This window comes from Anarhichas minor, unplaced genomic scaffold (assembly GCF_050575085.1).
Source record: "Anarhichas minor isolate MPS153535 unplaced genomic scaffold, ASM5057508v1 ptg000082l, whole genome shotgun sequence".
Lineage (NCBI taxonomy): Eukaryota > Metazoa > Chordata > Actinopteri > Perciformes > Anarhichadidae > Anarhichas > Anarhichas minor.
In genome coordinates, this window is record NW_027466528.1 from 738,013 (window position 1) to 877,525 (window position 139,513).

Here is a 139,513-nt window from a genome sequence, read left to right on the forward strand (position 1 = left end):
CTCAGCTCCAGAGAGTTCACTTCTCTCTCTCCTTCCTCGCTGGTGTCTCATACATTCTGCATGTTGCTCACCCTCTAGTGTTTCTTTGTGACAGCTTCCCCTCCTCTCTCTCCTCTCCCCCCTCCCCGTCTCTGTAACCTTGGCAAATGTCCTGGGAAAGGAGAGGGAGAAAGGAGGTAGATTAACAGCAGCTGATTCTTCACCGGGGGGGGGGGGGGGGGGGAAGATGCTGCTGAGCAAGAATGTGCCCTCATAGCTGGGGTGTGTTTATGAGTTGGCCCAGGTGAGAGTGTTTTCACTCTAAAGGACAGCAGATATACTGCAGAGACGGGAACATAAGAGCAACGAGGCCGTCCGCCAGCTCCTCTCACGTCCCTCCACAGCCTTGAGCTGCTCTTTTTTTGTTTATTCATACAAGCAATTAATCGGCGGTCAGTGTCACCTAATTCGCCAGAGAAAGACACACTGACTGGTTAGATCAACATATATTCACACGCAAAACAATAATAATTTCACTTTATTATAATAAAAAAGATACTTATTGTTGTGGGTACATCTTCAAATACAAAAACAGTTTAAAATAAAATAGCATTCATGCATGTCATACTCTCAAGTGCACAGACAGACAGACCTTCAGTGAAACCACAAACGCCCCGCAGCAACGTGAGATATAACAGTGTTATCTAGCACACGCTGACATAACCTCACAGCACCACCATATCGTGTGTTTTACTATTGCATCAGTGTTTGCAGAGCAGTTAGTCCGTTAGCGATTCCCAATCTTAAAGAGTCACCATTGTGTATGTGCCGTGGAGTAAAATAACATGTTTACAGTGAGACAGCTGTACAATGAAGACATAATAAACAGTATGTTCAAAGGGTTAAGTACAATCAGGAATTGATAAAACATGAATCAATACAGTATGCAACAATAACAAGTCAGGCTAAGATTCATTGGACAGTGTTCGTGTGTTTTTACATGTGGCAAAACTTTCCCATGAAATGTTCATTACGTCTTTTCCAAGTTCCGGTCAGATGCCTTGACTCCATGTTTCCTCCACTGACTGTACTGCAGAGTAATAACAGTACAGGGTGTCATGTTATCCTGTAAATAAATGGGGAAAAAAACAACGTCATGTATGACTGTATTCTGATCAATAATGTGTAATGACACTAAAATGACTTTCAGGCCTCTCGCTATATCACAGGTCGCCACTAGATGGAGCCATTTAGCCAGTAAAAAAGGGTCACACAGGTAGATCTGTGCTCTGGTTGGAGTTGGGTGGAACCGTGTTGGTACCGTATGAAGTACTCAGTTGGTATCAGTATCATTTTAAGGGTACTGGCATTGTAATGTCTTAAACAACACCCAGCTTTATCATCTATACAATATGCAAATTCAAAAGCAGTAGCTTATGATAGACAACAAAGGTTTATCTGAGAGCAGAGTGTGGTGCCTCCCATTTAAAACAAAACGTGTATTACTCCACACTGACCTTCAGAGCTCAGTGTCTTCAATGGCCTCTGGTTCATCTATGGTGTCCAGACGTCTCTTGCAGGCATCCAGAAGTTTCTTCCTGGGGCCCAAAGGGATGTGAATGCTGGCGAGGTCCTGATCCGAACAAAGCAGCAGAGCCTCCAGGTCGATCTTCTCCCTCCTGAAGATGGGCATGACCTCGCTGAGGCTTTGAGAGGCCAGGAAGGTCTCCAGAGGACTGTTCTCTGGCTCAAAGTCCTCATCCAACCCGACATCCGTGTCCTCCCAGGGCAACTCCTGAAGGTTTCTTTCCTGCAGGCTCAAGGCGCTGCCGATGCTGTCCTCATCGAAGCTGGGCGAGTGCCGGGCCAGATTTCCTCGTACACGAACATTCGGTGCCCGGCCCACCGGTTCACTCCCCACGACGCTCTCTTCATCCCATGTCCCGATACCAAACATGCCTCCACTCAAATAGGTCCTCCTGAACACCATGGTGCCGAGCCCGGGTCTGGTGAACAGGGAATCGCGTCCGGAGTCGGCGCTAATCTCCGAATATGCGGCCTCGTGGAGGCCCGGCTCGCTCATGGCACGGGAGACGGTGTCGTCGCCGTTGTCGTGGTCGCAGGGGAACATGTCTCGGATGTTGAGGCGCGACCGCTCCTTGGCGTTGGCGTACGTGCCCTGTTTGAGGAACATGACGTCGTTGCCGAGCTGCAGGCCAGACAGCGAGCGCACGCTTTTCCTCCCTTCCTCGTAGATCTTGAACGTTCCATCGACCTGCTTCTTCTTCTCCAGCTTCTTCTGTATCTTGGCCTTGCCCTTGGCTGTGGAGTGCAGGGTGGCCTGAGGGGAATATAAAGACATTAAGAATTAGTAAAAAGTTATGTCGATCATGAATGGGTAGACCCACATGAACTTAAACCATCACTGTTGCTGCGACCAAAACAGAACTTGACTTCACCAGGCAAATTAGGGTTTCTTTGTCTTTCTAAAGAAGTGAAATATGATCCTGGACTAAGGTGAATAGTATCTATACTGGATCAGACAGTAAAATGTGTCCATCTCATTATTCAAACAAAGCTATTATCTTATTAGCAATCAACGCCTACAGCTACGTTGAGGTTTGCCAAAGTGTCTCACACACACTGAACTGTGACGAGATATATTGTACTTCAACACAAAGTCAAAGGACAACCACCTGCGAGTATGGCATGTTGGAGGTGACGGTGTTGAACTTGCGGCTCAGTGTGCTGCCGCTGGTGTAGCTAGAAAAGCTGATAGCATCCAAGTTGTCTAAAGCCGCCGACTCCTTCATGAACTTCCTCTCCATGTGTTCGCGGTGCTTCCGCTGGAGCTTCGCGCAGTCCTTGATCCGGCGCTCTGCGGCGCGGAACGCCCGGTCCTTGAGTTTGCCGACCAGCTTCGGGTTGAGGGTGACCTGCTTGGCAGCGATGGAGTCCAGGTAGCGAACGCAGTCCATGTGTCCCTTGGTGGCGGCCATGTCCAGCGGCGTGTGGTAGTCGTTGTCCAGACACCACACGTTGGCACCGAAAGCCACCAGGAAGGACAGGCAGTTGTGGTGGCCGTTGGCAGCTGCCAGGTGAAGCGGTGTGTTGCCCCAGATGTCACACCTGTCCGGGTCGCCTCTGGAAGACAAGACGCCATGTTGCATCTTAACATGACTGGATTCACACATACATTATGATTTCTGTTACTAATCTGTAAGGACCAAACCAGCGTTCTGCAGGTTTTAACCAATTCATTTAATGCAGACTTTATGATTTTTTAGGCGACCAAAATGTTACAATTAACTTTCATGAAGTGAAAACACATTGTGAAAGGATTAAAGTTGGAAAACAAAAACAATGACAATGTCGTGGGAGAGACCTGTCAATCACCGTGTAGCCCCGCCCTAAAGCATCCCCTGCTTTATGGTCTGTTTGACTCTAAATGGACCATAATGTACTAAATGAACATCATGCTGTATTGAAGAAGACTTGAAACTAGAGATTGAGACCATAAACTCATGTTTACAATGTTTACTGAGGTAATAAATCAAGAGAGAAGTAGAGTCATTTTCTCATAGACTTCTATACAACCAGAGGAGTCGCCCCCTGGTGGACACTAGAGAGAATGCAGCTTTAACACCTGAAGCTTTGACTTCACTTTTTTAGAACCTGAGGTGGTTGCCGTCTGGTCCACACATCTATCCACATGTGTACATTTGGTGTGGGATTATTTTCACGTCTTGCTCTCTCAATTTATGGCCCTTTTTCTAATTTGAACTTCTGCACCAAACAGTTGTTTTCCTGCAGAGATCTCTCACGCTGCACACTTAAACCAAGTTCACTGAGAAACTCAACCTCACTTTGCTGATCCTCTTACACTACCGACTGAACTCAGGAAGTAAGATGACTCACACGACCTGCAGCTATGTCAGTCAATCTCCCGTGTTGTGAAAATGACCCTTAGGTCTTTGTCATTACTTGAGTGAGGCAATGTAACATCAGGTTATTTTGATCCATGTCTCACACAGAGTGTTTTCACTTCATGCTCTGGGGTTGTGAGTAAAATGTACATGAGAATAAACTCAACACTTCAAATTAGTAGTGCAGAAATGTCCCATACCGACACCCAATTTCTTCTTAAATTATCTCTGTTTTATTTCGCTATTAACTTAATATCTTTTCACTTGTTGGTCGGACAAAACAAGCAATTTGAAGACGACTCTTTGGATATTTAGAAAATTGTATTTGACCTTTTAAAGTCAAAATTTATGATCATGATATGAGATTAAATCCTCATTCACAGACTGGAAATGAACAGTGCATCATGGGTGAAATTGCAGTCTTTTTCCAGCCTTGTCAAATAGCAGTAATATTAGCTGAGACAGCACCGGTAAGTCATTAAAATGACTGAAATAATATCTTTGGAATATTAACATGATATCAAAAAAGCACTACCCACAATGCTCTGCATGTTGACTTTCCCACAATGCACCACAGTCTGAATACTATGATGAACTGTGTTGTCCCTCCTCTTCCTGTTTAGTCTCCGCCCACATGGCCCCAGGGCGCTGATCAATAATTGAAGCGCTGCAGGTTAAACATGACAGAGGTGACTCTGCATTATTTATCCCGCACACCAAGAGCCTTTTTTCTGCAGACACCCAGAGACAGTGTTACCACACGCCTCACGGCCACCAAACCTTTATCAGCAACAACCCTGATTTCCTGTCTGCAGACAAATGTCTCCTCTGACATTAGAGCAAAGAAAGTACGCGGTTTATTTTAATGCTCAGAGCAGCATATATTTCTGTACCCTGTCAGCTGAAAGAGTAATTAAGCAGATAATATTTCAAACGAAAGAAATGCAAGAAGGAGGAATCACACAGTAACACGACTCTGACTCTGACTCAGATGAAACACAAACACTTGTTTACTAGCAACACGCACGACTCGGTAGCAAACTTCTGTACTTTCTTTGGTACAATGTTATGTTTAGTTTAGGCCAGACTTGCTGCTCCCCAAACAACTTTTAAGAGCTGATACGTCTCTGGTAGAGACCTGTCAATCACTGTGTAGCCCCGCCCTAAAGCATCCCCTGCTTTATGGTCTGTTTGACTCTAAATGGACCATAATGTACTAAATGAACATCATGCTGTATTGAAGAAGACTTGAAACTAGAGATTGAGATCATAAACTCATGTTTACAATGTTTACTGAGGTAATAAATCAAGAGAGAAGTAGAGTCATTTTCTCAAAGACTTCTATACAACCAGAGGAGTCGCCCCCTGGTGGACACTAGAGAGAATGCAGCTTTAACACATGAAGCTTTGACTTCCACATCCTCTTTTTGGGGATGTTTATTTATTTAACTTTGATTGTTGCTTATTTACTCATAAACATTGAATGTTACACATGCATATTTCTACTTCTCAGGGTCTTTAATACTACATTTTTCAAACGCAGCTCTACAAGACAAGTCATTAATTCATCTTTAATTAATTAGGTAATAGTAAAGGACTCATTTTAGTTGATTTTGTGCCTTCGTGGTGCAAATCAAATAATCCTGTTCATTTTGGGACAGTTGCCTAATTCGCCCAGTCGGTAATCCAGACCTGCAAGTACCTGAAGTTGGAATGTTTATGTATTCTTAAAAGCAGATATCTAGTCATTTAAATCATTTGGCAACATGAGAAGTTTGTCTTATTTTGTTGAATAAACAAAATGTTTTTGTAGGAAAATATTTGCAGCACAAAAAGCAGTCTATAAAGTGAGTTATTTTCCTGCTCCTCTTCTTGTTCTCATTTACTTTTTGCTGCGAGCTTTATAGCTTCACATCCTCTCTGCACTGCGTCCTCCATATTATCCGTTGTAGGAGGAAGAAGCATCAACATCCATCCCGGTGACCTTTCTCCTGTTTCTGCAGCATCAAACCCAACTAGCCTCCACTTTACTGCTGCCTATAAACCCGTCACCACCAGCACCAGCACCATGACATACCGTCCTCCTCCCTCTGCTCTGTCTCCTAAACCTTCAACAAAACACGTCTCTGACACGACTTATCTCACCAGAACATATACCTACTCCTAAACACTTTGATCATTATCTCAGTTTTATCTTACAAATACGCTTTCAGAGCACAGATCATATCATGCAAAAGCTTCTATGAACTAATCTCATTATAACTGCACCGCTCTGGTCTGTAATGGTTTAGCCACATCTGTGACATTAAAACACAGAGTTATCATGCTTCAGATGCATCACTCTGTATACTAGAGAGTTGCATTAACGCTGACCTTTCTCTGTAATCAGGCTGTTCAAATGTAAAGCATTTAATCTGCAGCAGCTCTGATTACATTATAGAGAAGGAGCAGCAACACATGTGGCACAATGTTTGTGTTTTATCATTCATGTGAATATTAGCAGATCACTGAGGTATAATATACAATATTATATATTTATGTTGTGAAGCTGGAGGATTCTAGAGTTTAAACAGTATAATTTTATATTAATAACACAGGTGTCTTCTATTATTAATAATAATAATAATATTATTATTATTATAACACTCTCTGTTCACAGAAATATATAGTTTGTTTAAAGTTTATTTAGGTTTTTGGTTGAAATAAGAAGAATCCACTTGTTTACGTTGAACTTTAACTTAACTATCAAAATAATAGAATACAAATATAATATAATAAAATATAAGGCTCTATTATATAATTATATATTTATTTTGTGAAGCTGGAGGAATCTAGAGTTTAATATTAATAGTATACATTTATATTAATATGGAGCAAAGTCGGGACACAGGTTTCTTCTATTGTTATTATTATTATTATTATTATTATAACACTGTTTATTTACAGTGAACTTTAACTTACATATATTTACATAATTATCAAAATAATAAATAAGGCTCTATCATATAATTATAAAATAGAGAGGTTACTTCCCCCTCACCGGACGCGGTGTTACCGGATGAAGTGACTCACCCTCTCCCCACGATGAGCCGCAGTGTCTCGAGGTTCCCGTGATACGAGGCCCACAGAGTCGGTGTCATCCCGTCCTCGTCCGGTGCGTTCAGCTCCTTCCGCGTGGCCTCCTTCAGCGCGTCCAGGTACCCGTCCCGGGCCGCCCGGTGGTACCGGTCGTCCATGGCTATAAGCCCCGGCTCACTCACTCTCGGTTCGGTTCCATGGAGGTTCTGTGGAGGGTGTCCGGACGGACGGACCGACCGGGCTGCAAGAGTGGAGACGAACACGCGGCGTGCTGATTGTCAGGTAGGGGCGGGGCTATGACGATGAGACCCGCCCCCTTTTATAGTGTAGGCCAATAGAAAAATAATATAAAATTAAATGAAAAAAGTATATAAATAAATAAAACTGTTTTTAAAAACTTGAAAATAAAATAAGATTTAAATAAGATTTTTGTTAAAGTAGACTCTACTGTAATAGTGGTTTACAGAATTATACTGTAAAGTACAATCACATTTAAGTTGTTTTTCTCTGAAACATAACAGTAAAGGTAAACATGTGAAACAATAACGATATTAAAGTGACTCAGAAAGTTAAACAGAAAGTGACTCTGACATCATCGAGCATCACTGATTGATATGTTTATGACTCAGATCAGTCTGATGAGATAAAGTCATGCATGATGCAGAGGCAGACGTCACGTCAGCTACACTTATTCAAAACTAAACAAATGAAGTGATTTACATCGTGGTGCTCTGTTGGCTGCAACTTTGCATCATCTTTGGGTCGACTGACATTTACCTAAAGCAACGTTTAAAGGGTCAGTTCTCTCAAATTACCAAAAATAAAGAAATACATTTTATTGCTTGAGGTATATTTATCTAAAAAGGTACATTTAAAAAAACAAATATGTGTTTTCAGAAAGACCGTCCTCAAGGATCCTCAAATAATCCTCAGAACTCAACGATTATAATGGAACTAGTGTCAAACAAAGAAATGTTCGCTGCTAATAGATTTTCAAACAACAAATCTAAATGAGTGGAAGTCAACAGACGTCCGAGACAAACATTCAAAATGTAAACACAGCAGCATGGTTTGCATCAGGAGATGTCATTCTAAGTAAATACACTAAAACATGCAAAACTTCTGTATACACAGTTTCAGCTCTTCATTATTATTATTATTATTATTATTGTTATTGTGATTATTGATATTATGATTATATAAGTTATGCTCTTTTATTTATGTATTTTTTTATGCACACACTTTTCCCCACTGTTCCACTGATTTCCAATCATTTCTGTGTGTTTGTAAAATAAATATAAATGATTTGTTACATTAGTGCAGTTCATGTGCAGATTGAAACGAAACGTCTGCACTTCAACTTTCACCAAAAATAATGCAGACTTGATGGATTTTAATACTCAAGCATGTTTTATGAGTCGACAGAATAGAAACCAGTGCCGGCCTGAAACACAACATTACAAAAATCATAGCAACATAAAATACACTAAATTTGTTTTAAATGGGCTCAAACATCCAAAACCTGAATGATCCTTTAAATGTGAGACTGAAACTGAGTTGAAGCCGGTTATCAGCTGAACTATTAGCAGCTGCTTGAATCACAGCGGTGATAAGAGGGACGTACATTTAGAAGTCACTTCCTGGAGCCGATTTTAAGCAAACAGGGACAAGACCTGGACCAGAGCCCAGCTGATAAACCCTTTCAAAGTAAAATGGAGCTGCAGCGAGAGTGGACTTTACTATCCCACTCAGGAAAAGTGCTTTCAGTCAGTCTGAATGTTCTGTGAAAGATAAACTGGAATGTTGAATATTGAACTGGACAAATACATTTAAAGCTCATTTAAAGAAACGGTTCATTAGGACCAGCTCTGTCAGAACATAACTGCACCTTAATGTCCTCAATCTGTCCCTGCTGGACTTCCCCCTGTCCGTCCGCTGTCGCCTGTCCGTCCGTCTTGTAATTACCAATCTTATATTCTGGTTTTTAAGTGGGACTTTATAACATCTGTCCATGGACTACAGATGAAAAACTAATTTACAGAGAGAATATATTAATGTCCAATGTCCCTGTCAAATAAACAAAAGACCTCACTGACAGATAAATATATATATCTAGATATATTTATAGATTAAAGGAGATTCTGCTGAGGTCATCTGGGTCCATGAAGTAAACTTTGTTGAAGTGGCAGAGCAGGTGAAACAAAGGTCAACGTAAGCAAACATGATACCTGTTGGTTTCCCTGAGAAAGGTGTGTCGGTATATTTATGCACTGGATCGTGGCCACACGTGGTGTGCGGAGGCGGATCAGAATGAGAACTTGCACCTTTATGACACAAGCCTCCACATGTTGAGCTGCAGGGTTCCGCGTAAAGTAGTGAGAGAAAACCCTGAAGACTGAATGGAAACGAGACGAAGGAGGATTTAAAGAGTTTTAGAAGAAATCAAAAAATATGAATCCAGATCCTGGAGTCACAGAGGCCGATTCCTCCCGGGGGACAACACCCGGAAGTGTCGAACCAGTTCACAGCTCAGACCATCAGATCCAGGACCCGGAGCTGGATCCGGGGTCGGTTTGGGCCCCCAGTGGGAGGCGTCTGATCTCCGGTCTGATGGGTCTGAACGTGGTGCTGCTGGGAGCGGCGCTGGTGGCCGGCCAGGCCTTCAACCCCGAGGGCCTGAAGCACCAGGAGCCCCAGGTGTTCATGCTGCTGCTCATGGGGGTCAGTTTGATCTGGATGCTGTGGTACCTGCTGTGGGCCAGGAAGCAGCCCGGCATCTGCCCACATAAAGACCACCACGCCGGGGGACTCGCCGTCACCGGTGAGCTCCTGTGTTTTCTGACTTAGATACGAAGAGTTTTGGACCGTGTACTGATGTACTTCCTCTCCTCTGGTCCAGTGGTCCTCATGCTGTTCGCCGCCTTCAGCCTGCTGCTGTGTGTCTTCAGGGTCGGGTATTTGATCAGCATGAGGGAGTGCAAACCTGCTGCTACGGTGCTCGCTCCGTTCATCGAGGCGCCTTTTCTCGCACTGCAGGTAACGAGATTTATGTTCTTTACTTTATGGAACAAGAGCAAGAAAACAGAAGGAAGACGTTGAGCAACATTTGATGATACTTGAACTCTTGTGAAGCTTTTATTAAACTGGTCGGTCTCAACATGTAGGAATAAGTGGACCAAGGCTGCTATAAGTGGAGACAAAGAACTTTGAGAAGAAATGGAAACTGTGATAAACGTCTCTGCCCATAAACTGCAGTTATTTGATGATGCAGTTGCACAAAAATAGAAAAAAACATAACTGGTCACAAGATCTACATTTATAAGGAGGAATGTGAAAAAGGTACATTTATCATTTTAGATCTACTTTGATTAACACAAAAATACAAAATTACAAAGACAAAAAGCAGATGTTAAATTGTCTAGAAGAATAAGAGCTTCTAAAGCAGAATCAAAAGCAAACAAACGTCCCTTAAAATAATCTTTTAAATGCCTTAATAAGCCCATAATCTCTACAATCACTTCTTCAACTGAACTAAAGATCTGTGCAACAACATAACTCCATGTTGGTCTTCATCGGTGGGTGGATTTGGCTCAGGTGTCGTCATGTTTACAAATTGTTGAATTTAATGCTTACAATTTCATTAATAATTTGCAAAATTGAGGGACAGATGGCTTCAATAAACCTTCATTAACTAAAACTATATCAGTTAATAACGTGAGAGCTGGCAGACGAGTTATATTTAAAGTTTATTAGATGTAAAATCAGCACTTCTGTTCATAACCCAAAAAATAAAAGAGCTTTGACTCCAACACGTTTAGGCTCATTAATTGTCTCTGTTGCACTAATTTCAACCTTTTTTCTGCAGCATTTAGACATTGCATTATAAAATAAATGAATCTTTAAATTCAACTCAGAAATGCTCTTATTGAATAACTGTTTACTTTTCTTCTGCAGTCGTATTTACTGTGGGCTCACTCCAAAGACTGCATCCACAGACACAAGATCATCACCAGGTGCATCTTACACATCTTTAATACATGTTCCACATATGAACATATTGTCATTTATAGCTTCCGCTGTGTGTAATTTAAGTGTTTGTTGTGTTTCATGTGTGTATTTGGGCTGCAGGTCCGGGTTGATGCTGATCCTGTCAGCTGACCTGCTGCTGTGGCTGAATGCGGTGACCGAGGACTCGATCCACGAGGAGATCGAGTTAGAAAAAGAAGACGGGCTCGATTTCAGCAACACAAACTCCTCTGAAGCACAAAACTCTGATGTAGCAGGTAATCAATTCACCAAAAGTTACCATTAGATAATGCCTTATTTGCATATTTAAACATAGCATTTCAGAAAACTTGTAATACAATAAATAGTCTTAATGTCAGTAATGAACTGGTGAAGTTTCACGGTGATATCTACTCGTTATTTTGTTTCCTGCCTCCAGGAATCATGAACTCGACCTTCTGTCAGTGCGCTGCGAGTGCAGCCTGCCTCACCTTCAGGAAAGGCTTCGAGATCCTTTACCCCTTCAACATGGAGTTCAACCTGATGGCCGGCTGCATGGTCTACGTGATGTGGAAGAACGTGGGCCGCCGGATGAGTCCGGGTCACGGCCACCACGCCACCCAGAAGCTGACCCTCCGCGTCGTGTACCAAGGCGGCGTCGTGTACGGCCTCGTGTTCGGCGCCCTGGCGCTCATGGCGGGAGTGGCCGTCTTCATCCTCTACCAGGTCTGGGTGAGCCGGCAGCGGCTTCGCGCCACCGCCTTCCTCGTCTTCTACGGCTACCATTTGGCCGTCATGCCCGTCATGTCCCTGTGCTGCCTGGTGGGGATGCTGGTCCACAGGCTGGAGAGGAGGGCGAGCGAGGCGGGACACAACCCGACCCGTAGCCTGGACGTGACGCTCCTGGTGGCGGCGGCTCTGGGCCAGCTCGCCCTGTCCTACTTCTCCCTGGTGGCGGCCCTGGCGGTGGGGACCAGCGGGCCCCTGGGGGACCTGGACCTGTCCTACTCCCTCCTCAGCCTCCTGGAGCTCATCCTCCAGAACATCTTCATCATCGAGGGCCTCCACAGGCACCCGAGCCTGCTCGCCAAGAAGAAAGAGAGGCAGCGGAGCAGCATATTCAAGGTACCTGCAGGTCACATGGATGTTTTTATAAACTGGAGCAAGAAGTCAGTCATTAAAAAGGTTTTTATGTGTGTGAATGATAAACTGCCCCACAGCTTAAGAAAAAGGTTGCAGTCCCAATACAAGAAGAGAGGAAGACGAATATTTCACTGCTGGATGGGAACGCGCCAGCTGCTGCCATAGAGCATGATGGGAAAAAACCCTGGACCAAAAGAGCGATACAAGAAATCTGTGCTTTCCTCATCCTGTCTAACGTCATGGTAATATCCTGTGTTTATTATGTGATTCATGCAGCAATACAAGCTTCTTTCTGCACTCGTAATCCACCCATGTTCCCTCTTACTGCAGCTGTGGGTCATCCCTGCGTTCGGAGTCCATCCTCAGTTTGAGAACGGACTCGGGAAACAGTTCTTCGGCTTCTCGGCTTGGTTTGTTCTGGTGAACTTGGGTCAGCCGCTCAGCGTCTTCTACAGGATGCACTCAGTGGGAGCTTTAATGGAGCTGCTCATCTCTGCGTGACACCAGCGGAGGCCCGACTACATGACTGTTAAAGTAGATGATATGAAAAATGTTTGGGGGGGAAAAACATAAATGATTTGGTTTATACAGTGTGAGGAGATTCCTCTGAGGCTGTTTGTTACAATGAGGCGTCAACCTCCGGTTCTAAAAGGTGAAGCTTAGTGTGTTAAAGCTGCATTCTCTCTAGTGTCCACCAGGGGGCGACTCCTCTGGTTGTATAGAAGTCTATGAGAAAATGACTCTACTTCTCTCTTGATTTATTACCTCAGTAAACATTGTAAACATGAGTTTATGGTCTCAATCTCTAGTTTCAAGTCTTCTTCAATACAGCATGATGTTCATTTAGTACATTATGGTCCATTTAGAGTCAAACAGACCATAAAGCAGGGGATGCTTTAGGGAGTTGTCCATGTTTTTGTTTTACAACTTTAACCCTTTCAGTTTGTTTTCATTTCATGAAAGTTAATTGTAACATTTTGGTAGCCTAAAAATGTTTTATTCAAATATTCATTCCTTCTCGTGTCACTTCTGGTCGAATATCCAAGATGGTTACTGCCAAAAACCAAGATGGGCTCGGCCATGATGCCGATCTCGAGGCTTCCAAACTGTGGTCCACAAACCAACGGGTGAAGTCATGGAGACCACGTCCACTTATATATTTTAGTGGTACAGCATACAATAATATTTGTTAAATGCAGTTTGTCTGTTTCCTGTTGCTTCTGTGCACAAAGCAACAGAAATGTATTTCACAGTTCGGTGAATAAATTAATGTTCAATAAACATCACTTCATTTCATGATTATGTCAAATTTAATGACCATTTGGCATTGCTCATAATACAGGCTGTATGTGATGCACAGTAGTAAGTGCTTTGACACATTTAGACATTTGTTTTTGTCTGAACCCTGACAGTTGTCAGGACGAATCAAGTACAAGATCTTCGCTGCTTGTTTTCTTTAAATAAACACCAGAAAACGGTGAAATGTTCCTCCGGTCACAGTTCAGTGAAGAAGAAAAAAACAGCAGATGTTGTTGTTGTTGAGTTTGTGAAGAGAACAAAGTGAACCAGACACCTTCAACAGCCGCTCTAAATCCTCTGGATCTCAAAGAGCCGGATGTCCGTGTCGTACCAGATTGGAGGATCCACGTTGCTACGGCAAGAGAGGACCAGTTTGAAAATACATCTATCAGACTGCTTTTAGTTTCCGTAATACAACACGTAAAATAAACCGGTTGCTGGTGCTCGGTGTGTTTACCGTAAGTAGATGACGCCCCACATGTAGGTGCGGAACCACATGGCCGTGCCGGCGTTGGCCTGGTACTTCCTGATGAGGATGGGATGAGGGACGGGCAGCAGGCCGACGAGCGTGCCGTGCTGAAGGAACTTCAGGATTTCTGACTCGTCTGTCAAACCCCTGAGGACAACAACAACAACAACAGTTAATCTGAATGAATAAAGCTGCACAAATCAATATTATCTTAAAGTTCCTGTGAGGAACTTCTAACTGGTTCTGAACCAGACTCAGTATAGTCCTGATCCTCTATCTGACCTCCATCAGTAAAGAGACCATCAGAGAGAAGATGGTCTGTTTCTATAGAGTTATTCTTGATGCTCGTCATCGGAGCCACCGGGTTGGATTCTGGTGAAACCAGATGAACTCATGCAGGTTCACCAGAACCTCCTTCAGCTCAGACTCCAGCAGAGACCGGTCCAGCGTGGACAGACCCAGATCCTCCAGCAGAGACCGGTCCACCGTGGTCCAGCTTCTCCTCTCTGAGCCAACACCGACACCACGCTGCTGGAGACCCAGGACGTATTGCTGGACCCGCTGGAGGGAAGGGAGGCAACGGGAGAACCAGAACCAGGACTGAGAGGGGCAGACTATCAGAGCCTGCTGCAGTAACATGAGAGGTTTTCTAAAGAGAGTCTGGTGCTCAGAAACACTACCGCTTTAGTCCACAGGGACCACCAGAACCACCATGATATTAAAAGTTCTTCATAGTGGTCTTGTTTACTTATGAATGTCATATAGAGGCATCAGTATTAACCGGAGACTGTTTCATAACCAGTTAATAGTTCCTCACAGTAACATTATATTATTTGTGGTCACAAGACCAAAGGAAACTGTAATCTACCATTTACCCCTGAACAAAGATTTTGGAATAAAAGACGCATCACTTCTTACTTGTCGATGCAAATCTTCTCCACCTGAGGGACCAGCACTTGTAACAGCCGCATGATGGTCTGTAGAGGGAGTTTGGCTTTCCATGACAACACCTGAGAACACGAGCAGCACGATGGAGGAGCGACCAAGAGATGAGGAGTAAATACAGAAGGGAGGATAAAAAGACTTCTACTCACCCAGTCTGTGTTGGCGCTCCAGGCTGCCGATGACGACACGCTCGAGAACCGACTCCTCGCCGCCTCTGACTCTGTGTGGAAGACCTTTCAAAATAAAAGCATGTGGGAGTCACTTTACCTGCAGACAGAAGCAGAGAGTGAGACAGGCGTGAGGGCCGTCTTACCTCGTGGTCTCTCTCTGAGTTGGACTCCGTGTCACTGGCTGCAGCCACAGCGCTGCAGTCGGCAGGCGTCTGTGGGGAGTCAGGGTGAGACACAGTGACCATGGTGCCGTCCACGCTCACCTGGGACTTCTCCGTTATCTTATCGAGTACTAACGGAACGCAAGAGAAGACTTCTTTTTATGTTGCAGGGAAGAATTTGTCATGAAAACCGCTGCCTCATGCAGACTTGAGAGGTGGCTCTGATAAGGTTGTACGTTACAGCTGTAGCTAACAGATGTCTAAAATACATTATAAACATAATTATAATCTACTATAGCTCTGTATAATCATAAGCACTCTATTCATAAATACTTATAATGCTTTCTAACAAGAATAAAAATACATTATAAAGCGTTTTATAATGACTTATAAGCATCATAATACTTCATAATTGCTGGTCACTCACTGACTCATAATTCTCACAGTTGTAATAAATTATAATCTTTTATAATGAATTATAATCATTGTTCTAATTAAAGTAATTCAAGTGAAAACAATATTAATAAATGTATGCAAGAACACAAAACATTTTAAAATACATTTTTATTTTACTTAAATCAAACATCAAAACGCCTCCGTTCATGCTCGCTCAGTCGAAGCAGATCTTTAGTGTATGCAGACTGGTACCTGGAGTGGCCTCTAAACTGGCTTTAAGTGTTCCAGGCTCAGCAGGACCTGCAGGTCTGGAGCTGTCCCTGGACTCCGTCGAGTTGCTCCTAGAAATCCCAGACTTCTTCTTCCTCTGCAGCGCACTCTGAACGGACGCCGCGTCGGACGGCAGGTTGGCCAGCTGGTGGAAGACGTTACGCTTCCTGATGATGGCGTACACCAGGTTGCAGTTACCTGTGAGGGGAGATTTCAGTTGGACCGGCACCATCACAGGTGTTTATTTTGACTTCACCTCGTCTCGTGTTTCTCACCATCGAACTGATACTGGATGATGTTGTTGAAGACCTCCAGCAGGAAGAAGACCAGGTGGTGGTTCTGTGGGGAGGAGAAGAGGAACCAGGGCGTGGAGAAGGCCTCCAGCAGGTGGAGCAGCTTGTTGGCCGCCAGCATGGACAGGCTCTTCAGATAAGGAGAGACTGTTGGAGGACAGGAGGCTTTAAAAACACTCTTATATTTAACCACAAGGGGGCGACGTTGCATCTTGCAACTGACATTGAATCAGTAATCTCTTTTAAAACACTTCGTAAAAAACATTTTTACAGACTGGTTTTTATGCGACGTCGTCGCTTTTCTGTTTTATTTTTATTTGCTGATTTTACTAAATTATTTTACTAAATGTTTTACATTTCATTTTATTTATTTCTTAGTTTATTTTGATCGTATCGACTGTCTCACTGAGCTTTCTGTTATTGTTTTCATCGCCTTGCTTTTGCTGCTTTGTCTGTCAAAGCACTTTGTAAACTTTTAAATGTGTTGTATAAATAAAGTTATTATTATTAATATCTTTGACACTCACTGTTCACTATTATCGTGAGAAGGCAGTCAAACAGAGGCTGCAGCCGCTGGTTTCCACAGGTGATGATCTTGTGGAAGATCTTAAACATAAAAGGAATATTAAGAGTTATGGATTCATTCACAGAATATAAGAAAATACAAGGGGGGGGGGGATATTAACAGGAAATATCAGAACAACATCAGAAGTCCACTCATTCTTTCAGGTTTTTTAAGAAAGAATCTAAAATATAAATGTCACGTCACCAACACGAGCAGGTCGGCGTGGGTTCCCGTGAAGACGGGGATGTCCATCGGGACACGGAGAGCGTACGGTTTGTTCAGACGAACGCCGAAGTTTCTCTCTCCGCTCAGCAGCAGGAGGATGAACACGCCGATGTGCATGAGGCCCACACGAGCTGCAGACGCACAGACAAAAAACATGCTTTTGTGTTAGTTAACGTCTCAATGTGCAGTGCACAAAACAGGATTATAATCAATCCGCTATGACTCACACTGATCTGCTCGGGCATCGTTCAGGCTGAAGAGGATGGGAACCAGCACGTCCAACACGTCGCTGCTCTTCAGCACGAAGAACAGGAACTTCTAAAAACACACAAAAACACAAACTTAATAAGCATTTATTTGAGTTTATAGAATATAAACATGGTTTGTTTTACCGGACAGTTCAGCCCAAAATAAAAAATTAAAATAACCTGTAGTGCTATTTATCAATCTAGATTGTTTGGTGTGATTTGCTGAGAGTTGGAGATATCCACTCGGCTTGTGATGCTAAATGTTAGCACGTTTAGCTTCTGCTAACCTCCACGACCATCACTGCTAAGCTACAGCAGAATGTTGCTAACAGACTAAACTATTAAAGAGATGGAGAGATGACTTTTCTGTATTATTGCTTGTAGCTTCGTTGTTTCATAGAGTTTTTATTCATAGGAAAACCGAGCTCGACACCTTGTTGAAGTCACAGAACTTCCAGAAGAGGATCAGCAGCTCCTGGTGGAACTGGATCTTCTTGGTGGAATGAGGCAGGTAAGTCTGGACTAGAGGGTTGTTCATCAGCCGAGCCAGACCTTTCAGGATGAAGCTCAAGTCCTGACAAACAAAACACAACACACACTTTAACGTCCGACAGTATCATCCTGTATTCAACGCTGAATAGTTTCGCTTTATTTCACCTCTTCTCTGTGTATCCTGGAGAGATAATTCACAAAGAGGTTATTAGGTCCAGCTGGCTGAAAAATAGACAAGAGAGGATTTAAAAATGCAGAATAAGCGTCTGTGATTTCATTATAATAATAATAATGAACTCCCTCTCACCTCCTGCTCCTCCACGGCGGAGGAGTCCAGGGCCTGGAGGGCGGCGCTGGCGGCCGACCCGCCCTCGTGCTCCAGGGTGACGATAAGGATCTGGACCGCCTGCTCCACCAGCTGCTCCCGGTGGTCGGAGAACAGCAGGTGGTTGTACGGGATGCCGTAGCCGACGGGGTCGTAGGCGCACACCACGTTGAGCAGGGAGGTGAACAGAGGCAGCGCGTGTCTGGCAGGAGAAATAGGAAAGGAGTGGTCACGGATGGACAGTTATCTGAGTTGTGTTCAGAGGGGAGGGGGTCATATCTTAACAGTGTAGGTTAAGAGCAGAGGGAACAATTTTCCACTGGGGACTTATTTATTCTTATTTTTGTCGCCCTCTTTTTATTTTATTTTAACATTGTTCTCTCACTGTCCAGCCACCACAGTCCTGAAAAGACTGCCAACTTAATTTTGCGGTTAATATTTATATTTACAGTTAATATTCTCCTAAACTAGATGACCGACTCATGGTCGTAAGCCTCCGCCAACCAGTCAAGTTGCAGTTTACATCCATGTCGGTCCAAAATGTCCTCACTTCATCATTTTGTTTGGCCAAAAAAAAAATGCATTTTGTGAGATCACAGTGACCTTTGACCACCAAAATCTAATCATGTCATGCTCGAGTTCAGGTGGACTTTTATGCAAAATTTGGGAAAATTCCCTCCAGGTGTTCATGAGATATGGAGGACGGACGGACACCTACACCCGTCACCAGTATGGAGGCATAAAAATGATGATAAAACACAGAGCTCTTTGTAGTAAAAGATGCAAATACAATGTCATGTTTCAGGAAGCATCTCCAAAGGAAGCCACAGATGATTCTGGGGACACATGTTCGTGTTACCTGTTCTCTGAGGAGCAGAAGAAGGACACCCAGGGATTGAGGTTCCTCTTCTCAGAGGACGGAGGGAGGTACATGGCCTCAGACAGACAGGTGAGCAGCAACTTCAGCAGCTCCGTCCTGAACGAACAGGAACACAGGACGGACCGAGGTTACCAGAAAAGTTACTACATATCACACACAGTTAGTTTCTACTAAAGTCAACTTCTCAGAGCTCTCTGGGGGACAAACTGTATAACCGGTGCTTATCTTTAAAGCGCATCTTTGGCATCTGTTGTTATGTAGCCAGCCAACATATCTGCAATAAGCTGATATCACTCAGTCCATTTGTGAGTCTAGCTCAGGAAAATCTCCGGTTCTGAAAAGTGAAGCTGATGCTTCATCTCTTAAAGCTGCATTCTCTCTAATGTCCACCAGGGGGCGACTCCTCTGGTTGTATATATATATATATATATATATATATATATATATATATATATATATATATATATATATATATATATATATATATATATATATATATATATATATATATATATATATATATATATATATATATATATATATATATATATATATATAATTAATTAATTAATTAATTAATTAATGATAAAGCAGCTACATGATGGCAAACTGGTCATCTGCTCTGCCGTGATCGCTCACTTTTCTACCAAATTCCATTAAAAAAATGAAATGAAATAAAAAAAATCCCACTAACAAGACAAACTGACACAAACAGTAAAAGCAGAGCCATTTCTTCGACCTTCACCTTCAAGCCTCACCTGTTGAGGTCGTGGACGTAGTTGAGAGGAGGCGAATGAGCGAAGCCGACCCCGGCCTCCCAGATGTACTCACAGCTGTCTATGGACCGGATGTCCTCCAGCGAGTCCTGCAGCAGATAAACGATAAAGACACGATGTCATGGGGACGACTGAGCGGTGCCGGTGGCTGTTTGTGGTCCACGCTGTTTGGATCAATACTTGATTAATCGTATTAAGTCATCAAAGCCCTGAACCCTTAATCCGTCTGATATTCTATACTTATAAATTGTATATTTCTGGACTATTTTCTGACATTTTATAGATTCATCAAAAACAGAATAACAGAATAATCAATGACGGAAATGTAACAAAATCTGTAATTAGCTTATAATATATATATATATATATATATATATATATATAAAAATAGTGAAGAAATTGTCTTAAGGCACCTGATGCATTTCACTGAAGGACAAAACTTTAAGAACAAAATGTCATCGGCCAAAACAAACAAAAGTATTTAACACAGTTAATCTTGATGAACAGACTTCTTATTCAGCAGTTGGAGACACATTGATTTATTCTTAAGTTACATTAATGGTAAGCGTCTAACAGAGACGTGTTCACACCTCCTTCCACCATGTGATTCAACGAGTGGACTAAGCTGACAGTATCTGCATGTGACACCTCAGCACCGATAACTACAGCGTCATGAATAGACCTGACGAGGTGCTGCCATTGTTCTTCATAAGTGAACTGACAGCAAAGGGCACCGTGCCACACAAAACCACACAAACCCAGGAGGCATTCATTCGCTGATTTCAGCTCCTGACTCCTTAGTCACAAGTCTCCAGTACATTAGGTTTCTCTTGGGCCTGGTTGGAACCCACTGGGCAAACTTTGTTTTTTTAATGTCAGTGTTACATAAATTGAGTTTTATAAACTTAGTTCAACAACAGGGACCACGCCCCGAACACGGATCATTTCCTCCGCACAAAGTATTTAAGCACAACGAATCTGTTCACTTCCTCTTCGAATCAGTTTTCCCATCCCCCCCCAACCCCGTTTTTGTCTTTTTATATGTTTCTCTTTCTCTCTCTCTCTTGCAGGATTACAGGAATAACGGGGGACTCTGCACCACCAGAGCTTCCGAAGAGACGGCCCCCGCTCTACAGTCTCCATTCCCCCCGTTCCCACCAGCCGCCGGACTTCAACGGTCCCCCATCGCTCCCCCAACCGTCTTTCTACGACCCTCTCTACCCTCCTCGTTTCTTCTTCCCTGCACCCTTTCATCCCTTACCCTTCATCCCTCGGCCAACATCCTTACATCCCTTCATCCCTCGACCCCCATCCTTATATCCCTTCATCCCTTGAACCCATCCCTTCATCAACATTTCTTGTTGGGAAGTCACAAACAGAAACGAAGAGACACAAAACTACCAAAAAGAGACAGAATATGACCACAAAGACACGAAAAACATTCACAAATAAAACAAAATATACCACATAGACCCAAAACATCTACAAAGAGATGCAAAACAACCAACACAACTACAAAGAGACTTAAAAGGTCTACAAAGAGACTTAAAACGTCTACAAAGAGACTTAAAACATCTACAAAGCGATGCAAAACACCTTTAAAGAGACAGAATATGTCCAGAAAGAGAGTCAAAATGTCCAGAAAGGGAGACAAAATGTTTACAAATTGATCCAAAGCGACCAATGAGACACAAAACAGCTCCAAACAGACACAAAACTACCAATTAGACGTCTTGTTTAATCTGTGGCTGCTGTTGTTTTGTAGGAGGGGTGAGGGCCCGTTACATGTCGGTGTCCAGGAGGCCTGTTGTCATATAATCTGCCCGTGCTGAGGGGGAAGTTTTCTCTGTTAACTCGTGTGAACTGACCCTTTACTGACCCTGGGAAGTGAAAGCTCAAATCTCACGTTTCCATGTACACACATGCGCCACAGACGGAAACCTTTCCTCCAGATGGACGTGAGGAGTGAGGACTGAGGAGTAGTCTGATCACGGAGGAGTTATAGGACCTGAAGCAGAGCCACATTTCTGTCGCCTCCCTCTGCAGCACCAGATGTTTGCTCACCGTGTCCACCATGTCCTCCTCAGCCCAGTTGACAAACACGGCCACTCCTCCCTCCGTCCGTCCGCCTCATGTGGAGTAACTCATTAACTCCAGCTACCGCCTGAGAAGGTTGTGTGAAGGAGATAACGGCGCTAAGTGGCACCGAACGCCACGGGGAATAAATAACAGAGACTTTATGTTGTTGACTCTGTTAGCTTAAGGGCTAAAACTAAAGTCAACACAGAGTGGAAGAAAGCTGGTTTTCTTCTAGCTCAAAACTTGTGCCCGTGTGTTACATACAGAGGACCTGGAGTCAGGTTGTGATTAGCCTAGCTTAGCATAAAGACTGGAGGCAGGTGGGAACAGCTAGCCTTGCTAACTCTATCCAAATGTCTTTTTAAATACTCACACTAACGTCTCAAGAAACTGCATCATTTATTTATTTGCTGTCTATATGCAGGCGTTTGGCTCCAGCTGCATTGTGGGATACCAAGGCCTCAGCTGAATGTCCACCACACACACACACACACACACACACACACACACACACACAGTGCACTACAGTGTGATGCAGCCGGGCGGTGGACTCACCGGGCTCTTCTTGTGGTTCTGAGCCGTGAACTCTGGACAGAAGAGCAGGTCGGCGATGGCCAACAGCAACGATTCAGCCAGTGGCCGAGCTTCATCTTCATCGGCGTCTTCGTCCAAACGCTGGAGGATAAACAGACGAGTTAGTGGACGTCACATTCGACATTAAGGACACAATTTACACCCTGTTTGTACAGATTAAAGGTGGATTCAGATCGTAGACAGGCTAGCTGGTTCCCTCTGTTTCCAGTCTTTGTGCTAAGCTAAGCTAACTGGCTGCAGAAACGTATGTACCGTACAGACATTGAAATGGTATCGATCTCCTCATCTAACTCACGACGAGAAACTGTTTCTTTAAACACGATGCAATCAAAATATAAAATGCAAAGTTTGGTTTAAATCAAAATGTCGTGTTTTACTTAGTTTCTTTTCTTCAGTATTTCCAAACTGAATTAACCACAAACGACACATTAGTCTGCTCCATCTGCTGCAGCTCAGCGTTTCACTGCAGTCCAAAGCTTTAATTAAGGGACATTCAATCCCTCTCTAATTCAACCGCTGGCCAGGAGGCAGAGGGGGGGGGGACGACAATATGGGCAGTGTTTGGACCGCCGACCAGGTAACCAGAGAAGCAGCAGCCGTCGAGGGGGGAGAGAGGAGGGAGGTTTTGGGACAGTGACCTCGACAGCAGAGGTCTCATTTGACAGTTTCTGCTCTGAGAATCACCATCACTTCTCACCGCTGGTGGATTATCAGAGCAGCTAATCTCAAAGGGCCTTAAAATCCTGCTGACAGATTAAACTCTACGAACTGTCTGCTGTCCTACATTTCATACGACGTGTATTTAAAAACAACCAAAGATAAAGACAGAAATAAAGCCTTTTTATTTAAATAACCACTATTCAACAGAAGTCCCAGACAAGTCGGAAAACCAACCGTCGAGCCAACTTGGTTAATGACATCATCTCGAGACGCTCTGTGAAGCTCAACGAGCTGTATTCACAGTTTAAAGCAGACCACACGTCGGCTGGTTTACGAAGATGTATGAACCCCAAAATGAACAGATGCCGAAATAACTACATGATGATTCTGATTTGTAAAAAGTCTGAATTTGTGCTTTTGTCAGGTCTGTCAACAAGGCAACAAGCAAACAACTTTTAAATGATTGTTTTCTGAATGGAGTTTGGCTCAATGTGTGCTAACATTGCTAACATTGTAGTTGCTCCATGAACGCAACTTTGCCAAAAAAATAAAAAGTATATATATTTAGATATATAAACACACATGTACTCATCAAAGTCCACTTACTAACTTTATAGTCTTTCCTGAACTTTTAACAGCATCTCACAGTCAGAAGACGATTGAAAGCTCTGGAAAAGGCTAGTGAGAGGACATTGAGTCACTGCGGTGTGGCTCAGTCGGTCACTCCACCACTTCATAAATATCTCAACTCCTATTTCAAGGGATTAATTTGACATTCAGTTCAGACATTCATGATCCCCAGAGGTTGAATCCCACAGACTTTAGTGATAATCTGACTTTTCCTCTAGCGCCACCAGCTGGTCAAATGTTGAATCATCGTGCGATACTTTGGTTCATGACCAATTACTTGCAAAACTAACATTCCCATAATCCTTAGCTTTACTGTGTTTTACTTTTTAGTGCCAGTCAGCAAATGTTAGCATGCTAACGGCTAAACTAAGACGGTGCTAAACATCAGCATGTTAGCATCGTCACTGTGAGTTTTAATCCCCATAATGTTTTTATTCAGTTTAAACCTTTGGGTGGAGTAAAAATGTTGTTTTTGTGATTTTGGTCTTAAATGTTTCCTTTGTTTTGCTAAAAGATGCGTCAAGATGGTGACGTAATTAGCCACTTTGTTTTCACATTAAACATGAAAATAGCTCTTTAAATGACTTGCTGTCAACTTAAGAGTTCATGAGACTAGAGAAGAAAGAGACAGCCTCGAGGTCTTTCAGTAAATACAATACACACACACACACACACACACACACACACACACACACACACACACACACACACACACACACACACACACACACACACACACACACACACACACACACACACACACACACACACACACACACACACACACACACACACACACGTTGGTTTATACTTTAACTTGAAGAAACGGGGAGTTATTCCTTCCTCAATGCATTCCTTTCCTATTACCGTTCACTCGTTCACCAGCTTCAATGTGAAATAATTAACGAACATAAACATCCTCTGATGCAGTTTAAAGCGTCGTAGCTTCTCACTCACTATACACTAAATACTATAATGTTAAACTAAAGACTGTAACAGAGATCTGGTGTCAAGAGTCGTACCCCGGATCTGCCGGCTCCCGGCACCGTGGACCAGAAGAAGCCTCTCCAGTCGGCGTCCTCGAAGATGTAGGGCAGGATGCGCGTGAGCAGCCGGGTGCAGTTCAGGAGAACCTGACGCTCTTTCTCTGAGCGGCAGCCGGAGTCCGCACCCTGAACCAACCGCTCCACAGCCTGAGGGGAGAACCAGAAGACCACTTCAACTGATGCTTTCAAGTCAGACGTCTACACATTTATGATGACGAAAATAAAGGCTTTCAATTCTTCTATTCTATTAGCCGTTTCCAGTCTTTATGCTAAGGTAAGCTAACCCCCTCCTGACTGTTGCTTCATATTGAACGTACAGACAAAGGATATTTAAACATTTCAGAAAACTTGTAATACATAAAATAATGTAGGAAATCAACTGGGGAACTTTCATGGTGGTATCTATTTTGTACCCTATTCCCCTGATACACAATCAGCTGTACAAGAACTTTGCCCAAATATAAAAGTCTGAAACGGGAAACTTTATGACTGAAACCAGGAACTTTCTCATCAGTTATTGTAGTTCAGATCTACAAACTAAAATCAGCTTTTCTCAAATAACCCTTGACCTTTAGATACACTAAGATGTGTGACGTTTAAAGTGTGGGAACAACAAACAGCAGCATTCCTTTGGCTCTGACCGTCTCCAGGGTGGAGACACCACATCCCACAGGCCGACCCACCCTCATGAATAAAGGTTACCTTGTAGCAGAGGGTTGCCAGGTTGGACGGAGACTCCTCTCTGACAGCTCTGATCTCAGCGGCCGGCACCAGAGCGAAGACGTCCTGGACGTTGGTGCAGGTGTCGGCCCAGAACTGATCCCAGAAGGCATCGTCTGTGGCTTCTACGGGCTGCAGGAGGGCACACAGTACGTCTGTATATATATATATATATATATATATATATATATATATATATATATATATATATATATATATATATATATATATATATATATATATATATATATATATATATATATATATAAATAAATATGTGTGTGTGTGCGATTAAGTTGACCTCAGATCACAGCAACCACAACATCACTGTGCAACAACCTCCACAAGAGCAGAGCAGATATGTTTCTGAATGAATTACTGAACAGGCCTACCAGGCCCAGGGGCCCAAAGCGTCAGGGGCCCCACTGACCTTCGCCTACGAAATGTCAAACTCAAAATGACCACAAAGACACAAAACAACTACAACGAGACACAACATGATGAGGCACAACATGACTACAAAGAGACACATAACGACTACAAAGAGACACATAACGACTACAAAGAGACACATAACGACTACAAAGAGACACATAACGACTGCAAAGAGACACATAACGACTACAGAGAGACAGAACTACAGAGAGATGCTAACCAACAACAAAAAGAGGCTTAACAACTACAACGTCTGTGTGTCTTGTTCCTAAATCAGAACATGATATTACTTTCTTAATCATTCGTGTATGATCTCATCATGTCTTTGTTGTGTTATTTTGAAACCTTCTTAAATTATTAACCGTAATGTATTACTCCCTAATTTGTATTGTTTTATTAGGTCACATATTCTCTTACCCTGTGGACGTCTACTCAAGAACTGTATTTTAAGTAACATTTTTAAGTTCTGTCCTTCTCAGAGGGAACTATTGTACTTCTCACTGAACTACATTTATGTGACAGCAGTAGTTAATGTTTACTCTTCAAATCAGATATTAAAATCTGCACATAAATGGCTCATACACTAAACAACACTTTGCTTTGAGGCAGCAGCTAATGATTCTTTTCATTACCAGTTAGTCTGCCAGTTATTTTCTCGATTCATTGTCTTTAATTGTCTTGTTTTGTCCAGAAAATAAAAGATATTCAAGTATCGCATACAAATGATTTAATGTTTATCTTAAAAAATGAATAAAACGATTAATCGAAATGTTGAGACAGTCTGGAGAGCAGTGACTGTAGAGTAAATTCCACTTCATGTTTGTTCCACCTTAAATACACCTGCCAGGTAAACACGTCTCTGAAGCCTGCAGGAAAACTAATTCAATGTTTCTATTCACGTGTTACATGTTCAAGTTATTTAATGATTTTATAAAATAAACAAGAATATGAAGGACTCAGATGATCCAAACGGCCAAACTGAGTGTTTCCAGTCTCTCAAACAGCTCAAATATTGAGAGAAATATCAATATTTCATTAGTTTATTTGTATTTTGAGTGATAATCCTCATTTATTAACTGACTGCAGTGTTTTGTATGTTTTCCTCTCCACTTCGTGTAATATTCAGAGCAGTTCAGGCTACCATCTGTCGCTCCAACTTTATCTCCACAGGCTCGATTTAAAACCACGAACGCACAAACCGACGCGCTCTGCGCACGTTTCTGTGTTTCTACAGAGTCTCATTGTGAATAACAGACCTGAGTCTTGGTCGTGAGTTGAATCACCGCTTTCCTGAAGTGGAGTTTGGTGTCGGCGTTTCCCATTTTGTGTCAACGAAGCACCTCCTGCTAGTTTGGATCCGTGTTGACGCGGAGTCTCCGTGAAGGAGGATAATCTCCCTCATCCACCGCGCACAGCCGCTCTGCGATCCTGCTGCCTTCAGGCGCTGCTCGGAAACTCAAGCTTCAACAGAGTGTATGTGAAAAAATGTGTTGTTTTTTTAAGCTTGTAGAGTAATTACTTCTAGGTTGTTGTGGTTGTTTTTAAAGAACAAACAACATTAGGCTGTTTTGTGCTGCAGCCGTAAAAGAAAGAGGGGAATGTAAATGTTAAGACGATTTTTAATGTAAATGTTCATAAAATATATCAATCTGCACCATTTACACTCCAAATAAATACAATTTAATTAAAAAAACATGATCTTGACATTGATCTCCACAACAAACTGACACAATTAAAATAAAACAATAAATAAAACAATAAATAAACAGCCCCGGAACAATACTCCATTGTTTTACAAGTTCAAAGAAATAAGAAGAACAAGAACAAGAACAATAACAAGAAGTATCTCATATCATTACAATATCAATAGTATAAATATCATTGTGTAAATATAAATACACTTTTATTTATTTAGCACCAAAGTGCTTTAAACGGAACAACAATATTTAAAAAATAATCAGTAATAAATACGAGTGAAGACAGTTAAATCAAATAAACACCCCCAAACAATTAAGAAATAAAAGCAGTAAAATAAACAAAACAGTTCAAACGTTTTGGAAATGGGAAAATGGGAAAATGTTTCACATAAACTAACTCTGTCTTTGTGATGTTTCTACGTCTGCTCAATATAACTTAATAATTCCGACGGTCCTTAAACGTAGCATAAAACCAAGCAGGATCCAGACTTCTACTTCCGGGTTCCTAATGTACATATTTACTTTCATTCATGTCGTTCATCGGAGAACAGAGCCTCAATTTACATGTATGACGTCAATGAAACCCATATCATCATCATCACTATCACCATCATCATCTTCATCATCATCACCATATTACATCATGTCATCAGAATGAGAGGAAGTCAATGGTAGTTTTATTATTTATTATTTATATAAATAAAGATTTATATGAAGTGAGACATTAGAAAGTGGATGGACCTGAACTTCAGCTTTAGACTGGTAAGTTCAAATATCTGGATTTATTAGGACGATGTCAGTCTTGTTCTCTTTTAATACTTTAAATGAATGAATGCTTAAGGAGGAGCTTTAGTCCTAAAGGGCAAAAAGCCATCAAAGCACATTCTGCCACATGATTAATTACCATAATTCTATATATGAAACATTTAAAAGTGCATAACAATTCACCTTTGCGATGAGAGTCGAATAAAAAACGTTTTTGAATACAACATTGCTCTTACAGTATATATAAATATATAAGTGGAATTTTTCGTCGTGACGTCATCCATTAAATATATAAATATTTTTTCTTTTGAAGCCTCGAGTTCGGCGTTTTGGCCGTCGCCATCTTGGATTTTTTTCAACCAGTGAACAGGAAGTTGACATATCTGGACTGAGGAGGAGTGACGTAGAGACGTTGTATACGTCTCTGGTAGAGACCTGTCAATCACCGTGTAGTCCCGCCCTAAAGCATCCCCTGCTTTATGGTCTGTTTGACTCTAAATGGACCATAATGTACTAAATGAACATCATGCTGTATTGAAGAAGACTTGAAACTAGAGATTGAGACCATAAACTCATGTTTACAATGTTTACTGAGGTAATAAATCAAGAGAGAAGTAGAGTCATTTTCTCATAGACTTCTATACAACCAGAGGAGTCGCCCCCTGGTGGACATTAGAGAGAATGCAGCTTTAACACATGAAGCATTGGCTTCACTTTTCAGAACCGGAGGTTGCCGCCTGTCTAAGAATAAAAATGGTAGAACGCAAATGTTTAATCAGTTATATGATAAAAAATCGGGGCCCCAAAAGTTTGAGAACACCTGCTTTAACGGAGAAGAGTAAAATGAGTTTGTTTTGCACACTGTAATGATGTAATGTTATCGTTTATTGGGGCCTGTGTGTGGACTCTACTGGTGTGCTGGTGTCTTGTATCGAATTCTTTAAACAGAGAAAGAGCTTCACCATGAACTTCTCAGACCTGAAATCATTGTGTTTTCCCACCTCCTTGTTTTTTTATGGTAGTATAAGATAGTGAAGTTGGTCAAAAGTATAGTTACAACATCACGTTACAGAGACTTTGTGACTTTACGTCAGAGACACACCTGCAGGACCGGAACCATCTCTTCTTCATGTGGTCATGATTGGTACATAATTACTCAACTGGTGTTGTGGTGTCGCTGGTGAGACTCTGAGAGGTGTCACAGAGTGTGGCAACATGCACACGGAACAGTAATGGTTCTTCACTGGTTCTTTTAAAGGCTGTCTGGTTCCACGAAGAACCATTTTATCTATTGGATGGTTCTTCATGTTTGTCATATGGTTCTTTGGATTCTTAATTCATATTTGAGTTACTGGATGGTGGGGGATGGTCTACATCAGCAAAAAATGTTCTTTAAATTCTTCAAAGAACCAGAAATGGCGCCTGAAGTTTCTTAAATGTTTTTGTTTAAAGAAGTGTTTAAGAAAATGGTTCTTTGAAGAAACTGTCTGAAAGGGGCTTTGTGGAACCAGAAATGGTTCTTATATGGCATCACTCTGAAGAACCAGATGGAACCAGATGGAGTCCAACAGTGTTATCAATCCATTATTATTGATCCACATTCCTTTTAATCCAGAATCTTATTAAACTCTCCATAAAAACAGCTGCAGGCTCAGCTTCCCACATTCCGACGCTACTCATGCTCTTCCTGGGAATTACTGTTGTGGATTAAAAGTGTTTACTCATCCAAGTAGCAGCAGATATTTCTTCACACCAAATAACGTGGGCCAGCCTGTCGAAGAGCTCCTCAGCCAATCAGGACTCTCCCTCCTCCCTGCACACTGCACACAAAACAGAGAGGACCCCGAGGAGGTTTCCATACAGCTGTCTGCAGGCACGCTCATGCTGTTTGGACTTCAATCTGTGCAGAAATAACATGATAACGATGAAAGGTTTTGTTTTAATAAGCATCCTGGCAGCTCTGGCAGCCTCTGAGGCCGTAAGGACGTCTTTATCTCACTTGTACTGAAATGTTGCGTTTCATTTTATGAGATTTATGAGATTTATTTTATACTTTTTAGGGCTTATCGAGAGAAAGAAGACAGGCGTTTCCTGGTTTCTCCCACTCCTCTTCGTCTTCTTCATCCTCTTCAGCCTCTTCGTTCTCCTCCTCCGTTGAAAGTTCAGGTGAGAAACTCTACATTCGTCAATGCTCTCTGTTCACATCAACATCAGGCTTTATTGAAGTGTGTCATTTCATTTGTCGTACAGGAGGGATCTGTCTGAACGGAGGCAGCTCTGTCCCGTCCCTGACATCTGGTGAACACATGTTCTGTTTGTGTGTCGGCAGTTTTGAGGGCATTCGCTGTGAGACAGGTAAGAATCTGAGCTCACAAACCAAATTGCATTCACATTATTTTACTGAAAGCTTCCTGCTGTTCCTGCAGTGAACGGGGCTCAGTGCTACGAGGGAGTGGGACTTTACTACAGAGGCACAGAGTCTAAATCAAAGAGTGGACGGACATGTGAGGAGTGGGATTCAGACACCCGGGAGCGGTATATGTCTTCAGATGTCCATTCAGGGAGGCACAACTACTGCAGGTAGGCTGCCATAACTCCATATACACATCGATGCTTATCTGGTTTTACTTTGTACTTTTATCCTCCAGTCACCACCACCAGGCTCCCGTACAGACTTGCAAAAGACCCCACCACCTCTCACGACCAAGACACACAGACTTTATAGTTGTTGAGCCTCTCTTTGTGGACATTGTGTCTCTTTGTGGTAATTTTTGTATGTGGTTGTTTTGTTCCTTTTCATAGTCGTGAGTCACTTTTGACGTGTGTCTCTTTGCAGCTGTTTTGCATAAGTAGAAAAAAGCATATAGATACCAGGAGATATTTAGAGGTGCCAGGTCTCAGATTGTACACTCAACTATAAAGTCCTGTACTGAAGTTCAAGTGCCTCTCAGCTTAATTGATTTGATGTGTTTGTCAGAAATCTTCTCTACAAACGGCGTCCGTGGTGTCACGTGTGGAAAAACCAGCAGCTAATTTGGGAGTATTGTGGTATTCCACGTTGTAGCTTTGAGTCGTGTAAGTACATTCTCTCTCTCCACAGTCTTCCAATTAAATCTGAGCCAAATTACATGTTTCATTGGTGTTAAACACTCTCTAACCTTGTAGTTCCAACTCCGCCTTCGCCTGCACCCACGGAGCCACAGCCAGGTAACTTCCCGCTTTACTCAACTCACTGTTTCACATTTTTAAAACTTTTTTCCCTTCGATTGCTTTGAACTTGGTTTCCCCCCCAGCTGCAGAGTCGACATGTGGCCAGCGCTCCAGGAGAAAGCAGATGAAGATCGTGGGAGGAACAGTTGCCACTGTGGAATCCCACCCGTGGGTCGCTGCCATATTCTGGCGCAGCAAATCCAAGGACAAGGTTCTCCGCTGTGGGGGGAGTCTGATCTCGGCCTGCTGGGTTCTCACAGCTGCCCACTGCTTCCCTGAAGGGTAGGAAGTGACATCACGTCCTGTAACCGAGGCAGGTGCTGAGAAATTAAAGTGACAGCACGTTGACTGGACTTTTCCGGTAAATTTGTGTTTCAGCTCCCAGGCCAAACCTCGCCGCTTCTCCGTCATCCTGGGGAAAAATGTCATGAATGAGACGGACCGGGCTGTGGAACAAACGTTCAGGGTAGAAGAAATCATCCTCCATGACGGGTTTGACAACAGTGAAGGGGACTACAACAACGACATCGGTACGACCATGGATGGATTACTCAATACGCCTACCGAGCACAGGGCCAGGGGCCCAAAGTGTCAGGGGCACCCCTGGCCTTCATCTACTAAATGTCACTCAATGAGACATGTATCAACCAGGAAGAGACTCAAAATGACAACAAAGAAACATAAAACAATTACAAAGAGACACAAAGCTACTTCAAAGAGACACGAAACGACTACAAAGAGACACAAAACAACTACAATGACAAAAAAATGACCACAAAGAAACAAAACCCTAAAAGGAGTCGCTAAACGACAAGAAATGGGCAAAACATCAACAAAGAGACAAAAAAAACAACTACAAAGAGAAACAAAAACGATTTAAAAACTAGGGGCTGAAAAAATAACAACAATTAATTACAAAGTGACATAAAACCACAGAGAAATGTTTAACGACAATAAAGAGACAAAAAATAACCACAAAGAGACACGAAACAACTACAAAAAGATGCAAATGGCCACAGACATAGTGACACAAAACCACAGAGAGATGCGTAAATCGTTACGCAAAGAGACGAAAAACAACAACAAAAAGAGGCAAAACAACTATACAACCTGTGTATCTTGCTCCTACAATGGAGGTGGTAGAGTCTTTAGCATGTCTGTGTTCAGAGGCTTGTCGTCTCACAATCCGCCCATGTTAATGAACCCGTCTTTAGGTGACTCAATGTAATATAGTATTGAATAATCAAAGCAGTAATTCCCTGATAAATGTTTTGCAGCTCTGCTGAAGCTGAGGGCCAAACATGGCAAGTGTTCGGAGGAGAGCGACTCGGTGAGGACTGTTTGTCTGCCGCCGCCTCAACAGAAGCTCCAGCCTGGAGTCACCTGTGAGATCGCTGGATACGGGAAAGAGAAACACGGTGAGTCCTGGTTGGGCAACTAAACTACTTAGTTAGGTTTAGGCAACAAAACTACTTAGTTAGGTTTAGGCAACAAAACTACTTAGTTAGGTTTAGGCAACAAAACTACTTAGTTAGGTTTAGGAAAGCATCTTGATTTGGGTTAAAACGTTACTGAAGTACGAAAGCTGCGTAACAAAATAAACCCACCGTGTGTGACCTTTTGTGGTCTTTATAATTCCGGGTTAATGACGACGTGGATAACATGTGAACTGATTTCGTTGGAGATCAACAAATTACAGTGCCATCATTTTTTGTAGGTATATGAGTGGAGCACGAGTAGAAACCAGCACCTTAAAACCTGAACAGCACTGAAGTGAATGTAATTTGATGCTGCTTGTAATCATGTGTATTTTACGAGCCATAATGACTTGTACACTATTCTAACAGCATTTACTTCTCTGCAGGTTTGTGGTACAAGTCTAAGTTCCTCAGAGAGGCTCAGGTGAACCTCATCTCCGACGACGTGTGTCGACACCAGGACTATTATGCAAACTTGATCAGTGATAACATGTTTTGTGCCGGTCGTCCCGACTGGAGCCAGGACGCCTGCGAGGTATTCTCGACAAGTCCAAACTCGATTTGAGCTCCAGGGATCAAGTTTGCTGATTTCCTTTAATGCTGCTTGTGTCTCTCTCTCTCTCGCTCTCTCTCTCTCTCTCTCTCTCTCTTCTCTCTCTCTCTCTCTCTCTCTCTCTCCTCCATCAGGGAGACTCAGGAGGGCCTCTTGTGTGCGAGGTCGGCAGCAGGCTCTTCTTGTTCGGGGTCATCAGCTGGGGCGACGGCTGCGCGAAGGAGAATCGACCCGGCGTTTACACCACAGTGACCAACTACAACGGATGGATAGCGGAGAAGACGGGGCTGTCGTCCATCACTGCCGGCTCCATGTTTCCTCAGAAGTGAAGGACGTAAACTTTTACTGAGCTGCTGGCTTCCTATTTCCTTGGAGGCCTTAAAGGATAAAACTGCAGTATTTTATATTTTTCTGAAACGTCCCGTAAAAAGACCAAAACCAACCATGAATTAATTCTAACAAGTAACGTGTGGGAATCTAAAGTCTGATATATTCTACTCCTCTGTGCAATAGACCCCTTTTCTGTAAGTAAACATAATGTCATATTTTTGTGGGCGGAGCCTAGGTGGAGGCAGAATAATTCTCTAAACGCGTTAGCTAACGCTGGCTAGCAGGTGTTGTTGGCTTGGTTTGACCACAGACTGTATATAAGAAGTGGACGTAAAACGTGTGAACAAATGATCTGACTGGACAACATGTATTTGAGTGGTCAGCAGTCATGTAAAATGATTTGTAGTTATAACACTGTCATGGTCCTTTAACATATTTTCTAAGCTTTGTATTTATACAGAAGTGTCATTTCAATACATAAGATATAGCTTTGGGTAACTATTTCTATCTTGTATATTGCAATGATATATTCTTTAAAGATATATGATTTAATTTTATATATTCTTTGGATACATTTTTGTACATTTTCTTTGCAAAACTTTATGCAGAGAAATTTAGATTTTACACTTTGATACAGTAATCACCACAATATTCACCCAAAAAACGTTAAGAATTGTCGTGAAATATATATAAAAACCTACTTCTAATTTTCACTGTCTAGTAAAATCATATTGTTTTCTGTCATGTTCTAACCACGGGCTCATGTTGTTTTAAGAACTACTGTATGTGGTTTATATTGCATAAGTTTGTACTTATATTTTGTATATGTTGTTTTACACCAAAGGCCACATTGGAAATAACTGTTTAACACTTGCATGAAGAGTACAATTGTACAAATATCTGACCTGAAATAAATAAAAAACTGTAAATATTAATCAAGATGCTATTCTGAAAACTGAATTGTTGCTTTTACGATGCTGTAAAAACAAACAAATACAAAGGCCAACAGACTGTGGCTGATGGTTTTAATGGAAAACATTTCTGTTCTATGCTGCACATTCATTTCTTAGTCTTTTCACTTTACATTTACTCAAGTATTGTATTAAAGTTACTGTGAGGAACTTCTAACTGGTTGTGAAACCGTCTCGGTTTAATTCTGAAGCCTCTTTATGACCTACGACAAAACATCAGCTCAGAGCAGAAGTATTCAGATACTTAAGTGAAGGTGGAAATACTGTCATGACCTTTTGTTTAGTCTGTTTCCTGTTTTATTTTGAAGTTCTTTGTTGTTTAGTGTTTTAGTTGCTGCCGTATGTTCGTTTCTTTCATATTTTTTTATGTTTTTGTGCTGCACCAGAATTGCCTTGTGGGAAAAAATAAAGCTTGATTTAAAATTGGATTTAATATTGAATATGAAGCGTTACATATGTTGTGTTCTACTTGGTAGATTACAGGCATTGAACTGCATCACAGTATATGAGCATTTCATGTGCTTGTTTTCTTTTGGAAAAAGTAACTCAATTTATTTAAAAAAATCTAGTGGAGTAGAAGTTTAAAGAAGCAGAATTTGTATGTCAAAGTACAGTACTTGAGTAAAAGTATATTTCCACCACTGATTAGTACATCAAAACAAGATTTCTAAAAGGCTTCAAGGTTTAAAAGAAAATGTCACGTTGCTTTTGGAAAATAACTTTCCTTCTGTGTTGAAAGAAGTTGAGATGAAAACTAAAGAGTGTTTATTTAGTCCAAGTCTTTTATTTGTGCTTTTGTGTTGTGGAATCCAAATTTTCCGTTTGAATTCTCCACATATATTGAGCCTTGTGGGCCTTTAGAGTTTAAATAATCCCTCTACGATCTGCTTCAATGTGTCAGGTTACTATGATCTACTGTAATTTATTGATAAATACCTTTTAGAGACAATGAGTTGAGTTCAAAGCGGTGTCAGCTGCATTTTAATTATGTCCCATTGTGTCTACGAAGAATAAAAAGACTAAGTCATGCAGGACGCTCCATGTTTCCATTTGACCGCAAGGTGGCGCTGTTGTAGTAGAAGTTAAACACAGGTGACCCAGAGAGGTTGATTATCCTGCAGGATGTCACGAGGGTGTTGATTAAAATGTATTTTTCTAACATGTTCCGTCTGTTTGTCCCAAAGTTAAAGCAGAAGAATAAAGATGTGCAGAGTTCAAAGGCCACCAGCACACATTGATTTACATATTTAATAAAGTAATGCTCGAACGGCAAATAAGTTGCATGTGTTCATTATTTAAACATTTGCAAACATTGTTTTCTGTTGTAAAATGCACTTTTATGGTTGTGATTGATTAGATAGTGTTGCTTTTGTTTAGATGTGCAGACGTGAGAAAAAAACAATAACACGGAACAGAAATGTCAGAATGAATTAGGGAGCGGTGATGACATTTCCTGTTGGACGAGTTGCTGTTGCAATGGAGAAAAATGTACTGAGGCTCTGAGCGGAGACATTAAGATCGTATCATCAGCATTTAAAACTCACGTTTTGTTTGTTTTTAAATCATGCATGCTGTGATGCTATGCTTTTAAACACTCCCATCGTCCCATCACTCCCATCGTCCAACGACTGAGAATAAAGCTGCGTTCCAAATCGCACACTTTTTACTTTTAGCACATACTTTGTAATGAACTAAATCTCTTTTTCTGGCTGATTAATTGGTATTTTTATTTTTTTGGTACTCACATCCTTCACTTATAAATCAAAGTAGTGATACAACAAAAGTACTCCATTACTTGTGACTTAAATACTGAACTTAAAATCCTATTTCAGTAAAGGTATTACCAGCTAAATGTATTTCAATGATGATTCTGCAGAATGTGTGTTGAATGAGTGTTAGTGCCGAGGTTTGAATTAGTACTGTATGTAGCGCTTTCCTGTTGTAGGTAGTTTAGTCCAGTGGTTCCCAACATAGGGGTCGGGCTCCTCCAAAGAGCCACAACATTTCTGCCTATTTGTGGTTGTTTTCCATCTCTCTGCGCTCATTTTGCATCTCTGACTTTGCAAATCGATGAGGTATTTTTGCGTGTATTTGTGGTCCTTTTCTGTCTCTTTGTGGTATTTTTTGCTTCTTTGTGCCCCCCCCCCCCCCCCCGACCTCTTTGTGCCCAGTGTTAATTGATCCATCTGAATCTGTCCCTCAGACTGTTTGCTGTTCGATGGACTTGCTCAGGTTCCATCCATCACTTCCATCCAGCTCATGCTGGAACAGGTTCCTCGAACATAAAGCACAAAGAAAAATCAGACATCTGTTGTTTCAGGCTTCTGCTCATTTATCAACCTTTGGCACTTTAAATGTTGTAAAACAACACAACATGTAAGAAATCTATCAGAAGCCAAAATATATCGCCAACTGCCAGAATGTGGTCTTTTCATGTGAACCAGTTCAGTCGTCTAAAATGAGTCATCAGATGTATCGACCGTTTGACGGGCGTGGCTGCTACTTTTAAAATCTTTCCAGACTTTCAGGTATTTCACCCGTTGGCCGCTGAGGGCTCACCTGTCGTACACCTGTGTGAGGAGTCCCACCTTGTGCCAAAGTGACACACACCACCTAACTGATTCACTGAAAGCTTTAAACACACACACATGTGTGACTGAAACTGCATGTGAGCACAGACACACCTTCTGTGTGGGGTGTGTCTGTACCTGGGGGAGGAGGGGGCGGGACTTCAGACTTGTCTCCAAACCGAACCCCGACCTGTTTTCAGAGGACGCTCTGCCATCCTGTGTGTGTGTCACATAAAGTCAAGTAAGTGCATTTACTTTCAGATAAATAGGCAATATTCACCAGAGATGGAATTATTTTAGAAAAACAAACATGTGGTGGTAATATTAGTAGATACAACGTCTTTTAAAACGTCTTCGTAGAGATGCAGTTAAATAGTGTGCTGATGTGTGTTTGTTGTCCTGGATGCATCGTACTTTATTATTGTGTCATGTTCAGGATGATTGTTTGAGTGTCAGCACATCAGGTCAAGACAATTCTATTTACTGAAGAAGCTTCAGGGAAATCCATTTGTACAGAATCATGCCTTTCCGTTACTTGTCTCCACAGCTCTTGTCTTCGTGCCCGTCGTTGAGCCGCCACCATGCCTGAGCATGCAGAAGCCCACTCCCACACCATCCCCACCAACCGCAACTGCACCATAGAGATCACCAACGTCAGCTCCACCTTCTGCCTCGTCAACCCAAAGTAAGAATCGCTGTTGGATGATTGATGATTAACTGATTTTCTTGTTGTGTACGAACCAATAAAGAAAACTGACAAATGATTAAATACCTGAAATGTATTTAATCCTTTTATGCATGACTACTAGTGGTGGAAAGTACATTTATTCATACTTATACTTTTTTTTCTCAAGGTTTTATTCAGATTTTATTTAAAAAGTCAATGATTTCATAAAATAAAACACATTTTTAGAAATTAAAGAGTGATTTCCAACATTTTTTGGCTGATCATGTTTCAGATGTTAAGTGTCACTTCTAAACTTCTCAGATGGTTTCCTTGATTAAAATCTCATTAAATGGAGGGGCCCCACCCCATGTTGGGAACCACTGCACTACACCGTAGCCTTTTGTTTCTTTTTCTGCAGAAACCAGTACTTTGTTGAAGCACATTTGTTATTCTGTATTTTACTAAAGAAGGATATTACTTGTGATGGAGTATTTGTACATTGTGGTATTAGAACTTGAGCCTTAGAATCTGAATACTTCTACCCTCTTCTTCCCTGCAGGGTGCACATGGAAAGCGGCTTCGCCTATAATCCTCCACAGCCGACCCTGCGTCCCCAGCTGACCGAGGTGTGCTCCTTCACCAAGGACGACAACACGGCTTCAGGCGCCGTGGGGGTCATGACCTACGAGCTGTTCAACATGCAGGACCGCCACTGCAACGAGGTGATCGCCGTCATGTTCTCGGTGCCCTTCGACTACACTTTCTACAAAAACTGGCTCGGCGTGGGCATATTTGAGCACACGCGGGCCTGCGATGGGAAGCTGTTCGACCACATGTACAATGGGAAGGATTTCACCAACTTTGTGCGCCACGAGGCCGACGGCTCAGGGGTGTCGTACGGGGGGAGGTCTGTGGATGTGAGGGCGTGCATGTCCGACGAGGGCCAGGCCATCGTCAAACTGGAGGTGTACGACAAGATGGGCAGATGAGTCACATCGGGGCAGTTCCTTCAAACCTGCATGTAATATGTGTGTCATTCATGTCATGTCATGTATGGGCGCTTTAAATGAATAAAAAAACAATGGAATGGATTTCTGGTCTTTGATGTTTCTTTTTGTCTTTAAATTTGAATCATCACACATGGTCACAAACTCTGCAGCAGGAAAAAAACATGAATGGTGCTTCACTTTGAGTGAAATGTAAAATAACCACAGTCAGACTGCAGACGGTAGAAACCACAGAGATTAAAGGTGTGGTGCAGAAGGAGAAACTGAACAAACCGGCCTGTATCTTTGCAAAAATTAGATCATTATGAAAACAAAAACAAGAAATACCGCAGTAACGTATCTGTCGGCTGCACCCTTCATTCCTCAGGAGACAAAACAATCATTACTCTGAGCCACAGGTGAAGGTGTGTGCGCTCTGTGGGTGGTGACAGTTTTTTGGGTGAGGTTTTTGGGTGTCACACGTTCCCCAGCAAAGAACGATCCAAAGAGTGAATCCTGTGTTTCATATCTGGAATCGCCCGAGTGAGCAGCACACCTGTGACCCGCTGACAGGTAAGCAGTTTATTTTTTCTCTCCTCTGCTTAGGTTTATGTTAAAATATTCTTTTAAGTTTAGCCTTTAACAGCGTGCATTTGTTTGTTTGTATTCTACACATCAGTGTGTGTGTGTGTGTGTGTGTGTGTGTTAAACTGCTCGCTGTATTTCTAATGCTCTGTCGCAGCTTTTTACCAGCAACAATATGAGTGAATCAGCGGAGGCTTTGGCTGCTAACCAGAAAAGCAGAAGAAATGTCACCATTGAGATCACCAACCTCACCAATGGCTACTGCCTCATCGACCCCAAGTAAGTCCAACACGTAGAACACAATACTGCTAAAAAACGGCGGATGTTCATGTACACTGTAAAATGTAATAAGTTGACTTTACCTCAAAAAAAAGTCAGGAAAACGATTGCCTAAAAATTTGTTAAGTCAAGTAGCTCATTCATTTTAAGTTGGTAAAGTTGAAATTCTTTAGGCAACTCATGTCATTGCAGTAAACTTTAGTATAGTTAACTCAAAATTAATAATTAGGTTAACTATATGTCAATGTGTCAATTTAACTTAAAATAGTTAATTATGTTGACTATAAATAGTGAATTCAGACAACTTAAAGATCTAAGTAATATAAGAAAAAGTACAATGTAATATTATCATAGGAAAGCATACTTATATATATATATTTAATATTCTAGTTGTAGTTTGGTAGATTTAGTGTCTTCTAATAGTTTATTGTGTATTTTATAGATTTATAGCTCTAGTGTTGTATATGTACAACACTAGAGTATGTATATATTTACTGCTGCCATGTATAACCTGCTGCTGTAGCACAATCATTTTCCATCCATCCATCTATTTCCTTTGAGGAAATTGAGGTTAAAGTACAGCTTGAATAAAACTACAGCGTTTTCTACCCATTCCTTACCTTACATTTTATTTTATTTCTTTCTTGGCGTTAAAAAAACAAAAGGGTTTACCTGGATAGCGGCAACTGCCACAGCCCCCCCCAACCCACCGTGCGCCCTTTGAAAACCGAGGTGTGCAACTTCAGCAAGACCAGCGGCAGTGCCACGGGCGCGGTGGGCGTCCTGACCTACGACATGTTTGAGAGGAAAAGCAACAGCGCCAAAGAGAAAATAGCCATAATGTTCTCCGTGCCCTATGACAACAACGTGTACCAGAACTGGTTGGCCCTGGGGATCTTCAACCAGGACAAAGAGTGCAACGAGAAGCTGTACAAGGAGATGTATGAAAATAAAGAGCAAAGCGGCTTCGTGAGGGAGGAGGCCAAAGGCAGTGGTCTCACGTTTGAGGGCCCTCACTTTGACCTCAAGGCGACCATGTCCCCGATGGGCAGGGCCATGCTGAAGGTGGAGGTGTGGGACAAGCTCTTCACTCCAAAGATGCAACAACACCACTAAACCAGTGATTCATTTTGACTAAATAATCCGGGTTGACACACAGTGTTTGATATGTTTAGCCCTCTGTACGTCTGTGCTACTGCACCATTCATGCAATAAATCCAGTGTGATATGAGGAAAACGTGTGTCTTAGTGATCATTACAGAAACAAAAATAAAAAGGTCTAGTGAGTCCAACTGGTGGAAGGAGTTCATGTTTGTCTGAATGAGTCATCTCTTAAAGCACAAATATCATCCCTATTTATTTTATACATCATCAGAAAGCAGCAATTAATGAAGATGAATTCTGTTTTAAATATAAAACAAAAGATCGAAGACATTATTTAGTAAATAATAATATAAATGAGGAATTGATTTCCAAGATAATGAGGTCTGGTGTTACTTTGAATTACCAACAAATGAAACTTTGCGGTAAAATCCGTCAGTCAGCAGAAGCTGCCACTCATCTGCATGTGTTGCACAAGGTCACCACCTAGTGGTCACAAAGAACATGTACAACTTCAAACCTGCAGTGGAGGCGTTGCAACCTGTATGTACTCAACATATCAAACCATAGTGTCGACGAGCATCATCACTTATGTGGAGGAACATGAAACATGTGTTTTACGGCAACCGAAGGTAAAAAAAAAGCTCTGGTTTCAAACGCTTGAAACAGAAGTTTGAGATTTTGGGAAGTACGCATATTCACTGTCTTGAGAGTTAGATGAGAAGATTGATACCCGTCATGAATGCAGAAAATATGAAGCTACAGCCAGCAGCTGGTTAGCTTAGCTTAGCATAAAGACTGGAAACAGAGGAAAACAGCTAGCATGGCTCTGTTCAAAGGTATCAAAATCTGCTTGCTGCACCTCTAATATCTAAATTAATATGTTGTAGTAAACCAAAGTGTAAAAACAACAAGTAAAGGTTTTTTTATGCTAAGCTAAGCTATCCGCCTCCTGGCTCCAACCTTATACTTAACTGACCGATATGAGAGTGGTATCAATCTTCTTGTCTAAATCAAATTTATTGATTGTTTTTGTTTGCTTGCATTCATTGTTTCTCATCATTTGTTTCTTGTGTAATCTGTGTGGATATAAAGTGTGATATATGTATATACATATACAGTATGTGTGTGTATCTTGCCTTCCCTAACTTTTAGCAAGAAAATGAATAAGAGTAGTTCCCAACATGTAATAACTATTACTTTAAAACCTGCAATATTTACATTAATGTGACAAGGACCTATAGCGGGTCGAAGCAGCATAAAAGCTACCAATGTTTGTATCCCCAAAACAAACACCAGGGGTAAACAACAACAACAGCAAAATAATCACCTCATGTCTTGATCATGTCTGTCCTTTAACTCTCATTAGGTGATTCTTTCGCTTTCTTTTCCCACCGGAGTTCTGCTTTTCTTCCTAAATGTATTTTAGGAAAACAAACATTTTGAAGTCCTTTAGGTTCCTTTTACAGTCAAACACAATCATATATATATATATATAAATTTGCTCTTTTGTAACACATTGGATGGCACTGTATATATATTTATCCTAATGATATTAGCATTAATATTCTAAGATGTAACTATTGTAAGAATATAATCAGTGTGTGTTTGTGTCTGCAGGATCAGTCTGATGCAGAACACTGCTCGTAGAAAACACTGACCGCAGCACCGAACCTGTCCCTCAGATACTTCTCCAGTGTTTCCAGTGGCATTTGTCTCACATCAAAACCTCTGAACTGTTTCTTAGCCGTCTGGCTGACGGGAACAATCTCCTCGGTGCTGTTGCGGTCGTTGCGGCCGATGGCGGCGTACGTCGGGAAAGCATCCCTCAGTTCTTCCGGAAGACTGTTGTTGTAGTTCGGGCAGCAGTAGGCGGACCAGAGATACTCGGGCACGGCCACGCGATGGTTCCTGAGCCAGTGCTCGTCGCTCTGGTAAGGGATGACGCCGGTCACCACGTGGGCCTCTCCGAGACAGTAGGCCGCCAAGGTTGTGTTGACGGTCTGCTCCAGGGCCTCCCAGGGCCCGTCGTTGGAGCCGGCCTTCTGAGGAACCACGTTGGTGAGGGTGAAGGTGGCCGAGCGGTCCTCGTGGCTCTGGTGGTGGAGGCTGGGGTTCAAGTGGCCGCGAGAATAGGTGGAGTTGATGTAGTCCAGCTCCACCGCCTGGCTGTCCACCACGTTCTGGTCCAGAGGGCCCGGAGGGAAGGGGATCATGTTGCCATCGGCTCCTGGGTAGGCTAACTGTTCATGGAGGAGGGGGGGGGGAGTGATTTAAAAGTGATGAATGACAACGTGGACAAAATGCTGCTTTCAGGTAAATAACTACTTAGTAAGGTTTAGCTAAAGATCATCAAATACTTTGGTATTGGTTAAAAACACCAAATTGGTTTAAAAAAACCAGAAGTGGTGTAACTACATTACGCAAGTTACGTGACACTGACTTCTCTTTTCACATAGTGAAACGTTTATCATTTTCAACATCTTAGCATAGCCTGTTAGCATGCTAACATGTGCTATTTAGCGCTAAACACCAAATACAGCTGAGGCTGATGGGATTTTCATTGGTTTTTGCAGCTATTATTTGCCTGTTATTGGGTTTGATCCTCTTGGGACCAAGAATGGAATGAATGTACTGATTAATCCCGTTAGCAATGCTAAAAAATACTTAAGTCAAGAGTTCTAATCCTGCAGCATAAGTAGCCATCACAAGAAGTGAAATGTTATTTTATTTTTTCACATTTATTTATTAATTTAACTGAATTTAACCTTTTCTGTATGTTTTATCCCCATTTATTATTGTTTAAAGATATAATCTTGAGGTTTTCATTTAAATATCTTATTTTAATTGAATTCATTTCTTTCTTGTTTGTTCAACAACAGTCAACGTTGACTTTCAAAAGAACCAGAATCTAACCCACTATTTATAATTTGTGTGTAGCTGTAGAACAAGGTGATTAACATCTTCACAAGTAGATGATTATAAATAATGGATGTATTGTTTGGACATCTAAATACCTTTGATCGTGTACTAGGTTTGCTTCCACAGCATTCCAATCTAATAACATGAACCAGAGAGTTTAGAGAGCACGAACACACAAAGGAGACAGTTCTGCTTTACTCCGGCTCATTTCCTCATTTTCTTGTTCTTCACTGTAAAGTGTAAACACCCGTAGAGTTCTTTTCACTCTGAGAAATATTATATAACTGATGCAAAACTGGAACATCAGTATGTACAAAACATTGTCTTGTTTCAGTGCAATATTGAGTTAAAGCAGTTACATTTAAAAACACATGTGAATAAGTAATTTACTAAATGAGTGTGACTAGTGCATCAATTTAAACCCCAGACTTGTAAACCTACTTATATATTGTGAACAGCTCACCTCTGACCTTCTTTATTACTTTATGGGATGCTAACAATTATTGCGAACACTATTCATAAAGTTTTTTTTATCAAGAATATACATTTTTAAAAACACAAAAACTTTAAATGGTATAAATTTTAAATAAAAAAACTGAAAAGCAGTCCTGGCTAAGACGACAGCATAAAAGTTTCACACATAGAAGAACAATTCAGAGACTTAAAAACAAAACAGATAAGAACAAAACAGACATTTCACATAAAAGAGACTTAAAACAAAGTAACAAATTAATTAGTGTTCAGTAACAGGACAAGAATATCAGTGATCAAACAGTTCTTAATCCTGTTTTTAAATTATTACATCCTCATAAAACAATACAAATGTTTAAAGCGTCTCTGTGGCTCACAACAAAGTCATTTCAAATCTGTGAATCAACACCACGTTTTAATTTGCTCACCTGAGGCTCAAACTTCCAGCATGAGGTGGGTCTCTTTCCTGCTGGTGCAGAGTACAAATATGCCGAGAACCACGGAGAGCGGCGCAGCCGACTGTACAGCGTGGCGAAGCGGTACTGGTTGTAATACCGTTGGCAGATCGGGGTCCCCGCCAGACCTTTAGGAGGCCACGACTTATAAAAGACCTGCAGGCACGGAGCGAAATCCCCAACGTCGGCTGCACACATGATGCACCAGCCGGCAGTGAAGACCAGGACGAGCGCAGCGCTGAGATCAGACATCTTGATGAAGGACCGTTGGTGGTGAGATCCAGAAGTCAAATGCCCAAAGATGTGTCATGCCACTCTGAGGGAAAAGCAGCGAGAGTTGTTTTCCTTTTCATCGACACGTGACCTTTTGGTGAAAGCAGAAGTCCATTTTCACCATTAGTTTCAGTCAAATCCCTTGAATCTGCTTGTTTTGACTGTTGTACTTCAGTAAATTTCACTTCTTCCTCTTACACACAAAGAGTGGAGTTCAGAAGCAATAAAACACTATAATCAATCACACTTTACTTTACAAACCACTCAGCAGCTAAAGTAAAGTGTGCCATTGTTGAGCGCTAAATGTGTATTAATAGTCCCCAACAAATGCACTATTTCCTCTTGTTTGTGTACCGTTTGATGAGAACTGCAGTGACCAGGTGTTTTAGGCTATTCCCATACAGAATAGGGAAGTCGGAGAGTATCGACAGACGGACAAACACATTGTTGGTTTCAGTCACTTCGTGGAGTTTGTTGACGATAACGAAAATACAATTTGTTTCTTGTGTTTTTGGTGAGCCAAAGATGTGTGATGCTCCCAAGGAACCAGAAATACCCAACATTTGATTGAATGTATTAGAGGGAAAAAAACAGATAGAAAGAACTCACGGTTCTTTCTATCACAGAATATTTTTCTTGTTAGCGGAATTACTTTTTTTTCTTCAGGAGGAGCTCATTGTGAAGCTCACAGCAGGCCAACAAATAAAACATCTGTTTTGGGAAGAGTGTCTGCAGCACACGGAGAATGAGGGTGGGCTCTGTGGGAAAGCTGTTCTCCTCTCCTCCCCTTCAAAACGTACACATACATACTGTAGTCCATTTGTTGGACCACCCTCCCCCAACACCCTCTCCTCCTTATGTAACACAATAATCGGGGGTTTGGACTTTGGATTCTTTTCCATGCAGACGCTGGGCTTCACTTGACCAGAGCAGCTGAAAGTACATTTCCACACTGCTTCTGAGATTGAAAGGTAGGTTTCAACACTTTTTACACAATGCATTCACAACTCAGTTAAATGCCTTCAAAGCATTACTGAAAAATAGAGACTCTGTTTTGCTGCCACTAACCTCTGCAGGACTCAAAGTGTGCGGCTGATCTGCAGGCAAGAGTGCACAGTGTTAGATTCCTCTTTGACTTTCTGAACTACAGGAAACTCGACACTTGTTTTTTTTGCATGCTATGAATGGAGACTCCGCTAAGTGTTTTCAGCGTGTTAGCAAGTCCTGGCTGAATGCAGATAATGAGATTAGAGCGCGTAACAGCAGGCTCAAGTTAGCACAGGCATTCCTCTGGACTTTGATCGGTTAAATCAACATTCCAGGTTTTCCTTTTTAGGGCATTCACTGTTGGCGTCCATATAGTCATTTCCTTCTGGTTTTTATGTGTAAACCCTAGCAACTGGTTTGGTATTTGCAGATACATTTCCATCTTGTTTTAGTTTGTTTTCTTCTGGCAATAAGCACGAGTTTTAAAGTACTTGTACTTGTTTGTTCTCTCCCTCAAGGTTGTTCGATGGGGAGCATCCCAGGTGTTTCTTTTCTGCTTCTGGTGGTGAGTGTGTCCCTCCTGACAAGCTCCAGTGTGCAGGGCGGAAAGATTCTGGTGTTCCCAGTGGATGGAAGCCACTGGGTCAACATGAACTTGCTAATCCAGAGCCTCCACTCCAGGGGCCACGAGGTCACCGTGGTCCGCACAGCCACCAGCTGGTACGTCAAGGAAAATGCTCCACATTACCACTCCCTCACCATCACCTTACCGGCAGCCATCAGCATAGAGCAGGAGGACTTCTTTGTGACCTTCCTGGTTAAGATGCTGGCGATTCACAAAGAGGGGGCGACACTTAGCGGCTTTGTGAAGTTCTACTGGGAAATGCTCGGTACGCTGTCGAACATTCACCGACAGGCCAGCTTGTTGGGGGTAGAAATGTTTGAGAACAAGACTCTGATGCAGAGTATTCGTGACACTCAGTTTGACGTGGTTCTTCTGGACCCGGGGTTGCCGGTTGGAGTTCTGGTGGCTCATGAACTTAAGCTGCCGACTGTTTTTAACGTGAGATGGATCACCAGTGGAGAGGGACATTTTGTGGTGGCTCCATCTCCAACATCCTATGTTCCAACGTCAGGATACGCCGCGTCGGATAAGATGACCTTTGGGCAACGGGTCAAGAACACATTCCACTATTTTCTCAACACATGCATTGACAAGTTTATAGTATGCCCTCATTATGATAGACTGGTAGAGAGGTACTTTGGTCCAGATATGAAGTTCTATCACCTTCTACAAGCAGCAGACATCTGGCTCATGAGGGTGGATTTTGTCTTTGAATTCCCCAGACCCACCATGCCAAACATCGCCTACATTGGTGGTTTCCAGTCAAAGCCTTCTAAGCCTTTATCATCAGAGCTGGAGGAGTTTGTTGAAAGTTCAGGAGAGCATGGATTCATCCTGATGTCTCTTGGCACACTGGTGAACGGCCTACCTGTAGAAATCACTTCTGAAATCGCTGCTGCTTTTGCCCAACTTCCTCAAAAGGTCATATGGAGGCATGCCATTGAGCCCCCCAACAATTTGGGCAACAACACCCTACTGGTAAAATGGATGCCCCAGAACGACCTCTTAGGTCACCCAAAGATTAAAGCCTTTGTGGCTCATGGTGGTACCAACGGGATCTACGAATCCATGTACCACGGGGTGCCGATAATAGGCATACCCCTTCTGTTTGACCAGTTTGAGAACGTTTTGAGATTGGAGGCACGAGGAGCCGCTAAGGTGGTGGATGTGACCAAACTCACTCGCCAGAGCTTTCTGGAAGCGATACAAGAAATTGTTCACAATCCCTCCTACAGAAATAACATGAAGCGTCTCTCTGCCCTCCATAGGGATAAACCGATGCATCCTCTGGAAACTGCACTTTACTGGATTGAGTTTGTGATGAGGCACAAAGGAGCTTCACATTTACGCACTGAGTCCTATAAGATGCCCTGGTACGCCTATTATTCTGTGGATGTTATATGCTTTTTGGTAGCAGTCTTGTTGATGCTGACAGCTGTTGTAGTGGGATCAATACGATTCCTTTGCATTCGACTGTGCAGGAGGAGAAAAACCAAAAAGGACTAGTTTCTGACTCCTAAGATTAGTTCACATTAAAATGAATTAGTCTTCTTAAACAACAGGGCTGGGGATGTTTTGTACTCCTAGCCGTTGCTCTCGGGATGGCAATATTGGTTGGTTGGTAGGTCTGATGGTCACCCACTTTGGTCCAGACTGAAACTACTCAACAACTATTGACTATTGAATGGGTTGCCATACAATTTTGCCAACAAAATCATGTTCCCAAGAGTAGGTATCCTAATCTGTTTGGTAATCCATCAAAACAGATTTTTGGTTTGAGTGAAATGTCTCAATAACTATTTGATGGATTGGCGTTAAATACGGTACAGATGTTCATGGTGCCCGGAGGATAGTTGCTAATCAATGTGGTGATCCCCTTCTTTTTTTGTCATACAACTAAACTGGACTGTCAATTAGGTTTTCGAGGGGAACGTATTTTCTCACAGTGGCAGATTTAAACCCGCGGTAAACATTATAAATTGAAACAAAGCAAAACAAAACAAAAAAAACGTTACAAAACGACTTGGTTATGTTCAGTAAAACTATCATGGCTTGGCTTAAAATTACTACGAAATTGAAACAAAACAAAACTCAGTAGAAGTACTTGGTTATGTTTAGGCAACAAATCCACTTGGTTCACATGGGACACAAACAGTCTTCTGGGTGAAAGCCTCGTTTTTGACCCATTCTCCACCCCGAGTCTAAAGTGTTGGATCAGAACAATCAAAACATTTGTACTTTTGTACCTTTCACTATTGCATTCATCAAATATAGAAAAGTAGGTGGATTTCTTTCCAGTAGACAACCGTGTTGTAAACTGTATTTTCTGCATTAAATGTTTAGTTATACTATTAGTCGTTTATTAAGTATTTGAAATGTCTGAAATGTCCAAAAATACATAACAGCCTTATTTCATGTTTTATTTGATTTTATACGGATCTGCATTTCAAAACGAATGCTGCAACTTTATGTTGTGTATTATCTTGGTGTTGTCACTTGAAGAAAGAAAACGCAGTCTGTTTTACCTGAAGAAACTTATACTTGAAAATAAAAAAGTAAGAAAAGACTTGACAGATTCTGTATATATTTCCTGCAATAGAGCAAATGGAAAATTGGACTCTGAAGACTAAGTTTTGTTTTATTTGGAAAGAAACATGTACACTATCACCACTCAGATGTCATGTATGTACAGTACACATCAAACATATAGTCCTATAATATCCTCCGTATTAAAAAGTATATTTACAACATGAAATGAGAAATAAAAATGTTCTTGGACGACTTAAACATTCTTTTCACAGATCCATCTATAAGGTATCTCACAGGAACCATCCATCCAGGACTTGAGAGCGTTTTCACTGGCGTCCATGTGTCCACAGTCTTCTCCAAGAGGGTTGTCCAACTTCCAGTTGTCCGGCTCCATCCCCAGTCCTGGTCTGCTCAGCCAGTACCTGCAGGAAAAGAAACATCAAATGTATTATATCGGGAGAAGCCTCTTGAGATGTATCTTGTCGTTTTCACAAAATATATAAAACAACAGAACAGTAAGACACAATGTTATCTAACACAACAACGAATAACCAAACAAATAACAAACCAAAAAATGAACTTTGACTTACTGGACATCTGAAGTGAGCAGGCTGCCGTCCACCCATCTCCATTCACCCTCTTCCTCCGCATCCGTCAGACCGATCCACAGCCTGCTGCTCGTCTGAGGAGCCTGGCTGCTCTCAAAGACAAAGCTCTAAAGAAGAGAATAGATGAGTCGGATCATGAGACGGCTGGAAACAGATTTGTTTAATTGTTGCATGTCCCCCTCTTGTTGTCCTCTACCTGTTCTGGTTCACTGTTGATGATGAGCAGGTCGCCCCCTTGTGTCTGGCACCAGGCTCTGCTGGAGCTCCAGCTGAGCTTGCGAGACGAGAAGAAGTAGCATTTGTTCTCAAATAGTCTCCAGCTGTCGGGACACTTTCTGCAGATCCGTGCTGTGGAGAAAGAAACGATGTCTTTGTATAGTTAACAGTTCTCTCTTAACATCCAGTTTTCTCCTTTTATTTGAGCCTTAATAGCTTTAAGTTCTGATGTATTTATTTTTGTATCTGTGCTGCTTTTCCTTTGATGTTACTTATTTTGTAGAGTAAGTTTGGTGATATTCTAAATCTGTCTTATTGTCAACAAATCCCTTAAAAAGACCGAAACCAACAATGAACGTATTACAAGTAACAAAGCCTGATGTGTTGTCTTCCTCTGTGGCAGAGAGCTACACTGTCCAAAGGATATTAAAAAATAGACATCAACCTCCAGTTCGCTACTAGCTTTATCAGATGAACTTGAACTGGCCAACATGCCTTCACACTGTGAGTTGATTTAATCAAAGCTACCATCAACATGGCTAAACAACTGCACGTGCACCTTTAGTCTTGGGATTAACCACAGGGCAGTAGAGGTCCAGAGAGCGGAAGGCCTCCTTTATTGAATCGATGTCCGCCATCTTTCGGTCCATCTCGTCTCTCCTGCTTTCCTCTCTCTCTGCTGCTTCCTGCCTCTCTGTCGTCAACGTGGAGTTCAGGTTCTGGTTCTGTTCTTGAAGTTCAGGTAATCTCCCACAGTCGTCGCTCAGATCTTTAACTTCTCCTCGAAACCCGTCGTTGATTTCCAGCAGCCGTCGATTCTTTTCCTTCACTTGAACCATCTCGTCCCTCAGCAGGCCGTTCGTCTGAGAGAGCCGTCGTCCCTCTTCCTTTCGCTGAGCGTTTGAGTCCACCAGACGTTGGATAGTCTGAGACGTGTTCAGCTCCCTCACTTTCTGCTTTTCACTTTCGCTGTGGTTATAGTGAGGTAGCTGTCACTGATGTTCTGGTAGTCAAACAGGAGGCTTTTCCATTCTGGCTTGCTGTCTGTCTCATTGTTATCTGAAAGTTTAAACACAGAACGCTTCTAAATGTAAACTCTAGCACAGTAAACTTTGTACGCCTTTAACAAAGAGTTAAAAATACACATGATTAAGCTTCCATTTGAAGAAGACACATTACAGTTGGAGGAATAGTTGAAGGTCTTTTGCTTTCTTTCTGACGGTGAGGTGATCTGCAGGACATGGTTAGCCTAGCTTAGCATAAAGAGTGGAATCAGGGGAAACAGTCTAACATTCTCTAAATTTAAAATAAGCTCCTAACAACACCTCCTGACTTCATATTATTCAACATATTGGAAAATATAATAGATACTGAGAACATCAATACCACTTTCATGTCTCCTTCCAGTCTTTCTGTCGCCTCGAGGTCACCAGAACACCAGTGGAGTCTCACTAAGGAACAGTTTAGCATGCACCTCTTTAACTATGTTTACCGCACGTCCAGAACTCCACAAATTCTTTATCTCACTCACACTTTGAGCTTCCCATCAACAACTTATATAACTTGTACTTACACAAGACAGAGAGAGCTATGCAGGTCAGGAGCAGCAACAAGCAGAGTGTTGAGAGACCGACGGCCGGACAGAAATGCTGACTCGTCACTTTCTTTCTGGTACCGAGGCAATCTGAAGCTTCAACAGACAACAAACACATTCATCATCATCAAAACAAAATGTAAAAATGGTTTATAACACACTATAATATAAGCAGATATAAGGATATTTAAAGAGTTTATTAATGTACAATATCTGTCATTAATTATAACTTCTCCTGTGAAGATATTTTATTGTCTTTCATCATCTGACGATCTTCCTTTTACATGAGTTATAGGTCTTAATAAACAATAAGACAATGAAGTTGTATCACTTACTAGTTTCCTGGTCCTGCTTGGCTGAGGTCACTGAGATTGAGCCGGAGGATTATTAATCCACTGATGTCCGACCATTTCACCTGCACCGTGTCAGAGAGCATTAAATAACAAGGCAAGAGATGATGCATTGTGTTAGTTACATTTGGATCGCAGGTGTGGAGAAAACATAAATGCTGTAGTTGTTGTGACTCCGCCCACACATCCTCAGACAGATTGTGTTTTCTGTGTCTAGACATCAAACAGTCAGAACACAGGAAAGAAATTAAGCTTTTAATGCTTCTTAACACCGCAAAGTGTTGCTGTGGTTTTCCTGTTATGTATCATCAAAGAGTATCACAGTACTTCTAAAGCTACACTGTAAATGTGCACATTCAGATGTAGTTTGGAGGGAAATATTCTGATTTATATTTACACAGAAGTAGAAAGTACTATACTTAAGGACAATTTTGAATGATTTGCACTCTTATTAATCTGCTCCTTCATCCGCTACAACATTAAAATGAAGCTGACATGTTAATGTTGTAATGATTAATGTGATATGAAGCCTAATAATACAGCTGGTGGTGGAATGTTAAGAAGTACATTTACTTAAAAGCTGTTCTTAAAGGGACAGTTCACCCCAAATCAAAATACATATTTTTATATTTTGTTTTGGTGGAGATATCGGCTTCCTTCTCTCCAATATAATGGGACTGAATGGCACCAAAACAAAAGCCCCAAAAAATGTCTGCAATGTCTTTTACCAGAAATCATGATCACGGTAACTCAAGATAATCCACAGAGCTTTTTAGTGAACAGTGTCATGTAGGAACTGTCCCTTTAATATAATACTTATACTTGAGTATTTCCATTACATGCCACTTTATATCCGCTCCATGAAAGAGGGAAATATTGTACTTTGTTCTCCACTACATTTATAAAACAGTTATACTAGTTTCTTTACATATTTTACATTATTACAGTAAGTACATGTTCTATCTTATAAAATATGATGCACTATTTTAGTCTGACTTTTGATACTTTACGTGCATTTTGATGATAATAACTCTTCTTCTTGAGTAAAATCATCAAACAGGGCTTTGTTTAGTAATGGAGTATTTTTACAGTGTGGTATTGCTAATCTCAGTACTTCTAACTCAACATAACACTCTGAAAGTCTTGTACTTTTAGTGTATTTTTGCATGCAGTATTTATACTTGTAACCAATATGTTTACTTTGTCATATTGCTGCTATACTTTATAAAAACAGCCCAAATACTTACAGAACTAATTGCTGCTGATATTGTGGCGTCTCACCTCAGTTCGTGTCCCAGTCTGTCCCGTCCTGGTTCAGTCACTGACACTGAGCCTCTGACTCATTTATAGTCGTCTCACCTGCTGCTGCTTCACATCCAAGAGGTGGAGATTCTCTCATCATGAACCAGTTCTGTTTGATGTCAGCTTATCTCTCACTGAACAATAGTTACTGAGGGCACTGTCACTGTTGGGCTTTTTAAACCACAAACTGGTTCTTTATGATGAAATGAATCGGTTATTTGTGGTGTTCTTGAGAAGTTAAAGACTCCTGACTTTAAATAAAAAATACATATTTGGTTTAAAATCAGCAGTAATTTGCTTTTACCTCATTTGAACCAGTGGGTGTCACTGTGTCCTTTCTGGCCAAAAGTATCTCAACATACTTTAATGTACTTTTGGTACACATGGTTTAAGTCTTTGTTCCAATGAAATGGAATCTTAATGTTAGACGCAAAACGGCTGCAAGAAAGACACAAAGTGACTCCCGTCAATGATGAAAAGGGACAAAATAACCACAAAGAGACACTGAACAACGACAACAAAGGTTAAACATCTGTAAAGTCGGTGTGTCGTGTTCCTGTGGTGGTCTGTGTCCATGGGCCCATTGTCCCATAATCATTCCAATAATATGTACATCCTGGTTCTTTAAATACTGGACAACATATGTTGTACATAGACAAGTCTGATTTACAGACAATATATAATGATTTTATTAGTGAGTTTAGAGATGCTAACAGGCTGACTTTGTTTCTTATACAATAGAACCAGACTTGCAGTCTCAAGGAGCAGTGTGAAGGATTTAGTGGCATCTCGTGGTGAGGTTGCAGATTGCATTCAGCTGTAAATGCGCTACACTGGCCCTTTAAATATGCATTTAAAGCCAGGAGTGGGTTAGCCTAGCTTAGCATAAAGAACCCCCTGTCCTTTAGATGCCTACCACGACCACTAGATGCCTCTAAATCCTACACACTGCTCCTTTAAAACATACCAAGTGTCAGTGAAACACATTTAAACAAAACATATACAAAGTGGAAAACGTTGACATTTTATAAATTGAGATTTAGTTCACATTTAGATTTAAGGTCGCTTCATAACTTCATTCTCAACTTTTCATTTCCTACCAGACTGGATCATACAGTAAATACAGATTATGTTTAATGGAGCACGAGAGTCCAACACAACTCACACTTGGACACTACTTTTCCAAACCACCAGATAAACCAGTACGGGGATGAGGCTCACAGGGACGAGCGTGAGGGCGACCACCAGCCCGTGAGGTGCGTCCTCAAACGGAAGCTCCTCCTTAGAGCAGTCGTGGAAGTAGTAAGAGTGGACGGAGCGGAAGATGTCCTGGGTGATGGGGTTTGGGTAATAACAGCCAGTAAAATTAGACACAATCTCCAAGCAGAGCGCCATGTCGTTGTATGGTCTGGAAAAGATAGAGAAACCAGTGAATTAACCAGCCGGCAACCTCCAGTTCTGAAACATGAAGCCGATGATTCATGTGTTAAAGCCGCATTCTCTCTAGTGTCCACCAGGGGGCGACTCCTCTGGTTGTATAGAAGTCTATGAGAAAATGACTCTACTTCTCTCTTGATTTATTACCTCAGTAAACATTGTAAACATGAGTTTATGGTCTCAATCTCTAGTTTCAAGTCTTCTTCAATACAGCATGATGTTCATTTAGTACATTATGGTCCATTTAGAGTCAAACAGACCATAAAGCAGGGGATGCTTTAGGGCGGGGCTACACGGTGATTGACAGGTCTCTCTACCAGAGACGTATACAACGTCTCTACGTCAGCCTCCTCAGTCCAAATATGGTCACTTCCTGTTCACTGGTTGAAAAAAACAAGATGGTGACAACCGAAACGCCCAACTCGAGGCTTCAAAACGGCAGTTAAAAAACCAATGGGTGACGTCACGACGACTACGTCCACTCCTTAGATTAGGAAATCAAAGCTTCATGGAGCCACATATAAAATTAGCTGAGTTTTAAGGGACTTCTTTAACAAAGAGAAGAGAGTTTATATTTTGTAATGAAGGGCTCCGATTTCACATGAAGACATTTTGAAACTCTTCAGTTGGACCAAGAAGCACTTGAAAAGTGTGGCACGTCTACTGTGACTTAAAGCGAGACTGTTGTGGTCAAACTGTTTCCTGTTTGAACATGAACAGATCATAAATGATGGAGGCTGTGGAAGGGAAACATCTAGAGCTGCGCTTACTCTGCAGTGGGACCGGCACTAACTCACTTGTCTCAGTGCTGATGATGGATATGTCCCAGTGCCTCATTAGTATTCAGTGTCCTGCTGCTTAGAGGATACGGTATTCTTCAATATTACTCCTATTGTCCACAAATCTCATGAAAGTACGAAAGAGTGTTTGTCCATCTCTCAATACTTTCTGACTTGTCTACTCTGTCTGTGGCTCGTTGCTTCTTACTGAGGAAATACTTTATTAAGAGGTCACACATACAGTATATATTTTTAACGTAATTTTTAGTAATTCAGTAATTTCCTAAAATAGGTGGCCACTGTAAACATCACTCAAACAGGAGTAAAAAGGGCATTTGTTGGGACTATTTTATTATCATTTTTTTGTATCCTCATTGTGCATATGTAGCCAATGTGTTGTTGTGATGTTGTTCCAATATTATTTTGTTCTTATTTTGTTCCTGTGAATAAAATAACAAGAAAACAAACTTGTTTTGAACATAACAGGGCTGCAACTAACAATTTTGTACATTATTGATTATTAATCCGTCGATTATTTTCTCGATTAATCGACTATCATTTGTCTATGAAATGTCAGAAAATTGTGATTTTCCCTCAGTGTTTTATTATCATTACAATGAAATCCTCACATTTGAGAAATTAAAACCAGGGAATGTTTTTTGTTAAATATTAAAATGATTAATTGATAATAATAGTTAACACATGTTAAAAGCAGATGTAAATAAGTCTGAAATGCCGTTTATTTACCTTCTGAATGTTATGTGGTTTGTTGAATTTCACCACAACAGTGTAATTAATCTACTTTATACTTTATTTCTAGATGACATAAACTAGAGAAACTAATGCATTTAATTATAATACTGCAAACATATGTAATGTTCCATGTGGCCCTGCAGTGCACTTTGCATTGCAAGACTAGCAAGATTTTAGTTTTTGGGTTAATTTTGAAGGGACAGTTTTTAAACTGAGGCAAAGAAACACAGAAAAAAATCTGATTAAAATGAGAAATAAAACCTAATATCTTACCTGATGATATTTTCCATCACACACCAGTCTTCCGCGCTGATTGACATCATTTGTGTGTGAAACTTGGCATCACAAAGGATGTGACCATATTCTTCCAGCGCTTCCTCTTGGCAATGTCCGCCTTGGAACTTATTCTCCTGGTCCTGAAAACTCTCTGCAAAGTAATGTAAAATAAAAGACAGGGACACACACTTCTAATAAAACCCACCGTTATATTAATAAAGCACATTATTCAGTGTGTCTTATTATGTACAACGGATGACAGATATCATAGATTTTGTGTTTTAGTGTTGCTTTATTCAGTGTACAGCTTCTTAAAGTTATAATCTTATTCAGTAGCTCAGCAGTGCATGTTCCTTTATCTTGGCTTTTGCCTAAAAATGAAACTAGATGCCTGATTATCTCAAAGTAAGCAGCTGCTTTAAGTGCAGGAAGGTTGAAGGCACAGATAAGGACGCTGGGTTTCCTCTCTTCATGCTGAATACGTAGAAACACTAACCGTCGTCCTCCGTGATAACGCTCGATGTTTGGTTGTTCTGCAGTTCTTCCTGAATTAGACGCCTCTCGTCTTTGTCCAAACTGGGCGTCGGGCTGCCTGGTTTCATTGTACCTGTCGGTCCAAAAGACGTTTATTTCTGAGCAATATTCTCCATGTTTGGTGAATGAATTATGTCAAATCCACACGATGACGTGATGATTGTGGGGAATTTTTCCTTATTGGGATAATCGTGAATATCGTCACGAGTGATTTAAAAAAAGATGTTTTTCATCATCATTCCAGAGGAGTGAAAAATAGAGATTAAAAAAACAATTGTCACGTTTTTTATGCAGAGACAGTTTATGATTTATGATTACCTTATTTAGAATTGTTTGTTTTTGCCTAAAAGGATAATAATGTGAACCACAACTATTTTGGCCACGATAACTCAGACATGAGTGACTAACATGTTAAACGCTAAAACGACGAGACGGAAACTTATTAATGAATTATTTTTCAAGCTCCAATGACACATTTTCTCCTGTTTCAGCTTCCTAATTATCAGGATTTCATGCTTTCCTTTTTCATAAATGATGTAGTAAATAAATGGTCCGACAAACGATTAGCAGATTGATTGATTGCCAGAGAATTTACTGACAATTCCAGTAAATGATGAATCGTTAAAGTCAAAAGAAGTCACTGGTTCCACCTGATGTTCTGCTTTAAAATGTTAACGTTTGTTGTTTTGTGTTGTTGTCTTTAATGATGACAGATTGAATATTTTGGATTGTTTAAATCAATATGAAGATGTCACTTTGAGGAGAACTAGAGGACATAAGCTCTCCAGCATTTGATAAACCAAGGGATTAATCAAGATTAATAATGCGTAAGAAATTAAAACCAGGTCTTACTGTTGTTGGTGATGGACTCTCTGAATGTTTGGTTCCTCTCAACTTTGCTCTTCTCTTCTTCTGTCGTGTTGTCTGTCTGTGATTCCACTTCACCTGTGGACACAGATTCAACATCAAAGAACAAATCCAGCACATGTTTAAACAAAAGACTCTCACAGCAGCCTTTTCTTTAGTGCTGCTAAAACTAAAATGCTGCCTCACAACCTTTGTCCCACACACAAGGAAAACAATGGACCCCAAAAGAACAGGAAATGCTAAGAGAGTAAAACACTAAATCAACCTACAACCCTTAAAACGTGTCGGTGAAGTTGGATACGTACCGAGGATGAGGATGAGGAAGAGCAGGTACAGGATCATGGTGGAGTTCGGCGAGCGGATCGTCGGTAACCTTCTGAGGCCGGTCGGCGACCCGAGCTGAAGGTCTGAGAGCTGAGTGGGTTTAAAGGAACAAGCCCAACCCTCTTTATCTCTGCACTACTGTTTGTTGTGTTTGTGCTTGTGTGGTCCGGTGATGCTGGAATATGACTGATAAACAGATAGAAGCGATAGAAGAGGAAGAGGAGTGGAAGAAGTGGAGGTGACAATCTACTGCATGAAAGGAGAAGAGGATTCATAAATACAGAACAACACCTTTTACAGGTTATCCAAAATAACTGGACCTGTATTCCTACTTTACTCTTTACACTTTTTAAATCAGGACTCATCAGTTTGTGTCGCTGTATCACAGAAATGTTTTAATGTCTTAAAGCTGCATTCTCTCTAGTGTCCACCAGGGGGCGACTCCTCTGGTTGTATAGAAGTCTATGAGAAAATGACTCTACTTCTCTCTTGATTTATTACCTCAGTAAACATTGTAAACATGAGTTCATGGTCTCAATCTCTAGTTTCAAGTCTTCTTCAATACAGCATGATGTTCATTTAGTACATTATGGTCCATTTAGAGTCAACCAGACCATAAAGCAGGGGATGCTTTAGGGAACTATACAGAGATGCAGAAAATGGTCCCAAAAACTGCAGTGACCAGATGTTTTCGGATGAACTGAGCCTTTTTTCAAAGGAAATTAAACTATATATTTGTGATCGGTAGGAATAAATGGTTCCTCATGTTTGTATGAAGTTTAGTAGACCAGTTTTTATACAAACAATAAAAATCCATGTTTCTCAGCTACAGATGATTCCATCTGTTTGTAGTAAATAAGAGGAAGTGCTGGTATGTCTTCACTTACCCTGAGAGTCTACTGCCATAAAAACACGATAATACTCCAGGGATATAACTCCTAATTGGAATGGGACTCTCCTGATGTTGGTGGTATTGCGGGTAAAGGGAGGCAGCGCGGTTTCCTCCTCAGATAGTCACTGAAAACTCTTTAGGGATTTCCTCCATTTAGCAGCATTTAGAAGGTGGCTGGAATCAGGAAGCTGGTGCTGACATGACAGAAAGGCAAACCTCCCAAAAACACACAAACAATACCTCAGTTTGCTCACAGAAAGCTTTGACACAAAATAATGATGCAAGCACAAAAAAACTAAAAACACCAACAAGTTTCATGTATTTTGTGCAAAAAAACACAAGTTGATTTCTGCTCATTTTAGAAAAGAAGCATGTTGAAATACAGAAGAATGCCTTTGCCTCTAACACACCACAAACTTCCTGTTCTTTGTTTGTTTTTTAATGTGCAGGATGTCGGAGCTTTTTGTAATGGCTTCAGACTACACCTCAGCTCGCGGAGACAGGAAGCTTTTTCTGGCATTCTGGTTTTTTTTGCTGCATGTTGAAAGACATTTAGGGACAAAATCAAGGATGTGTAGTAGCCAAATATTAGTATTGTCATGATGCCGTCTGACAAACTGACTGCTGTTTCTGTAGATTGTGGAAATACAAGAATGACGATGAGTTCTTGTGATTTGTTTTGTTTGTAGGAGCTGTAAATATTGTAAATATTGTGCAATTTGTATTTTTATGTTAAGAAATCAGGACAAACGCAGTTCTTAGTATGAAGGATTTACTTTAATACAGTATGCTTTATTAGTATTATATAATATGTTAAGTGTGTAAGAAATGAAACTGAATTCAGTCAATCAAACTTCCTGTTACAATCAGATACATTTTTTCAATCAATTATCACCTTTAAAACCACATTTCCTCTTCTGAGTGCTGGCAGAATGACTCATAACACCGTGAAACAACAACTCAACACATCACACTATGTCAACCCACCAAAACTGTCAAGTACATTAAAAAACAAAATATCTGGTCAAATTCATAATATTGTTTGCTTATTCTGTTAGGTTCATGGAACCTCTAGACTGTGTGGAAACCGCATGTAATCCAGCCTCTTACACAAAGAGAACCGGTTTCAATTATAAACAAAGCATTTAATACCTCTCATGCTAAAACAATTGCATAGTCGAGTACATCATTTACAGTTACACCGAATATGACCTGCTCACCCCAAAAATCGTTACCACCCACCCAGTGGTACAGGAGCAAGAGGCCGGAATTTCTTTATCCCCCGCTTTACATAGTTCAAAAAACCTCACATAATGTCCGTAGTTCCTATTGGCTAAATCCAGTTGGCTCCTCCTCCTCGCAGGACCCTCGCACGGGTATGACCTGTAATTGCCTGTCTAGAAATCTATCTGTCCCTTACTCCCAACATACTATTCTTTACAGTTTAAAACATTCAATGACTGTCTTTTATGGCTTAACACTTCTATGGTAAACATTCTATATAAAGATAAAGATTTGCAACTTTTGGCAAAAACATTCACAAGTTTCACAAGCATAGAGCTAAAGGTGCTACAAATTCTACTAAGATACACTTCTAACTACAAATCACTTGTAACTACAAATTCTAAAACACTTCTACAATCATTAATCTTCTAATTATGTATTCCAAGACACTTCTAATTATGATTTCTTATTTATGAATCATTAAACACTTCTATTATAATTTCCTAAAACATAGTTCTAAACCCAAATTTCCTACAATTCTTACATCTGATAGTTCCAACTAGTTCCAGATTCCATTAAGTTTGTGCCGATTATTGACTATTTTGTTTAGGCAAAGGTTGTGTACAATTACTTCTGTTTATACAAAATGTAACATTTATTAACTTCTTCTTTTGTCAAATGGGAAATGGGTTGATATTTCTTAAGGTAAGGTGAAAAAAAAGTGAGGTTTTGCCGTCAGTTCGGTCGTATAATTACATTTCCTCAGAGAAACCTCCTCAGAGAAACCTCCTCAGAGAAACCTCCTCAGAGAAACCTCCTCAGAGAAACCTCCTCAGAGAAACCTCCTCAGAGAAACCTCCTCAGAGAAACCTCCTCAGAGTACTTCTCCAAACCAAGACCACCGACAGCCGGCCGTCTCAACAGCTCCTCCCACAAACAGTTTAAATAAAGAGCGGCTCCACACTTTAACCCTTTAACTTCATTAATATTCAGTAATGAATAGCTCCGGTGGTTGTGCTGTCCATGTTTGAGTACAAATACATAATAACGCAATAAGCCTTTTATTAGTGACTTACTGACATCCATAACTGCAGACCTGATAGCTTATTATAATGCAAATATTGTTCTGATTAATGTTATATATAATCTAATCAATAACATTATTAGAGGTCATAGGAAGTCACTGGATAACAGGTTGTTGTCTGAAGCTTGAGGGAACAAATATGTGTAATATAAAAACAATTGATTGTTTAAAAACAAAAAAAAGACTTTGGAGAAATAAAATGAGTGTGATGTGAACCATCACCCCAAAGAGCCAATCACGACTCAAACTGAGTTGTGTTCACAGGTTGAATAGTAGGTCACCGGTTTCACATCAGTTTACAATAACCACATATACAAACAAGCATGCAGGGTGGAAATCAGAAGTTTAACAAAAACCACACTGTGGATCAAGAGACGTCAACATCTCAGCCCAGCTCTCAACATGCCAAACGGTTCCCATGAACCGAAACAATTCACACCGAACTCATGGTACGTTCTTCTCATGGTCTGATGCCAACGTCTAGGGTAAACACTGTGGTTTGATGCTCGCCATAATTATAACAGTGCAAAAGGGCGGCAAGGTGGTGCATTTATTCGTACGTTCACCTCACAGCAAGAAGGCTCTGGATTAGAACTTGAGTGAAGTTAAGTGAACTGTGTTTGCCTCTAAATGGATGGATTGTTTTAATTGGCTCATAAAGGAGTCCAACAAGGATCTATATAAGGCTCCCTATTATTCACGCTATCCGTAAATCACATTTATTTGCCAACTCAACATTGCAACATCCAATTCTATGCAGATGATACATTACTATTTATCCTTGTTACACAGTTTGTAATACTTGACCCAGTTTACAATGCTTGTCGGTAGATAGGCCTTTTTAAAATGCACTAAACACAACAAAAATACATATAAAACACAAAAAAATGCACGAACACAAATAAATATACGATAAATGACTTTCAGCATTAGCGTGAAACAGGCCTTCATCAAGTTGTAGCCTCTTTTATAAAAGCTAAACCTCGAAACTCCAAAAATACAAAATGTATGCTTTTCACAGAGTACGTTGTTCTAATGAATATACACCTATTCATGCTCTCAGTGGAAATCTAATAGTTACAGTAAATGTGTTTTAAGTACTAAGGAATTCAGTTGTATAGCAGCAGATTAAACCTCACTTAAAAAAATAAAGAAAGTTGTATTTTTATGAGAACATGGCTTCTCCTTTTTTTTAAACATTTTACAAACTGCAGTACTATCTCCACTTTATTATTACAGATCCTCACACTGCTGCTGTACTCACCACTGTGAGTTTTATGAAAAGGTCAGAGGTCATCACTGACACGACAAGGCATCTCCATACCTGTGTTTTCCTTCATAAAGACATGCTGGAGATCCATGACAGCCATGACATCCATGACATCCATAACATCCATGACATCAGATCACATAACAAGTTAGCTTTGCAACTATTTTAACAATCGATTGAGTCGTCTTTTAAGCGGAAATGCCAACAATTTAATTTAGTGTTTTAAAATCTTTTTCCGTTTTTCTTTGTTTTTATGTCGTTCTAAACTAAATATTGTTGTTTTTTGGACTGTTGGTCGGACTAAACACGACATTTGAAGAAGTCACGTTGGACTCTTGGTGGCATTTTTTTTCCATTTCATACGAAAATACATATTGATTAATCAAGAAAATAATCGGCGCATTAATCTATAATGAAAATAGATTAATAAGTTGCAGCTCTAGTGTTATTTATGTCACGTCTGTTTTTGTATAAAATATATCTCGGTCTCAACTTCCTAGTTAGATCAATAGAGCTTAACTAAATACAAAGTTAAACTTTTAATTTTTCTTTACACAAAAATGGAGCAAAATGTTCTTTTTGTCATGTGGACTTGATGTGTTTGACCCTAATGTGACTTGATAACTCCACTAACAACCATATAACCACAGAGTTAAACGGAAGGTTGTGAACCGGCTTCGGTGGCCGTCAGCAGTCACGCCCTGAAATGTTTTTGCACGTGTTGTCCGCCCGTTGAACCTACAGCTCGATGCTGTGAGCATGGCACTGAATTTTGACTCTTTTTATTAGGACATATTTCAGATTTGTTAAAGGAAATAAAATATTGCCAAATGTACAGAATGTACTAAATGTTTTTTGTGGATTTAAAAACGTAATACCGATTATAATTACTGACCAAAAATCCACGTGCAGTTGCAGTGACGATAAACATCTGTTGACTGGTAGCAACTTCATTGTGCAGATCAGAATCTTATCAGAATTGGTACAAATGATCAAAAGCATCCCATAGAACCAGCTTCAGAGATATGAAAGCGCTCTAAAATCTTACCGTCCTCCTGCTGACGAAAACAACTAACCCAGGAGGGTATGGCAAGGTCAGCAAAACACAGAACTGGTTTCATTGGCTGGAGGTCGTTATGGTTTTTTGCCCGCAGGCTTATTTTTAAAGAGTGGCAGCTTCTCAAATCTCTATCTCAGACTCAGCAGGAAGGCTGGTGACATGCTTAACACCTCAAACAGCACAGGTAAGATCACTTCAGACAATCTTAGGTTTTAAGATTTTAAACAACACTGATTGGGAGATTCTTTTTCAGATTTTGTGATGAATACTCATTGAGCTGAAACATTTATATACTTAATGAATATCAATATATATGGAAATTAGAAATATATATTCATATATAATAATAATATATACATTTATAAACATGACTGAGTTTACATGTAAAATATTCAGATTAATTTGCAGGTATTCAATAAACATCACTTACTGATATTACATCATGAAATCAGCTCTTTGTCACTGCTTTGTAAAAGTTTGTAAAAATGTCAAATAAACTAAATGTTTACCAATTCTACTTAAAGGAGATTATTTACTGTAAGCCAGACCTCCCTGAGAGGAAACCCCATGTGTCTAACAAGGAAAAAATATTAATAATATCATACTGCAGCGACAGTAAAAAAAGGAAATGAAACTGAGTTCACTGGCATGTGATGCTGCTGATCGTAACGCTGCTCATGGTTTCCCACATGGCAACCATGTGACACCAGTGTGACACACAGCTGTGAAACATGACTGAAATATATAGAACTGCTTCCCACTCAAACTGTACAACAACAGACACGGTTTCTACTTGACGTGATCTCACTTTCGACCTGAATGCAAGGGAGTTGGGATGTCCTGATATTGTTCGTTGTTATTACAGACGCAGTTTAAGAGAAGAGTTGCAGGACTGTTGACGATATTTAAATAATGTGACACTGAAAACTGACAACAAATGTTTTAGATTCAAAATCTAAATGATGTGATCAAGTAGATCAGACCTCATTTAGATCCAGATATGTTTGACAAGCAAGGAAAGAAAATATTTACAATCTTAAAATTTAGCGTAATCTTTGACCGCCAGCATAAGAAAAGAATACAAAGTCAGATGACCAAAAACACCCTCAAGAATATGAAGAAACAACCCGTCTATACTTTGATCCAAAAGCTTAAGACATTTGAGAATGAAAGACAAAATGTTGCGGGAGTGGAAAAAATGTTTTAGTCTTAAGATTGTCCCTCACGATCGAGCAGCAGAAAATGTATTTTTAAGACATCGTGTCACTCGAGCGGATGCTGCTGAGATAGACAATGTGCAGAAGATTACATTTATTTATTGTTAAAAAACTGAATAAATAGAAACAATTAGGAGAGTTATAAACATCTGATAATTAGGCTTAAAAAAAGGTAACTTCATTTAAAATGTGCATACGTCGGTCCACAGTGCAGTGCTGCCATTATTAGTACACACAGAGGGACTTTCCATTCTCAAATAATCGTTAGCTTGTGTTTAATATTTAAATGAAAGGAGAGGATATTAATAAAGCCAAATATATTTTGAGATGTGTATCCCTTCAACTGTGATGGTCGTCCAATAGTGCGATACAGAGAGAGAGACTTTAAAAGTGACGGTAATAGTTTAACAGCTTGAGTGAAGACGGCAGAGTGTAACTACACCACAGCCTCTATAGTACAGACATTAATAAAGGCTGAATGCAAGTCTAGTGCCGTAAGAGTCCACTTTTCTTATGTTTGTTTTTTTATGGAGAAAAATTTGAATTTTGGAACAGCCAGAGAACCAGATGTGGAGAACACCAAATATTCTGTCAGACCACTGAAATAAATAAAAGTCAAGAACGATGCTGCATTGTGGACTATGATTCTATGAGTTTTTGATATATTAGTACTTGAAATAGCACATTAACACTATTGTCATGTTGTAAACCCTCATGGAGATAGGAGGCCTGTAACAGTTAGTAAATCATAATATGAATCAAAACTGTTCGTCAGTTTGGGGTTACGTCTCATCAGAAGACACGCCATGACTCAGATTCATATTCTCTATAAGTAGACATTTCCTTTTTCCTTCAGCTACCTGAGCAAAACACCAACAAATGTTCTGTATTTTATCATCAAATGTTTCGTGCTCTTCCACAAATATGTGGAAAGTTACAAAGCATAACTTGTATTCCAACACAACTTGGAAAAACGACCGTTTTGACCGAGTCTACATCCAACTGCACGCTAAATAATGTCTCCGTTCATTCTGGAGTAGAAAGTTACAATAACACTAAATCACATTTAGCCTCACAACTCACCGTGTGTCAACAACTCCTGTTTGCAAAATGTACATCTGTTGAGAACCAGTTGAGAACCAGAAAATATACAAATATCAGATGAATCCCAGCGCCGTTCTGCTCACGAGTCTGTTAACTTCCTCTTACCTTTTTCAAGGGAAACTCCTTTAATATCTATATCCACCACCAAAGAAGAAGATAAGAACAAGAGCACAATTAAATACTGCGAGTAGCCTCAACAGTAACTGAGTTGCAGAGTGAAAGATGAAATGAAAAAAGGTGATTGTGGAACTGCCCGTAAAGGCTGTTGGCACGCGACACTGACTGATCTGTAGACGCTGAAGCTGCCCACAGTTTCCCCTGTAACAACGACCCGGTGCCAGTCTCACGCAACCCAGAGCCGAATGACTAAAATATCACAGCTGCTTAGTCAGACTGAGGAGCAAAGCTGCAGGTCTCTCACTTTCAACCTGAGTGTGGCGGAGGTAGTGTTTCCTGATATCGTCACATGAAGCATTCTGCTCAAAATCAAGCCAGGCCGGTGTCCAGGTTTTTGTAATTGAAGTCCTCACGCAAGCTGGTTCAACTGTGACATTTCGTAGAAGCCCAGAATGACTCATAATAATCACTACAGACATGCAGCAGAAGGCTGTTATTGAGCAGGTTATAGGTTGTTGAACTTACTACCTTAAGTAAATGTAAAATATTGAAAAGAACTTAAAGAATATGAATTTTAGTCTTCAGCCGTGTGTTTCACTAGATTATATGTAAATGATGCTCTTTTAAATGTAGTCCTAGAGCTGAAACTCGTGGTCTGAAGCGATAGTTCTATCTGCACATTATTAGAGTAATTGGATGATATTTTAAACGGCTTTAAAAATGTAAGAACCAAATAACACCTGAAGGTTCTGAGCTTGTTCACACATCCTGCCAGATATAATCATCAAAAATTAAAGATGCACATTACGTCCATCTTGTTGGTTTTTCTCAACACTGTGATGAATAAGTGTCCAAACTCACAGCTAAACCTAAACTTAGCCCCAAAGCTGCAACCAGCCACTTATACATGTATTGTTATAATGTTTACACACACACACACACACACAGACACAGACACAGACAGGTTCACCTGATGGTGGCGTGAGACTAACAATGCTCTGACAAGCGTATTCAAAAGTCCAAATTCAATATACATTTCTTTACAATTGTCTACACTGTCCATCCACCTAAAAATAATAGTCTTAAATCTTAAATTCTTCTTTAATCTTAAAATATATATTTTCTTCTCATTGATAAATGATTTACCAGTCTTCATTTCTTCCCCTCCAGCAATGGATGTCATCCACGACGGCCTCGACTATACTGATTACGACGGCGATGACTTTCTAAACTACTCGTCGTGGAATACAAGTAACATCACAGACTTCAGCGATTGGGATTCTGACTTTTGTGAGGCTGGAGAGCAGGAGCTCACCATCAAAACCTTCCAGATTAGCATCTTCTGCCTCGTCTTCCTGCTGGGCGTGGTGGGGAACTGCCTGGTCATCGCCACCTTCGCTCTCTACCGCCGCCTCCGACTGCGCTCCATGACTGACGTCTTCCTGTTCCACCTGGCGCTGGCCGACCTCCTCCTGCTCCTCACGCTCCCGCTGCAGGCCGTCGACACTCTGGGCTGGAGCTCCTCCGTCACCCTCTACAGGGCCACGCGTGCATGCTACGCCATCAACACGTACAGCGGGCTCCTGCTGCTGGCCTGCATCAGCGTCGACCGCTACATGGTGGTGGCTCGAGCCCAAGAGATGCTCAGGCTGCGCAGTCGGATTCTAATAGGCGGGAAAGTTGCCGCCGTTGGCATGTGGCTGGTCGCAGTGCTCCTCAGCCTGCCCGAAATCCTCTACTCTGAGGTGGCGTGGCAGGAGAGCGAGGCGTACTGCGGCATAATAAAATGCGAAAGAGTCAAAATGGCCACCAACGGAGCCATCATCGCCGTCTTCTGCCTGTCCCTCTCCGTCATGGTGACGTGCTACTCTTTGATAGCTCGAGTGCTGTGGGATGGGAAGGCACTCCGGCGGGGCAAGCAGTGGCATCGGCAGCGCACCTTGAAGCTCATGGTGGCTCTGGTGCTGGTTTTCCTGGTGTTCCAGCTGCCGTACACGGTGGTGCTGTCGCGTAAAATGGCGGGGCCGTTCTGCGGTCTGCTGCTGGAGTACATCACCTGCACTTTGGCGTACACCCGCTGCTGCCTCAACCCGATCTTGTACGCTCTGGTGGGCGTGCGCTTCCGTAACGACGTGATGAGGCTCGTCCATGATTCGGGCTGTCATTGTGGGCTCCAGCTGGCTCCACAGAGTGTGAGCACCAACTCCATCTCCTACTCCTCACCTGCTCCGGTGCTCCTGGCTAGCTCGCCAACATCCCCCGGATGCAGTTCCTTTGGCAACAAGGCTGTGCCTCCCACCAAATTTCAGTTTCCGGGAACCAAATAATATTTCATGCAGTGGACTTTGAATTAATATACATATTTCTCAATAGTATACATGATGTTAGTGGTGGGCGACTGTGGCTAAGTGGAGAGCAGGGCCGTCCGTCAATCAGAGGGTCAACGGTTCGATCCCCGGCTAGTTGCATGTCGATGTGTCCTTGAGCAAGACACTTAACCCCAAAATTGCTCCCGTAGAAATGTGATAGAATCTGAATTGTTATATACATTAAATGATGTGCGGTTCGGCACGCATGTCAACCGTGGATTAATTACACCGTTTGACCATCATGGTGTTCTTTTACTGACGATCGTTTTTGGTTTTCAGTAAAAAATATGCGATGGGAACTGTAGTTCCAAAACATGGCATCATGATTATTCCCCAAATAGAATGAAGACAAAGAATAATACGACGGACGGAATGCACTGATATTATTGCGACAGACTTTAAATACACTGTTGTAGATGCATCCATGCAAACCACATGTGCACAAGCCACCAAAACACTCACCTCACTGTCCTTATTAGAAGCCCCTCCGGCTCCTTCCTCCCTCCCCTCCTCGTCAAAGAAGTGGCACAGTTTTCAAAGTTGGCCCCGAAGACTTCATGCTCAGAGTTATTAATCGCCTCTCTCAAGCCCTGTCCTAGATCACACGGCTCAGCAAACACTTCTAATGAAACAATAGACAGGGAGCCCTCATGAAGACACACCTGAGCACAGTGGACCTGATTAGTGTCCGCGCAGAAAATACTGCTGATGGAGGTGTATTTTTGGCACGGAGGGGGTGCTCCCCAGCACCTACTTCCACCCCCTAAACTCCATCCAGGTCCCTTTCCTCTCTCACACTCTCCCCATCCTCCCCCCACCTGGAGTTCACTGACCACATGAAAGAGCTGGTCATTGCTGGAACCAAACACACTCCTCGCCCCACTCCTCGACGTACAGCTCCAGCCCCACCCCCGAAACTGGCTCCAAGTCCTGAGCCAGTTTTGACACAATCGGCGAAGTTAAAGTGCCCTGCCCGTCCCCCACAACCATCCTCTGACTCCCCTACCTGATAAAGGCAATAATTGATATCCTCTGGGTCCAGGCTACAAGGCTAATGACACCAATGACTCTCTCCAGGAAAAGTCGGGGCCCTGTATGCAGCGAGCCTTCTCAATTCCTGTCCTGCTAGTTTATAGAAAAAGAAAGGTGAGGCTGCGAATAAACAATAGTAAACCTGCAAACTTATCAAACTTAACATACATTCCTCGTCAGCCTGTCCAAATAAATTGGGCAAAGAAAGCTTTAACCACATTAAACTTAGCTTTATTAAATGTCTTAGCTTTATTAAATGTCAGGAAAAACATTTTTAATCAATGATTTTATTGTTCGGCACAAACTGGACATTTTGTTTTTAACTGAAACATGGTTAAATCAAGATAACAGTGCAGCTGTTCTTATTGAATCAACACCTCACAGCTTCAGTTTCATGAGTGAAACAAGAGCGCATAAGAAAGGAGGTGGAGTTGCTATTTTATTTAATGATTCTCTTCAATGCAAGCAGATGTCCTTTGGTCATTTTAGTTCTTTTGAATATGTGGCTCTGAATTCCACTCAAGCTTTATTCCTAAACATTTACAGACCGCCTAAATACTGTGCAACCTTCTTTGATGAGTTTACTGAACTGCTGTCTATAATCTGTATTGATTTTGACTGTGTTGTTATTGTTGGCGATTTTAATATCCATGTTGATAATCCCCAGGACAGAGGGTCTATAGAACTATGTGGTGTCCTTGATAACTATGATCTGACTCAGCATGTGACAGGATCCACACACAACAGGGGGCACACTCTGGACCTAATCATCACCAAAGGTGTAAACATTTCCAAGGTCGCTGTGACTGATGTTGCACTCTCTGATCATTTCTGTGTTTTCTTTGAGAGTGCAGTCTCCTTGCGCACAAATGTCCAAACCAAGGTTGTGATGAAGCATTACATCTCTGAAAACACCAGTGAACTATTTATTCAGAAGTTCTCCTCCACACCAGCCCTCTCTTGCATCTCAGTCAATGAGCTTGTAGATGGCTTCAATTCTAAAGTATATCAAGGATTAGAGAACTTATGTCTCAACAGGATTTGGATAAACTTGTCCATGCATTTATCTTCAGCAGACTGGACTACTGTAACGGTGTGTTTACAGGTCTCTGTAAAAAGTCTGTCAGAAAGCTGCAGCTGATTCAGAACGCTGCAGCTCGAGTCCTCACTAAGACCAGGAGGGTGGATCACATCACTCCAGTTCTGAGGTCTTTGCACTGGCTTCCTGTCAAACAAAGAATTGACTTTAAAATCCTGCTGCTGGTTTACAAAGCACTGAATGGTTTAGGGCCAAAATACATCTCTGATCTGCTGCTACCTTATGAACCATCCCGACCCCTTAGGTCGTCTGGGACCGGTCTACTTTCTGTTCCCAGAGTCAGAACTAAACATGGAGAAGCAGCGTTCAGTGTTTCTGCTCCACATATCTGGAACAAAGTCCCAGAAAGCTGCAGGTCTGCTGAGACCCTCAGCTCCTTTAAATCAAGATTGAAGACTTTTCTGTTTGCTGCCTTTAATTGAACCACATTCAATTAATATATTAATCAATTTCCTGCATTTCTGCATTTTACTACTGTATTTTATTTCTTACACTGTTTTGTAATGTTTTAATGAATGTTCTTAATTGTTTTTAAATCTCCTTTTCTTTTGCCTTATGTTTTGATGCTTTTAATGGTTTTATGTGAAGCACTTTGAATTACCTTGTTGAAATGTGCTATACAAATAAACTTGCCTTGCCTCTGGGGACGAGTATTATTAGAGGACGGGTGGAGTGAACAGGGCCCGGCTCTATTGCCAGCCGAGCTCTCCGGTGCAATGTCATCAGAGCTGCTGAGAGTGTTGCAGTGCGAGATGATGCGTTGGAGACGGGAGGATGTGCTGCTTGACGGTCTGAATCACAATCACTCAGAGAGATGAGAATATCAAGGAGGAGTATTTTCTTTGCTGCTTTTCTGTGCAAAATGTAGATGTAGTTTGCTGGAGAGAGAGAGAGAGAGAGAGAGAGAGAGAGAGAGAGAGAGAATCGTGTGAATATTCCTCCTTCGAGGTCCAGGTTTTGCTTCACGTGAACTGATTTGTTGTGCTGCAGAGAATCTTCAGGGAAAAAAAGTATTTGTGGCAGCACTAAGAAATACACAAACACTAAACATGGAACTACTTTCAAAAGTACTGTTGTTTACTGCAACCGATGGGAGCAGTGAACTGATTACCAATATAATATCAGTGATGTTATTTATCAACCAAATTATAACGGACACACTCGATTAACTCTGAAGAGTTCATTAGATGGGGCAGCATGTTCGATTCATCAAGCCTCATTGAGTACGTTTCTAAGTGCATCACGGACAGAACTCATTGTCTGCTCTAGAAGTTTCCTCCCAATCATCCAGCCCCTGGCTATTTATTATCACATCTTTGCCTCCTCGGATTATACATCATACGTACTCTGGGCACTTCTTCTGTGCTGCAGCCAGAGTCAGTCTCTCATGGCAGATTTCATTTTTTGTCATTGCCCTCGTAGAAAGTTGTCCTTGACCCACTTTCCAATCATCAGGGAGGGGGGGGGGGGGGGATGTGAGAGTGCAGGATGTGCAAGTGTGTCAGCATGCACTTCGTCAGTCTCGATGTATGATTGCTTGTGTATGTATGTGTGTGTGTGTGGGGAGAGGGCTATGTGGGCATGCATTCGATCTCTTCATGTAAATTCTGCACCTGCTGACGCTTACACTTGTCACTTAGGGGGAAGTGCTCTCGCTCGCCATTGTCATGTCGTTAAAATAGTGCCTGTAGAGACTTCTCCTGACGAGAACGTGCAGCTTCGGAATCTATTTGAGGACGCTGATTGACTAAATTGTATGTCACTCATTTATATTTTTAATCAGCATTAAAGTATCATTGGCTAAACTGCTTCATAGATCCGCCTCTTTGGGGCAGATTCTCCAGCGTCCCAGCCAGCTGAGACGTGCAGACAGGCGGAGAGGACGTGCAGGAAAAGCATATATTTACTGCAGATATCATATTTTACACATATTACTGGGTGATTCCATATTTTCCATATTGTGTGTGTGTGTGTGTGTGTGTGTGTGGTGTGGTGTGGTGTGGTGTGTTGTGTGTGTGTGTTCAATTCAATTCAATTTATTTTTGTATATTATTTATTTTTGTCTCAAATTACAAATTTGCCTCAGAGGGCTTTACAATCTGTACACATTTGACATCCTCTTGTCCCGGGACCCTCACATCGGAACAGGAAAAACTCCCCCAAAAAAACCCTTTCACGGGGAGAAAAGAGGGAGAGACCTGTGGGAGAGCAACAGAGGAGGGATCCCTCTCCCAGGATGGACAAAAGTGCAATGATGTCAAGTGTAGAACAGGATAACTGAATTACAACACATTCAATGTATAACAGAACCACGACAGGAGGCAAGACCTGGTCCAGGTATAACCCGGATACACAGGAACCTGTGAGGCGAGAAAGTACAGACACTCTGGTGAAGAAGCAGGTCAATAATGTGCATTAATGGTATCGGTAATATGAAATAGTAATGTGAGTAATAGGACCAGGGTCCAGATGAAACCATGCTCCATGGAAACCTGTGAGGAGAGAAAGCACAAATACTCCGGGGAAGAAGTAAAGTTAGTAATGAGCATAATCAATTCATACAGACAGAGATGAAGAAGAGGAGAGAGGTGCTCAGTGTATCCTAAGGAAGTCCCCCTGTAGTTTTTGCCTATACCAGTTTGTCTAAGGGCCGGTCCAAGGCAAACCAGAGCCAGCCCTAACTATAAGCACTCTCACAAAGGAAAGTCTTAAGCCTACTCTTAAATGTGGTGAGTGTGTCTGCCCCCCGGACTGAAACGGGAAGCTGGTTCCACAAAAGAGGTGCTTGATAACTGAAGGCTCTGTGTTGTGTCACACCACACACCGCACCACACGCACACCACACACCGCACCACACGCACACAACTTGTGTGTGCGTGTGGTGCGGTGTGTGGTGTGTGTGTTGTGTCACACAACACACACACCACACCACACGCACACAACTTGTGTGTGTGGTGTGTGTGTTGTGTCACACAACACACACACCACACCACACGCACACAACTTGTGTGTGTGGTGTGTGTTGTGTCACACAACACACACCACACCACACGCACACAACTTGTGTGTGTGGTGTGTGTGTTGTGTCACACAACACACACACCACACCACACGCACACAACTTGTGTGTGTGGTGTGTGTTGTGTCACACAACACACACACCACACCACACGCACACAACTTGTGTGTGTGGTGTGTGTTGTGTCACACAACACACACCACACCACACGCACACAACTTGTGTGTGTGGTGTGTGTGTTGTGTCACACAACACACACACCACACCACACGCACACAACTTGTGTGTGTGGTGTGTGTGTTGTGTCACACAACACACACACCACACCACACGCACACAACTTGTGTGTGTGGTGTGTGTGTTGTGTCACACAACACACACCACACCACACGCACACAACTTGTGTGTGTGGTGTGTGTGTTGTGTCACACAACACACACACCACACCACACGCACACAACTTGTGTGTGTGGTGTGTGTGTTGTGTCACACAACACACACACCACACCACACGCACACAACTTGTGTGTGTGTGTGTGTGTGGGGTTAACAGAGCCATGGATGACTCCTGAGCTGTTTCAGGGTAGAACGCCGATTAGGGTCTCTGTTCAAACTTCTCCGAAAGAAATCCTGGCAATCTGGAGAGAAAGAAGGAGAAGAAAGGTGAGGGCGACGGCTCCGGTGATCCATCACAGTGTGAACTAAAATGAACAGATTTGTGTCTGCCGATATGTTTCTGTATGTTTTTCTTACTTTCGGAGAGCTCGTTGCTGATTCTCTGATTGTTTCGAAAGAACCTCTTCATAACAAATATATCAGTGTGGAGCATCTCAAAGAGGACCACTCCCATCTGAAACACTGTGGTGGGTCCGGCACTGTAAAACCCACGATCGTGATACTCTGGGGGGATGTGAGTACCTAGAATATACAGACATAATAAAAAGACAGTGAGGATGAGGAGCTTTGTTTCAATGTAAAGTCACAGATGGGTAAGTTAGTGAAGAGCAGGAGTAAAGCCAGACGTCTTACCGAAGAAGACGCGGTAAGTGGATGTTTTCTTCGCTAAGCAGCTCAGACCAAAGTCAATGAGGCGAACTCGCGGGATGTCCGAGCTGGTCTCGATCAATATGTTTTCCGGTTTTATGTCCCGGTGGAAGACGTGTTTGTCTTCAAGATCAATTGCTGCATCGATGAGCTGTTTCAGAATCACCTGACAGACAAAAAGAGAGAGATGATGATCAGAGAGGAGGATGTTCTGACATGTTCTCATGGCTGTGACTCGGAGCCGACTACAGCAGCTTACCTTGGCTTCCTCTTCGTCTAAGGGGCCTCCGTTAGCGTTGATGTGGTCGAGAAGGTCTTTGGCAGGGATTGGTCTCTCCAGCACCAGGATCAGCTCCTGGTCCAGTTTGTAGTGGTCCAGCAGGGATACGGGTGCCGATGTCCCCTCTGATTTGGCCGCCAGTTTTGACATGACGGTGACCTCCGCGGAGATCCCTTTCTGAAACATCACAACAGAGTTGAGTATGAGAGAGAAACACGATTCATCCGTAATACATTCAGAAAGAGAGCGCAGCACATTTCAACAGCAGCAGGTGTTGCTCACTCACGTGTTGGCAGAGAATGTTGTCATTAGGAACGTGTTTGATGGCAACCTACGAGGTACAAACAAGACTTGGTTAGCACTTCCTGACCATAGTGTGTGTGTGTGTGTGTGTGTGTGTGTGTGTAACACTTACAGGTAGATTATCTGCTTTGCGGTAGCCAGCAAACACAGATCCACATCCTCCTTCGCCGAGCAGATCCTGCTGCTGGTATTTGGCCTCAAATTCAGCTAAACAGAAAAACAAATATTCAGTTTTATTACATTTGTGAGTAACAGCAACTATATGTTACCTAAATATGAATCCCTCCTACGTTTGTTATATCTAATATAAATTATGATTTTACACTGAACATAATAAAGCCAAACTACTGACCTGTTGTGCCATGTACCGACAAACCCCGTTGGGTGTGTTCAGTCTCTGTAGGTCCAGAGGCCTCCTTCAGGTCCAGCCTGCTCTTCTCTGGACCTTCAGCACCGGCGACGGCCTTCCTCTTATTGCCTCTCTTGCTCACATCTTCCACAGATGTGTTGCAGCTTTCTACAGATGAGGAAAACAAACAGAGGAACATCAGTTTGTTGACAATCACAACACTAACGTGGACAAAAACTGATGATGGGATACATTTCCAACAGCAGTTTCACATGATCAGCTTACCAGAGTCTTCTAAGGTGGACGCCTCTACATCTTCTCTGACTTTCTCCGTCACTTCTGTCAGGCCACATTCGTCAGAGGAGGTTCGGTCGTCACTTTTAGCATTCCTTGACGGGTTAAAACGAAAGGTGGCGTTGGGGGGCCTGATAGTCCGGTTAGGGTTTCCAGATGCTGAACTTTGTTCAGATGTGCTGGTATTGAGATCTACAAATGAGAAAAATAAGTGGAACATCAGTTTGTTGTGAGCTAATGTCACTAACTGTATGAAACTGTCATCTTTCATCATTTCACAGACTCAGATCACAGTAAGAAAAAGGTCTCAACAGCAGGAATCAGGTCTATCTCGAGGTACTAACTCTAGATTAGTGCCTTCTCCTCCCTCCCTAGATTTATGCCTGGATTTCTCACTTACCTTGATCTCTTTTAAGGGCCGGAGAACCGCAATTCATTGTCTTCTTTGCAGAGTCTTTGTCCATTAAGATATTGAAGAAGTTTCGAACAGGAGAACTGTGTGAGTACTGATCCAATGCTTCACTGAGTGAACTTGCCACCGAGTGTCTTCTTAAAGCTGTGATGAGCGGAACATAGAACATGGTGAGCGGAACATAGAACATGATGAAATGTTCTATCATGAGGTCATGTCTGTAACAGAACAATCAAGTGTTCCGGAATTATGCAAATTAGTGTTTATAGTAAATAGTGTATGTGTGTGTGTCCAGTATATTTGTATAGATGGAGGTTATCCACTGAATATATTCATACAATGCATAAAATACTATGTGTACAAGCATACAATACTTGATATTGACTCTTTCTCATCTGGCTGACTTTCCTACAAACTATTAAAATGTCCTCAGGTTGTTTCTATGAACTGTTCATCTTGATCTTAAAGTCAAAGACTTTAAAGAATGAATAAATACTACATCGTGTAAATACGTGGCAATGTGATAATAACAAAAAAGTACTTTTTGAATGAAGTATTAAATGTCTTCATGTCCTGCTGCCACTGCTGACTTGTCTTCATGTAAAGTTACTGTTCAGTTTTGAGGTAGGCTACTTATAGGCTGCTATACGTTTCATTTTCTGCTACTTTATACTTCTACTCCACTAGATCTCAGAGGGAGATATTGTACTTTTTACTTCACCACATTTATTTTGAAGATGTCTTCACTTTGAAGATTCTGATAATGAATACATTATTATGTATTAGTATAGGTAGTAGTTGAAATTAGCTTCAACATTAAATTGATGAACATATGAATCAGCATTTATAATATAGTAATTTAATTTGACATTATTTTGAAATGGGCCATTCTGCACAATGAAGACTATTACTTTAACTTAAACGCCCTTTCTTGTCCTGTAAAAAAACAAAGATTCCATTTTAAATAGAATTATAGGATGAATAACAAGTATACGTGTCAGGTCAAACTATTTGAGTCATCATTCTCCACTTAAGTCTCACCTGCAGCAAACCTGCTTTTCGAAGGATTGGCTGTTTGGGTTCAGTCACACACAGACTCCTGGGCAGATCGGCCCCTTTACGTAACGGAGAGTTGGAAGGCAGACGTTTGTCGAATAACTCGGGAGACAGGGGACCTCCAAAGGCAACCCCTTCCTTCTTCATCTGGGATGTGGGCAAGTCAGCTCCAAGTTCTTCACTTTTCCGTTTCTTGGACATCTCTTTCACCAAGAAATGAAGGAGAAGAAAGGTGAGGGCGACGGCTCCGGTGATCCATCACAGTGTGAACTAAAATGAACAGATTTGTGTCTGCCGACATGTTTATGTATGTTTTTCTTACTTTCGGAGAGCTCGTTGCTGATTCTCAGCTCGTTTGCAAAGAACCCGATGGTATCAAATGTATCACTGTGGAGCGTCTCAAAGAGGACCACTCCAATCTGAAACACTGTGGCAGGTCCGGCTCTGTAAAACCCACGATCGTACCACTCTGGGGGGATGTCAGTACCTAGAATATACAGACATAATAAAAAGACAGTGAGGATGAGGATCTTTGTTTCAATGTAAAGTCACAGATGGGTAAGTTAGTGAAGAGCAGGAGTAAAGCCAGACGTCTTACCGAAGAAGACGCGGTAAGAGGCTCTTTTCTTAACGAAGCAGCTCAGACCAAAGTCGATGAGGCGAACTCGCGGGATGTCCGAGCTGGTCTCGATCAAGATGTTTTGCAGTTTTATGTCCCGGTGGAAAATGCGTTTGTCTTCAAGATCAAATGTAATTACATATGAATCAGCATTTATAATATAGTAATTTAATTTGACATTATTTTGAAATGGGCCATTCTGCACAATGAAAACTATTACTTTTAGTATTTTAAGTATATTTTGATCATAATAGTTCTGTACCGTTACTTTTACTTTTCTGAATACTTCACAGTTCATATTCACTTCAAGTACATTAACTCAAGTAGTGAACCATACTCACGTGAATGCAGTGAGAAAAAAACCTGCGAGACACTAGCTATCCTGAAGGAAACTTCGGAGGGAACCAGCTGCTGGTTCGATTAGTCTTTCGCCCCTATACCCAGATCGGACGACCAATTTGCACGTCAGGACTACTGCCTCCACCAGTGTCCTCTGGCTTCGCCCTACCCATGACGCCTTTTACGTGAGCCGATCCCCGCATATATTTTCTCAGTTAAATATTGTTGTAAATTGAATCCCTCGACCATTTTTAACATTTAGGAACTGTTTGTAAATGATTAGGGTAGAGGATGGGCGCTGAATGGAGGAAGAGACCCATGTCTCTGATGTGTGTGTGTGTGTTGTCCTCAGGATGACTTTTTGACACTATAACAGAGATGAATGACAAAACACACAGAGATGATGAAACACATGACAAAGCACTCAGAACCAGCTTTAGTTCCTGCTAGATGTCTCCAGGACCACATTTAGCCATGAAGACAAACACAGACTCACATGGTGAAAACAATACTGGCAGCGATGTCACAGCCGGGGAAAATGAAACACACAAGTGAAAAACCTGTTCAAACCTGACAGTCTGGCCACTCTGAATACACCAGAGGATAGTTTGACCGGATCCAAAATGGAGTCGCCCCAAACACACCGAAATAGAAGACTGAGCACGGTTTAGAGACACAACATCTGCACAGATGAAACCAAAACTATCTGCATGGAGCGATAACACAAAAGGAAAGTGAGAAAATATGTTGTTGGTTTTGTTATTTTGGTGAACTGAACTATTAAGGATGTATATGTAAATAATGATAAATACTTACTGCAGCTCATATTTTAGACTCAAAGACTTATTGGCACTTTGCTGTTGTCTCACTTATGGATACATATTTAGGAAGTGTTCCTATATCGAATAATAAATGATAGAGATGCACCGCTTACGGTTTTCAGCTGATCGGCCGATCAGTCCCATGTCTCTAATTTATTTTATTTTTATGTCGACACACACACACACACACACACACACACACAATTTTAATTGTGTTTTTTTAATACAAGTAACCACGACAGATAACAAACTAAAAGGATAACAGAATTGTTGACAGTTCACACTTCGGAAGGGTTGTAATAAGTTTTCAGAATGGTGGTAAAAAAAGTTAGTCTGGACCCTTACTGTCAATTATTGTCCAAAGGAATCGTCAGGTCAGACTTTTAAATAATCTGAATTGGTGCGTCTCTAATGAAATGTTGAGTCCCCTGTGATTGGCTGAGTGACGTGCAGATTTAATTTACCTCTGGTTCTGTTGTCGTACAGACGAAGCCCAACACTGCGCCCACCCGTCCTCGGCCAACTCCTCCAAGCCCAGTGGTCCTTCAGCACCCCGGCGGACAGGGTCCACTGTACAACACCCCCTACCTCTCCTATGTGTCACAGATCCACTCTGTGCAGGTACGTGAGCAAATCAACGGTTACATATTTAATGCTTGTGTTGTTTTAAGACATGGAAACTCAACAAATGTGTAGCGCAACAGTATAATTAAAATTCCTGATAATTTAGTTTGAGCTACAAAAAACATTTATTTCCGTCATCGATTAATTTTGATTATGCTGATTACTTTGTCTATAAAAAGTCAAAAATAATATAAAAATATAGAATCTACGGATGTATTTATATAGTTTATCTCTAAAATATGTGACACGTCCTCAGTGGGCAAGTGAAGGAATGTTGTGCAAACCTGGAGATGGCAGAAAAAGTTGCCTTCAGACTTTCCAGCCTGGCAACTGTGTCTTCCTAAAGCAAGCCTCTGAATGATACGATACCTTTTGATATTCCAAAGCGTGTCGGCAGAGTCGAGTTTAGATGTTAGAATTAGATGGTTGTTGCATAACCGGTCAAATAGACTGAAGTTAAACAGCTTGAAGTGTTGCGGATGTCTTCAGGGTTGACAAAACCACTGAGCTAGCAAATAGTTTAGGAGAGCAAGCCAAAGCTTTCCATTTCACACCGGTCCAACTCATCCTTATATTGCCAACTCGGTATTTGATGCCCAGTAGTCAAATATTAAATTAGCCATTAATCCACCCTCCCATCTTGGTGCTTGTGAAGCGCTTTTGTCCTATTTTGACCAGCTGCCTGCTCCTATAAATGAGGTTTTAGGTAGCTTCCTTTTCTTACTAGTTAAATAGCTTTTTGGGGGAAGTTGTTCCTTATCCAATGCAAGGGTCTGAGGACAGAGGGCTTTGTATGTATTGTCATATTGGGCTATACAAATTAAAACTGAACTGAATTGAATCATTTCTGTATTTCAGCCCCCACCAATGTACCAGTACACCATGTCTACAGTCAGCCAGGGAAAATACCCCAGGACCAAAGGTAAAAGCAGCGTTTTTAATTCTTAATTTACATTTTCACAAACTGCTTTCTAAGATGAATGTCCTGTCGGCTCTTGTCAAAGCCAGATATCTATAACCTGTGGTACAACAGTGCAGTGACATTTGCTGAACAAAGTGTAAGAAGCTGTAATGTTTATCCTTCACGTTTCTGTCGTCTTGATGATGCTTTGCGTCCTCCAGGCCAAGTAGTGGCGCAGCGTTCTGACCACGGTTCTTCAGCACCGCCCATGATGCAAGCTGCGTCAGCAGCTGGGGCCCCGCTGGTAGCGTCCCCCTACCCTCAGTCCTACCTCCAGTACAACCCTCAGCAGTACAGCCAGCAGCAGGTCATCCAGGCCATGACACCCTACCCTGGACAGGTAGGAAGTCTGCCCTCTGACCCCTTTATTTAATTCAGGGTTTAAATCCATGTGAAGCAGAGTGTTTGCAGTAGCATTAAAATAAACAACTGTTTTTCAAGTCACTTTAAGCTCTTCTTCTCCCTCTTCAGCCGATGTACTCCATGCTGCAAGGTGGAGCTAGGATGATAGGTCAAGGTGGGGGTCCCCACCCACAAGCCATGGGACCCCCAGGAGGCCCCCAGTTCTCTACACAGGGAGACGGATCTCAGGGACCACAGGGCATCTACGGTGAGTGGACCCAAAACAAAATATCTCTATGCACTCTAATGTAGAGAGCGCTCCAATATTCTGAATTTAAGGTTGTACTGCTAAATACTTTATCACGATGAGTCATGTCTGTACTTCTATTAAGAGTCTTGCATTCTATTGATAGTAAAACAACAGTATAAAGCATCATTTTCTTCTTTTTTTGTGCAGCTCAACAGTCCTTTGCCCACCACTCGGGTGCAGTTCATCAGCCCCAGCCCTCCATCACCCCGACAGGCAACCAGCCCCCTCCCCAGCACGCTGCACCGAGCCCTGGACAGGTGAGATACAGGACTGCATGGAATTCCCCAAATATACCGAAACACTTATGATGCGTCCCAATTCAGAGTCTAGATTTCTAGATGAATTGCATTGTAACAGGCGGACAAGCCTGGGCCAAAATTATACTCGTCACATGAAATCATTTGGGGAGGTGGTGGGTCCCGGTTATTGAGATTACTCAATTATCTCTTGACTTTGTGATCTCTCCTTTCAGAATGCCCAGTCAGGCCCTCAGCCCCAGTCCTTGTACCACTCAGGTCCCCTGTCAGCACCCACCCCACCCAACATGCCGCCGGGCCACACGTCTCCACAAGCCTCTTACCCCATTCAAGGCTACAGCATCCACAGCCACCAGGGTATCCCACAAGCGTACCCCCTTGGACAGATAGCACAGGTATGATACAGCCATCACTGCAAATGAGAGCATGTGTGAAATGAAAAGAAAGTTGTATCTTAAACTTGGTTTGTCAATCTGCTGCCCCCCCTCTCCTCCAGGCCCATGTACAGGGAGCCATGTCGGGTCCCCACCACTCGGGGGGGCCACGGTCAGCCCCAGTTAGTGACGTTGCAGCCGCCTCCTCAGCAGGGCCCCGGCTCAGTGCCCCAGCATCCCCAGCATGGACCACAGCAAGGAGCACACCAACACTTTTACATAGGACATCCACAAGGTACGAGACGTGAAAGCAAAAGCCGTCCCTTGATGCTGTCTGTGGCTTGAAGTGTAGCATTTATAGTGTTTTCTGTTTCCCTCACAGCAATGCAGGTACAAGCACACCCTGCTCCCTTCCATCAGCAAGGAAACTAAACCCCATCTACCCTCCTCCCCACCTCCCAAACTCTTCTTAGGAATGAGCCCCCAACATCCCCGCCGCCTGCTGGCCCAAACTGAACGCGACTCATGAAAAACAAACTGAAAGGATCGTACAGAAAGTCTCGCAGCAGCGTGTTCTTCTGCTGCAACATTCATCAGTAACAAACCTCGGTGTCGCCGAGGACCTTTTTAATGCCAATGATGGCCGACCCCTGCTGCCATCCTCCTCTTCTCTCCAACTTCTTCCCATTTCAGAGACATGAGGCACCTTGCTGGGCGGACGAGTCGGAGAGGAAAATATACGGATGAAAGACGGCAGCAGACACCATCTTCCAGCAGTGTGTTTTTAGCCTTGTACCACGACACACACGGGAGACAGACTGTCGTGGGATTCTCACGGATACAGCATGAAAGGAGAGGGGATTTTTAGCAAATCATTTCACTTTTTTTGAAAAGAAACTCGACCCAGTAGTAGAAAACACCCCTTTGCTTCTTCTCTCCTCTAGGAAAATATAATTAATAAAAAAAATAAAATGGACAAGACAAAAAAAATATTAAAACAACAATGGCCAAAAAAATAAAGTTTTCAACTTAACTTCAAAGCTTTGTTTTAATTTATTGTATCATTAATTGTACTTGTTTGAGTGTTCGTTTTGCTTTGCACTGCATGAAGCGGTTAACATCCATAATGAGACACATTTATTTTTCATTACACAACAAGAGCTCGTTAAACATTTGCTATTATGTCACTGTGGCGGCCCTGCCTCTAACAGCAGTGGTGGCTGATTGACTGCAGAGCACCTGGTCCTGGAGCATAAAGCTGCTCCAGTGTTGCTCTGGTATACGGGGAGTGATCGCTGCCGGTTATGTTTGGTTCTGCTGACAACACGCACACTTTATCACACACGCATCCACGTTGACATTACTGATGTTACTGACTGACACACTTCATAAAGTTAACCATTTCTTTATTTGGTTAAAATAAACACTTTACATAACCATCATCTGTTGTGTCTTTGCCGTATTTGTCATAGCCTAGGAGCCGGGTTGTGACAGTCACGCTGACGAAATTAAGTAATTACCTCAGAGGGGGATTTTTTGGATTCTCATTAGCTTGAATTTGTTCCACTCGCATGTTAATTTAAAATGGTCACTAGAGGGAACCGTCTTAATACACCAGCCTGGTGAGGCACACGGTCCTCGTTGCAGAAATGACTCTTCTTTGGGTTAGTGGGGCACTCTGCTTTCCCTTCAGGCCAGTATGACGCCACACTTTGTGGCTCAGCGACAGCTCTCTAGAGCTCTCTAGATCGATGTACCACAGGCCGTGTGGCCTAGTTTCCCCTCAGTGTAAGATGCTGGGACGCAGTGTGTGTGTGGCGGCCTTCTCAGTGCGACAGGGCGTAGAGCTGCTCGGCGCTGCGGTCCCGGTGTTAAGTACTGAGTTAACGAGTGCGCATGCGTGTAAGGCAGTTAGTTCTAGAGGAACGGAAGACGTGTAACCATTGTTGTTAATGTCGTGCATACGTATTAAGTAAAGTCTTAAACATGTACAGTTGTCGCTGGAGTTATTGCATTAACATGGTAGCAGAGGATGGTTGCTGGCAATTACAAAGTTCCGCCGCCGTTTGACGAGAAGAAGTCCTACGAGAGCTGGAAAAATGAAGTTGAAATTTGGAGGCTGGTGACGGACCTCGAGGAGAAGAAGCAGGCCTTGGCGGTCGCTTTATCGCTGACGGGAAGAGCGAGGGATAGTGCACTAGAAATTGCAGCAGTGGATTTGAACGACGATGAAGGAATGAATGTACTTCTCACGAAATTGGACGCTGTGTTTTTGAAAGAGGAAACGGATCGCCAGTACGAGGCGTACACAGAGTTTGACCGGATCACAAGAGAAAATGGCGTCTCCATGGTCGATTACATTGTCGAGTTTGAGTGCCGGTAAAACAGAATACGTAAGTTCAAGATGGAGCTTCCAGATGCTGTCAGCTTTCAAGCTACTTGATACTGCAGGACTTAATGTTAAAGACAAACAATTAGCGCTTACCGCATGTCCAAACCTTTCGTTTGTAAACATGAAGTCAGCCTTGAAAAGAATCTTTGCCGATAATTCTCCACAAGAGGGAGCTGATGACCTCCGTGTGTGTGGGGGTGCTGCTGAATCTGCCTACTACACACGGTTTACCGGCAAGCGTGAAAGTAATGCCAGGTCAAGCCCACAGATCCATACGGCTGTTCAAGGGACGAATCCACTGGACAGATACAGTAGATAGATAGATAGATATCTCTCCACACACACACACACACACACACACACACACACACACACACACATTATTTTAAAACGAAAAGTAAGAAACATATGTATGAATTTTATATTGTCTTCAGGAGCAATATTTTATAATAAAAATGAGTTCTGTGCGGTTGAACTAAACCAAACCAGTGAAATTGAGACTGTAACAGGTTAATAGAAGTTTGCTGATGTAGGAGATCTGACTACAGCATGACAACATAACAAAGCCTGATTTCAGCAGGTCATACCACTGCCACTTGGCACAGAAGTAGTCCCGGTCTCTCTCGGCCTCCTCCACGGCGTAGCCTCGACCCTGAACAAAGCTCTTTGCTATTGGACAGGCCTCGTTCAACAGGCCTAGACCCCAGGCAGTTATTGGCCTGCGCTGGACCGCGTATGCCGTGAAAAGGGCCGATGCTACGGCTCCCAGGAAACCAGTGGGGTGAGGATGGGTCATCCTGCCCGTCTCTACTGCAACAGCCACCAGCGACAACAGCTGGTCAGGCTTCGGATACCTGATGGGGAAAAAGTATTTACGTCCTTATCGGCTTTTATTATGTTATTATGATATATGTAGCTGAAGGTTCCACCATAAACCTAATGAGGTCCATCATATAGAAGATAAATACGTTTTCTGTGTTAGTATTCTGTCGGGATTAAAAACTTCTGTTTACAGTAATTACCTCTTTTCATGCTTTAATTGACTCCACATTGTTGTTGTTTTTACTGGTTCTGGCTCACGCTTTCACCCTGGAACTCTGTTTATGTTATTTTCTGCTTAGTGATCAAAGACTGTGATTCCACTGCTGCATTTATTATAAATTACTTTGGATAAAAGCAGCAGCTGTGTGCCTCAACTGTAAATGTGTTTGAAATGTTTAATGTCACGTTTTCCTTGTGTCCTTGGGTGACCAAACCAAGTTGCACTATGCATTTTTAATAATGCTACTCCACTGACATTTCATTTTGCTTTATCATCCTAACCTTTTCCAGAACCTGCCTGAATATTTCTTTCTCTTTCTGCAATTTAAATTGAACAATTTAAAAGCTGGTGACTACCATCCAATTCCGGATTAATTCCTCTTTACAACCAAATGTGACGAGTTTAGAGCTTAAACGATTAGTGGAATCATTGCTTAGTTGATCTACATTATATTATTATATTAATCGCAACTATTTTGTTGACTGATTAATTGTTTAAATCACGTTTTGAGCAACAATGTCAAACACTCTCAGATTCTCCAACCTAAAGATGAGCTTGTTTTTGATCTGGGAAACTGGGATGGACATTTTTCCCTACACTTAATTAATAGATCAAATAATCAGAAGATCAATCGATTGAAAATAATCATCAGATCATTGTAGATCCCAAAAACCAGAGTGAGGAAATGTATTCACACTTACTCATCGTATTTCAGAGACAGTAAGTCAGGAGTTATTTTGGACTCTGACCTTAACTTTGAAAGTCATGTCAGTAACTCTCTCACTTTAAAAACAAATCAATAATTGGGAGGATTTATATATCAAGCCATTTCTTTTGAGAAACTTGTTTCGACATAGTATAGTATGTCGAAACAAGTCATAGTAAATGTAGTTCATGTTACCAACTACCAAGGAGGGCTGCTGTAATGCTCCCTAACCCCAAACATACAACTGTAGTTACTGTCTGTGTCTGAGAGGTGAATCCGGGTTCTTTGCTTTTTTTGGGTGGAAGGGTGTTTTACATGTGCCTTTTGATGTAACACACACTGAGTTTACTTATTAATAAATTTGCTTCATGAATAAAATGTCCTTGCATATTACTACAAATATCAAGTATGTCCCAAACTAAAACTAAACCCTACAGATTTCAGGAGACAAATGAAAGTCCAAAGACAACAGAGAGGTGCTTAGATTTGCTGGATCAGCTGCCATTTAAAAGATATGAATTGAACGTATCTCCTTTTCCCTCGCTTAGTCATCAAGTTGCCCTCTACCTGCTCGAGAAGGCAATACCGCAATATAATTGACAATTAAAAAATAATAACCATGGAGGAGAGAACATTGAAACTGGAATGCATAAGGATAAGACTGTTATTGTATTTCTATTCTAAGGATTTTGATTGATTGAATAATTTAATAGCACATCAAAAATAACAATAATATAAATAATAAAAGAATATGCATGGGAAAAAGCCTAAAATGCTCTCACGGTTCTACTCCAGTTTTGATTAAAACGATCAAATCAAATAAACTTAAGTGATTAAAAAATAATTTTATTAAAAATTGTAAACAGTGACAGGGATCTGAGCTGTTTACTATTGTCCCACATGTTGCAATATATACACTAGACATTTATAAATGGACATATTAATAATACACATGATAATATTGTGTAAATAATCGAGCGCCTCTTAATTTATTTTATACGAACAGTTATGGTTACAGACTCTCTCTCCACCTCCCTACACTCATATTGTATTTAGAGTGTAACTCATTCGCCAAGAAATAGACGCTCAATAAACAAAGTGAAATATGAATTTCACTGACATCATTATTATGATTATATTTCAGGATATTGCAATAATGTTTTTATCGTTAATTCTTTTGGCCACAATAATCACAGGCGTAGATAGATTTTCGTATACAAGAACACCTAAAAAATGGGTACTAGAGACGTATGTGCTGGGTACGTGATGGGACAACCGTCCTACCTGAGACCAATGCACATGGACCTCATGGCCGCTCCACAGCCCATCCCCTCTGGATTCTAGGGCACTCTGTAGCCCCCTTCCTCTCCAGGCTTCAGCTGGGAGACTCCTTTAAGGGCAAATGAGAGTAAGTCCGATCTCTGCCATGACTACAAATAAATGAGATATGATTATAAAATTAACTTTGTGTCACCCAAAATGCTTGAAGGCCCTGGTTTCCTCCCATCCATGTCTTTCATACCCTCCACATATCGAGCAGCCGCCTCATGCATGAGTTCCTCCCCCGCCTTTCCTACGAGGGAGACAACGCAGAGCCAACTTGTTCAAACTGCAAACTGTTGTCCTTATTAACTTTTTAAAGATGAAAGGGGCCTGCTACCAAGAATGGCTGTTTGCCTTATCACAGCAAAGGTCAAGTTGAATTTCTACCATTTTCATTTCACTTGTGCAGAGCCGTAATAGAGCAGCAAATCAAGGCAAGACTGGAAATTAGATTAGACCTTTAGTTATGAGGAGGGTGTGGTGTGTGTGTCCCAGTGAGGGCTCAACAGAACACCGATTATCGAATCCAATAAATTGCTCGTTTGAAATGAAAATAGCAACGGAGGGACAGAAACTGGATAGAGAAAATAGTTTCAATGTCCTTTTAACCTCACCAGTGGCCAGTCCTTCAGCCGGTGCCAGATGCTGAACTGTGTCGTCGCTCACCGGCCAGTCAGGGAGCTCGGCCTTGATGTTCTTCAGACCACCAAGCTCTTTGAGCTCCTGCAAGGAGAGAAAGGGCAAGGGCAGACATTTTAGGGTAACACCACCTTCAGTAGTGCTTTAGTTTTATCACAACCTTAGCCCCTCCTTTCATATTGGTCCTGCACTGACCTGATGAATAGCTGGTCCCGACTCATTGTACTCCCAGAGCTGGTTCCTGTATCCCAGAGCATCACCAACACCACTTAGCAACACGGCTGCTTTATAGTGCTCCACTGTAGCCGAGCTAATGGGACAAAAGAGAACAAACAAATGTATGTATGCCACTGAGCCATAAGGAAACTAAGCCACTCCAGGGAAACTATAAAACCAGAAAATTGCAAATGTAGATGCTCTTTTTAACAGTCCAATTTTCACTGTAACAGTACTGAGGAGAAGATGTTTTATGAGTTTTTATCAAGATCATTTCTTCTGTCTGAGTAATTTCAACTGAAGCGGTGTTGCACATTTAAATGTTTATATTTGATTTGTAGAAAAACACCAGTAACATCACCAGCGTTATCTGTTTCTATTGATCATAATGCAAATAAAAAACACTGTGCTAAGTGAACACTTCAAAATAATATTACAACAAATAAATGATATATAAACACACACACACATGCATGAAGACATCCTTTTCTGACCATTTATGTAACGTTCAAACATCGACATGTCAACGAGTCATCTTAGACATTACGTTACTCTCTGGCTTGATTTGAGAATACTTTCAGTCAAATGTTGCACTTGCTGCAGGAAGTCTCCATGCTGTGGTCAGTGGAAGTCTCACCGGTCCATTGCATGGTGTCAATGTACATGTTGAGGTTTAAAACAAAGGATGTGAGAGCCTGCAGGCCGCAGGTACTTTTCTGCTGCGAGCTTCTTACTGCGCATCAGAAAAATGAGCTGGATCCGGTTCAAAATTAAAAACAATATTTAATGTACTACACAAAGTTCACTTACAAACTGAATTAACTATCAATAGTAATATTTCATGAAATAGAGGCCCCATCCGCACCACACGACAGACTGGTGTGTCCGCCTCGTGGTCCAGATGAGGTCTGATTATCTCCGGGGATTCAGTTTCTTTGTCTCTCCAAAGTCTCTGAAATGTCTCATATTACACATTCCTTAGCCCATCGATCAGCTCAGTGATTGGCTGAACCCTTCGGCCTTCAGTCGGCCACTTCCTTGACCAATTCACCCCCCTTCTTGAAGGCTGTGCTCAGAAAGTCTCCAGCAACATCCCCCTCTCTCTGACTTAATGGCGGTGTCATAAAGTCTCTGGTTTCTCTCACAGTGCACAACAAATTCAGTAACTCTCCCTTTAGTTTAAACCTTCTACAAGTAAACATATTGTAACACATAATATCCATCGCTAGGAGCGCTTTAAAACTTAAATTCCTCACATACAGATCCACTGGTGCCTGTTCCGTGCTTTCTGAAACAGCATGGACTTTCTCGGGCTTGTATTTTGATGGCTGCTACTGTGTTTTTGTCCTTCACATATTAGCAAAGTGGTTGGGCTTTTTGCATTTGTTACACTGACGTCCTTTTGCGGGGCATTGCTCCGTGCGACCGTGTTCTCTTCCTGCTAACTGCATGAACAGACTGGCTAGCTGTATTAGCGGCGGGGCAACCCATAGTCTTTAGCTGCTGCTGTGACAGCTCGTGTGAGCTGCAATGTCGATCGCTTTCTCGAGCGTGAGATCTGGACCGTGACTGAGTAGTTTTTCCCGGACTCTTGGAGAGTTTGTGCCGAAAACGATCCTGTCTCTAATCATCTCATCACCGTTAGGGTAGTTGCAGTCTTTTACTAGCAGCTTTAGCTCAGTCACAAACTGGTCCAAATGTTCACAATCCTTCTGTATCTTTTCGTCAAATTTATATCGCGCGAAAATGGGGTTAGCTTTGGGCGTTACAAATGCTTCAAACTTCGCATAGTACATTTGGAGTACCTTCCTCTCATCTGCCGTGAGGGTCCATGTATTATATACATCTCTGCCTTTTTCACCGACCCACAGGAGTAGATAGCTGCACTTTTCTTCCTCCTCTTTAGCGCTCAGCGGGCCGGAGAACATTAGCTCCACATGCTGGCGAAACTTTCTCCATGCGTCGGGCAGGTTAGATGAATCCCAATCCACCCGTGGCGTGGGGACGCCTGTGTTCTCCATCTTCCGTCGTCAGGTCGAAGTGAAAACCAAGCTATTCTGACACCATGTACTACTCTGTTTCTACTGACATGTAAGTGTCTAAGTAAAATGAATGATACCAGTTTGTCTCATAGGGCGCGGTGGGCGTCCATCTTTGTTTGTATCGTTCGTTGAACCGGAAGTATCCAAGATACTACACCCATGCCGTTCTAGAACGGCATGGGTGTGCTTTGATCTGTGACGTCACAGATCAAAGCACAGGTCAGCATAGCTCAGCACTCAAAGCCCACATTTACATTACATTACATTACAGTCACTGAGCAGACGCTTTTATCCAAAGTAACTTACAAGTGTATTCAACATCGGTTTTCGAGAGAACTAGTCACCAGAAGTAATAAGTGCATGTCATTTCCTCAAACAAGCATCTAAGAGCATAAACCTACGAATACAATACAATACAATACAATACTCCGAACACATTTTTGTTAGGAGACAAACTGTATATTTGTGGCAGTATATTTGTGTCATCTAATTTCCCCCTGGGGTTGAATAAAGTTTATATCTATCTATCTAGTAGTAGTAGTACAGACCAGTAGTTGAAATGGACGAAACAGGAGACGGATCTCAAAACGTAAATGTATATGTACGTTATAGAAGAAATGATAATTATGTCATACTTATTGACCTTCACTACCCCGGATTCATCTTTCCTCCTACTGCAACAGGAGATCGACATTATGTTGGAATCCAGGGCTTGGTGGAATTTGTCAACAATGATGGAATACCGGATCACACCCCCATCTATTTCGTTTATAACTGGTGGAGGTTTATGGCCGAAGAACTAATTGTGAACGATGAACTCCAACGCAATCAAAGGGACCCAGCCAACGAATATGATTACAATGACAACATGAATAATATTGTCAACATTGACAACAATGACGGCATCAACAACGACAATGTAGATGACAACGCTTACAATCGCAATCTTGATAACAATAATGAATATGCGGAAGTGGCTGGTCCATCCAATAAATGGGAAGAAAGCAGACGGTGTGATGAGTTTGCTGAAAGCGACACCGACTTCGACGAGGAAACTGAAACTAGTCCAATCGAACACGCTAAAGTTCCTGAAGACGATCCTCTGCCTGGTCCATCCAAGAAACGGAAGAGAAAGACTAACAGAGTAGAAGAGGAGAGGAGCTGCAAAAAAAGCAGACGGTGTGATGAGTCTGCTGAAAGCAGCACCGAGAGCACCAACTTCAACAAGGAAACTGAAACTAGTTCAATCGAACACGCTAAAGTTCATGAAGACGATCCTCTGCCTGGTCCATCCAAGAAACGGAAGAGAAAGACTAACAGAGTAGAAGAGGAGAGGAGCTGCAAAAAAAGCAGACGGTGTGATGAGTCTGCTGAAAGCAGCACCGACATCAACAAGGAAACTGAAACTAGTTCAATCGAACACACTAAAGTTCCTGAAGACGATCCTCTGCCTGGTCCATCCAAGAAACGGAAGAGAATGACTAACAGAGTAGAAGAGGAGAGGAGCTGCAAAAAAAGCAGACGGTGTGATGAGTCTGCTGAAAGCAGCACCGACTTCAACAAGGAAACTGAAACTAGTTCAATCGAACACACTAAAGTTCCTGAAGACGATCCTCTGCCTGGTCCATCCAAGAAACGGAAGAGAAAGACTAACAGAGTAGAAGAGGAGAGGAGCTGCAAAAAAAGCAGACGGTGTGATGAGTCTGCTGAAAGCAGCACCGACTTCAACAAGGAAACTGAAACTAGTTCAATCGAACACACTAAAGTTCCTGAAGACGATCCTCTGCCTAGTTCATTCACGAAACGGAGGAGAATGACTATCACATCAGTAGAGGAGATGAGCAGGGAAATAAGCAGATGGTGGGATGAGTCTGCTGAAAGCGACACCGACTTCAACAAGGAAACTGAAACTAGTTCAATCGAACACACTAAAGTTCCTGAAGACGATCCTCTGCCTGGTCCATCCAAGAAACGGAAGAGAATGACTATCACATCAGAAGAGGAGATGAGCAGGGAAATAAGCAGATGGTGGGATGAGTTTGCTGAAAGCGACACCGACTTCAACAAGGAAACTGAAACTAGTCCAATCGAACACGCTAAAGTTCCTGAAGACGATCCTCTGCCTGGTCCATCCAAGAAACGGAAGAGAAAGACGAACAGAGTAGAAGAGGAGAGGAGCTGCAAAAAAAGCAGACGGTGTGATGAGTCTGCTGAAAGCAGCACCGACATCAACAAGGAAACTGAAACTAGTTCAATCGAACACACTAATGTTCCTGAAGACGATCCTCTGCCTGGTCCATCCAAGAAACGGAAGAGAAAGACTAACAGAGTAGAAGAGGAGAGGAGCTGCAAAAAAAGCAGACGGTGTGATGAGTCTGCTGAAAGCAGCACCGACATCAACAAGGAAACTGAAACTAGTTCAATCGAACACACTAAAGTTCCTGAAGACGATCCTCTGCCTGGTCCATCCAAGAAACGGAAGAGAAAGACTAACAGAGTAGAAGAGGAGAGGAGCTGCAAAAAAAGCAGACGGTGTGATGAGTCTGCTGAAAGCAGCACCGACTTCAACAAGGAAACTGAAACTAGTTCAATCGAACACACTAAAGTTCCTGAAGACGATCCTCTGCCTAGTTCATTCACGAAACGGAGGAGAATGACTATCACATCAGTAGAGGAGATGAGCAGGGAAATAAGCAGATGGTGGGATGAGTCTGCTGAAAGCGACACCGACTTCAACAAGGAAACTGAAACTAGTTCAATCGAACACACTAAAGTTCCTGAAGACGATCCTCTGCCTGGTCCATCCAAGAAACGGAAGAGAATGACTATCACATCAGAAGAGGAGATGAGCAGGGAAATAAGCAGATGGTGGGATGAGTTTGCTGAAAGCGACACCGACTTCAACAAGGAAACTGAAACTAGTCCAATCGAACACGCTAAAGTTCCTGAAGACGATCCTCTGCCTGGTCCATCCAAGAAACGGAAGAGAAAGACTAACAGAGTAGAAGAGGAGAGGAGCTGCAAAAAAAGCAGACGGTGTGATGAGTCTGCTGAAAGCAGCACCGACATCAACAAGGAAACTGAAACTAGTTCAATCGAACACACTAAAGTTCCTGAAGACGATCCTCTGCCTGGTCCATCCAAGAAACGGAAGAGAAAGACTAACAGAGTAGAAGAGGAGAGGAGCTGCAAAAAAAGCAGACGGTGTGATGAGTCTGCTGAAAGCAGCACCGACTTCAACAAGGAAACTGAAACTAGTTCAATCGAACACACTAAAGTTCCTGAAGACGATCCTCTGCCTAGTTCATTCAAGAAACGGAGGAGAATGACTATCACATCAGTAGAGGAGATGAGCAGGGAAATAAGCAGATGGTGGGATGAGTCTGCTGAAAGCGACACCGACTTCAACAAGGAAACTGAAACTAGTCCAATCGAACACGCTAAAGTTCCTGAAGACGATCCTCTGCCTGGTCCATCCAAGAAACGGAAGAGAAAGACTAACAGAGTAGAAGAGGAGAGGAGCTGCAAAAAAAGCAGACGGTGTGATGAGTCTGCTGAAAGCAGCACCGACTTCAACAAGGAAACTGAAACTAGTCCAATCGAACACACTAAAGTTCCTGAAGTCGATCCTCTGCCTGGTCCATCCAAGAAACGGAAGAGAAAGACTAACAGAGTAGAAGAGGAGAGGAGCTGCAAAAAAGTCAGATGGTGTGATGAGTCTGCTGAAAGCGACACCGACATCAACAAGGAAACTGAAACTAGTTCAATCGAACACGCTAAAGTTCCTGAAGTCGATCCTCTGCCTGGTCCATCCAAGAAACGGAAGAGAAAGACTAACAGAGTAGAAGAGGAGAGATAGTTATATGGACTGAGTGAGTCAGACAGACAGACAGTTTTAAGGAAGGAAGTAACCTCTTGAACACTAGCCCTATTTTTAGGCCTCTGCTCGAAAATTGCATACCCATACCAAAGAGAGTGTATTTCTGCAACTACAAGGTCTATTTTAATAATTTTTTGATTGTATAATACAGGTAACACTTGTGAGATGTGCTAATATGTGTATCAGCACAAAAGTTTCAGGTTCGCCTGAAAAAAAGCACTTGTGTCTAAAATATTACTTGAAATAATGCCTAAAAATGTCAATGGCATAGCCACAGTCATAGCACAACAGGTTTTACAGTCTCTAAAACTGATTTGACTTCGATTGAGTGAAGCAGGCCAGCATAAACCAAGCAAAGGCATGCAAAATTCTCATTTTTGGAAGCTCATCCGCCATGAACGCTCTGCGCTTTCTCATGAGAGACCAAAACAAAGACCATAGTACGCAGTATTTATGGTCGTTAGGATTTTATTGTCATATACATATACACATACACAAAATTTGACTTCTGCATTTGACCCATCCCTGCATATAGGGAGCAGTGGGCTGCCAATGATAGGCGCCCGGGGAGCCGGGGGTTCAGTGTATCTATCTGTCTGTCTGTCTATTATCTGTCTGTCTGTCTATTATCTATTATCTGTCTGTCTGTCTATTATCTGTCTTTCTATTATCTGTCTGTCTTTCTATTATCTATTATCTGTCTGTCTATTATCTATTATCTGTCTGTCTATTATCTGTCTGTCTGTCTATTATCTGTCTTTCTATTATCTGTCTGTCTTTCTATTATCTATTATCTGTCTGTCTATTATCTATTATCTGTCTGTCTATTATCTGTCTGTCTGTCTATTATCTGTCTTTCTATTATCTGTCTGTCTGTCTATTATCTGTCTGTCTTTCTATTATCTATTATCTGTCTGTCTATTATCTATTATCTGTCTGTCTATTATCTGTCTGTCTATTATCTATTATCTGTCTGTCTATTATCTGTCTGTCTTTCTATTATCTATTATCTGTCTGTCTATTATCTATTATCTGTCTGTCTATTATCTATTATCTGTCGGTTTATTATCTGTCTGTCTTTCTATTATCTGTCTGTCTATTATCTATTATCTGTCGGTCTATTATCTGTCTGTCTATTATCTATTATCTGTCTGTCTATTATCTGTCTGTCTTTCTATTATCTATTATCTGTCTGTCTATTATCTATTATCTGTCTGTCTATTATCTGTCTGTCTTTCTATTATCTATTATCTGTCTGTCTATTATCTATTATCTGTCGGTCTATTATCTGTCTGTCTATTATCTATTATCTGTCTGTCTATTATCTGTCTGTCTTTCTATTATCTATTATCTGTCTGTCTATTATCTATTATCTGTCTGTCTATTATCTGTCTGTCTATTATCTATTATCTGTCTGTCTATTATCTATTATCTGTCGGTTTATTATCTGTCTGTCTTTCTATTATCTGTCTGTCTATTATCTATTGTCTGTCTGTCTATTATCTGTCTGTCTGTCTATTATCTGTCTGTCCATTATCTATTGTCTGTCGGTCTATTATCTGTCTGTCTGTCTATTATCTGTCTGTCTATTATCTATTATCTGTCGGTCTATTATCTGTCTGTCTATTATCTATTATCTGTCTGTCTGTCTATTATCTGTCTGTCTTTCTATTATCTATTATCTGTCTGTCTATTATCTATTATCTGTCGGTCTATTATCTGTCTGTCTATTATCTATTATCTGTCTGTCTGTCTATTATCTGTCTGTCTTTCTATTATCTATTATCTGTCTGTCTATTATCTGTCTGTCTGTCTATTATCTGTCTGTCTATTATCTATTATCTGTCGGTTTATTATCTGTCTGTCTTTCTATTATCTGTCTGTCTATTATCTATTGTCTGTCTGCCTATTATCTGTCTGTCTGTCTATTATCTGTCTGTCTATTATCTATTGTCTGTCGGTCTATTATCTGTCTGTCTGTCTATTATCTGTCTGTCTATTATCTATTATCTGTCTGTCTATTATCTGTCTGTCTATTATCTATTGTCTGTCTGTCTATTATCTGTCTGTCTATTATCTATTATCTGTCTGTCTATTATCTGTCTGTCTATTATCTATTGTCTGTCTGTCTATTATCTGTCTGTCTGTCTATTATCTGTCTGTCTATTATCTGTCTGTCTATTATCTATTATCTGTCTGTCTATTATCTGTCTGTCTGTCTATTATCTGTCTGTCTATTATCTGTCTGTCTATTATCTATTATCTGTCTGTCTATTATCTGTCTGTCTATTATCTATTATCTGTCTGTCTATTATCTATTATCTGTCTGTCTATTATCTGTCTGTCTATTATCTATTATCTGTCTGTCTATTATCTGTCTGTCTATTATCTGTCTGTCTGTCTATTATCTGTCTGTCTATTATCTATTATCTGTCTGTCTATTATCTATTATCTGTCTGTCTATTATCTGTCTGTCTGTCTATTATCTGTCTGTCTATTATCTGTCTGTCTGTCTATTATCTGTCTGTCTATTATCTATTATCTGTCTGTCTATTATCTGTCTGTCTATTATCTATTATCTGTCTGTCTATTATCTGTCTGTCTATTATCTATTATCTGTCTGTCTATTATCTATTATCTGTCTGTCTATTATCTGTCTGTCTATTATCTATTATCTGTCTGTCTATTATCTGTCTGTCTATTATCTATTATCTGTCTGTCTATTATCTATTATCTGTCTGTCTATTATCTATTGTCTGTCTGTCTATTATCTGTCTGTCTGTCTATTATCTGTCTGTCTATTATCTATTGTCTGTCTGTCTATTATCTGTCTGTCTGTCTATTATCTGTCTGTCTATTATCTGTTATCTGTCTGTCTGTCTATTATCTGTCTGTCTATTATCTATTATCTGTCTGTCTATTATCTGTCTGTCTGTCTATTATCTGTCTGTCTATTATCTATTATCTGTCTGTCTATTATCTATTATCTGTCTGTCTATTATCTGTCTGTCTATTATCTATTATCTGTCTGTCTATTATCTGTCTGTCTATTATCTATTATCTGTCTGTCTATTATCTGTCTGTCTGTCTATTATCTGTCTGTCTATTATCTATTATCTGTCTGTCTATTATCTGTCTGTCTGTCTATTATCTGTCTGTCTATTATCTATTATCTGTCTGTCTATTATCTGTCTGTCTGTCTATTATCTGTCTGTCTATTATCTATTATCTGTCTGTCTATTATCTGTCTGTCTGTCTATTATCTGTCTGTCTATTATCTATTATCTGTCTGTCTATTATCTGTCTGTCTGTCTATTATCTGTCTGTCTATTATCTATTATCTGTCTGTCTGTCTGTTATCTAAACAACCGATCAGTGTTGAAATCAACAGGAGAGCTAACAGTGAACATTTCTATTGTATTTCCTTTTTTATAATAATAATATAATAAATTAACTTAAATTTGAACAAATTTTGCAGTATTGTTCTCATATTTTGCCTTTTATTTAAAATGTAAATGAATGTTTAGGTTGAAACGTTGGTGATACAAAGTCATGAGTTTTAGAAACAAACATTTGATTCCCAGCTTTAGTCACGTTGACTTTATGCCCAAAAATAGTCACAAAAACACTCGATTTGTTTGGTTCCAGTTGTTTTTCAGCCATCAGGTGACAAAAAGCAGATGTCACAGATTTTCGTAACTTTAACCACAACATCATGTGCAGCAGCACCATATTTATATTTCAAGGAAGTGAAATATTACAAAATGCTTTCACGCTGTTGTGGAATAGAACTTGACGTTCAGGAGACTTTCTACTGTCAGATTTAAGCCTTTTGAGCTCAGCCTGTGTTTCACAGTTGCTTTTTATTAACAGACTTTCTTCTGCTCTCAGAATAGTTTTCTCAAGAGGATCAAACGTCTTTGTTTTGATCTCATGTCCTCTGTTTGCCTGCTCATGTCCAGGGTGATGTGTAATAATGTACATATAATAATGTACATTCTTGGGTATTAAATAAAGAGTCTGTGCTGTCGGGTTAGAGGTACATGTGTCCCTGTGATTCTGTAGCTTCTCTTCACTAGATTTGAATCTTAACCTCGACCTCATCGCCAACCGAACGGAAACAAAACAAGACTTCTGTCCACGCGTACGTATCACTTGAAACTGAAGACTTGTTTGATTTGCCTGTGTTGTCAAAGTGTGTTAAATATAAATTGTTTATTTTGATCTGTAGTTTTCACCTTTTTGAATAAACTGTAACGCATTTAATAACTTAAAGACTCGTCTTTCCACCAAACCTTTTATAGCAGCAATATTATTAATAATACCAGACAAGCAGATGTTTTAAAACATTTCCTCAAAGCCTCTTCAAATTTATTTTCTGTCAGGAGATTACACACACACACACACACACACACACACACACACACACACACACAGACACACAGACACACACACACACACACACACACACACACACACAGAAAGTTCATCATAATATATCAAAAGTATTTAATGCACGGCGCTCTCATTGAGAACAGCTCTTCTGCTGCAATGCGACGTTTTGACCACTAGATGTCAGTGTGATGCAGTGATTTTAAGGACATCCCTTAAAACAGACACGACTCATGGAAGATGACAGAGACAGTATCACAGACTGGTTTCATGTCATCTCTAATGTAATATTTATTACCAGATACTATTTAATCAATGACAGTACAGGGCTGTCCTGAAGATCCACTAAAAATCACAATATGGCCGCCTGCAGTTCACAGCAGGCGCACCATTTGTAAAATGTCAAAAATACCATTTTACATGTCATTTGTCTTGCTGCAGAGATTCCCTGTTCGACATCATATTCTACAGATGTAAAGCCTTTAAACACTGCAGGAGTTTTTTTAATTATAATACTATTGAACACCATTATTTGGCAGCGAAAAAGCGACATCAATTTTATTTTACAAACTTTATTACTCTTTTTAACCTTGACAAATGCAGCGCAGACCAGATCCACCCTCTTACCTTTCACAATAAAAGCACTACACATATGACGTGCACAGGCGAGTATTTTACTTTTTCGTATAGTTTGTTCTTCAAACCCCAATAAACATCCCACCATAATGATTTTTCAATAAAATAGAATAACGATGTAAACAATGATCATTCCCTTTTAATATCACACATCATATGCAATCATTGGAATTAGTTTTTCTAAATAGTTCTGCTCAGGTGACGTGAAAGTCTCTCACAGTTTACCAGAGTCCAGGGTCTCCGATCAACAAGCCAAAGCCCAAAAAAATTCAGTTTAATATCAACTACAACAAAGAAAAGCAGCAAATCCTCACAGTTGAGAAGCTGAAACGAGGTAATATTCAGATTCTTCGCTTGGAAAGTGATTCATCAATGTAGAAAAAGAAAAAGCTGATTAGTTTTATAATCGTTTCTTCTGGCTAATAATACCTTTAAATGTTCTTTGTTGGTCTAACAATAAGGTTGTTGCTGTTTATTTGCCTCTTCAGACTTTTTCTCTTCTCTATAGATAGCATATAAGCACCTTTGGAATTCGGTGAAGTTGAGCCAGAAATGCATAATCGGCTTTTCTTCTTTTTTTTTTTTTGCATGTGAGCAAACTGAATGCATTTCACAATGAAAAAGGCCTCAGGTAGTCTTACATAATACATGTGATGCATTGGAGAGAATTGTGTGGATGTTTTGATCCTGCTTTGTTTTTTCTGTATTCATCATCACTTTTTATCTAAAATTCTAACTTTTTCCCGTAAACCCGGTGAACAAAGTCCCTCCGCTGAATGCGTCACGCTTCATTAGGTCCTGTGTGCTGCTGAACAGGTGTGGCCAGACACGCAGGTATCAGTGTGACGCTCATTACTTATTAACGTCCACCTTCCAACAGTCAGTCGCTCTGTAGCCAACAACATGCTCACTAACAGAGAGGCCTTATGTCATCGCTGACACACAACTTATGATTGTGATTAAGCGCATGATCCTCTTTAGCAGCCGCATTACAACTGTGGTTTGTTTGGACGCTGGGTATTATGAGTTTCTGATGACGCAACATGTTGCTATGAATGAGGCTCTGATCACAGACGGAGCTGGTTCTGTGAGCTGCCAACAGACCTGGACAGACCCAGATCTGGAGCTCCGGAGGGAGGAGGAGAGCTCAGCTCCCGGTAGCAGCAGCAGCGTCTCCTCCTCCTCCAGGAGCAGAGCTTCTCCTCTCTGGGAGCCAACACCGACACCACGCTGCTGGCGACCCAGGATGTATGGCTGGACCGTCTGGAGGGAAGGGAGGCACGGGAGAACCAGAACCAGGACTGAGAGGGTCAGACTGTCAGACCCTGCTGCAGTAAAATGAGATGTTTTCTAAAGGTTCAGAAACACTACCACTTTAGTCCACAGGGGGAGACAGAATCAACACGAATGAAAGTTCATTGTAGTAGCTTTAAATATCGCAATGCAAACACAAAAACAAAACTTCCCATTATTGAATAAAAATTAGGTCCAAATATCATTGACACTTAAATAAAATACATCTTTACACAGCAGATGTTTTGACCCTAAATCTAAAATGAATTCTTCTTTTTTACACCTGTGCTTTTTCCTCTGCGACACCCATCTACAACTTCCTTGACTTTCTTGTCTGGACTCATATTTAGTGAGTAAAAAAGACTTTAACTTCCTGCAGCAGCTGGTCACTGTAGTTTTTAGCAAACATTACTCAAACAGGAGGAAATGGTGCATTTGTTGGGGACTATTTTCATCGGCAGAATGATACAAATGTGGCGCACTAGTGCAACCCAGTCGCCAGACTGAAATATTGGAATTGTACATTTCTGCAACCCACGGATACGTTGAATCTTGACGTTTCTGAACCAAAAATATGTCAACATTATGTATCAACGTTGCGCTTTTGCAGTTTTAAAAACGGTATTCTTAGTTACGTTTAGGTTCAGGTAACAAAACTTCTTGGTTAAGTTTAGTAAAAGTAAAACACAGACAAGTGGTCTCCTGGGTGAAAAGTCCCATATTTGACTCATCCATCCGCCTCCACCTCCTCTCTACGCAGACTTATATTAAACGTATTTGTGATACATCAAAAATAAACGACATCCGGGAGAAAATACTTTCCTTCGAAACGTTATTGACAATGAGGTTCTATTTCATCCTTACTGACCGCCAGAGGCAGTGCTTCACACTGGATATCTTCCGTCTCGCGCGTGCGCAGGTCGAATATTTATACCAACAAAGTCACCTGTGACCTCGGATGACCCCCGTCGTCTATAAGTTCCAGTGTCATCCTGAGTTCAGTCCTTTTTCATCTTCTCGCTACGCAGGTTAGCTACCATGGTAGCATAAACAAAGATGTGTCTACGATCAAGACATATTAGAGCTTGTCGCTGTAGCCTTGTGACCACCGGTCGGAGTTGCGGATTTCTCGCCCTCCAAGGGCTGCGACAAGCTGTCCCTCTTCGGAGGGAGCGGTGTGTTCGCCGTTCGGACATCGAGCCCCGGACCGGTGGACGCCCCTATCATCGGTCGTCACCAGTCTGATAAGGGCCACCTAAGTCGTGAAGACAGCAATCGGTGAGATCGATTAACATTGTTTTCTATAACCGTTGTTCGTTTTCCACGGTTGGCAGAGCGCTTCCGCTCTAGCTAATCGGGTGGCGTGCTAACGAGAGCGTAGAATATACGCTGTCGGCCCGCCCTTCACAGTGAGCAGAGTGTCCTGCTCAGGCTAACTTGATGAGATGCAACTTCGACTAGATCGACATTAGCATTAGGTCCACTGATGTTGTAACATTACGGCTATCACAGTGAGCAGAGTGTTGCTGCTCAGGCAAACTTGGTGAGAGACTAGATCGACATTGGCATTGTGTCCATTGAGATTTAGTTTTTACATCTGACATAATTCACAGTTAGCAGGGTCTTCACTCAGGCTAACTTGGTGAGATGCTAGCTAGACAAAGCTGATACTGGGACTGTGTCCATCAACTTTGTAACCTTACGGCTGTCACAGTTAAACTTAGCTTTATTAAATGTCAGGTCTCTGTCAGGAAAAACATTTTTAATCAATGATTTTATTGTTCGGCACAAACTGGACATTTTGTTTTTAACTGAAACATGGTTAAATCAAGATAACAGTGCAGCTGTTGTTATTGAATCAACACCTCACAGCTTCAGTTTCATGAGTGAAACAAGAGCGCATAAGAAAGGAGGTGGAGTTGCTATTTTATTTAATGATTCTCTTCAATGCAAGCAAATGTCCTTTGGTCATTTTAGTTCTTTTGAATATGTGGCTCTGAATTCCACTCAAGCTTTATTCCTAAACATTTACAGACCGCCTAAATACTGTGCAACCTTCTTTGATGAGTTTACTGAACTGCTGTCTATAATCTGTATTGATTTTGACTGTGTTGTTATTGTTGGCGATTTTAATATCCATGTTGATAATCCCCAGGACAGAGGGTCTATAGAACTATGTGGTGTCCTTGATAACTATGATCTGACTCAGCATGTGACAGGATCCACACACAACAGGGGGCACACTCTGGACCTAATCATCACCAAAGGTGTAAACATTTCCAAGGTCGCTGTGACTGATGTTGCACTCTCTGATCATTTCTGTGTTTTCTTTGAGAGTGCAGTCTCCTTGCGCACAAATGTCCAAACCAAGGTTGTGATGAAGCGTTACATCTCTGAAAACACCAGTGAACTATTTATTCAGAAGTTCTCCTCCACACCAGCCCTCTCTTGCATCTCAGTCAATGAGCTTGTAGATGGCTTCAATTCTAAAGTATATCAAGGATTAGAGAACTTATGTCTCAACAGGATTTGGATAAACTTGTCCATGCATTTATCTTCAGCAGACTGGACTACTGTAACGGTGTGTTTACAGGTCTCTGTAAAAAGTCTGTCAGAAAGCTGCAACTGATTCAGAACGCTGCAGCTCGAGTCCTCACTAAGACCAGGAGGGTGGATCACATCACTCCAGTTCTGAGGTCTTTGCACTGGCTTCCTGTCAAACAAAGAATTGACTTTAAAATCCTGCTGCTGGTTTACAAAGCACTGAATGGTTTAGGGCCAAAATACATCTCTGATCTGCTGCTACCTTATGAACCATCCCGACCCCTTAGGTCGTCTGGGACCGGTCTACTTTCTGTTCCCAGAGTCAGAACTAAACATGGAGAAGCAGCGTTCAGTGTTTCTGCTCCACATATCTGGAACAAAGTCCCAGAAAGCTGCAGGTCTGCTGAGACCCTCAGCTCCTTTAAATCAAGATTGAAGACTTTTCTGTTTGCTGCCTTTAATTGAACCACATTCAATTCATATATTAATCAATTTCCTGCATTTCTGCATTTTACTACTGTATTTTATTTCTTACACTGTTTTGTAATGTTTTAATGAATGTTCTTAATTGTTTTTAAATCTCCTTTTCTTTTGCCTTATGTTTTGATGCTTTTAATGGTTTTATGTGAAGCACTTTGAATTACCTTGTTGAAATGTGCTATACAAATAAACTTGCCTTGCCTCTGGGGACGAGTATTATTAGAGGACGGGTGGAGTGAACAGGGCCCGGCTCTATTGCCAGCCGAGCTCTCCGGTGCAATGTCATCAGAGCTGCTGAGAGTGTTGCAGTGCGAGATGATGCGTTGGAGACGGGAGGATGTGCTGCTTGACGGTCTGAATCACAATCACTCAGAGAGATATGAGAATATCAAGGAGGAGTATTTTCTTTGCTGCTTTTCTCTCTCTCTCTCTCTGTGTGTGTGTGTGTGTGTGTGTGTGTGTGTGTGTGTGAGAGAGAGAGAGAGAGTATTCCTCCTTCGAGGTCCAGGTTTTGCTTCATGTGAACTGATTTGTTGTGCTGCAGAGAATCTTCAGGAAAAAAAAGTATTTGTGGCAGCACTAAGAAAAACACGAAACATGGAACTACTTTCAAAAGTACTGTTTACTGCAACCGATGGGAGCAGTGAACTGATTATCAATATAATATCAGTGATGTTATTTATCAACCAAATGATAACGGACACACTCGATTAACTCTGAAGAGTTCATTAGATGGGGCAGCATGTTCGATTCATCAAGCCTCATTGAGTACGTTTCTAAGTGCATCACGGACAGAACTCATTGTCTGCTCTAGAAGTTTCCTCCCAATCATCCAGCCCCTGGCTATTTATTATCACATCTTTGCCTCCTCGGATTATACATCATACGTACTCTGGGCACTTCTTCTGTGCTGCAGCCAGAGTCAGTCTCTCATGGCAGATTTCATTTTTTCTCATTGCCCTCGTAGAAAGCCCTCATTAAGAAAATGTGTCTGCCTGGATATGCAGGACGGATGGATGTTGTATGTGGGTGTCTCTACCTATGGGAGGCTCCGTGGGAGGATTTCTATGATGTTTCACGGCTGGGGTGAGGGGGCGCTCATTCATTTACAGTATGCCTTACAGATGGCCTGCGTGAGTGGGAGTGCAAGGACAAGCTGCTTCAGAGTGAGCTCAGAAAAAAAAGACACAGAGAAGCTTCGCATGTACTGCTTCCCTTTGTCGATTAGTCTGCTGTCTTATTGTGAGGTCAGGTTGATCTGGGCCCAGCTCCTTTACCTGTAGTTTCTCCGCCAAAATTCTCCTCTCAAACGGGTCTTGGAGTAGAGATTTTACCGAGTTAGGGTTGAGTCTTGGAGAAGTAGTGTTAGTGCTCTCGCTCGCCATTGTCATGTCGTTAAAATAGTGCCTGTAGAGACTTCTCCTGACAGGAACGTGCAGCTTGGGGCAGAATTAATTCTGCCCCAAAACGGAATCTATTTGAGGACGCTGATTGGCTAAATTGTATGTCACTCATTTATATCTTTAATCAGCATTAAAGTATCATTGGCTAAACTGCTTCATAGATCCGCCTCTTTGGGGCAGATTCTCCAGCGTCCCAGCCAGCTGAGACGTGCAGACAGGCGGAGAAGACGTGCAGACAGGCGGAGAGGACGTGCAGACAGGCGGAGAGGACGTGCAGACAGGCAGAGAGGACGTGCAGGAAAAGCATATATTTACCGCAGATATCATATTTTACACATATTACTGGGTGATTCCATATTTTGTGTTGTGCGTGTGGTGTGTGTTCAATTCAATTCAATTCAATTTATTTTTGTATATTATTTATTTTTGTCTCAAATTACAAAACAGGAAAAACTCCCCCAAAAAAAACCTTTCACGGTGTGTGTTGTGTCACACAACACACACCGCACCACACGCACACAACTTGTGTGGTGTGTGTTGTGTCACACAACACACACCACACCCGTGTGTGTGGGGTTAACAGAGCCATGGATGACTCCTGAGCTGTTTCAGGGTAGGACGCTGATCAGGGTCTCTGTTCAAACTTGTCCGAAAGAAATCCTGGCAATCTGGAGAGAAAGAAGGAGAAGAAAGGTGAGGGCGACGGCTCCGGTGATCCATCACAGTGTGAACTAAAATGAAAGGATTTGTGTCTGCCGACATGTTTCTGTATGTTTTTCTTACTTTCGGAGAGCTCGTTGCTGATTCTCAGCTCGTTTGCAAAGAACCCGATGGTATCAAATGTATCACTGTGGAGCGTCTCAAAGAGGACCACTCCCATCTGAAACACTGTGGTGGGTCCGGCTCTGTAAAACCCACGATCGTGATACTCTGGGGGGATGTGAGTACCTAGAATATACAGACATAATAAAAAGACAGTGAGGATGAGGAGCTTTGTTTCAATGTCAAGTCACAGATGGGTAAGTTAGTGAAGAGCAGGAGTAAAGCCAGACGTCTTACCGAAGAAGACGCGGTAAGTGGATGTTTTCTTCGCTAAGCAGCTCAGACCAAAGTCAATCAGGCGAACTCGCGGGATGTCCGAGCTGGTCTCGATCAATATGTTTTCCGGTTTTATGTCCCGGTGGAAGACGTGTTTGTCTTCAAGATCAATTGCTGCATCGATGAGCTGTTTCAGAATCACCTGACAGACAAAAAGAGAGAGATGATGATCAGAGAGGAGGATGTTCTGACATGTTCTCATGGCTGTGACTCGGAGCCGACTACAGCAGCTTACCTTGGCTTCCTCTTCGTCTAAGGGGCCTCCGTTAGTTTTGATGTGGTCGAGAAGGTCTTTGGCAGGGATTGGTCTCTCCAGCACCAGGATCAGCTCCTGGTCCAGTTTGTAGCAGTCCAGCAGGGATACGGGTGCCGATGTCCCCTCTGATTTGGCCGCCAGTTTTGACATGACGGTGACCTCCGCGGAGATCCCTTTCTGAAACATCACAACAGAGTTGAGTATGAGAGAGAAACACGATTCATCCGTAATACATTCAGAAAGAGAGCGCAGCACATTTCAACAGCAGCAGGTGTTGCTCACTCACGTGTTGGCAGAGAATGTTGTCATTAGGAACGTGTTTGATGGCAACCTACGAGGTACAAACAAGACTTGGTTAGCACTTCCTGACCATAGTGTGTGTGTGTGTGTGTGTGTGTGTGTGTAACACTTACAGGTAGATTATCTGCTTTGCGGTAGCCAGCAAACACAGATCCACATCCTCCTTCGCCGAGCAGATCCTGCTGCTGGTATTTGGCCTCAAATTCAGCTAAACAGAAAAACAAATATTCAGTTTTATTACATTTGTGAGTAACAGCAACTATATGTTACCTAAATATGAATCCCTCCTACGTTTGTTATATCTAATATAAATTATGATTTTACACTGAACATAATAAAGCCAAACTACTGACCTGTTGTGCCATGTACCGACAAACCCCGTTGGGTGTGTTCAGTCTCTGTAGGTCCAGAGGCCTCCTTCAGGTCCAGCCTGCTCTTCTCTGGACCTTCAGCACCGGCGACGGCCTTCCTCTTATTGCCTCTCTTGCTCACATCTTCCACAGATGTGTTGCAGCTTTCTACAGATGAGGAAAACAAACAGAGGAACATCAGTTTGTTGACAATCACAACACTAACGTGGACAAAAACTGATGATGGGATACATTTCCAACAGCAGTTTCACATGATCAGCTTACCAGAGTCTTCTAAGGTGGACGCCTCTACATCTTCTCTGACTTTCTCCGTCACTTCTGTCAGGCCACATTCGTCAGAGGAGGTTCGGTCGTCACTTTTAGCATTCCTTGACGGGTTAAAACGAAAGGTGGCGTTGGGGGGCCTGATAGTCCGGTTAGGGTTTCCAGATGCTGAACTTTGTTCAGATGTGCTGGTATTGAGATCTACAAATGAGAAAAATAAGTGGAACATCAGTTTGTTGTGAGCTAATGTCACTAACTGTATGAAACTGTCATCTTTCATCATTTCACAGACTCAGATCACAGTAAGAAAAAGGTCTCAACAGCAGGAATCAGGTCTATCTCGAGGTACTAACTCTAGATTAGTGCCTTCTCCTCCCTCCCTAGATTTATGCCTGGATTTCTCACTTACCTTGATCTCTTTTAAGGGCCGGAGAACCGCAATTCATTGTCTTCTTTGCAGAGTCTTTGTCCATTAAGATATTGAAGAAGTTTCGAACAGGAGAACTGTGTGAGTACTGATCCAATGCTTCACTGAGTGAACTTGCCACCGAGTGTCTTCTTATAAAGCTGTGATGAGCGGAACATAGAACATGGTGAGCGGAACATAGAACATGATGAAATGTTCTATCATGAGGTCATGTCTGTAACAGAACAATCAAGTGTTCCAGAATTATGCAAATTAGTGTTTATAGTAAATAGTGTATGTGTGTGTGTCCAGTATATTTGTATAGATGGAGGTTATCCACTGAATATATTCATACAATGCATAAAATACTATGTGTACAAGCATACAATACTTGATATTGACTCTTTCTCATCTGGCTGACTTTCCTACAAACTATTAAAATGTCCTCAGGTTGTTTCTATGAACTGTTCATCTTGATCTTAAAGTCAAAGACTTTAAAGAATGAATAAATACTACATCGTGTAAATACGTGGCAATGTGATAACAACAAAAAAGTACTTTTTGAATGAAGTATTAAATGTCTTCATGTCCTGCTGCCACTGCTGACTTGTCTTCATGTAAAGTTACTGTTCAGTTTTGAGGTAGGCTACTTATAGGCTGCTATACGTTTCATTTTCTGCTACTTTATACTTCTACTCCACTAGATCTCAGAGGGAGATATTGTACTTTTTACTTCACCACATTTATTTTGAAGATGTCTTCACTTTGAAGATTCTGATAATGAATACATTATTATGTATTAGTATAGGTAGTAGTTGAAATTAGCTTCAACATTAAATTGATGAACATATGAATCAGCATTTATAATATAGTAATTTAATTTGACATTATTTTGAAATGGGCCATTCTGCACAATGAAGACTATTACTTTAACTTAAACGCCCTTTCTTGTCCTGCAAAAAAACAAAGATTCCATTTTAAATAGAATTATAGGATGAATAACAAGTATACGTGTCAGGTCAAACTATTTGAGTCATCATTCTCCACTTAAGTCTCACCTGCAGCAAACCTGCTTTTCGAAGGATTGGCTGTTTGGGTTCAGTCACACACAGACTCCTGGGCAGATCGGCCCCTTTACGTAACGGAGAGTTGGAAGGCAGACGTTTGTCGAATAACTCGGGAGACAGGGGACCTCCAAAGGCAACCCCTTCCTTCTTCATCTGGGATGTGGGCAAGTCGGCTCCAAGTTCTTCACTTTTCCGTTTCTTGGACATCTCTTTCACCAAGAAATGAAGGAGAAGAAAGGTGAGGGCGACGGCTCCGGTGATCCATCACAGTGTGAACTAAAATGAACAGATTTGTGTCTGCCGACATGTTTATGTATGTTTTTCTTACTTTCGGAGAGCTCGTTGCTGATTCTCAGCTCGTTTGCAAAGAACCCGATGGTATCAAATGTATCACTGTGGAGCGTCTCAAAGAGGACCACTCCAATCTGAAACACTGTGGCAGGTCCGGCTCTGTAAAACCCACGATCGTACCACTCTGGGGGGATGTGAGTACCTAGAATATACAGACATAATAAAAAGACAGTGAGGATGAGGATCTTTGTTTCAATGTAAAGTCACAGATGGGTAAGTTAGTGAAGAGCAGGAGTAAAGCCAGACGTCTTACCGAAGAAGACGCGGTAAGAGGCTCTTTTCTTAACGAAGCAGCTCAGACCAAAGTCGATGAGGCGAACTCGCGGGATGTCCGAGCTGGTCTCGATCAAGATGTTTTCCGGTTTTATGTCCTGGTGGAAAATGCGTTTGTCTTCAAGATCAAATGTAATTACATATGAATCAGCATTTATAATATAGTCATTTAATTTGACATTATTTTGAAATGGGCCATTCTGCACAATGAAGACTATTACTTTTAGTATTTTAAGTATATTTTGATCATAATAGTTCTGTACCGTTACTTTTACTTTTCTGAATACTTCACAGTTCATATTCACTTCAAGTACATTAACTCAAGTAGTGAACCATATTCACGTGAATGCAGTGAGAAAAAAACCTGCGAGACACTAGCTATCCTGAAGGAAACTTGGGAGGGAACCAGCTGCTGGTTCGATTAGTCTTTCGCCCCTATACCCAGATCGGACGACCAATTTGCACGTCAGGACTACTGCCTCCACCAGTGTCCTCTGGCTTCGCCCTACCCATGACGCCTTTTACGTGAGCCGATCCCCGCCTATATTTTCTCAGTTAAATATTGTTGTAAATTGAATCCCTCGAGCATTTTTAACATTTAGGAACTGTTTGTAAATGATTAGGGTAGAGGATGGGCGCTGAATGGAGGAAGAGACCCATGTCTCTGATGTGTGTGTGTGTGTGTGTTGTCCTCAGGATGACTTTTTGACACTATAACAGAGATGAATGACAAAACACACAGAGATGATGAAACACATGACAAAGCACTCAGAACCAGCTTTAGTTCCTGCTAGATGTCTCCAGGACCACATTTAGCCATGAAGACAAACACAGACTCACATGGTGAAAACAATACTGGCAGCGATGTCACAGCCGGGGAAAATGAAACACACAAGTGAAAAACCTGTTCAAACCTGACAGTCTGGCCACTCTGAATACACCAGAGGATAGTTTGACCGGATCCAAAATGGAGTCGCCCCAAACACACCGAAATAGAAGACTGAGCACGGTTTAGAGACACAACATCTGCACAGATGAAACCAAAACTATCTGCATGGAGCGATAACACAAAAGGAAAGTGAGAAAATATGTTGTTGGTTTTGTTATTTTGGTGAACTGAACTATTAAGGATGTATATGTAAATAATGATAAATACTTACTGCAGCTCATATTTTAGACTCAAAGACTTATTGGCACTTTGCTGTTGTCTCACTTATGGATACATATTTAGGAAGTGTTCCTATATCGAATAATAAATGATAGAGATGCACCGCTTACGGTTTTCAGCTGATCGGCCGATCAGTCCCATGTCTCTAATTTATTTTATTTTTATGTCGACACACACACACACACACACACACACACACACACACACACATCATTTTAATTGTGTTTTTTTAATACAAGTAACCACGACAGATAACAAACTAAAAGGATAACAGAATTGTTGACAGTTCACACTTCGGAAGGGTTGTAATAAGTTTTCAGAATGGTGGTAAAAAAAGTTAGTCTGGACCCTTACTGTCAATTATTGTCCAAAGGAATCGTCAGGTCAGACTTTTAAATAATCTGAATTGGTGCGTCTCTAATGAAATGTTGAGTCCCCTGTGATTGGCTGAGTGACGTGCAGATTTAATTTACCTCTGGTTCTGTTGTCGTACAGACGAAGCCCAACACTGCGCCCACCCGTCCTCGGCCAACTCCTCCAAGCCCAGTGGTCCTTCAGCACCCCGGCGGACAGGGTCCACTGTACAACACCCCCTACCTCTCCTATGTGTCACAGATCCACTCTGTGCAGGTACGTGAGCAAATCAACGGTTACATATTTAATGCTTGTGTTGTTTTAAGACATGGAAACTCAACAAATCTGTAGCGCAACAGTATAATTAAAATTCCTGATAATTTAGTTTGAGCTACAAAAAACATTTATTTCCGTCATCGATTCATTTTGATTATGCTGATTACTTTGTCTATAAAAAGTCAAAAATAATATAAAAATGTAGAATCTACGGATGTATTTATATAGTTTATCTCTAAAATATGTGACACGTCCTCAGTGGGCAAGTGAAGGAATGTTGTGCAAACCTGGAGATGGCAGAAAAAGTTGCCTTCAGACTTTCCAGCCTGGCAACTGTGTCTTCCTAAAGCAAGCCTCTGAATGATACGATACCTTTTGATATTCCAAAGCGTGTCGGCAGAGTCGAGTTTAGATGTTAGAATTAGATGGTTGTTGCATAACCGGTCAAATAGACTGAAGTTAAACAGCTTGAAGTGTTGCGGATGTCTTCAGGGTTGACAAAACCACTGAGCTAGCAAATAGTTTAGGAGAGCAAGCCAAAGCTTTCCATTTCACACCGGTCCAACTCATCCTTATATTGCCAACTCGGTATTTGATGCCCAGTAGTCAAATATTAAATTAGCCATTAATCCACCCTCCCATCTTGGTGCTTGTGAAGCGCTTTTGTCCTATTTTGACCAGCTGCCTGCTCCTATAAATGAGGTTTTAGGTAGCTTCCTTTTCTTACTAGTTAAATAGCTTTTTGGGGGAAGTTGTTCCTTATCCAATGCAAGGGTCTGAGGACAGAGGGCTTTGTATGTATTGTGATATTGGGCTATACAAATTAACACTGAACTGAATTGAATCATTTCTGTATTTCAGCCCCCACCAATGTACCAGTACACCATGTCTACAGTCAGCCAGGGAAAATACCCCAGGACCAAAGGTAAAAGCAGCGTTTTTAATTCTTAATTTACATTTTCACAAACTGCTTTCTAAGATGAATGTCCTGTCGGCTCTTGTCAAAGCCAGATATCTATAACCTGTGGTACAACAGTGCAGTGACATTTGCTGAACAAAGTGTAAGAAGCTGTAATGTTTATCCTTCACGTTTCTGTCGTCTTGATGATGCTTTGCGTCCTCCAGGCCAAGTAGTGGCGCAGCGTTCTGACCACGGTTCTTCAGCACCGCCCATGATGCAAGCTGCGTCAGCAGCTGGGGCCCCGCTGGTAGCGTCCCCCTACCCTCAGTCCTACCTCCAGTACAACCCTCAGCAGTACAGCCAGCAGCAGGTCATCCAGGCCATGACACCCTACCCTGGACAGGTAGGAAGTCTGCCCTCTGACCCCTTTATTTAATTCAGGGTTTAAATCCATGTGAAGCAGAGTGTTTGCAGTAGCATTAAAATAAACAACTGTTTTTCAAGTCACTTTAAGCTCTTCTTCTCCCTCTTCAGCCGATGTACTCCATGCTGCAAGGTGGAGCTAGGATGATAGGTCAAGGTGGGGGTCCCCACCCACAAGCCATGGGACCCCCAGGAGGCCCCCAGTTCTCTACACAGGGAGACGGATCTCAGGGACCACAGGGCATCTACGGTGAGTGGACCCAAAACAAAATATCTCTATGCACTCTAATGTAGAGAGCGCTCCAATATTCTGAATTTAAGGTTGTACTGCTAAATACTTTATCACGATGAGTCATGTCTGTACTTCTATTAAGAGTCTTGCATTCTATTGATAGTAAAACAACAGTATAGAGCATCATTTTCTTCTTTTTTTGTGCAGCTCAACAGTCCTTTGCCCACCACTCGGGTGCAGTTCATCAGCCCCAGCCCTCCATCACCCCGACAGGCAACCAGCCCCCTCCCCAGCACGCTGCACCGAGCCCTGGACAGGTGAGATACAGGACTGCATGGAATTCCCCAAATATACCGAAACACTTATGATGCGTCCCAATTCAGAGTCTAGATTTCTAGATGAATTGCATTGTAACAGGCGGACAAGCCTGGGCCAAAATTATACTCGTCACATGAAATCATTTGGGGAGGTGGTGGGTCCCGGTTATTGAGATTACTCAATTATCTCTTGACTTTGTGATCTCTCCTTTCAGAATGCCCAGTCAGGCCCTCAGCCCCAGTCCTTGTACCACTCAGGTCCCCTGTCAGCACCCACCCCACCCAACATGCCGCCGGGCCACACGTCTCCACAAGCCTCTTACCCCATTCAAGGCTACAGCATCCACAGCCACCAGGGTATCCCACAAGCGTACCCCCTTGGACAGATAGCACAGGTATGATACAGCCATCACTGCAAATGAGAGCATGTGTGAAATGAAAAGAAAGTTGTATCTTAAACTTGGTTTGTCAATCTGCTGCCCCCCCTCTCCTCCAGGCCCATGTACAGGGAGCCATGTCGGGTCCCCACCACTCGGGGGGGCCACGGTCAGCCCCAGTTAGTGACGTTGCAGCCGCCTCCTCAGCAGGGCCCCGGCTCAGTGCCCCAGCATCCCCAGCATGGACCACAGCAAGGAGCACACCAACACTTTTACATAGGACATCCACAAGGTACGAGACGTGAAAGCAAAAGCCGTCCCTTGATGCTGTCTGTGGCTTGAAGTGTAGCATTTATAGTGTTTTCTGTTTCCCTCACAGCAATGCAGGTACAAGCACACCCTGCTCCCTTCCATCAGCAAGGAAACTAAACCCCATCTACCCTCCTCCCCACCTCCCAAACTCTTCTTAGGAATGAGCCCCCAACATCCCCGCCGCCTGCTGGCCCAAACTGAACGCGACTCATGAAAAACAAACTGAAAGGATCGTACAGAAAGTCTCGCAGCAGCGTGTTCTTCTGCTGCAACATTCATCAGTAACAAACCTCGGTGTCGCCGAGGACCTTTTTAATGCCAATGATGGCCGACCCCTGCTGCCATCCTCCTCTTCTCTCCAACTTCTTCCCATTTCAGAGACATGAGGCACCTTGCTGGGCGGACGAGTCGGAGAGGAAAATATACGGATGAAAGACGGCAGCAGACACCATCTTCCAGCAGTGTGTTTTTAGCCTTGTACCACGACACACACGGGAGACAGACTGTCGTGGGATTCTCACGGATACAGCATGAAAGGAGAGGGGATTTTTAGCAAATCATTTCACTTTTTTTGAAAAGAAACTCGACCCAGTAGTAGAAAACACCCCTTTGCTTCTTCTCTCCTCTAGGAAAATATAATTAATAAAAAAAATAAAATGGACAAGACAAAAAAAATATTAAAACAACAATGGCCAAAAAAATAAAGTTTTCAACTTAACTTCAAAGCTTTGTTTTAATTTATTGTATCATTAATTGTACTTGTTTGAGTGTTCGTTTTGCTTTGCACTGCATGAAGCGGTTAACATCCATAATGAGACACATTTATTTTTCATTACACAACAAGAGCTCGTTAAACATTTGCTATTATGTCACTGTGGCGGCCCTGCCTCTAACAGCAGTGGTGGCTGATTGACTGCAGAGCACCTGGTCCTGGAGCATAAAGCTGCTCCAGTGTTGCTCTGGTATACGGGGAGTGATCGCTGCCGGTTATGTTTGGTTCTGCTGACAACACGCACACTTTATCACACACGCATCCACGTTGACATTACTGATGTTACTGACTGACACACTTCATAAAGTTAACCATTTCTTTATTTGGTTAAAATAAACACTTTACATAACCATCATCTGTTGTGTCTTTGCCGTATTTGTCATAGCCTAGGAGCCGGGTTGTGACAGTCACGCTGACGAAATTAAGTAATTACCTCAGAGGGGGATTTTTTGGATTCTCATTAGCTTGAATTTGTTCCACTCGCATGTTAATTTAAAATGGTCACTAGAGGGAACCGTCTTAATACACCAGCCTGGTGAGGCACACGGTCCTCGTTGCAGAAATGACTCTTCTTTGGGTTAGTGGGGCACTCTGCTTTCCCTTCAGGCCAGTATGACGCCACACTTTGTGGCTCAGCGACAGCTCTCTAGAGCTCTCTAGATCGATGTACCACAGGCCGTGTGGCCTAGTTTCCCCTCAGTGTAAGATGCTGGGACGCAGTGTGTGTGTGGCGGCCTTCTCAGTGCGACAGGGCGTAGAGCTGCTCGGCGCTGCGGTCCCGGTGTTAAGTACTGAGTTAACGAGTGCGCATGCGTGTAAGGCAGTTAGTTCTAGAGGAACGGAAGACGTGTAACCATTGTTGTTAATGTCGTGCATACGTATTAAGTAAAGTCTTAAACATGTACAGTTGTCGCTGGAGTTATTGCATTAACATGGTAGCAGAGGATGGTTGCTGGCAATTACAAAGTTCCGCCGCCGTTTGACGAGAAGAAGTCCTACGAGAGCTGGAAAAATGAAGTTGAAATTTGGAGGCTGGTGACGGACCTCGAGGAGAAGAAGCAGGCCTTGGCGGTCGCTTTATCGCTGACGGGAAGAGCGAGGGATAGTGCACTAGAAATTGCAGCAGTGGATTTGAACGACGATGAAGGAATGAATGTACTTCTCACGAAATTGGACGCTGTGTTTTTGAAAGAGGAAACGGATCGCCAGTACGAGGCGTACACAGAGTTTGACCGGATCACAAGAGAAAATGGCGTCTCCATGGTCGATTACATTGTCGAGTTTGAGTGCCGGTAAAACAGAATACGTAAGTTCAAGATGGAGCTTCCAGATGCTGTCAGCTTTCAAGCTACTTGATACTGCAGGACTTAATGTTAAAGACAAACAATTAGCGCTTACCGCATGTCCAAACCTTTCGTTTGTAAACATGAAGTCAGCCTTGAAAAGAATCTTTGCCGATAATTCTCCACAAGAGGGAGCTGATGACCTCCGTGTGTGTGGGGGTGCTGCCGAATCTGCCTACTACACACGGTTTACCGGCAAGCGTGAAAGTAATGCCAGGTCAAGCCCACAGATCCATACGGCTGTTCAAGGGACGAATCCACTGGACAGATACAGTAGATAGATAGATAGATATCTCTCCACACACACACACACACACACACACACACACACACACACACACATTATTTTAAAACGAAAAGTAAGAAACATATGTATGAATTTTATATTGTCTTCAGGAGCAATATTTTATAATAAAAATGAGTTCTGTGCGGTTGAACTAAACCAAACCAGTGAAATTGAGACTGTAACAGGTTAATAGAAGTTTGCTGATGTAGGAGATCTGACTACAGCATGACAACATAACAAAGCCTGATTTCAGCAGGTCATACCACTGCCACTTGGCACAGAAGTAGTCCCGGTCTCTCTCGGCCTCCTCCACGGCGTAGCCTCGACCCTGAACAAAGCTCTTTGCTATTGGACAGGCCTCGTTCAACAGGCCTAGACCCCAGGCAGTTATTGGCCTGCGCTGGACCGCGTATGCCGTGAAAAGGGCCGATGCTACGGCTCCCAGGAAACCAGTGGGGTGAGGATGGGTCATCCTGCCCGTCTCTACTGCAACAGCCACCAGCGACAACAGCTGGTCAGGCTTCGGATACCTGATGGGGAAAAAGTATTTACGTCCTTATCGGCTTTTATTATGTTATTATGATATATGTAGCTGAAGGTTCCACCATAAACCTAATGAGGTCCATCATATAGAAGATAAATACGTTTTCTGTGTTAGTATTCTGTCGGGATTAAAAACTTCTGTTTACAGTAATTACCTCTTTTCATGCTTTAATTGACTCCACATTGTTGTTGTTTTTACTGGTTCTGGCTCACGCTTTCACCCTGGAACTCTGTTTATGTTATTTTCTGCTTAGTGATCAAAGACTGTGATTCCACTGCTGCATTTATTATAAATTACTTTGGATAAAAGCAGCAGCTGTGTGCCTCAACTGTAAATGTGTTTGAAATGTTTAATGTCACGTTTTCTTTGTGTCCTTGGGTGACCAAACCAAGTTGCACTATGCATTTTTAATAATGCTACTCCACTGACATTTCATTTTGCTTTATCATCCTAACCTTTTCCAGAACCTGCCTGAATATTTCTTTCTCTTTCTGCAATTTAAATTGAACAATTTAAAAGCTGGTGACTACCATCCAATTCCGGATTAATTCCTCTTTACAACCAAATGTGACGAGTTTAGAGCTTAAACGATTAGTGGAATCATTGCTTAGTTGATCTACATTATATTATTATATTAATCGCAACTATTTTGTTGACTGATTAATTGTTTAAATCACGTTTTGAGCAACAATGTCAAACACTCTCAGATTCTCCAACCTAAAGATGAGCTTGTTTTTGATCTGGGAAACTGGGATGGACATTTTTCCCTACACTTAATTAATAGATCAAATAATCAGAAGATCAATCGATTGAAAATAATCATCAGATCATTGTAGATCCCAAAAACCAGAGTGAGGAAATGTATTCACACTTACTCATCGTATTTCAGAGACAGTAAGTCAGGAGTTATTTTGGACTCTGACCTTAACTTTGAAAGTCATGTCAGTAACTCTCTCACTTTAAAAACAAATCAATAATTGGGAGGATTTATATATCAAGCCATTTCTTTTAAGAAACTTGTTTCGACATAGTATAGTATGTCGAAACAAGTCATAGTAAATGTAGTTCATGTTACCAACTACCAAGGAGGGCTACTGTAATGCTCCCTAACCCCAAACATACAACTGTAGTTACTGTCTGTGTCTGAGAGGTGAATCCGGGTTCTTTGCTTTTTTTGGGTGGAAGGGTGTTTTACATGTGCCTTTTGATGTAACACACACTGAGTTTACTTATTAATAAATTTGCTTCATGAATAAAATGTCCTTGCATATTACTACAAATATCAAGTATGTCCCAAACTAAAACTAAACCCTACAGATTTCAGGAGACAAATGAAAGTCCAAAGACAACAGAGAGGTGCTTAGATTTGCTGGATCAGCTGCCATTTAAAAGATATGAATTGAACGTATCTCCTTTTCCCTCGCTTAGTCATCAAGTTGCCCTCTACCTGCTCGAGAAGGCAATACCGCAATATAATTGACAATTAAAAAATAATAACCATGGAGGAGAGAACATTGAAACTGGAATGCATAAGGATAAGACTGTTATTGTATTTCTATTCTAAGGATTTTGATTGATTGAATAATTTAATAGCACATCAAAAATAACAATAATATAAATAATAAAAGAATATGCATGGGAAAAAGCCTAAAATGCTCTCACGGTTCTACTCCAGTTTTGATTAAAACGATCAAATCAAATAAACTTAAGTGATTAAAAAATAATTTTATTAAAAATTGTAAACAGTGACAGGGATCTGAGCTGTTTACTATTGTCCCACATGTTGCAATATATACACTAGACATTTATAAATGGACATATTAATAATACACATGATAATATTGTGTAAATAATCGAGCGCCTCTTAATTTATTTTATACGAACAGTTATGGTTACAGACTCTCTCTCCACCTCCCTACACTCATATTGTATTTAGAGTGTAACTCATTCGCCAAGAAATAGACGCTCAATAAACAAAGTGAAATATGAATTTCACTGACATCATTATTATGATTATATTTCAGGATATTGCAATAATGTTTTTATCGTTAATTCTTTTGGCCACAATAATCACAGGCGTAGATAGATTTTCGTATACAAGAACACCTAAAAAATGGGTACTAGAGACGTATGTGCTGGGTACGTGATGGGACAACCGTCCTACCTGAGACCAATGCACATGGACCTCATGGCCGCTCCACAGCCCATCCCCTCTGGATTCTAGGGCACTCTGTAGCCCCCTTCCTCTCCAGGCTTCAGCTGGGAGACTCCTTTAAGGGCAAATGAGAGTAAGTCCGATCTCTGCCATGACTACAAATAAATGAGATATGATTATAAAATTAACTTTGTGTCACCCAAAATGCTTGAAGGCCCTGGTTTCCTCCCATCCATGTCTTTCATACCCTCCACATATCGAGCAGCCGCCTCATGCATGAGTTCCTCCCCCGCCTTTCCTACGAGGGAGACAACGCAGAGCCAACTTGTTCAAACTGCAAACTGTTGTCCTTATTAACTTTTTAAAGATGAAAGGGGCCTGCTACCAAGAATGGCTGTTTGCCTTATCACAGCAAAGGTCAAGTTGAATTTCTACCATTTTCATTTCACTTGTGCAGAGCCGTAATAGAGCAGCAAATCAAGGCAAGACTGGAAATTAGATTAGACCTTTAGTTATGAGGAGGGTGTGGTGTGTGTGTCCCAGTGAGGGCTCAACAGAACACCGATTATCGAATCCAATAAATTGCTCGTTTGAAATGAAAATAGCAACGGAGGGACAGAAACTGGATAGAGAAAATAGTTTCAATGTCCTTTTAACCTCACCAGTGGCCAGTCCTTCAGCCGGTGCCAGATGCTGAACTGTGTCGTCGCTCACCGGCCAGTCAGGGAGCTCGGCCTTGATGTTCTTCAGACCACCAAGCTCTTTGAGCTCCTGCAAGGAGAGAAAGGGCAAGGGCAGACATTTTAGGGTAACACCACCTTCAGTAGTGCTTTAGTTTTATCACAACCTTAGCCCCTCCTTTCATATTGGTCCTGCACTGACCTGATGAATAGCTGGTCCCGACTCATTGTACTCCCAGAGCTGGTTCCTGTATCCCAGAGCATCACCAACACCACTTAGCAACACGGCTGCTTTATAGTGCTCCACTGTAGCCGAGCTAATGGGACAAAAGAGAACAAACAAATGTATGTATGCCACTGAGCCATAAGGAAACTAAGCCACTCCAGGGAAACTATAAAACCAGAAAATTGCAAATGTAGATGCTCTTTTTAACAGTCCAATTTTCACTGTAACAGTACTGAGGAGAAGATGTTTTATGAGTTTTTATCAAGATCATTTCTTCTGTCTGAGTAATTTCAACTGAAGCGGTGTTGCACATTTAAATGTTTATATTTGATTTGTAGAAAAACACCAGTAACATCACCAGCGTTATCTGTTTCTATTGATCATAATGCAAATAAAAAACACTGTGCTAAGTGAACACTTCAAAATAATATTACAACAAATAAATGATATATAAACACACACACACATGCATGAAGACATCCTTTTCGGACCATTTATGTAACATTCAAACATCGACATGTCAACGAGTCATCTTAGACATTACGTTACTCTCTGGCTTGATTTGAGAATACTTTCAGTCAAATGTTGCACTTGCTGCAGGAAGTCTCCATGCTGTGGTCAGTGGAAGTCTCACCGGTCCATTGCATGGTGTCAATGTACATGTTGAGGTTTAAAACAAAGGATGTGAGAGCCTGCAGGCCGCAGGTACTTTTCTGCTGCGAGCTTCTTACTGCGCATCAGAAAAATGAGCTGGATCCGGTTCAAAATTAAAAACAATATTTAATGTACTACACAAAGTTCACTTACAAACTGAATTAACTATCAATAGTAATATTTCATGAAATAGAGGCCCCATCCGCACCACACGACAGACTGGTGTGTCCGCCTCGTGGTCCAGATGAGGTCTGATTATCTCCGGGGATTCAGTTTCTTTGTCTCTCCAAAGTCTCTGAAATGTCTCATATTACACATTCCTTAGCCCATCGATCAGCTCAGTGATTGGCTGAACCCTTCGGCCTTCAGTCGGCCACTTCCTTGACCAATTCACCCCCCTTCTTGAAGGCTGTGCTCAGAAAGTCTCCAGCAACATCCCCCTCTCTCTGACTTAATGGCGGTGTCATAAAGTCTCTGGTTTCTCTCACAGTGCACAACAAATTCAGTAACTCTCCCTTTAGTTTAAACCTTCTACAAGTAAACATATTGTAACACATAATATCCATCGCTAGGAGCGCTTTAAAACTTAAATTCCTCACATACAGATCCACTGGTGCCTGTTCCGTGCTTTCTGAAACAGCATGGACTTTCTCGGGCTTGTATTTTGATGGCTGCTACTGTGTTTTTGTCCTTCACATATTAGCAAAGTGGTTGGGCTTTTTGCATTTGTTACACTGACGTCCTTTTGCGGGGCATTGCTCCGTGCGACCGTGTTCTCTTCCTGCTAACTGCATGAACAGACTGGCTAGCTGTATTAGCGGCGGGGCAACCCATAGTCTTTAGCTGCTGCTGTGACAGCTCGTGTGAGCTGCAATGTCGATCGCTTTCTCGAGCGTGAGATCTGGACCGTGACTGAGTAGTTTTTCCCGGACTCTTGGAGAGTTTGTACCGAAAACGATCCTGTCTCTAATCATCTCATCACCGTTAGGGTAGTTGCAGTCTTTTACTAGCAGCTTTAGCTCAGTCACAAACTGGTCCAAATGTTCACAATCCTTCTGTATCTTTTCGTCAAATGTATATCGCGCGAAAATGGGGTTAGCTTTGGGCGTTACAAATGCTTCAAACTTCGCATAGTACATTTGGAGTACCTTCCTCTCATCTGCCGTGAGGGTCCATGTATTATATACATCTCTGCCTTTTTCACCGACCCACAGGAGTAGATAGCTGCACTTTTCTTCCTCCTCTTTAGCGCTCAGCGGGCCGGAGAACATTAGCTCCACATGCTGGCGAAACTTTCTCCATGCGTCGGGCAGGTTAGATGAATCCCAATCCACCCGTGGCGTGGGGACGCCTGTGTTCTCCATCTTCCGTCGTCAGGTCGAAGTGAAAACCAAGCTATTCTGACACCATGTACTACTCTGTTTCTACTGACATGTACGTGTCTAAGTAAAACGAATGATACCAGTTTGTCTCATAGGGCGCGGTGGGCGTCCATCTTTGTTTGTATCGTTCGTTGAACCGGAAGTATCCAAGATACTACACCGACTAGTCCAATCGAACACACTAAAGTTCCTGAAGACGATCCTCTGCCTGGTCCATCCAAGAAACGGAAGAGAAAGACTAACAGAGTAGAAGAGGAGAGGAGCAGCAAAAAAAGCAGATGGTGTGATGAGTTTGCTGAAAGCGACACCGACTTCAACAAGGAAACTGAAACTAGTCCAATCGAACACGCTAAAGTTCCTGAAGACGATCCTCTGCCTGGTCCATCCAAGAAACGGAAGAGAAAGACTAACAGAGTAGAAGAGGAAAGGAGCTGCAAAAAAGTCAGACGGTGTGATGAGTCTGCTGAAAGCAGCACCGACTTCAACAAGGAAACTGAAACTAGTCCAATCGAACACGCTAAAGTTCATGAAGACGATCCTCTGCCTGGTCCATCCAAGAAACGGAAGAGAATGACTATCACATCAGAAGAGGAGATGAGCAGGGAAATAAGCAGATGGTGGGATGAGTCTGCTGAAAGCAGCACCGACTTCAACAAGGAAACTGAAACTAGTCCAATCGAACACACTAAAGTTCCTGAAGTCGATCCTCTGCCTAGTCCATTCAAGAGACGGAAGAGAATGACTATCACATCAGAAGAGGAGATGAGCAGGGAAATAAGCAGATGGTGGGATGAGTTTGCTGAAAGCGACACCGACTTCAACAAGGAAACTGAAACTAGTCCAATCGAACACGCTAAAGTTCCTGAAGACGATCCTCTGCCTGGTCCATCCAAGAAACGGAAGAGAAAGACTAACAGAGTAGAAGAGGAGAGGAGCAGCAAAAAAAGCAGATGGTGTGATGAGTCTGCTGAAAGCAGCACCGACTTCAACAAGGAAACTGAAACTAGTCCAATCGAACACGCTAAAGTTCCTGAAGACGATCCTCTGCCTGGTCCATCCAAGAAACGGAAGAGAAAGACAAACAGAGTATAAGAGGAGAGGAGCAGCAAAAAAAGCAGATGGTGTGATGAGTTTGCTGAAAGCGACACCGACTTCAACAAGGAAACTGAAACTAGTCCAATCGAACACGCTAAAGTTCCTGAAGACGATCCTCTGCCTGGTCCATCCAAGAAACGGAAGAGAAAGACTAACAGAGTAGAAGAGGAGAGGAGCTGCAAAAAAGTCAGATGGTGTGATGAGTCTGCTGAAAGCAGCACCGACTTCAACAAGGAAACTGAAACTAGTCCAATCGAACACGCTAAAGTTCCTGAAGACGATCCTCTGCCTGGTCCATCCAAGAAACGGAAGAGAAAGACTAACAGAGTAGAAGAGGAGAGGAGCAGCAAAAAAAGCAGATGGTGTGATGAGTTTGCTGAAAGCGACACCGACTTCAACAAGGAAACTGAAACTAGTCCAATCGAACACGCTAAAGTTCCTAAAGACGATCCTCTGCCTGGTCCATCCAAGAAACGGAAGAGAAAGACTAACAGAGTAGAAGAGGAAAGGAGCTGCAAAAAAGTCAGACGGTGTGATGAGTCTGCTGAAAGCAGCACCGACTTCAACAAGGAAACTGAAACTAGTCCAATCGAACACGCTAAAGTTCCTGAAGACGATCCTCTGCCTGGTCCATTCAAGAGACGGAAGAGAATGACTATCACATCAGAAGAGGAGATGAGCAGGGAAATAAGCAGATGGTGGGATGAGTCTGCTGAAAGCGACACCGACTTCAACAAGGAAACTGAAACTAGTCCAATCGAACACGCTAAAGTTCCTGAAGACGATCCTCTGCCTGGTCCATCCAAGAAACGGAAGAGAAAGACTAACAGAGTAGAAGAGGAGAGGAGCAGCAAAAAAAGCAGATGGTGTGATGAGTTTGCTGAAAGCGACACCGACTTCAACAAGGAAACTGAAACTAGTCCAATCGAACACGCTAAAGTTCCTGAAGACGATCCTCTGCCTGGTCCATCCAAGAAACGGAAGAGAAAGACTAACAGAGTAGAAGAGGAGAGGAGCTGCAAAAAAGTCAGATGGTGTGATGAGTCTGCTGAAAGCAGCACCGACTTCAACAAGGAAACTGAAACTAGTCCAATCGAACACACTAAAGTTCCTGAAGTCGATCCTCTGCCTAGTCCATTCAAGAGACGGAAGAGAATGACTATCACATCAGAAGAGGAGATGAGCAGGGAAATAAGCAGATGGTGGGATGAGTTTGCTGAAAGCGACACCGACTTCAACAAGGAAACTGAAACTAGTCCAATCGAACACGCTAAAGTTCCTGAAGACGATCCTCTGCCTGGTCCATCCAAGAAACGGAAGAGAAAGACTAACAGAGTAGAAGAGGAGAGGAGCAGCAAAAAAAGCAGATGGTGTGATGAGTCTGCTGAAAGCAGCACCGACTTCAACAAGGAAACTGAAACTAGTCCAATCGAACACGCTAAAGTTCCTGAAGACGATCCTCTGCCTGGTCCATCCAAGAAACGGAAGAGAAAGACTAAAAGAATTGTCCAATCTAAAAATAGTTTTTAAATTATTCCAATTAATACTGGATGAGTTGATATGTACAGAGCAACAATTTATTGGAATAAATGATGTAACACACCATTTGGCGACTTCGTGTTGTTCCAGAGATTTTGAGCAACTCAAATCCTCCCCCTTGTCTGAGTTTTGGATATGCCTCTAAAATAAATTCTCTAAAGTCATCTGGATCAGTACGACTACCTGAAAATAGAAGATAATAATACAAACAATCGATCTAACTTGAAATATAATAACGTTTAATGTTTTTGAAAGGTAACTTGATTCAAGAAAAATACGTCTGTCCATCATGATGCCTGACTTACCTCGGAATGCAAGACGTTTTTCCCCCTAGTCCTGCAGCAGCAAGTCCATCTCTGGCTTATCGGTTTGTCCTCAATACAACAGAAAGAGTGAGTGTACGAATGAAGTCGTGCAGGCGCAGCAACAGTTCGCCTCCTTCTCCCTCTAATGCAGGGGTCACCAACCTTTTTGAAACTGAGAGCTACTTCAAGGTGAGTAGTACTGAGTAGTACGAAGGGCTACCCGCGTTCAAACCTCTAGTCTGGGCCTTTTCGGTCGGATTGTGTTGCCTCGCCTCTACCCCCGCCACCCCTGAGTTGTTGCCCCGCGGCCTGTTCCGAGGATTTACGGACCTGACGACGGGGTGCGCTCGCAGCTCGCGTCTGGCACCAACGGGATGCGCCCGCCATTCAGAACCTGAAAACCTAGTGTGGTCCGCCAGCCTCGTCCTGGCTGTCCGCCGTGCGCCTCCGGGTACCCAACTCTTAACTCTCTGCAAGCGTTTTTGATTAAAAAAAGAACAACAACTACAATTTTAGACGGAGCTCCATAATGACTAGTGCTATTTTTAGAACATGTCTTGCGGGCGACTCACTTGGTCCCTGCGGGCGACAGGGTGCCCGCGGGCACCGTGTTGGTTACCTCTGCTCTAATGTATGGACCAAACGGTCTAGAAACCTCGGCTAGAATCAAGTGAAGAGGATAAGCTATAATCAGAGAATAAGGACGTTGCAGAAGACGCATGTTGGCTAACGATATCATCGCACAATTTACAGGAATGCGATCTGACGCACAGCATGAATAAATAAATCACTCATCACCGGCGATAGTAATTTAGTCTACACAAGGGATTTAGCATGGAAAACATCCCGCAGCGGGTCTGCCAGCGGCCGCCCGGTCTCCGAATGGCCACAGCTGGCGCATAGAATGACTCAAGATTCTCAAGATGAAAGGCAAAACAGACTCTAGAACGGCATGACGTCACAAATAGATGAAAGGCACAATCATTTGTCCAGATCAAAGGCAAAGAAACTATAAAGCCTACCTACCCCAGACTTTGTCCACAGTTATTGAGAACTTTCAAGGCACACAGTACAGCTATTTATTCCTTCCTTATTTGAATAAATAAATATGAATCCGGCACAAATTTATCAATTTAGGGAGCGTCAAATGTTGAATCAGCAGGTCCGAATTAATGACCTTGAGCAGCAGCTAAAGGTAGCTAAGCATGACAATAATGTCAAGTCGGCCAAAATCAATGTCCTTGAGCAGGAGCTAAAGGCGGGTAGGCATGACAATAATGTCAAGGCGGGCCAAATCAATGACCTTGAGCAGGAGCTAAAGGGAGCTAAGCATGACAATAATGTCAAGTCGGCCAAAATCAATGTCCTTGAGCAGGAGCTAAAGGCGGGTAGGCATGACAATAATGTCAAGGCGGGCCAAATCAATGACCTTGAGCAGGAGCTAAAGGTAGCTAGGCATGACAATAATGTCAAGTCGGCCAGAATCAATGTCCTTGAGCAGGAGCTATAGGCGGGTAGGCATGACAATAATGTCAAGGCGGGCCAAATCAATGACCTTGAGCAGGAGCTAAAGGTAGCTAGGCATGACAATAATGTCAAGTCGGCCAGAATCAATGTCCTTGAGCAGGAGCTATAGGCGGGTAGGCATGACAATAATGTCAAGGCGGGCCAAATCAATGACCTTGAGCAGGAGCTAAAGGGAGCTAAGCAGGGAGCTAAGCATGACAATGATGTCAAGTCGGCCCAAATCAATGACCTTGAGCAGGAGCTAAAGGGAGTGTGGAGAATTTCAGTATTAGAAATATTATAAGTAGGATTAAATAACACCCCTAGTGGTGAGTAGAAGTGTCACAATAATAATAATGTCAAAATAGGTTAAAAAGTCACAAAATATTTACTTATGGAATGTATTATGTTTACAATATTCTTACTTGTAGAGGATATTATGTTATAGTATTTTACTCATTGAATGTATTAAACCATAGGAGTATAGTCACTAAAGGTATTAAAACACTGTATGAATAGTTTTGAGGGTCAGAAAGGGAACATTTTGAGTGAGTCTTTACAGAGGTGCAGCAGAGAACAGAGGGATGGACAACTGACCACCAGGACCTGAGGAGGAGTCCGGACGACTTCAACCAAACACTGAGATGATAACTGCCCCAAGCCAGGAGGGGCTATTGAATTTCGGCCAACCACAGAGGCTGATACTGGACATTTAAACTTTCGGACAGAGACTTTTAAATATAGGCTTAGTTCCAGAGGGTTTTGGAGAGAGTTCGCGCCGTTACCACTCTGGGTAGTTTACCAGCTGGGCTGGGCTATTAGGTGGGCCTTGTGAGAACTCTGCCCTGGGGACATATTGATATCGATAGAGTAATTCAGTTTGCAACTGTTCTAGCTTCTCTTGTTTATTAAATACTTTTTGGTTGTTAACCGGATCCAGTTCATTTTTGGTGCGACTGGAAAGTCCAGCGGTCTGGGTCTCCCCTGAAAACATCTAACCCTAACAGGAGCTAAGCAGGGAGCTAAGCATGACAATGATGTCAAGTCGGCCCAAATCAATGACCTTGAGCAGGAGCTAAAGGGAGCTAAGCAGGGAGCTAAGCATGACAATGATGTCAAGTCGGCCCAAATCAATGACCTTGAGCAGCAGCTAAAGGGAGCTAAGGATGACAATGATGTCAAGTCGGCCCAAATCAATGACCTTGAGCAGCAGCTAAAGGGAGCTAAGGATGACAATGATGTCAAGTCGGCCCAAATCAATGACATTGAGCAGCAGCTAAAGCGGGCTGAGCATGACAATGATGTCAAGTCTGAAGAGAGCCTCTTGCCAGCTGGAGCCGGCAAGAGGCTTCAGACTTGACATCATTGTCATGCTCAGCCCGTGAGTAGTACGAACAGTTATAGATTCTGTTATCCTTCATGTTCGAGAACATTTAATGTGCGTGTACTGTACCGAAAATAATGTTTATTTTCGTTGTTTAGTGCTGTATGGAATTGGTGTCCGTCTGCGCTACATGTGCATTTGAGCTAGCACAAAGATAACATGTTGTGAGTGTGATGCCCACCAATGTGTTGTCACATTGTTATGCATTTTGTTTTCATGCACAGCCAATATGTTTTAAAGTGAGCACACTTGTTTATTCCAGCAATAGTTTTATAAGTGACTGACCTAGTGGGAACAATGATGTTGCCACTAAAGCCACTAGAAGGCACTGTACTCCAGAGAAAGCTAGCACGACGTGAAGAGCGAAGCAGGATGTGAAATCCTTCTTTTCAAGTGACCAAGCGTTCAGGAGAGAACTGCAAGGCTAATAATGTTTAGCATTTTAAGACCATCCTACAGATATAATGATATATATGTATGTGTGTATAGTGTGTGTATAGATAGTGTGTATAGATACACATATATAGTGTATATATATATAGTATATACACATATATAGTGTGTATAGATGTGTATAGATACACATCTATACACACTATCTATGATGGCATGCTATAATGGCATGCTATGATGGCATGTTTCTTCCTCTCGTTAGCTCACTCCTCCATGACTGTGATGCCCCCCCCCCCCCCCCGCCATTCATCTCTCATGATGAGGTTCTTGTTTTGAGCTTCACTTCAAGACACTGTCGTAGTCTACCTACAGCAAAAAGACAAGAAAGACCATACAGATGTGCCCATTGTTCAAATAACAGTTCATTCTTCTGTTACTTTGGACAACGAAGGCTCGTTCCCAGTGAAGATTGTGATTTGTGAGAGTTCATGGAATTACCAGTCGCAGAAATCATCCGTACTGATATAGAGATGTTTAGTCGTGTGTGTGTATAAGGTTCTTCTCCAGAGTCAGAGTTCTACTACAGTAGAGTTTATAGAAACACACAGGAGTACAATGTACTGCTGTGGACGTATTTTAGACTCCTTAAAGAATCTATTACAGTTTAAGTTTTAAGCTTTATTTAGAATATTTTCACCTCTTTACTTTGATGTCAGAGAACTGAAGCTGTTATCTTTGATCTCTACAAAGACACCAGACTCCATTCACAGAAACAGTGATTTAACCTCTCAGACCACAGGAGTTGTTGCTCTACTGCTGCCTCCATCTGTTAGTGTGTTTGTGTTATTGTGTGACTTTGGTGATTCTGAACTACCGCTTTAAAACACCAAAGTCACACAATGACAAGTTAGGAGGCAACAGTAAACCAGCAACTCCTGAGTTCTGAGAGGTTAAATGACTGTTTTTATGAATGGAGTCTGGTGTCTTTGAAGAGAACAAAGATAACAGCTTCAGTTCCCCTCAGAAAGGTCTGTCTGACATCAAAGTAAAGAGGAGAAAATATTCTAAATAAAGCTTAAACTGATATAGATTATTTTAGGAGTCTAAAATATGTGTTTCTATAAACTCTACTGTAGTAGAACACTGATGATGGAGAAGAACCTCATACTAACGCACTTCTAAACATCACTACTGTCCTTTTTAAAATGAATCATCAGTACTGATGCTTAAACTTCAGTGCTTTAGAGTATGGAAACACGAGCTCCGGTTGCCATTTCACTTCTCAACTACAGCATTTTTACCCTCAGTGGGTGTTTGAAACTCAGTGCACCCATTATAGATGAATCCATAATGGCTCATAAAGGCTTGTGCCCGCATGACGACTCAGCATTTCTCCATTTGATGAGCTCTTATAGAGTAATAATGCATTGCCCTGCATAGCTCCTAAGTGCTTAAAAGCAACATGGCCCATCCATCAAAAGTGTTACGTTGTGCATTTAAACATCTGAAAGGCTCCTCTCTTCCTCCCGTCTTCAGGCTTACCTCAGAGCTCACCGGACTCCCTGGCCGAGTCCTGGTTCCGGGCCAAACTGAGCCGCCAGCGGAGCTACAGCTCGGCACTGTTCTACGAGGAGTCGGACCTGGACCTGAGCCGCTCGCTGGGCATCCACGCTCTCATCGACAACATGGTCAGCTTCATCAGCGGCGATGTGGGCCTCGCTCCGGCCTTCAAGGAGCCGGAGGAAAGTATGTCCACCAGCCCACAGGCGACTATCCTGGCCATGGAACAGCAACAGAGCAGGGCAGAGGTGAGGGGCTCTCTCAGGACCTCTCTGGGTCTCTGTCTCACTCTAAGTGACGTCGCTTTAAAATGTTGCCTACGAAGCAAAGGATGTCTCATTTAGTTAAATTCCTCAACTCCCCTCTCCTCGTGTCTCTTCCTCGCCTCCTCCGCTCACATCTCAGGTGGAAGGCACTGGGATGCAATGAGAGGAGGCGAGGAAAATTGATGGATGTACAAACTTAATCCCTGTGTGTTCATGGTAATGAATGAATCTACACGTCATCGATGTGTTTTAACAAGAGGAAGAAGAGATATCAGGCTTTGATACACACACAATACTTCTTGGATACAATCAATATTGTTGTTTTTCAGTAAGAAAATGGTAGAATATAACCAGATTTATTCTTTAAAACTACGTAGTGTCAAATGAATGAGGCAGATTTTCTGAAAACAGTAACACATTATTGGTAATAGTGCAGCTAAAAGATCTAGAAAACACATGCGACGCTGTTAGAATATCCACTCGACCACTGGGATTTGTTTTTAATCTCCAGCTGCGGTTGGAGGCGCTCCACCAGATTGTGGTGTTGATCTCCGGCATGGAGGAGAAGGGCAGCCAGCCCGGGGACGCGGATCGATCCGGCGGCGCCTTCCAGTCCTCCTCCCTGCTCACCTCTGTCAGGTTGCAGTTCCTGGCGGGTTGCTTTGGCCTCGGCACCGTGGGCGCCGGAGGCCTGAAGAGGGAGAGCGTGCAGCTGCATCACTACCAGGTACGTGTGAGCCTCATCAACTGCTGATACTGATGAGCATCGATAGTCAAGTGACAGTTCAGTTTAACTCAAACTTGTAATGCTGCAACATTTTTTGCTGCTTTGATACAAATGGAAAGCTTGCACAGAAGATGTCAAATGTAACTTGATTTACTCAGATTTAAGAGTTGTTGGATACACAGAATTTGGTGGTCGTGACTCTGCATGCACAGCGAAGCACCAATCACAATTACTCTCATCAATTTATCAAACAACCAAAGCAGGAAAAAAGAGAAACACTGAAACAAAAAATTTGATTTCAAAAGTGAGAAAATGTTTCTGCTGCAGAAAGGATGATGTTGAAGAAACGGGTACTTTGTTGTCATCTGGTGAAAATTATTTTTATATCACAAAAAAAATAAAAAATTCCCAAAGTCAGTTTTCAGCATATACATAGTTTATATGAAGTGGACGTAGTCATCATGACGTCACCCGTTGGTTTGTGGACTGATGTTTTGAAGACTCGAGTCGGGCGATTTCGCCGTCGCCCCTAAAGCATCCCCTGCTTTATGGTCCGTTTGACTCTAAATGGACCATAATCTACTAAATGAACATCATGCTGTATTGAAGAAGACTTGAAACTAGAGATTGAGACCATAAACTCATGTTTACAATGTTTACTGAGGTAATAAATCAAGAGAGAAGTAGAGTCATTTTCTCATAGACGTCTATACAACCAGAGGAGTCGCCCCCTGGTGGACACTAGAGAGAATGCAGCTTTAACACATGAAGCATCGGCTTCACTCAGCAGAACCGGAGGTTGGCGCCTGGTTGTCAGTAATGTCGTGCAGCCTGAGTAGTGACCATATTAACTGTGTGTTTACATCTTTCTCTTTTGCAGGATGGTGTAAAAGCAACGAAGAGGAGCCTCCAGATGGAAATCCAGACAGCTGTTCATAAGATCTACCAGCAACTGTCTGTCACCCTGGAGAGAGCACTGCAGGCAAACAAGCACCACATAGGTAAGAGAGACGACTGCTGCACGACCTCAGCAGTGGAGCCTCCATCATTTATCAGGATCAAATTATTCAGGTTGTAGAATATACGAATTAAAGACATTGAACATTAACTTTTTTTTGTCGTACCTGCGATCTGCTCTCACTTGTTCATTCAAAGTGCAGGACAACTTTCAAAAGTAGTTAATTGGGCTTGTTTTACATTTACATTACTTCGGGGAAGGTTTTTGACGGGGGCCATGATGGAACACGCCCCCTCAGTTTGGCCTTGATGCCCCGCCCACATTGCCTCAGCCTCTTTCCCGTCAATCAATTTTTTACAGATTCTATTTCAGCATCCTTGAGATTCTGAATACTTATTGAATGCTAAGTGAAACACTGGGCACACAACCAGAGTAGAAGAAGAAGTGTGAGCGTTCTCCTGCTAACAGACTCTGTATGTAAATAATTATGAGGATGAATGTTTAAAAATAAAAAAATAAAACACACCCACAAGTCTTCGATCCACGTCGTTCACAACTGTATTTATAACAGAATATTAACTTTGTCTGCAGGCAACAGACAAAGTAGGAAATAATAACAACAAACGCAAACAGACAAAAAATAAACCTTTTAACTACGCAGATAAATGAATCCGCTCAATTCAACAAAACCTTCCACAACTGAAACGTAAATGCCGATTAATTATTCTATGAAATAAAAAGTTTTTATTTATTTATTTCACTGATAGTTATGTATCCGAGTTAAAATGATCTTTTACTTTTGGGTTAAATTCAGTATTTCTGTCGACCTAAAATCATCGTGCCGTCATTAAATTGACGACACCGACGGCAGAGCGGCTCCTGAAATGATGAATTTCCAGGCTTCGCTTTATTAACAGCCTGTTTGATTATTTTATCTCTTTCTCTCGACCTCTTCTCCGTCCTAGAAGCCCAGCAGCGCCTCCTGCTGGTCACCGTCTTTGCGCTGAGCGTCCGCTACCAGCCGGTGGACGTGTCCCTGGCCATCTCCAGCGGGCTGCTCAGCGTGCTGTCTCAGCTCTGCGGGACGGAGACGATGCTGGGCCAGCCGCTCCAGCTGCTGCAGAAACCCGGAGTGTCTCAGCTCAGCACCGCCCTCAAGGTGGCCTCCACACGCCTGCTGCAGATACTGGCCATCAGCACCGGGTAAGAGCTTTAGAAACCAGAGGAATGAAATCTGCACTTTGTAAAACCCGAAGATTATATCAACAAACTGTTTTGTCCTTTTGATTCGCAGGACGTACGCGGACAAGTTGAGTCCCAAGGTTGTCCAGTCGCTGCTGGATCTGCTCTGCAGTCAGCTGAAGAACCTGCTGTCCCAGGCGGGAGTCAGTCTTCTCTCTTCTGGAAAAGACCAAGAGGACAGCAAACAGGAGGACGGAGCAGACTCTGAAAAGAAAGACTTCAGAGGTGATGAAGGAGTTTTTATAATGCATGGTTAATACATGGTTAATACATGGTTAATACACGGTTAATACATGGTTAATACACGGATAACACACGGATAACACACGGATAACACACGGATAATACACGGATAACACACGGATAATACATACTGGTTTTCATCAACAGAAGCTATGATCAAACACTGTTGTTGACAATAGTATTTCCATTAACTAACTAAAATATAAAACTAATTTAACCTTGTTGGCAAGAATGATTTGGACGTAGACGCAACGTATATGTCTCTGGTAGCGACCTGTCAATCACCGTGTAGCCCCGCCCTAAAGCATCCCCTGCTTTATGGTCTGTTTGACTCTAAATGGACCATAATGTACTAAATGAACATCATGCTGTATTGAAGAAGACTTGAAACTAGAGATTGAGACCATAAACTCATGTTTACAATGTTTACTGAGGTAATAAATCAAGAGAGAAGTAGAGTCATTTTCTCATAGACTTCTATACAACCAGAGGAGTCGCCCCCTGGTGGACACTAGAGAGAATGCAGCTTTAACACATGAAGCATTGACTTTACTGGACAGAACCGGAGGTTGCCGCCTGAAAGAATGGTTAAAAACAGATCCCTTTAAGAGCAATAGTTACTGTGCCTACAGTGAAAGTGTTTGTTTTCCATGAAACATAACCAAAGGTCTGTAATTGTGTCCGTGTTTTTTATTGTCTCGTTCCTCAGCGTTGATCCGTAAGCAGCACACTGCTGAGCTGCACCTCGGAGACTTCCTTGTCTTCCTCAGGAGAGTGGTGTCCTCCAAGGCCATCCAGTCCAAGATGGCCTCCCCTAAATGGACCGAAGTGCTGCTCAACATCGCAGCGCAGAAATGCTGCTTAGGTACAACCAGCCGTTGTGACACACGACACCGTGTAACATGTGCGCCTGCTTCATGTTACAAAGCTGAGATATTCATTAACCCCTCGTGGCTGTTTTGATTCTAGGGGTCCCTCTGGTGGGCAACCTGAGAACTCGGCTCCTGGCTCTTCATGTGCTGGAGGCCGTCCTTCCTGCCTGTGAGGCCAATATGGAGGACGACCAAATGACACAGGTTTGTCGGCTTTCTTTGCTTTTTTTTTTTGTGCAACTCCTCAATAACAGCCAGTGAGCTGATAAAGTTTGTTCTCCTCTAGGTTGTCGAGCGGCTCTTCGCCCTTTTGTCCGACTGCATGTGGGAAGCTCCCGTTGCTCAAGCCAAACACTCGATCCAGATTAAAGAAAAAGTTCAGGAACTCAAACTGCAGGTGTAGTAATCATCCTCCATCCTCCCCCCCGACTCGTGTTTTGATTATTATGACTATTTGTTCGAGCGGCCGACGGTTTCTTTGATCCCCAGGGCGAGTCAGAGGAGGAGGACGAGAACCTTCCCATCCAGGAAGTGTCCTTTGACCCGGAGAAGGCTCAGTGTTGCATGGTGGAGAACGGCCAGGGTCTGACACATGGCAGTGGGGGTAAAGGCTACGGCCTGGCCTCTACCGGCATCTCCTCTGGATGCTACCAGTGGAAGGTACAGTTACTGTTTATTACCTTATCTCCTGCTGCTTCCACGCGCTCCTCGGATGCTTTGACATCCTGAATTGTGGAAGTTGTTCCGACTTCGGAAGCTACAAAGAAGATGTTCTGTATTTTACTACTCGGAGCATTTAAACAAGACGTTGATAGCCATTACAACTTCCGTAGTCTGAACCAAGACGGCAAACTTTATTACACCTTTCAACCTTGACAAAGGCAACACAGACCAGATCCACTACTTCTGTTCTTACCTTTCACAATAAAAGCCCTCAAATTCACTCAGAGGTATTCACTGAAAGGAAATATCTTACAGTGTCTTCGGCTGTAACAGTTCAGCTCAGACAGTCAGACGCTGCTCTGGGTCAACAGGATGCTGGTTGTTGGTCTTCTGCTTGTGAATCTGTTTTAACCTTTGAAGTGTTGACAAAATTGCATCGCTGCCAGTATGAATAGTTTTGATACAAAATATTAGCAGACGAGTATTTCCCATTATTGTGTTGTCTATTAGTCCCGCCCCCGGTGTGGAAAGACCAACTTTTCGAACTAATCAAGGTCCCTCTACGTGGACAGCAACTAACTGTTACAACCTTATACCCTCTTAAAATTGATACGCAATACATGAATTAATAACAAAGTTTCTCATCGTCAACACGTTTACTTTCGTTCGCCATCTTTCTCAGTCATGTGACGTCAATCGGCAAGTCGTGTAACAAAGTTTTCAACATCTTTCCTAGTTTTTGTTCCGACTTGAGGGGCGGGGCGTTCATGGGAACTTTCCCAGTCGGGAACTCATTTTTTTTTTAAACATTTCAAAATCTTCATGAAGCCAGCTGAATGTACACACCAGGGCTGAATAATCTGATAGTTAAGGAAGGATAACAGTAGAGGCGGAGCATTAATTGATGGGAAACTGCTTTACACAGAAATATAAACTTATCTAATTTTTTGCCTGTTTTGAACCACGTCCCGTTTTATTTCCTCTGTAGTTTTACATCGTGAAGGAGAACCGAGGCAATGAGGGCACGTGTGTGGGCGTTTCACGATGGCCCGTGCACGACTTCAACCACCGCCCCACGTCGGACATGTGGCTGTACCGGGCGTACAGCGGGAACCTCTATCACAACGGAGAGCAGACGCTGACTCTGAGCAGCTTCACTCAGGGAGACTTCATCACCTGCGTCCTGGACATGGAGGCCAGAACCATCTCCTTCGGCAAGAACGGAGAGGTGAGACACACTGAATATTGATTTGGATATTTAAAAAATAATTTAAAGTATCACAAACTGCGTTGATCATTGCTAGTCCGTCCCTAAATTATGAATGTCTCGTCTGGACATGGACACGCATGCATATTCATTTATTCACACACAATTCAATAGCAAAGACGAAACATAAAAGAGCCACATGTCCTCCTCGGGGTTCTGTGTTCATCTCTAACTGCTGACTTGTGATTCAACAGGAACCAAAGTTGGCCTTCGAGGACGTTGACGCCACAGAGCTCTATCCCTGTGTGATGTTCTACAGCAGTAACCCAGGAGAGAAGGTAACGCACATAAGCATCCACCTACTGCTCCATCTGCAGGAGTTCTTTCATCTGCTCATTTTTACAGTGACTCAGCTGTTACTGGGGGATGAGATTCCATAACTTTAAGCTTTTGTTCTGGTATGATCTCTGAGGGCGGATTCACAGAAGGATTGTTAGGGTTTTGCAGCTGTTAAACCTGCACAAATAATACAAAAAAAACCCTGTGTGATTCTTCTAGCAACAAATAATACTCACCCCCTGTGTCATTTACTCATATTTAAATGAGGTAGTATGCAAAAATGTGGCCATTTTTATGTTAATGAGCCACATTGCAAAAACAGTCCAATTCACAAAGACCATTACACGCAGTTACACTAATGTGATGCTTTCTATATATATATATATTATACATATATATATATTATATATATATATATTATATATGTATATTCTGCTTATTTGTTCCAGGTTAAGATCTGTGACATGCAGATGAGGGGCACACCTCGAGACCTCTTACCTGGCAACCCGGTCTGCAGCCCCATGGCCACTGTCCTGGCCGAGGCCACTACGCAGCTGATCCGCATCCTGCATCGCACCGACCTCTGGACCCACCGCATCAACGAGACCATGACCGAGCGGCTCCACAGGATCAAGCCTTGCTTTAGGGAGTCCGCCGGCACGTCCGGTGGCGGGGGTCAGAGGCTGAAGAAGAGTCGCTCGGTGCAGAGCCGCGAGGAGCACGACGCCCAGAGGGAAAGCCAGGAGACGCCCACGAGGACGGAGGAGGAGCGGGGACGCCACGGGCAGCAGCACGGCCTGGGGGAGCTGTCGGAGCACCACCTGAGGACGCTCTGCACGGAGGTGTGGCCGGTCCTGGCGGTGATCGGAGGGGCGGACGCGGGCCTGCGTGTCGGCGGGAGATGTGTGCACAAGCAGACCGGGAGGCACGCCACACTACTGGGCGTGGTGAAGGAAGGCAGCACCTCGGCGAAGGTGCAGTGGGACGAGGCCGAGATCACCATCAGGTACGGGGGGTTGTGGCACCTTTCTTTGACATTTTTATACGTTGCTATATTTGTTATTTGCTGGTATATTTTACAGATATACCAAATTGTAAGCAAGTTGTGAATTTATTTCAACATCGGCCATGTAAAGATTTTGACTGTCACTGCACACTCAAACAATATGTGCTGAGTCAGCAGCTTTTGCTTTTAACGAGGGGAAATCCATCACATGATTGTTGGTCCAACAGCAGCGCTCTGCACGATGTTAGAGACGCACCGACAGCAAGTCTTCTTATTGGCTGATCCTGATTCCTTAAATCGTTTTGAATAGTCTGACCTGCTGATTCAGAGGTCATTTATAGTTTAGACAAACTTTCCTCTTAACTTTTCTTTAAATGGAAAATTTAATTGGATGTTCATAAATTATGAACATGATTTGTAAATTTTCATATCATAGAAAACATTCTATTCTATACTGATGTATGTAGGTCTGTTTTAGAGTCAACGATTTATTATCCGTCTAAAGTGATGTATTTATTTATCTGTTTATACAAAACTATGAATGAATCTATTTACAAGAATGTAAAGTGTGTATATTATGTTTTATTAACTCACTGCGTGGAATATATATCAATATGATATATGTGAATATATTTCTTGTGTTTACCTGATGGTCTGAATAAGTCGCTAAATATGTCGCCAGTTGTTGTTTTTTTTTAGAAATAAAGTCGATAAGAGGGTTTGAAATGCGTGTAAATTCAAACCAGCACAGAATGGTCTGTATGTGAAACTGATCGGTGCGTCTCCAGTGCTCGTGTGACTTATGGTCGTCGGCAGTTTGACCTCATGGCTGATGAGAATGTATTCTGGAGCTTTCTTCACTGCCTGTATTCACATCCCTCTGACACCCTGCATTAGCCTCTTCATCGGTTTATTTTTCACCCTCCATTTCCCCCTCGCTCTAATTCACTGTTTTCATGTTTGTTATTGACTCATCATTAATCCACAACTCTTCTGCACGATGATTCACCGAGCGGCATGATTTTGTGCCATACCCACACACTCCATTTCTTTATTTGTCTCGCATGCTGTGCTCTTTCTCTCCTGCCCTTTCCCTCACTTTGTGTTTCCTTCCCTTGTCTCCTTTCACTCTCCACTCCCTTCTATTAAATTAAATTGTAATAAATTGTAATTGTAATAGTATAGTATGTTATTAAAAATGAAAATACTTTAGGCTTAAACCTTTATTTTAATCTCCATATACGTTGTACATTCATGACTTGTCATGTGTACATGTGAGCAACACATCAGCGCGGACACATGGACAGCAGGAGACATTCAACCGGCAACATGTTGGTTACAAACAGCCTCTTTGTTCTTCACAGTACAGGAAGCACTTCCTCTGTTGTTCTTGTTTCGATGAGGGAGCTGATCGTGAACCGTGCGCATCGTGTTACGCTTCATTCACGATACGGTGCTGGTGTTCTGTGGTGCAGCTCGTTCCTTAGTTTGACATCGTAGCTGGTTTATGTGCACGTGTAGAGTTAAAGTGAGACGGCAGACAGCAGCCTTTGCACAATAGTTAAGAGAGTAGAAAAGAAAGGATGATGATCGATTCAGAGCGGTAGAGCCGAGTGCCCCCATGACACACTTCTTCTTTTCTCACTGCAGGTCTCAGCAGTTTCCAGGAGAGCGTTGCAACGGACCGGATCCAGAGAATAATGGGGGTCCTTCAGAATCACAACGCGGGGTAAATAAACCGTAAGACATACGACCCGTTCACCCTGATCAGATGAGGACATCGTGTCTACATGCCTGATGAACAACAGCTGAAGCATGAGTGGGCTGATTGAATACACACTCATTTATTCCTCCTGGACTCAGTACGACCTCCAGTAACGTCTCAGACGGGAAGTATTACGAAAAAATACAAAAATACAAAATACAAAAAATATGACGTTGAGTATAAATCGTAATTTGTGTTACGATTTGTAACACAAATGTCACAGAGCCGGTTTCCAGCTGGCGTCCGTCAACCGTAGAAAAGACGTTCTGTGATTGACAGCTGACTGTGTGAGGAGCGTACAGATTCTATTCAGATTAAAACACACGGCAGTGAATTATATCTAAGTCTAAGCGCCTGTGAAGGTTTGTTTTCTTTGACGCTGAGCTCAAACAGTTACAAAAAACAAGATGAAAAGTGTTTGATTCATTGGTACTTCTGTACGCGTTGATGTCCAGCTTTCCTCCAAGAACAACGTCGCTCCAAACATGATTT

The 139,513-nt window shown here is 42.1% G+C and overlaps 15 protein-coding genes and 3 pseudogenes across 19 annotated transcripts; 9 read left to right on the forward strand and 9 right to left on the reverse strand.

The window, feature by feature from the left end:
- Window positions 1–543: 543 nt before the first annotated feature.
- On the reverse strand, window positions 544–7,235 carry ush1gb (Usher syndrome 1Gb (autosomal recessive)). Its single transcript, XM_076081605.1, has 4 exons — window positions 6,978–7,235; window positions 2,676–3,123; window positions 1,497–2,320; window positions 544–1,105 (listed from the first exon to the last, which is right to left on the reverse strand). The coding sequence occupies exons 1-3, from the start codon at window positions 7,139–7,141 to the stop codon at window positions 1,499–1,501; spliced, it is 1,434 nt and encodes a 477-aa protein (XP_075937720.1). The 5' UTR covers window positions 7,142–7,235; the 3' UTR covers window positions 544–1,105; window positions 1,497–1,498.
- Window positions 7,236–9,434: 2,199 nt separating this feature from the next.
- LOC142938339 (proton channel OTOP3-like) lies at window positions 9,435–12,730 on the forward strand. Its single transcript, XM_076081631.1, has 7 exons — window positions 9,435–9,804; window positions 9,883–10,019; window positions 10,938–10,996; window positions 11,112–11,266; window positions 11,428–12,113; window positions 12,209–12,373; window positions 12,462–12,730. Exons 1-7 carry the CDS (start codon window positions 9,435–9,437, stop codon window positions 12,630–12,632), a joined length of 1,743 nt encoding a protein of 580 aa, XP_075937746.1. The 3' UTR covers window positions 12,633–12,730.
- Window positions 12,731–13,422: 692 nt separating this feature from the next.
- On the reverse strand, window positions 13,423–27,207 carry hid1b (HID1 domain containing b). Of its 3 annotated transcripts, none has more exons than XM_076081629.1 (19): window positions 27,066–27,207; window positions 25,357–25,506; window positions 24,631–24,801; window positions 22,280–22,399; window positions 19,628–19,734; window positions 18,849–18,965; window positions 17,972–18,191; window positions 17,830–17,886; window positions 17,606–17,746; window positions 17,152–17,242; window positions 16,904–17,055; window positions 16,662–16,740; window positions 16,117–16,281; window positions 15,824–16,039; window positions 15,158–15,306; window positions 14,994–15,077; window positions 14,818–14,909; window positions 13,888–14,046; window positions 13,423–13,782 (listed from the first exon to the last, which is right to left on the reverse strand). In XM_076081629.1, exons 1-19 carry the CDS (start codon window positions 27,129–27,131, stop codon window positions 13,719–13,721), a joined length of 2,400 nt encoding a protein of 799 aa, XP_075937744.1. In that variant the 5' UTR covers window positions 27,132–27,207; the 3' UTR covers window positions 13,423–13,718. The 3 variants fall into 3 exon arrangements, with proteins under 3 accessions (XP_075937744.1, XP_075937743.1, XP_075937745.1); XM_076081628.1 differs by having other exon boundaries at window positions 15,158–15,327; XM_076081630.1 differs by lacking the exon at window positions 13,423–13,782 and having other exon boundaries at window positions 13,904–14,460; window positions 15,158–15,327.
- A 2,988-nt stretch (window positions 27,208–30,195) lies between these two features.
- On the forward strand, window positions 30,196–33,841 carry plaub (plasminogen activator, urokinase b). The gene is made up of 11 exons (XM_076081624.1): window positions 30,196–30,249; window positions 30,332–30,437; window positions 30,522–30,626; window positions 30,698–30,851; window positions 31,249–31,346; window positions 31,437–31,478; window positions 31,565–31,763; window positions 31,860–32,011; window positions 32,759–32,899; window positions 33,346–33,494; window positions 33,647–33,841. The coding sequence occupies exons 1-11, from the start codon at window positions 30,196–30,198 to the stop codon at window positions 33,839–33,841; spliced, it is 1,395 nt and encodes a 464-aa protein (XP_075937739.1).
- Window positions 33,842–37,964: 4,123 nt separating this feature from the next.
- Window positions 37,965–39,039, forward strand: LOC142938301 (uncharacterized). The gene is made up of 2 exons (XM_076081588.1): window positions 37,965–38,068; window positions 38,610–39,039. The coding sequence occupies exons 1-2, from the start codon at window positions 37,965–37,967 to the stop codon at window positions 39,037–39,039; spliced, it is 534 nt and encodes a 177-aa protein (XP_075937703.1).
- A 757-nt stretch (window positions 39,040–39,796) lies between these two features.
- On the forward strand, window positions 39,797–41,016 carry LOC142938324 (deep sea actinoporin Cjtox II-like). The gene is made up of 2 exons (XM_076081613.1): window positions 39,797–39,900; window positions 40,566–41,016. Exons 1-2 carry the CDS (start codon window positions 39,797–39,799, stop codon window positions 41,014–41,016), a joined length of 555 nt encoding a protein of 184 aa, XP_075937728.1.
- A 112-nt stretch (window positions 41,017–41,128) lies between these two features.
- On the reverse strand, window positions 41,129–45,164 carry LOC142938323 (endonuclease domain-containing 1 protein-like). Of its 2 annotated transcripts, XM_076081610.1 has the most exons (3): window positions 44,823–45,164; window positions 42,663–43,244; window positions 41,129–42,415 (listed from the first exon to the last, which is right to left on the reverse strand). In XM_076081610.1, exons 1-3 carry the CDS (start codon window positions 45,099–45,101, stop codon window positions 42,344–42,346), a joined length of 933 nt encoding a protein of 310 aa, XP_075937725.1. In that variant the 5' UTR covers window positions 45,102–45,164; the 3' UTR covers window positions 41,129–42,343. The 2 variants fall into 2 exon arrangements, with proteins under 2 accessions (XP_075937725.1, XP_075937726.1); XM_076081611.1 differs by having other exon boundaries at window positions 41,129–43,244.
- Window positions 45,165–46,697: 1,533 nt separating this feature from the next.
- On the forward strand, window positions 46,698–48,240 carry LOC142938322 (UDP-glucuronosyltransferase 2A3 pseudogene; annotated as a pseudogene).
- Window positions 48,241–49,354: 1,114 nt separating this feature from the next.
- LOC142938328 (CD209 antigen-like protein C) lies at window positions 49,355–53,882 on the reverse strand. The gene is made up of 6 exons (XM_076081617.1): window positions 52,017–53,882; window positions 51,661–51,777; window positions 50,647–51,146; window positions 50,068–50,219; window positions 49,854–49,978; window positions 49,355–49,685 (listed from the first exon to the last, which is right to left on the reverse strand). The coding sequence occupies exons 3-6, from the start codon at window positions 50,924–50,926 to the stop codon at window positions 49,517–49,519; spliced, it is 726 nt and encodes a 241-aa protein (XP_075937732.1). The 5' UTR covers window positions 50,927–51,146; window positions 51,661–51,777; window positions 52,017–53,882; the 3' UTR covers window positions 49,355–49,516.
- A 116-nt stretch (window positions 53,883–53,998) lies between these two features.
- Window positions 53,999–59,346, reverse strand: LOC142938329 (receptor activity-modifying protein 1). 2 transcript variants are annotated; one of them, XM_076081618.1, is made up of 6 exons: window positions 59,191–59,346; window positions 58,285–58,393; window positions 57,965–58,057; window positions 57,075–57,185; window positions 56,576–56,729; window positions 53,999–54,741 (listed from the first exon to the last, which is right to left on the reverse strand). In XM_076081618.1, the coding sequence occupies exons 2-6, from the start codon at window positions 58,319–58,321 to the stop codon at window positions 54,495–54,497; spliced, it is 642 nt and encodes a 213-aa protein (XP_075937733.1). In that variant the 5' UTR covers window positions 58,322–58,393; window positions 59,191–59,346; the 3' UTR covers window positions 53,999–54,494. The 2 variants fall into 2 exon arrangements, with proteins under 2 accessions (XP_075937733.1, XP_075937734.1); XM_076081619.1 differs by having other exon boundaries at window positions 58,285–58,489; window positions 59,191–59,325.
- ccr10 (chemokine (C-C motif) receptor 10) lies at window positions 58,320–68,598 on the forward strand. Its single transcript, XM_076081589.1, has 3 exons — window positions 58,320–58,347; window positions 63,928–64,017; window positions 67,442–68,598. The coding sequence occupies exons 1-3, from the start codon at window positions 58,320–58,322 to the stop codon at window positions 68,596–68,598; spliced, it is 1,275 nt and encodes a 424-aa protein (XP_075937704.1).
- A 3,973-nt stretch (window positions 68,599–72,571) lies between these two features.
- Window positions 72,572–79,451, reverse strand: LOC142938303 (uncharacterized). The gene is made up of 13 exons (XM_076081592.1): window positions 79,421–79,451; window positions 78,127–78,264; window positions 77,851–78,015; window positions 77,594–77,731; window positions 76,461–76,616; window positions 76,052–76,252; window positions 75,770–75,934; window positions 75,530–75,624; window positions 75,401–75,445; window positions 75,094–75,291; window positions 74,820–75,000; window positions 74,544–74,708; window positions 72,572–72,627 (listed from the first exon to the last, which is right to left on the reverse strand). Exons 1-13 carry the CDS (start codon window positions 79,449–79,451, stop codon window positions 72,572–72,574), a joined length of 1,734 nt encoding a protein of 577 aa, XP_075937707.1.
- A 168-nt stretch (window positions 79,452–79,619) lies between these two features.
- LOC142938304 (ataxin-2-like protein) lies at window positions 79,620–82,704 on the forward strand. Its single transcript, XM_076081593.1, has 9 exons — window positions 79,620–79,625; window positions 79,794–79,928; window positions 80,790–80,853; window positions 81,054–81,232; window positions 81,364–81,502; window positions 81,692–81,801; window positions 82,017–82,196; window positions 82,298–82,357; window positions 82,558–82,704. Exons 1-9 carry the CDS (start codon window positions 79,620–79,622, stop codon window positions 82,702–82,704), a joined length of 1,020 nt encoding a protein of 339 aa, XP_075937708.1.
- Window positions 82,705–83,564: 860 nt separating this feature from the next.
- LOC142938333 (ADP-ribosylhydrolase ARH1-like) lies at window positions 83,565–90,653 on the reverse strand (annotated as a pseudogene).
- Window positions 90,654–105,657: 15,004 nt separating this feature from the next.
- On the reverse strand, window positions 105,658–109,361 carry LOC142938330 (serine/threonine-protein kinase pim-1-like). The gene is made up of 11 exons (XM_076081621.1): window positions 109,254–109,361; window positions 108,917–109,134; window positions 107,862–108,019; window positions 107,453–107,653; window positions 107,171–107,335; window positions 106,931–107,025; window positions 106,804–106,848; window positions 106,497–106,694; window positions 106,223–106,403; window positions 105,947–106,111; window positions 105,658–105,831 (listed from the first exon to the last, which is right to left on the reverse strand). The coding sequence occupies exons 3-11, from the start codon at window positions 107,923–107,925 to the stop codon at window positions 105,740–105,742; spliced, it is 1,206 nt and encodes a 401-aa protein (XP_075937736.1). The 5' UTR covers window positions 107,926–108,019; window positions 108,917–109,134; window positions 109,254–109,361; the 3' UTR covers window positions 105,658–105,739.
- Window positions 109,362–111,038: 1,677 nt separating this feature from the next.
- LOC142938305 (ataxin-2-like protein) lies at window positions 111,039–114,123 on the forward strand. Its single transcript, XM_076081594.1, has 9 exons — window positions 111,039–111,044; window positions 111,213–111,347; window positions 112,209–112,272; window positions 112,473–112,651; window positions 112,783–112,921; window positions 113,111–113,220; window positions 113,436–113,615; window positions 113,717–113,776; window positions 113,977–114,123. Exons 1-9 carry the CDS (start codon window positions 111,039–111,041, stop codon window positions 114,121–114,123), a joined length of 1,020 nt encoding a protein of 339 aa, XP_075937709.1.
- An 860-nt stretch (window positions 114,124–114,983) lies between these two features.
- LOC142938334 (ADP-ribosylhydrolase ARH1-like) lies at window positions 114,984–122,058 on the reverse strand (annotated as a pseudogene).
- A 7,363-nt stretch (window positions 122,059–129,421) lies between these two features.
- Window positions 129,422–137,453, forward strand: LOC142938306 (putative E3 ubiquitin-protein ligase HERC1). The gene is made up of 13 exons (XM_076081595.1): window positions 129,422–129,479; window positions 129,710–129,981; window positions 130,511–130,726; window positions 131,607–131,727; window positions 132,650–132,887; window positions 132,979–133,151; window positions 133,879–134,034; window positions 134,139–134,245; window positions 134,328–134,438; window positions 134,531–134,701; window positions 135,693–135,932; window positions 136,166–136,249; window positions 136,700–137,453. Exons 1-13 carry the CDS (start codon window positions 129,422–129,424, stop codon window positions 137,357–137,359), a joined length of 2,607 nt encoding a protein of 868 aa, XP_075937710.1. The 3' UTR covers window positions 137,360–137,453.
- Window positions 137,454–139,513: the final 2,060 nt, after the last annotated feature.

Bases quoted from the DNA above. Each gene is read 5' to 3' on its own strand.
- LOC142938303 (XM_076081592.1), bottom strand. From the start codon at position 79,451: ATGGGACTGATCGGCCGATCAGCTGAAAACC. The intron at 77,732-77,850 runs GTAAGAAAAACA...TCTTGGTGAAAG, and splicing joins CAGCAACGAGCTCTCCGAAA to AGATGTCCAAGAAACGGAAA. The intron at 75,625-75,769 runs GTCAGTAGTTTG...TTTTCTGTTTAG, and splicing joins GTCGGTACATGGCACAACAG to CTGAATTTGAGGCCAAATAC.
- LOC142938305 (XM_076081594.1), top strand. The intron at 112,652-112,782 runs GTAGGAAGTCTG...CTCCCTCTTCAG, and splicing joins TGACACCCTACCCTGGACAG to CCGATGTACTCCATGCTGCA. The intron at 113,616-113,716 runs GTATGATACAGC...CCTCTCCTCCAG, and splicing joins CCCTTGGACAGATAGCACAG to GCCCATGTACAGGGAGCCAT.
- ush1gb (XM_076081605.1), bottom strand. From the start codon at position 7,141: ATGGACGACCGGTACCACCGGGCGGCCCGGGACGGGTACCTGGACGCG. The intron at 3,124-6,977 runs GTGAGTCACTTC...CTTGTCTTCCAG, and splicing joins CGGCTCATCGTGGGGAGAGG to AGGCGACCCGGACAGGTGTG. The intron at 2,321-2,675 runs GTGGTTGTCCTT...TATTCCCCTCAG, and splicing joins CCAACATGCCATACTCGCAG to GCCACCCTGCACTCCACAGC.
- LOC142938324 (XM_076081613.1), top strand. From the start codon at position 39,797: ATGAGTGAATCAGCGGAGGCTTTGGCTGCTAACCAGAAAAGCAGAAGA. The intron at 39,901-40,565 runs GTAAGTCCAACA...AAAAAACAAAAG, and splicing joins TACTGCCTCATCGACCCCAA to GGTTTACCTGGATAGCGGCA.
- LOC142938304 (XM_076081593.1), top strand. The intron at 79,929-80,789 runs GTACGTGAGCAA...TCTGTATTTCAG, and splicing joins CACAGATCCACTCTGTGCAG to CCCCCACCAATGTACCAGTA. The intron at 82,358-82,557 runs GTTAGTGACGTT...TTTCCCTCACAG, and splicing joins GGGGGCCACGGTCAGCCCCA to CAATGCAGGTACAAGCACAC.
- plaub (XM_076081624.1), top strand. From the start codon at position 30,196: ATGAAAGGTTTTGTTTTAATAAGCATCCTGGCAGCTCTGGCAGCCTCT. The intron at 30,438-30,521 runs GTGAGAAACTCT...TTTGTCGTACAG, and splicing joins CTCCTCCGTTGAAAGTTCAG to GAGGGATCTGTCTGAACGGA. The intron at 30,852-31,248 runs GTAGGCTGCCAT...TGTGTTTGTCAG, and splicing joins GGGAGGCACAACTACTGCAG to AAATCTTCTCTACAAACGGC.
- hid1b (XM_076081628.1), bottom strand. From the start codon at position 27,131: ATGGGAAACGCCGACACCAAACTCCACTTCAGGAAAGCGGTGATTCAA. The intron at 25,507-27,065 runs GTCTGTTATTCA...GCCCTCCTGCAG, and splicing joins AACTCACGACCAAGACTCAG to CCCGTAGAAGCCACAGACGA. The intron at 18,966-19,627 runs GTGAGGCTTGAA...CTGTTCGTTCAG, and splicing joins TACGTCCACGACCTCAACAG to GACGGAGCTGCTGAAGTTGC.
- LOC142938301 (XM_076081588.1), top strand. From the start codon at position 37,965: ATGCCTGAGCATGCAGAAGCCCACTCCCACACCATCCCCACCAACCGC. The intron at 38,069-38,609 runs GTAAGAATCGCT...TCTTCCCTGCAG, and splicing joins TTCTGCCTCGTCAACCCAAA to GGTGCACATGGAAAGCGGCT.
- LOC142938306 (XM_076081595.1), top strand. From the start codon at position 129,422: ATGGAAACACGAGCTCCGGTTGCCATTTCACTTCTCAACTACAGCATT. The intron at 129,480-129,709 runs GTGGGTGTTTGA...TCCCGTCTTCAG, and splicing joins CTACAGCATTTTTACCCTCA to GCTTACCTCAGAGCTCACCG. The intron at 133,152-133,878 runs GTGATGAAGGAG...CTCGTTCCTCAG, and splicing joins TGAAAAGAAAGACTTCAGAG to CGTTGATCCGTAAGCAGCAC.
- ccr10 (XM_076081589.1), top strand. From the start codon at position 58,320: ATGGTGGAGTTCGGCGAGCGGATCGTCG. The intron at 58,348-63,927 runs GTAACCTTCTGA...TTTTGCCCGCAG, and splicing joins GTTCGGCGAGCGGATCGTCG to GCTTATTTTTAAAGAGTGGC. The intron at 64,018-67,441 runs GTAAGATCACTT...CTTCCCCTCCAG, and splicing joins TAACACCTCAAACAGCACAG to CAATGGATGTCATCCACGAC.
- LOC142938339 (XM_076081631.1), top strand. From the start codon at position 9,435: ATGAATCCAGATCCTGGAGTCACAGAGGCCGATTCCTCCCGGGGGACA. The intron at 9,805-9,882 runs GTGAGCTCCTGT...CCTCTGGTCCAG, and splicing joins CGGGGGACTCGCCGTCACCG to TGGTCCTCATGCTGTTCGCC. The intron at 12,114-12,208 runs GTACCTGCAGGT...ACTGCCCCACAG, and splicing joins AGCGGAGCAGCATATTCAAG to CTTAAGAAAAAGGTTGCAGT.
- LOC142938330 (XM_076081621.1), bottom strand. From the start codon at position 107,925: ATGGACAAAGACTCTGCAAAGAAGACAATGAATTGCGGTTCTCCGGCC. The intron at 107,336-107,452 runs GTAAGCTGATCA...CCTCATCTGTAG, and splicing joins GTCCACCTTAGAAGACTCTG to AAAGCTGCAACACATCTGTG. The intron at 107,026-107,170 runs GTCAGTAGTTTG...TTTTCTGTTTAG, and splicing joins GTCGGTACATGGCACAACAG to CTGAATTTGAGGCCAAATAC.
- LOC142938329 (XM_076081618.1), bottom strand. From the start codon at position 58,321: ATGATCCTGTACCTGCTCTTCCTCATCCTCATCCTCG. The intron at 56,730-57,074 runs GTTAGTGTTTCT...ATTACTTTGCAG, and splicing joins CGTTATCACGGAGGACGACG to AGAGTTTTCAGGACCAGGAG. The intron at 54,742-56,575 runs GTAAGATATTAG...TATCTTTTCCAG, and splicing joins GTGATGGAAAATATCATCAG to ACCATACAACGACATGGCGC.
- LOC142938328 (XM_076081617.1), bottom strand. From the start codon at position 50,926: ATGGTTCAAGTGAAGGAAAAGAATCGACGGCTGCTGGAAATCAACGAC. The intron at 50,220-50,646 runs GTGCACGTGCAG...CTTTCTCCACAG, and splicing joins GGTTAATCCCAAGACTAAAG to CACGGATCTGCAGAAAGTGT. The intron at 49,686-49,853 runs GTAAGTCAAAGT...CTTTTCCTGCAG, and splicing joins CTGCTCACTTCAGATGTCCA to GTACTGGCTGAGCAGACCAG.
- LOC142938323 (XM_076081610.1), bottom strand. From the start codon at position 45,101: ATGTCTGATCTCAGCGCTGCGCTCGTCCTGGTCTTCACTGCCGGCTGG. The intron at 43,245-44,822 runs GTGAGCAAATTA...CTCCATGAACAG, and splicing joins GCTGGAAGTTTGAGCCTCAG to TTAGCCTACCCAGGAGCCGA. The intron at 42,416-42,662 runs GTCAGTGTTTTC...AAATACATTTAG, and splicing joins GGGACAGGTTCGGTGCTGCG to GAAGAAAAGCAGAACTCCGG.